Below are 127,389 nucleotides of genomic sequence, written 5' to 3' on the forward strand. Positions count from 1 at the left end.
AAATATTATAAAATTTTCTAACAAAAAATTAAAATTTAAATAATACAACAACATCATCTACCTTCAACTTAAATATTCCACCATCTATAGTCATAAGAGTAAAGAAGTCTTGAAATATTAAAGCATCTTTATCTTAAAACTTATTGAATTAAAATATAGAAAATTGTGAATGGAAATTATACACATATGGAGAGGTGCAAAGGGTCGAGGAGAAAATCAAGAAATTACCAAAAATATGATTATTATAGAGACATTTACATTTATGACCAAATATAAAATACAAAATTAATTTCATGACCTAACATTTTTTATTTTGCACGGATCACAAATTATCAACTTCAAGCCAATTGAAATTTTCGGATGATCAAAATGTCATTATAGTTAAAAATGTGTAACTGTTATTTGATTACCATCTGATTGTTATTTGATTGTCATCTTATTACCACTAATTATCAATAATACCAATTACTATTTGATTGTTGTCTAATTGCTATTTGATGAACATTATTGTCTAATAATTAATTGTATTGATTTACTATATCATTATTATTTAATTTAGTATGATAACATTTACTATCTATGGACCTTTTTTTATAATTACTAATTAGTTTATTGATATCTTTCACCTTTGGTCAATTATTAAGTAGTTTTTTATTATCATTATAATATCATGTGATTACTTTTTTTTTTTTTTTTTTGTCAAATGCTAAGAATTTTTTCTATTAACATTATGATTGTCATTTGATTATTTTACATCCTTTTGTTAACTTCTATGCAGTTTCTAATTATTCTTCATTTTTGTAATCTACATAACATTATCAATTATCTCATTGTCACTCTAAAAAATGATCATTATTGGAAACTTAACCACCACGCGAAAATACTGAAATAGTATTATTTGATTAACTTTCGATTGTCATTTGATTATTTTTATAAAATAAAATTGGTATATGATTATCATATGATTGATATGTGACAGTCTTATAAATTAACTTACAAAATATACAATGTTGAGTATTCTCTTCTTCCTTACTTTAAGATAAGTATTCCTTTAAATGGTGTCTCCAAGACTTGAATAAAGGGCCATATCCTCTCTATGACACGAGAGGGGTTTTTGTTTATTGGTAGGACCATAAACAAGTTGTTCATTAGAGGAACACTATTATTTAAAGATTAGAAGTAACCTAGAGGTAAAATAGTAATTTGATCTAGTTGGTGTTACGAACACTTGTGAATGACTAACTTACTACTATTGGTCTATATCCATGTACATTCCACTAAAAACTCACAACTGATCTCTTCTCACTGTAGATATTTAATGTGGTTAAGGAGTTTAGCCAATTAATCTAAGATTGTTGTAGTTTCTGATATGTAGGTTCATTAGGTTTCCTTCCTCGATAGTAAGAGTAATGAGGTTTATCTATATTAGTTGTAATTGAAAATGTTCAAAATTACTTTGAGAGTTAATTTAATGTATAGTGATACATTATAATATAAAGTTTATCAAACTTTTTTATATAAATTTAATTTTGGATATGATTCAAATAATTTATGTGAGAGAAAATATTTGAATGAGTTCAAATATTAATTTAATGTGAATTAGATTTATATTAAAAATATTAAAATTATTGGTTGTGAGAGAAACTTATAAATATGATTCAAATTTAATTTAAGTTAAATGTAATATATTTAATTTAGCTATTAATTAATTAGAGAATTAATTAATAGTTTAGTTTTATTTTATTTTAATAAATTTGATTTACTTAAATTAATATAAAACTGTAAAGATATTAGAGAGATATTCATTAAACTACAAGGAAGTGTGGTTAATCTAATAGTTGTGGAGGAAGGGCTAAGTGTTGAGCTGCTTGCTAAGGAAGCTAGATGAAACAAGAAAGTGAACTAGGCGTACTAATAGAAAGAAAACTTAAGAATTTCATGCAAGCGTTGAAACCAAGTAAGAGAGCTTAAGATGGGTTGCTATGTGGAAAAGCGGATCTAGCAATCTAAGTTATTTTACTTTGTATTTCTTGTAGTTAACAAAAAAAAATTGTATACAGAAGCCCCCGATGCTAGGAGCTACATCTCAATTTTATAAGAGCTAGGCAAGACATTTAAGTTTAAGTGCAATTCATTGTGATAAGGAAAGTGTGTTAAACAACGCATGTTTTTAAAATTAAGAGTAGTTGATTGTTATATTTTGTTGCACTATTTTGTGTTTATTGCCTAGCAGTATTAAAGAGTTTGAGTTGAACTAAGTATTGAAGACTAGTCATTAAAGTTAAGTTAAAGTGAGTTAAAGTGATTGTTTAAGTCATTTCTATTGTGTTATGTTGTGAAAGCCTTAAAGTTGATCAAAGTTAAAGCTTTTGCATTGAGAATGGTTTAAGAAGTTGTTCTTCTTATTAGACATTCAGTGTTTATCACACGATGTGATGTGATATGCATTAAGAGTCTAGGTTGTACGCCTCCACTTGGTCGCATAAAGCGACATTTGGGGCGGGACTTGACAAGATGTGTTTAAGGTAATACATATGTACCTAAAATGCTTTCTAAACATGCGTAAAAGCAATCGAAAGAACTTAAGAGAGATAGAAGTTTGATTTTGAAACGTAAAGTAAAAGTTTGGAATGTGCGAGATGTGTTCAAGATTTGTGTAAGACAATACATATGTACCTAAAAGGCTTCCTAAACATGTGTGAATGCACTCTAAAGAAATTAAAAGTGGTAGAAATTAGATTTTGGATTGCATATTAAAAGTTTAGAATGTGCGAGATGTGTGCGAGATAATACATATGTACTGAAAAGGCTTCGTAAACATGCATAAAAGCCCTTCAAATAACTTGCGAGAGGTAGAAATTTGATTTTGGAATGCATAGTAAAAAATTGGATAATGCGTGAGATGTGTACGAGATAATACATAGGTACCTAAAAGGCTTCCTTAAACATGCATAAAAGCATTCCAAAGAACTCAAGAGAGGTAGAAATTCGATTTTGGAATGCATAGTAAAAGTTTGGAATGTGCGAGATGATACATATGTACATAAAAGGCTTCCTAAATTAAACATATGCAAAAGTACTTCAAAGAACTTGATTTTGGAACATAGTAAAATTTTGGAATGTACAAGATGTGTGCGAGATAATACATATATACCTAAAAGACTTCCTAAACATGCATAAAAGCAATCCAAAGAACTTAAGAGATGTAGAAAATTGATTTTAGACACTCCAAAGAACTTAAGCGAGGTAGAAATTTGATTTTGGAAAATATAGTAAAAGTTTAGAATATGCAAGATGTATGCTAGATGTGTGCGAGATGTGTGTAAGATGTATGCTAGATGTGTGCGCGATATATGTAACCAGAAAGCTTCCTAAACATGAGTAAAAGCAATCCAAAAAACTTATGAGAGATATAAATAATTTAATAGATATAAAGCTTCCTAAACATGTGTGCGAAATATTATATACGTTCCTAAAAAGCTTCCTAAACAAGCGTAAAAGCACTCCAAAGGACTTAAGAGAGGTAGAGAATTTTGATTTTGAAACACATAGTGAAAGTTTGTAATGTGCGAGATGTTTGCTTTAAAAAGTTTCTAGCATAATTATCCTCTTTGACTTAAAAAGTGCATAATTAATGAAAATTGGGCTCATCGAGATGAATTAAGCATAACATTAATTTATTATACTTTTTTTCATACTCCACTATATAGATAATGAACAAAAAATTCGAGCACAGGTCATCCTTTAAATTATTGTGAGAATTGCAATATGAAAATCAGTACCTTCAAATTACAAAATAATCAACTTATTGTTACACACCGATATCACTTATTCTAAGAAAAACAATTTGTCTAATGAATGAAGATTTTACACATCAAAAAGCTGACATGAATCATGATCCACATCATACTATGATATATATATGAAAGAAGCAAATTTCAAATCTTCCTTATAGCGATAACACACAAAGAGTCCATAATCTATACATTTCATGCAGTATTGCCTTTCAACAAAAAAAAATTAATTTATTGTGCATCTTTTATTAATTTATTGTGCATCTTTCATTAAAACAATTTTGTAAACAACATTCAAATTTGGTAAATCTTAACTAAATTTGTTATTTTATGGCTAAATTTATGCTAATGACAAATATATGCACAAAATTTTTAAATTTTTTATATTTTAAACCATTTATTAAATAATAGATAATATATATTTTTAATAATTATTTTATTTTATTTTTAATAAGAATGTGAATTTGAATTTTAGGATTTAATTATGTCTCAATGGCATTTTTGTAATTATTTGAAACTTCTTTTAGATTTTATTAGAGAAACGAAAAGAAAGATATTGAAAGAGGGATAACTGACAAGAGACAAACACAATGTGAGAGAGAAATTTTTTCTTGGAAACAAAAGAAAATAGCTCAAATAAATCTCAAATGTATGAAAAACTTATCGATTTAAGTGGATGAACTCATCTTACTAAGATGTATATAAGTTTTGAATTTTATTGTATAGTTCCATGATTTCATCTTTATTATAATATCAACAATGCTCTCCTTTTCAACTTGAAGCTTTCGACTATGGTTGTTCCACATGTGTAGAGCCAAATTATTGAATTGAATGTGTCTCAATTTTGCAATTACCTATTTCAAATGAATTGCATCTTTTAAACCTTAAAATAGATTTTAAATTTTGCAGACATGAGGTGGAGATTTCCATTAATGGCAACTTTTATAATCATTATGTTTTTTGGGAAAAAAATTATATGTAGCATATGTTATTTCAATTATATCGTATTTGGAGTTTAGGTGAATAATTGTATTTTTCATATTAGATAGGGGTATTTGAGAAATTGTTTCATTTATTTATTTTTCTAATTTTTATGTTTTGTTATTCTAACAATTTAAAATTATTTTTGCTATTTTGCCAAAGTAAAACTCATAATTTGTTATTGTTCTCGAAACTCTATTTCACTCATTATTTAATAAAATAATATTTTTTAAAAAAAGTATTCAAAATTTATGAACTTGCAAGTTTCTTTCTTTTTTTTTTTTTTGTTGGTCATCCTCAACTCTTAAAAGTGTCAAAATTTAGTCCAACGAATTACTTTGGTTCACATATATCTTAATTTTCACAAATTACTATTAGCATGAGTTCGAATAATATGTGTTACCTACCTCCAAAGTTATACAAAGTAAGTTTAAGTTAGAAAAATAACAAAGCATAGTAGACATTTTAAAAAATAGATTTTTAAAAATATAAAAAAATTGACAAACTATTTACACTCCATAGAACAAAATAACTAAAAGATAAAAGTAATTACACTTAATTTTTGTATAAAGTATAAATATATTTTTTCAAATGTTCTACTTTTTACCATTTTCTTAAAAGAGTTACTGCGTAACAACCATTTTTTTTCTTTTAAAAATTAAACATATAAATATTTCTTTGAGGTGTTTGCAAAAATAGTAAAAGAAAATATTATTATAATAGGGTCTATGTCACTATATTTTCTAAATTGCAAAAATAGCAAATTTAAAAGCAATTAATCCTCTAATAGTCATTTTATAGTCTTCTGATTATAATACTCTAATAGCCACTTGATATATCTAATTACTTGTCATTTTGCAATATACAAAAAATAGATACTATGGGCTGTTTTTTCTATAAAAAAAATTGTCATTTAATATAATTTCTCTATTTCTTTTACATTTATCTTTTTTATTTTGTTATCTACTCTATCAATATTTTAAATAACCAAGCCATAAATTTTGAAAAAAAACTAATTAAATTAAAAAATTTGTTTTGTTTTCCAAACGTGGTTAAGAAAATTAAGAAAGTCCCATCATTGTTAAAAATTGTGGAGACATAGATTGACGTTTGAAACAAAAAAATAAATAACAAAATGACTACCAAATGCAATCTTAAAATACAAAATACAAGATAATTGCAAGGACTCAAAGTATCAACACATATAACAAAATGCAAAAGAATAATTTACAAATCTAACATTAGGTTCCGCCTTTAAAATCTATCGGTAACCGACTATATCAATAATAGTGCTTATTAGAGAGAAATTTTGTTATATTTATAATTATTTAAAAATGTTCGTTGCACATTTAATTATCATTAACTCTAAAATACAATACTACGTTAGAAAGTTTTATTAAAACGACACACGTATATATATACACCAAAAGAGACTGAGACCTAATGTTAGTTATATGGTCAAATTTGAACCATAAGAACCATATCAAATATACTTCAACCTTCAACACATCATAGTCCACATGTTGAGATTTCAAAGGAATCTCCTTCTAGAAACGTAACTACCCCTAGTCAACTCAATTACTGAACCAAAATTAATTAAGCTTAGTGAGGGCAGCCTGGGTTAAGGATGATTCACAATTTTACATGACAAAGGAAAGGTTTGATCCCCTAAATTCTAATACTACAAAAACCTATGATATAAATTTAGATGCATTTAATTACTTTTTTTGTTATTTGTTTTATGAAAAATACAACATTAGAGGGAGAAGATTAATGACATATTTGTAAGGTTGATTTTCAAAAAGAGTACTGACATGTTTTGATTTGGTTTTGTTGAAATGTATTATATAAAGGTGGAATTGTTTGTAAATTAATTTGACCAAACTTTATCTCAAGGTTGGATGGATATGGATTTAGAATTGAATGATTCAACCATAGAAAAGCATGGGAGTAGTTGAGCTTCATAAATATATTATTTTGTTCACTATAATTTCAATGGTTGACCAGGACCTTGTTTTCTCATAGCCTACTTTTGTTGATTTCAACAAACATTTGCTTTCAATTACTTTCAATTAAAGAGAATCATGGATGGGAGTGGGTTTAGAATTGAAAATACAAATGAATTTCTTCTGATGTTCTTACGTGATCTTGTTATTTACCTATCGGATTTGAATGCAAATAGTTTATTATCCTAATGTATTTTATATTTATCATTTTTGTCCAACAAGAAATCATATTATTTAAAAGTAAACATATCTTGCTACAAAAGTTATCAATTAGCTTGCTACCGTAAACACTATTTCAAAATCCTCAATTTGATATAGTATTTACTATTTACTATAGTTTGTACTATTTTACGTTCAACATTTTTTATTATTTGCTTCAATTGTGTAAAAGGACATTGTTGCCACCAATCCAATTGTAGAATAATAGTTGTAACTACCCAACTTTTCTAAACTAAGTTGCTTGACAAAACAAATTTTCAAAAGTAAAATATAATGTCAAGTCCTTCAATTTATTAAATAGAAGTCAAATCTAAAACAAACTAAGCAAAACCAATGTTTGCAAAACAAAAGTAGTCAAAAAAAAATCATTCAAAGAAATCAGTTGTTCGGGTCCTAAGTGAAACAATAAAAACATGTTCAAAATAAAATCATCTCAGACATGGCATAGATAACATAAGGAAGTCATGAAAGATAGTGGAAGCAATATCATATTGATCCCCATATGGTCAGTCACGAGTCCTTCTTGTCATTTGTTTTTCTATTTACTTTTACCTGAAAAGTTAAAGGTAAAAAGGGTAAGTATATATAATATACCTAGTAAGGGACCCACTACTAGGCCCATTAGATGAAAATTAACTTCCTAATAGTTGTATACAGTGCCATAACAAACGTATGAACACCTTGAATAGACATATGAGTCATAAATGTTAACCCACAAGAACACACGTAATAATCACATAGAGTGAACCTGCATAAACATGTAATAATCACACACAGTGAACCAATAGGAACACACATGCATGCATAATAGTCACATAAGGGCGAGAACCATAAGGATACCGTGCACAGGGGTATACTATCCTAATAGATAAAGCCAACAATCACTGTCAATCCAAAGCATGGCTCATAACAAACTCAGTAAATAATCATCCTCATGATTTTACAGTAAACCACACATAAATATGCAATTAACTATATTCACCAGTAACCATAGGCTATGCAAATGGTTACCTTTCATAAAGTTTACCGTGACCCATTGGCTAAGTAATTGGCTACCCATATCAAGTACCACAGTAACTCATACTAAGCCAATAGTTATCGGCCAACACAATCATACAATACAACCTATAGACTATGCAAATAACTCCTCATAACAGTTATCACAATAACCGATAGGCTATGCAAATAACTCCCCATAACAATTATCACAATAACCCATAGGCTATGCATAAATTTCATAAATAAAATATTCATAGTAAACCGTCACAGTCTAATTCACATCATGCCCTATCAACAATCCATAATACGCATGTAAGTAGTCATCACACTTTTTACACCAATTAAGCAAGGGGATTATGTAAGCATATGCAAATAATTATCAACATTCCACACTAACCCTAACCTAACCGAATGGCTACCCTTCACAATTAATAGCAACCTTAGACTATACAGATAATTGACCATCATAACTATCATATGTTATTGCATATAATTTTATCACAATTATCACAGTAATCAACCCTCAATTGGAGGGAATCCAGTAGTAGAACTTTTACCTTATGTTATGTGAAATTCCTTGCAACCTAATTCCCAAATTCAACCTATACAAAAAGCAAGAAATTTAATAATGTTTCTTAAAAAATTACTAATTGAATTACCTTAGCTTATCATACTTACCCAAATGGGGGTTGAAAAATTGTACTCAACTCTTATGGAAAAATTCACCACTTAAATCTTCAAGCTTTGCCACATAAATATTCCCAAAAAAAACATGCATCCAAAATCAATTTCAATAACAAACTTAATTTAGAGTCTCAATTAACATTTAATGAGTATTAAAATAGAATAATATAAAGAGCCAAAACACTCACGTAACTCACAAATCGTAATCAAAACTGGTGAGCGACAACGAAAAATGGCAACACACAACTGACTCGAATGAGGTTGGACAAAGCAACGTAGATTGGCGCATTGAAAAAACAAAAGAGAAAAAGTAAGGGAGATTGAGCGGCTTGACAGGGAAGAAGATGAAGAAACAAATTAATAAGCGTTAAATTATCAATAATAATAACAATACTTTATTATTATTACTTATTATATTTTCCTTTTCCCCTTTTCTAAAAAAACAAACACACACACATATATGTTATAAAATTATAACGCCTGAAATGATGAGAGAGACATGAATGAACCGGTATCACATCGAAATAAGGGAGATCTTGAGAACATGAAAGTAATGTTAAGAAAGTCTTAAAAAGAATTAAACGTCAATAATTATACCAACAAGGTGCACCTTCATTTTCAGTGGCTCGATCATAGGAATTTTAAAGTAAAGTGTGCTTAAGTTTGGGGCAATTCTATGTTAGGTGACCTCATTGAAAATTTTCTTAGATGCATTGAGTGAGGACAAAGCATACTGGAAGGATTCGGTTGGTTTGTAGGGAGAACTTTCACTCTAATAAACCTTAAAGACAACAAGGATAATGTTGTTAGGTCGCACGAGATGCATGAAAATATTTGAGATTCGAATTCCAAATCGTGAACTTGGGGCATTACAAAAATAAAGAACAAATAAACTAAATAAAAACAATGAAATAACACAAAAGAGGAATAGAGAAAAGAGAAAGTAGAGAACAATTGAAGTGGTATGTATACAGTGATCTCTACAACCTCTATTTATAGGATTATGAGAATAATAATTACAAAATCAAATATAAATAGGGATAAAAAAATTTTATGAAAATTGATGGAAAAGTCAGTGGATAAATTTATAACTCAGGAAGGTTATAAACATCTAAAAATATTTATCTTTAATTAAACACATATATTTATACATATTTTGGAAGGAAATTTTTAAAAATAGTAGATTTTACAAAATATTTATCACCTGTAGTAAATTATATCATTGTTGAAATAGTGATAGAATCCAAAATTTTGTTATAGCTTATAAATATTTTTGATTTACTTTTCTATTTTTAAAAGTACCTTCAAATAATACTCAATAACGAAACTTAAATGAATTAAGATAATTAAATTATAAACTAGGGTGTTATGAAGGGCAAAATTGCATAAAATATTTCTCTTCTTTATATTTTTATATATAATATTCATTAAGAATCAGGAGATTCCCAAATTTGAAATGTGAGATCATGTTTTATTCTTGGAACAACTACACTAAAACAAAAGATGAACACAAAATTCAATGTGGAAATCGAGACTACTACACGACCGTAGAATGAATCTTAGAAATCAATACCTCGAAACAAAAACTGCAAAATATATACTAATAAAAGAAAAAGACTGAATTGTGAATCATGCTCTTTGTAAAACGTTTTGCAGCTTTACTTGGTGGACAAGTAGTACAAAAATTGTCATGGCATCTCTAGAATAGAACAATTCAGGTACAATCTGTCTCGATCAGATTTGTCCCAAAAGTCAATTGGGATGCTAACATCTTTTTATTGTGCTTAGAAAATAGAATGAAACTTAATTTTGAAAAGAGAACGTTGATGAAAATGAAGAACAAAAGAACAGAGAAAGGAAACAGAGTGAAGTATTTTTCATATCGGAACGGTGAGAGGCCTTATATAGTGACTAATGTTGTAATAACTCGACGACTCAAAAAATTTGATTGGCAACGGTTACTAAACTAGATATGTAACAGTTCAAGGGTAAAAAATAGTCAAATTAAATAAAAAATAATAAACCATTGGACTTAAATAAAAATCTTTTTCATCATTAATAAATATTAAATTAAAAATAAAAATATAATATTATTAAGGGCATTTTTAAAAATAACAAAAAAAATTAAAATATTTACAAGTTATATCAAAACTTTAAATTTTATTGATGATAGTCTTCTATCACTACAGCATATCAACGTAGGTTTGATATGAAGATTAACATATCATCTAAATATAGGCATATAATAATGCAAAAAACTATTTTCAAACTTATAGTAGTAGATGCATTTATCATTTTCATTAACTTTGAATCCTTTAGAAATTATTAAGTTGCCAAATTTTTCGTGTTATTGTTTAGGAGCTTATTTAAGGTCACAAAGAAATTTATCTAATTTGCGTACTTTGTTTTTCTGACAATGAACTATGAAACCTTTAAGTTGTTTCATGTTCATTTAGAAATGCAGTTTTTATATCTATTTGATGTACTGAAAGGTTGTTTAGCATAGTGATTGAAATCAATACTCGAATTGAAATGATGATTTAGTAACAGGGAGAAAGGTGTCAAAGAAGTTTAGGTTTTCTCTTTATCTAAAACCTTTAGCTACAACTCTGACTTTGTACTAGCCTATTATTCCATCGGATTTGACTTTCTTCCTTAAAACATTCCATTTGCATCCTATTACTTTATACTCAAAAGGTACGTCTATCAAGTGTCAAGTCATAATTGACTCAAGAGACTCTAAGTTAAATTTATTATGGGAATTAGTTGTAGTTGCATGCCTTTAGAAGGTCTCTTTGGCAAAGCTTGAGGATTTAAGTGATGAATTTTCCTATCCAAGGTTGAGTGCATTGTTCAACCTCCATTTGGGTAAGTTTATTTACGTTAAGAAAACTAAATTAGTAATTAGTTGGCAAAGTTGTTAATCTAATTTTGGTTATGCATATGTGAAATTGTGGTTTCGTTTGCAGCAAGAAACTTAGTATAACCTAAGGGAAGAGTACTACTATTGGATCCTCGATTGAGGGTTGGATTGTTGTGTGCGATAATGGTAATACAACTATATGCAAAGTGTTTGATATATTTGTGTTGGTGAATTACCGATATAGCCTAAGGCTACTATTAAATTGGGAGGGATAACCATTAGATTAAGTTAAATTGGGAAGGGTATCCAAATCCCACTTCTCTCTCCTAATTAATTCTATCATCTTTTCATCCAATAATAATTATATTCCAAACACATACTTAACATTTTTCACTATTAATTATATAACCAAAACTATATAATTAATAATATTCTCACCCAAATTCGAGAATATTTAATTAAATATACTTCCCATATATATATATACTTGATCAAACTAACACATTACACTAAATAAATTCCGTAACTTCTTATGTCAATTAAACTAACACACGTAATAATCTAATCATAAATTACTTAAGAAAAGGTTGTTACGTTAATTTTTTAAACAAATTCACAACTAAATTTATTTTATAAGTTTAATTTAAATATAAGTTTTATTTTATAATGTATAGTCATATATTCTATTATTTTTCTAAATGAGTTTGAACATTTTAAATTCTCAATACCCTTTTTACGAGCTAAGAAAAGAAGGTTATTTTATTTTATAATGTATAGTCATATATTCTTTTCACTCTAACATTTTAAAGTCTAATAAGGTTATTTTGCCACGAATCCAATTTTGAGTACAAATAAAAGCTATCACTGTTTAAGGTGAATCTAACATTTTCAATTTTCCACCCAATAAATCACTACTTAGTATTGATTCACTTAAGCAATCAATTAATATCATTAATTTCAATCGAACCTAAATAGAATATTAAGTACAATTATCTTATAGTGCCAAAAGGGAATAAGAATCCACGATTGTAAGTGCTTACTACTATACTATCATCTATGGATATAGCTTGTGTGGTTGCTTTAGCATCTATTTTAAAATCAAGTCGATTTAGTATCTTTAATTTTTATATACACTTATGTTGTTGTAGATTTGGAGACATGGATATTGAGATTGAGAACAAGTGAATCAAATACTAATTTTGAGAAGAAAAAAAGTAGGAGAAATTATCTTTTTACTTATGGAGGTTGGTAGAAAGGTGTGTTTGGTCATTTTAGTCACCAATATTTTTAGGTTTATAAAGGGTTGGGTCTCCCATATGATTTATTATTATTATTTTAAATAATTATTAATTGATAATGAATCAAATTATCTCCTCAAGTAGGATTGGATGTCCTAAAGATAGAAAAAGGTGTTAGAAGAAAGTGATGAGTTTGAAGCACTAGAAATGGAGCATATATCTTTCGTTTTCAATCATCCAATTTGAAGCATATTTGAATTTTGATTTATGACTAAGCTCTAACATTTGTGAGACCTTGATTTGTTTACTAGTTTGACAATCACTACATACTAGTCCATTACTAGTGTGACAGGATGGGAATCCATTACTAGTATGAAAGGATGGGAGACCAACGTAATCGATTTTAATACCTAATGTTTAGTCTTCTTTTTTTTTTTTTTTCTCGTTGCTACTTCTCTCAGTGTGACGTACTTATTGGCAACGTTGTGTTACCTTTGTTCTCATTACTACTCATTCTTGTCCTAGGTTTAGATTTAAAAGCGTTGGAATAATAGGAACTACCTCGTGCGTAGCCTCTGAGATTGGCTTCATTACGAATGATTTTTCGGTTCTCCAGGAGTTGTGCTAACCCTATCATTTGGGCTAAACCAACCGACCGACCGAATTAAACTTCGCCTTTATCAATGGTAACAACCGATTCATGAAAGTTTCTTCAACCACTTGATCTTGCAAGTCCAATAATGGCCCCATCAGTTTGTCAAACAAATTCCAATATTCTTCCACCTTGGTTTCTTACCTGATTCTCAGAAATTGACTGCATATAGAGCCTTCTCTCGCCGATCGGAATCGTAATAGCAACCTCTCTTTTAAGTTCAACCATCCCATGAATTTTTCGTGCTTTTCTTGGACCCTGAACCAATTCAACGTCAGTCCATAAACTGATCGTCACAACCGTCATCTTTTCAAAGTCCGTTAGCTTATGAATCTGGAAGTATCTATTGGCATGGAACAACTAAGAGTCTGGGTTTTGTCGTAAAACATCGACATTTCTACTTTCTTGAATTTACTCTGATCATTGCTTTTATCATTATTCTCTTTTTCATTTGATTTCGGCTCCTCATTTAACTCGAGCATTTTTGTCTTCATTTTGCTTGATGACCTTTCTGATTCTGGTGTTGATGAAGATGGATCCTTCATCATACTTTCAGTATATTTCAGAATTTTTTGTTACTGCTGTGTATTCAATTCGTTCTCGAAGTCGATCTTCTCCATGTGCTTCGTTACCTTGGCTTCGAGTTCCAAAAGTCGTTGTAGATCCTCTTTCTGCTGTGTATTCAATTCGTTCTCGAAGTCGATCTTCTCCATGTGCTTCGTTACCTTGGCTTCGAGTTCCAAAAGTCGTTGTAGATCCTCTTTCATGTTCGCGATTTCTTGTTCCATGATTTCGAACCTTTCCTCCACTTGTTTCATCATCTTTCGTTGTTTGCCCAGGATGATCAAGCTCTGATACCAATATGATGGAACCTAAACTTGAATTGAAAGGTAAACTTTATTGATAGTAATCAGTTACACTCCCACAATCAATGGAATATACTTCTCGAATTGAGAATGCTTCAATTCGAAAGTTCTTCTCTTCGGTTACCTTATCTCTCAAAGGTGCACAAAAGTCTAACTCTTTTCTTCACTAAAAACTTCTCTACCATTCCTCCTATCTAACATTTATTTATTTATACTAACAATATTAACCGTATCCCTTAACCACATGACTAACATATTAATTTTTCTTCTTCCTTCTACTATATTGGCGTACGATACGGGGTCTATCACAAACATTATAGACAATCATATCACTTACAAATCACATAAAACATAAGTTGCACGCTTGTGTTGCTACTATTCTAATTCATTTAGATTATAACAAGGTCTTTCAATGAATACGAAGACGGTGAAAAACAAACTTTCTTTCTGGCCTAACCAGACATAAACTTAACAAAGTACTAAAATACCACAAAGATGTCACAAATGTGTGTCACAATTCCCAAGATCAATTTCAAACCTAGATAAACCGCAATGAGCACCATTCAACCAATTTCAAAGATGATCAAACACATTTTCATGTCAATTTAACTAATAAAATAGAATTTTCACAAATGGTTGGCAATGAGCACGAATGTGAATAGGGCCATGAGTACGCTTACTTCACGTACTTCATCTTTAGGCAAACCAAACATCCAGAGATGCAAATTTCTTCAAATCATCTCTGGATTGGGAGGTTGGGAGAGTGGGAGAGAGGCAAACCAAACTCTCAGTCTCAAGCTAGGTTGGGAGAGAAGGCTAAATTTATATGGCGATCTTGATCAACTGAGTTTTAATAGACTTTTCAAGGCCCATTGTTTCATCTTGGTGCTAAATGAAAATTTAGCTCGTGTCACAAAGTTGCCAAAGATCGTTTTTCATATATTCTCAAAAGCGACCACCAATTTTGCCATAAAACGACTCCCCACCAATTTAGCACTTGGGTCTACATTCATTTTCTTTTCTTGCTTTCTATGCTTTCCTCAAATCCCATTCCTTACATACTCAATTTCAATTAAGCTGCATATTATAAAAAGAAATATGAATAACAAAAGAGTAATCAAAACATTTTTGCTTGGCATCGTGAATCTACTGGATATGCATAACAAAAAAGTATCAAAAACTTAGACTAAGCTGAAGAATTCTAGAAGCATACAGAGATGTATCATGGTCTACTAAAAAAAGATAAATGTTGTCAAAATTGAAAAATAAAATTCAACTGCAACTCAATTCTCCAGTATCCCTGTTTCTGATATCAAAATCACAATTTAGTATTTGATAGGAGCAATAACTTCAAGTTGGGGACCAAGCTTCTCCTCAGCAACCTTCTCGGCCTTAATCCTCAGCTTATTTAACTGCTTCTTTCTCTCATATGCAGCCTGGGATCTTTCCTTTCTCTTCCTCTCAAGTTCCTGCATTGCATTGGAACAAGACATGTTTGTAAGAAAGAATGGCCAAACAGGTAGCAGGGCAATCCAAACAAGAAGAGAAAGTATTTAAATGGTATATTAGAGCTAGAAGGTAGTTTACAAGGCTTATTTATGGAAGTAAGAACAATACCATAATGATAATTACTCATAACAAATCAGAACTAACGGGAACAGGGTGAAAAGGCAGGCCAAGCCATTATTCATATTTCCAAAGATTTCCCACTTTAACATTTGCATGTATAAGTGGTATATAATTTCATACACAAGTGCAAAAGTATTTCAGTCTAAGGGGAAATATGAAAAGAAATATGCAATTGAACAATTAATATTGTTAACTTCAAACACAAGATCGGAGTTCACCATACAGTAAGACATGCACATAAACAAAATGCTAAACATTCAAAAGGGTGAGAACATATAAACACCCAACAAGCATTATGAGTATTTGTCCAAACTGGACTGACAAGATTTCATCCATAAATAAATCAAAAGATACCAATTGCAGTTATACTCAACCAAACATCAATACTTACATGAATTCAAAACAATACAATAAAAATCATTGATACACAGTTCACTAATTTCAAAGAAAATAAAATTCTCACCTTGATGGTATCATAGTGGTTCCATCCAACCTCCGAAGAGAGTCTGCCCAATAAGCAGTACTTATGTCCAGCCTGAAGCCTCAAGACCCTGAATTTCCAAACCAGCATAACCAATTCGTAAATACAAAGACTTCAAATCAAAAAATAAGAAACATTAAACAATTAAGCCCTCAAACAAAGCTTACTTGAGGGCATCAGGGATGACCATCCTCTTCATCTTATCGTAGGGAGGAGGAACACCCTCGTACGCCTTCAAACGGGCAAGCGCTGCTGCACCACGCTTAGTTTTATGGGGAATCATCCTACAAAACCCAAAAAAAGACACCCAAATGCTCAGATTCACTCTCAATCACAGAGAAGAAAATACACAAATGAAGAAGAAAAGGAAGAGGACAATACCCACGAATGGTGCGCCAAAGGATCTTGGCGGGAGCACGGAAGTGAATGGGGCCATGAGAAGGCTTGGTGTTCATTCGCTTCCTCAAGAAACGCATGTACTTCATTTTTTGGCGGACCAATCCACCGGAGATGCAGATCTCCTCGCACCGGACGACCACGACTTTCTGACCATTGAGAAGCTCTTTGGCAATAATGGAAGAGAGTCTTCCCAACATGTGATGCCTGGCATCAACGACGACGCGCTTGGCACAGATACCGGAACCGGACACCATCTTCTTGTTTCTGTTTTTGGACAAAAATAAACGTACTAAGGAAAACACAACAGAACCAAGAACATTTCTTGGGTATAACAAAATCGTTTCTCCAACCATCAGTGTAAAGCAATAGAATTCTTTCACATACACGATACAGAAAGCTTGATATTTATTTCCAAAAACTGCCAGCGATCTCTAAATACCAGTTTTAACTCCTACAGAAGCACAAACTTGCCAAACCCCATACCATCGGCAAAAGTTATCATCAAACCTTAGTGTATTGTTTGATCTAATCTAATTTCACTTTGTAAATAGCAAAGGTGATGCATGAATCTTTTCTCAACCCTCTGAATCTCCCACCAAAAATCTGCATAAATCTCCCCTTGAAGGCCGAATCGTGAAACGCAAAGTCTACCAAATTATTTGTTAACTCTATCCAATACAAAATGGAGCTAAGAATAAATTCCACCGAAATTAAACTATTTTGAAATGATCCCGAAACAAAACAATGACAAATATTCAACAATGCAGCATCTATGGAGAACAATTACAAGCATGAAACGCAGTTAGAGTTGTGGACAACAGTAACAAACATGAATGAAAGTCTGAGATCGTTAAACCTTTATTTCCAAAGTAAAATTTAGAATGTATAAGGCTAACTTGTTCTCGAGTGGAAAAAGTGGGCGTTCAATTGAATGTATAAAGCTGAAAAGAAGGTTGTAAGAGAGATACCAGGACGCCGCTGCCGCTGCCACTATCGTCGAGCAAAAGCCTCGAGCGGCTATCGTCGTCTTCTTCTCTGTAAGGGAAATCGTTGGAGCTGCTAGGGTTTTTCATTTAATATATGAGAGGTGGCTGAATCCTTATTGGGCCTTTCTTCTTGGGTCTACTTTTTAATGGGCCTCTCTTGGGCCTAGGGTTTTTGGTGAAATACTTGGGAATACAAGAGTGATGAATTGAAAATATAATGTAATTTTAAAAAAAAGAGGGAAAGAGGTTATTTTAAAATAAACTAGTATTTCAACAAGTGTGACTGTTTTAGTTTGGTAAATGAATGTAGAAAATTTGAATTCAATAATAAAAATCACGTGATAACAAAATTCAACGAATTTAATTTTGAAAAGTCTTTTAAAAAGGTACGTAATTTGAATAAAGTATAAAAGTATAATAATGAGTTTATTGAAGAAAAAAAATATCCGTATAAAAAGGTATTCTAAAATGAGAGTGGAAAATGGAGAGAATTAAAAGTCATTTTATGTTAATGTTTAATGTATTCTATAAGATATGATGTATTAAAAAATAATCTTGCAATCAATGTTAAATTATTGAATTATAACAAAAGCATACTACTTTTATTTTTCAAGTATACAATTTTTTTCAAATTTTATATCATTTTTATCTTTGTAGTAAGAAGCATGTATCCATTTAAACAAAACATATCCTTATACGATGTCCAAGATCCCTCATCGTTACATTTTAAAAAAAAAATCATGGTTACATGATTCAAACATCTCATAAAAGAAATACCAAACATATTTAGATCTCATGTTTACATTCTAACATGAAAGAAAAAAAATATGATTTTACCTGACGTAAACACAAAAATAAATAAATACAACAAAAATGAAAAAAAAAAAACATAAGCTTTCTTCTTCACATCTTAATTTTTTGTCGTGACTTATGAGTATAAATGGAAGAAAAGAATAAAATATTTATACCAAAAAAATTTTAAAGGGAAGAAAATTGAAAGATCGAGAGATAAAAGAAGAGTTAACGAGGGAGAAAGATGAGATGAAAAAGAAGGGACGAAGAAAAGAGAAGTTTTAATAAAAGAATTAATTAGAGAGAAAAGTGAGTTTTTTTTTAACGTGGAAAAAGTTATTTTCTTATGCATAGAATAATAAATTAATTAATTAAACAAAATAAAACTAAAATATAGACCATTGTATCAATCAACCATTTTATTAATAAAACAACTAAAAATAATTAATTAAATTTAGCAATTAACAATGTTAATTTTCTTGTATTTAAATGACAAAATTGCCAACTAAATAGTAATGAAAAAGATTAGAATGAAAGGACAAAATTGGAAGAAAAATTTGTCCTCGTCCATTTCTAAGGCATACCGCTATGAAAGGAAAGAATGCAAAATTTCCTCCTCCCTAACTCAGACTACTTGATGTTGTGTGTTGGAACGCTAAGATAAAATTTGGTGTTCTTGAAGTCATCAAGAAGAGGATTGTAACCATCCTTCAATCTTGTCTTCGATGGCAATCCAAACTCTTCCATGAATGACGAAGTGTCAAGCTAGCACCATGAAACAAACAAAAGTTAAGCAACAAAAAATGGGAATTTGACAGTACACTCAAACTCTTGGTAACAATTTTGTTTTTACATTTATGCTTTTTAAGATATTCTCTTGATACATACTGTATTTTTCATATTTCTTAAACAAACATTTAAATTCTTGAAAACAAAAACACAAGTATTTAAAAGTTTTTTTTTTTTTCTTGTTTTAGTTTTCAAGGATTGGTAGAACGAGGATAGCAAAACAAAAAAAGAAACTATAAGTGAAAGTTGGGTTTATCATAAGCATAATTCTAGGACTCATTGGTTGTCAAACAAGGCCTGGTATTTCCACTCAAATTATAAAGAAATCAATAACAAAAACATGATTTCAACTTTGTTTAGCATCAAAGGTTATTTATTTACCCCAATCGGCAAATTCTCAAGCACCAAGTGGCATATTTCTCGAGAGCCAAACTTTGTAGACGTTATGAGGAATAATATATCAGGGCGTAGAACTTACTATTATTGTTCGCCTCTTTTTCCCTGACTTTGGCTTTTTATCTTCTTGCAATTTCAGCCATCCAGAACAATAATGGTCAATCTGTTCCAATAATAGAAAGTCTGTGGGGAAAAAGATGTCAGCATCACCCTGCAATCAACCAAAATCATTGACTTCTTTTAAGCTTTCACTGTGGAAATGGAAGCACTCGCTGGCAAATAAAGAAGGCAATTGCTGGTGGTTTTAAGTTATCCAATAAGGGATTCTAATGATGGGAAAGATAAAAAAATAAAATCTCAAGTTTCTGGACCTCCAGGCTTGCATACCTTTGCATCTAAATAGCTTTCATAGTCTGAGCTGCTTCCATCCGCCTGCGCACAATAAAACGTAAACAATTGACACTACAATCCTTTTATGTTTTCATTTTTAGAAAAAAAAATATATACAAAAATCGTTCTATGTAATCGTGCATATTGCTCAATCAACTTGGACGCAGTTGGCATAAAGAGCATTTCGCAACTCTAAGATGCTAAAGCCGGTCTTGGAGGAATTACAGTTTTCTAAGGATAACCAGTAGCCATAGTTCATGGGCTGTTGAGCAGGTAACATGAAAGAGCTGATGGGGAAAGGGTGGCAAGTAGCATTGATGAGGGTGATAAGAGCTTCGTATCGATGGGCCCACAAATATTCTGGGTTGTTTCTGGGGGGAGGGGGAGGGACATTGGTTTTGTTGGATGAAAGCTAAGAGCTTGAAGCTGAGGAATTGAGCAGGTACAGGAGTCGACTCATCAAGGGCTTTCAAAATTGCAGAAATTTGGCACTTCCATTGAACATAGTTTATTGAATCAGATGGTGTAGGGTAGAGGCAAGGGAGATGAGGATGACGCCATTGAAGACAGGGAAAGAAAAAAAGACTGTGCCGATGTGCTATGATACCAAGAAGATTCAAACTCAGAGAAATTCATTGATTTGTATTTTAGATAATTGATTAACAGAATACAAGATGCCCATTTAGAGATAGGTAAAGAATGAACAGAAAGATAATAAGGAGATAGATATGATATCAGTTACAAAAAAAGCTACAATAAAATGATATAGATAAATCTAATAGCATCCAGCAGATGTCGTGCAGCAGGAATCTCAATTCTCATCAGCTAGTAGAAAGAACATACCTTTGTTGAAACTAATGGTGCTCTTTCACCAGCTATTCTCACATCGGGTAAGTAACTAAAGTCCGAGGCAATTAAAGACATCTTTGGTAGCACATGATGCAACACTTCGAGTAGACTCTGAACAACAAGTACACAACACCAGAGTTAGTAAAATCTTGGGGGTGGGAAGGGGAAAGGATTATTGAAGTGGTTCCTCACCAAGCAACCAGTTGGTAGCCAAGATCTTCTGGGTTTTGGAAAAGCTTTAGACCAAATGCCTTTTGCCTTTGATAATACACTGTTTTTGGTATGGTCATTTTCTTTGAAATTCATAATCTCTACACAACGCTTAATAAGAGGATCTTGAAGTGGCTTATATAATTCCACAAGTGATTCCCTGCAGCAATAGAAGAAGAATCAGCAACAACTTGAAAAAAACGTCATGGGTAAAAATAAGCCAAACTGCTTGTCAATAACAATTTTAGTTCTCATCCATCACCCTAAACCAAAGAAAATCACTTCACAAGAACTAGAGGAGCTTCTTATATGCACTGTTCTTTCTTCTTCTTAATTTCGAGCGCGCATGCTGTGTGTATGGGGGGTGGCGGCAAGAGGGGACAAAAGAAAGCACTAACTCTAAAACCTCCTTAGAAGATTTAAGGATGCCTTGAAAAATCCTAGAATTTCTCTCCTCCCAAATCTTCCACAAAATAGCCAGATGATACTAACCGTTCTTTGTCGTCCTTGAAAGGATGATCAGTATAAATGATATGATCCATTCAAGAGTCATTGGGGTCAACCAGGGAAAATTGAAAAACTTTAGTGACTTCCTACCAAAAATTAGCCACAAAAGGGGGCAAGTGATGAACAAGTGGCTGTGAGACTCGAGCACTGTGCCTGTTAATGACTACAATTTGAAAAACAGAGCCAGGAAGCTGCTTCAACCATGGCCAAAGCTGTTTCAACGATGCAGGTGGGAAGAAAATGACTACAGACCAGAAAATTAAAGTAAAGTTGTTAACAGAACATCTTTGTTTCTATGACCTTGCTCAAACAAGATTTGTTACATAGGACCATAGGTTGCACAACTATGTCCTGGAATTCTAAAACCACCTTTCTTTCGTGAAGAATTTAAACCAATTCACATAAAGATGAAATAAGTGAACCCCTCGTCTTGCAAGAAATCTCTTTTGGGCAGATATGAATAATGATGCATACCTATCAAGTTGCTTTTCTACCCACACTTCCATCCATGAGGAAACCTGATTTTCTGAGTAAATAAGATCATGAGGAAGATTGTCTAGTACCTGTGCGAATCAAAATTTTAATTGGTTAATGAAACATAAAAATTCACTCTGAGTCAAAAGTTGCCCCACATGAAGATGAAAAATACATGCTCAACAAAGTCTTCAGTGACAATTTGTTACATGATAATGGCTCATGTTTGATTAGGCGATGAAACAATGAGCAACGCTTGAGAAAACACAACCATGCTGCACTATTTCATTATCAAAAAGAACATCTTGATCCCATGTCCATATACATGCACATGCAATCTAATTTTCAATTTACCACATATTTGCTGACAGTTGTACATACAATTTACCACTATATTTTAGATATATTTGGTTTAATTTTTCAAGTGCTTAATTTTGAAACAATTTAAAAGTTTATTTTAAACTGTCTCTATAAAATGAGTTCTAAAAACAATCGTTTTTTTAAAAACATTTCTCACCATAGTCAATCCAAACAGATCCCTCGTCTATGTAAAATCTTTCAATTAGAAGTCAGCCATTTCAAATTTTCCACAGGTTAATCTTTAACTCCTCTCCGTCAGTTTATAATCAAGCATGGTTTCAGTTTCATGCACGATCTCCTCCTTTGTATGCGTAAGTGCAAGATTGACTAGTGCTAATTTTGGTACCAAAAGGCAAATATATCAGTTAACATTTATTTCCCAAAATACACACAAACATGGAAAAATAATCTATGTATTCTTTCATGTTCACAACCTTGACAGTACGTGAACTTTGTGAAGATACACAAGAGCTAAAGATGATATATACCTCAAGCATAATTACCCAACACGGCTGCTCCTTCACGTCTCCTGTTATACAAGGGGATGGTTAATATTACAACTATATTGTAGAATCATAAGCAAAAAATAATGTTTATGACTATTCATTTTACATTGGCATCTGCTAGATACAAGGAAGAACAGCAAAGAATACAGTTTAAACTTACACACTCATATCTACTTTGGAATATCTTCTCCTCTCCCGCTCGACACATGGGGGACTCCAACAGAAAAGAAATAACTGCCTAGTCCCATGTGAGGACTTTCACCCATCTATTCATCTATTCAACACTTCGAACTTAATGCTTAACCCCACACCCACGACCCACTAACACACCACATAAGCATTAGTTTAGGGAAAAGAACGAAAACGTACCCCATCCACTCAAGTCAACAGCATCACGACACTCTACTTTAAATTTTGATTGGTGACTACGAACATCTCCAACGGTTTGTCTCTGTATCTCTGCTAAAGACGGACTTATTTCCACTGAGCTACAGTCATATATATGTAATTTTCACATGAAACGTGAGGACCAAATATTGAAACAAGAGGAATTGGGAAATTGTGAATTTTTCAATAATTTCTTACATAAAAATCAATGTGTAGGTTTATGTTATTTGACGAGTACTAGTGAAATTATTATTCATAATTCAAGAATAGAAGACCTTGAAAACTATTCTTATATATTTTTAAGATACAAACAGAACATAAAATTCTTTTCCTTGTGATGTATCTTATGATATCCGAATAATTTATTCACTAATCAAAGTATTCATTAAGAAAATTGCATTATAAAATATATGATCGTATACATATTGTGGAGGATTTTTACAGGAAAACTACGAAGTCTATAAGATTCTCTCTTTAAAAACTAACCCCCTTTCAGGCTTTCACAAATAGAAAATTGTTGGAAGTTGTTCCTTCCCCCTTGGTTATATTGAAAGCACAAGGTAGATGTGGTATGCATAAAGTAATTCAGCCTAAAAGCTAGAAAGATATCTCAGCTTGGTGCAAGCAGCAGAAGATATTTATCATTTCATGGTAGAGAAAAAATGCAGCAAAACCACATACGTATAAGTCATATTCTTGTAAACTCTTGTAGGTGCATTCAACATTATGTAATCCATTATCCCCTTTGCACACGTTCCTGATCCGCCACCAATTTCATATATCTGTGGATGCACAAAAAACACACACATGCACACAATCAAGCAGGCATAACATAATTAAAGATTAAAAATATAAAACATAACTTGTTCAACTTCTTGAAGGCTCCTATTTTAAAAGAAGGTTATAACTAATTAATTGTTTGACTGCCCGCAATACTGTCAATGGAATATTTGGACTGAAGAAACAGAATAAACCTGTGAAGAAAAATATAGAGATACTTTCCAACCTCCTGATTTTGTTGATATCGGTGCTTCTTTATTTGTATTGTTGCCAATAAGGGGAAAGAAGGGAGAGATTTTTGTAAACACAAGGTCTACACTATGAGAGGTCTTATGCACTTGCCCTCTACTCTATGTCTGTCTTTAATACAAAGTTTTTGCTTCCAACCAGGAAAAATTATAGCAAGGGAATATCCATATACATCGAGGAAAAATTCCGAATACTTAATTCAAAATCCAAAATCAGTAACCAATTAGCAGTAATGGCTTATAAGCATATATCTTATGCAATACTCACATATCTAATTGATAGAACACTGATACAGTGTTTCTATTTTATTGATACCTTCAACAGAAATTACAATATAAAAGAACAAACAAGTAAAAAAAACCCTAACCCTCTGCCCTTCCTCTCTTTCAAGGAATGTTACAGCCCTATTTCTTCACCAAATTCTTCATGCCCTTCTTCCCTCCCCACCTCCCTAATTATAACCATCTAACTGCCTTATATAACTTACTACCCTTGGCCCTATCTAAATGTAGATATCTATCACTAATCTATAGAAAAATAGTTTATAATTCTCAGAAACATTAGTGATGGTTCCTTTCCTATTAAATAAAGAAACTTCATGTTTCAAGCTTTCGTAGTAAAAATCAATAAATCTCAACTTTTAACTAATGTCGAATCACAGCAATAATTCGATTTCCTAGAGAACAGAAATCATTGAGTTTTTTTGGGTGGGACAGAACACATCAACACTAGAACAAATGTATTAGTAATTTAGCACACAATACAATTGAAGATGGAAAAACAAGATATTTGGATTGCATGCCTCCCTTAAGTGAGAAAAGCACCAGATCCTGAGTAGATATAAAATTGCAGTTATAGAACAAGAGAGTCAGAAATCTTACTTTTAGTGGAACGGAAAGATTAGCAGTTCGCATGATTGCTTCAGCAATCCCATGGGCATACCAAGGCTATAAGGAAACAAAATTGCAAAATCAAAGACAATGAAAGCTGGCAGAGCAAAATTGACCAATGAAATGACTTCTCATAAAAATAAAAGTAAATAAACAAATAAAAGGTTGAGAAAGGAAAATTTGATTCTACTCTCACCAAGGTCAAACAAAAAATTAACAAGGAAGAATCTTGAATATATTTTTTTCATGCTAGTTTAAACTCATTTCTCAAAAAGATTGAGGGGAGGGAAGAATACTTCTTAGACTCAAGGACACAGAGATTCTTCATGTAGAACTAACAAACCCTGTTTAAGTAAGGTCATATGAAAGAAAGTATCCTCATATAATTGTGGAAGTTGTTGATTTCATCAAAATAATAACAATACTCAATATCAAACCCATTAATACCATAGAAAACAAATATCTTATTCTCCACCAACATGAGCGTAGTTTGATGTTAAGGCATCTCTTCTCCCCTCTAAGAGTTCATAGGTTCAACTCAACCATCCTTCATGAAGAATTTAAGGATTTAAATCATGAATTGAGAGCAATAAGTAATATCTCACGATATAATTTGATGGACACATTTCACATTTGGATTTTTAAAAAAAAAGTTACTTATTTAAAAAAAATCCACTCTCACATTCATACCCTTCACCTTCAGAGTGCACCCGTACACCACTTACGACTAACAATGCCTACTCTTTCATCAGGAAACACGGTATAAAAAAGTTTCCTATCCCTTTTTAAGCCTCGCTATACAGGTGGCAAAGAATCTTTAGCCAAAATGGATAAAATCCACGAGAGATGGAGAGAATATAAACAAAGAAACTCTCCAATAACTTGGACAAAAGAAATATGAAAATCTACGAGAAGATTTACTTAGGCTAGGAACAATATTCTTAAACCCTCCACAAGAATATGATAATTCCTTTCTCAAGCATAACAACCAAACAACAAAGTTTATGATTGCACACATAAATCTGTGCATGTGTGTGCATATGAGAGTGAGAGAGGTAGAGGAACCAATTGCCTTAAAAATCTCCACCGGAGTAAACCACGATACGTCACTCTGCTTGTAAATTTTATCCAAGTATCTCATATAAGCTTTCCTGCCTAAATCAAGCACACAAACATGAGGCAAACATCACAACAACGAAATCAATATTGTATTGTGCTTCTTAAGAAATTAGCATCATGGTGAGTTAAGAGTATAATACAAAGCATTTAAAAGATTTCTACACATCAGAAATCTTGGAAAAGAACAATGTCAACATAAATTAGACAAAACAATAGAAATGGAAGTCTTGGAGAAGGTTAACTTCCGAAACAGAAAATCAGATATATCACAGCCAAATAAACCCAGTACATCATTATTCACATAAGTATTACTAAAATAAATTTCAATGCTAAAAGAGACAATCTTCAAAAATTTGGGGTTTTCTGACTCCTTTCTCTGCACTACTATCTAGCTGTTATTGTTAGCCATAGAGTGTTGCGAGGTGTGGATAGGGATCCAAGTCAAAGTTTCACATTTCTCTTTGGGCTATTTAGAATATATTTTGTAATTATTCCCTAGGCAACATCTTACTTAGTTGGAACCCTTTATCCAGTGGCTTTGTGAGATTGCTTTTCATTCTTTCCTCTTTTAAATAAACGAAAAAAATTCATTGTTTGCCATCCATTTCTATACAAAAATGTCATTGTTTGCCATTTCTGTACAAAAATATATGTGCGTGATAACACAACTTTTAAACGATGTCATACCTTCAAGCTGATTGAACTTTATGCTGTGTTCAAGAACTCCAACTGAACGTGACCGTTGAGCAAAGTATCCATGATTTTGATCATATAATGCAGAATGTATGAAATCGCGAACCTGATAATAATTCATTCATATGTGAAATGTGAGGCACTAGACAAGAGTCGATCATTAAAGAGAGAGAACCGAGTAATACTTACAAGAACCGGATCATCACCCACAATGTGAGTAGAAAAATGTGATCCAGATAGAAAAGACCACGATTGTTGACATGAAATCACTGCAATGAAAAAAATGAAGTATGAGAGAGAAATTTGTAAAATACATGGAAAGAGAAAAGAGAGCATACCTCTCGGACAATGGAAGAACAACGAGAAATTTCTGAAAGGGAATGCTAGTGACGCCATTCGCCAGATGGATGGCCCAAATCTTGGAAAGAAATTCACCCAACTGATTCAGAAAAGGTCTTTCTGATGTCAAATTTTTTACGCCAAGATAGTTTCAAGTCATATCATAAAATAACATAGATTCAGATTTTACACAGAAATCTTGAAAATGAATCACTCACTGTCAATGACTTGATCTCCTAGGATTATAGGTTTTTTCCACTTCGGTTTGGCCTGAAATAAAGATTAGGTTCACTCAGTTATCTTCACATGTCAAGATGCCACAACTATTTCCAAAACACTTCACAAAGTTAACTCCTATTTACATTCCAAGGACTCCAAGTCTCACTTCCATTATTAACTTGTATCATTCCCTACATACTTTAATTTAGGCTAAAATTCCACTTTTGAACCTTTAACTTCAAACTTAAACTCTTTAACACTATAAGCACCCAACTTAGGTCAATTTTAGTGGGTCTTTTAGTTCCATGTGCTCTTATATCAACTATCGATGATTTTTTTGGATTTAGATCCATTATATTAACATGAGTCAAACAACCTTAAACACTTTCTAAGATCACCTAAACCACTTCGTGTTTCGAACCTTGTAGAAGTAACACCCAAACGAACTTCAAAGTTAATGGAAAGCCCATTTTCAACCTCTAACATTCAACTCTAGGACCTGAGTAGCATGGAAACTTTATCTTAATGCTTAAATTTAATGGGCATTCTGGAGTTAGCAAGAGTAAGCATCAAACTTACTGAACGAAACCTAAATAATCTTAAACTCTGCTGGAAATTTCTTCAAAATCCTTCCAATTTTCATCCTTTCATCCAAAACATTATGGGTAACATTAATTTCATGACAAAACCAAATGGGTACTCAAGAACTCTAAGACAACTCACTAAATTTACCTAAAACCCTATTGAAAGCTTGTTGAAATCGCCTTACAGCACATTAACGGCTTTCTAAACTCGAATCTAGCACCTATGACAATGGGTGACTAAATATTAACATCGAAACTCAATGGGTACAAGACCCTCTCAAAGAAAGCTTAAAATCTTACCCCATCCGTGCCAAAATGCCCAATTTCGAGCTTCCAACTGGCTGGACAGCTACTTAATCTCTTCCAAAATTCAAATCTTCTTTTCCAAAATTCAAATCTAACATTAAAATGTAATGGGTATTTTAATGGGTATTGGTAAACTTAAGTCTAAACTTAATGGATATTCCAAATATTTACAGGAACTCAACTAAAATAATGAAATTTTACCCTAAAACTCAAGAATTGAACTTTCAGCGCATCGATAAGACAACGGATATTCGATACTCACCAGCACACCGGAGGCTCAGTCAACGCACGAACTAAGAATCTCGGGTACGAGTGGCAAGATCTGTGCGCTACGACTTAAGAATCTCGGGGGTAGCGTGACTGTGGACCAAGCGGCAGCGTGCAAGACAAACAAAATCCGACGTCCAGGAGTTGGTGTACGTCTTCCAAAAATCTTTTCTCATTTCATTTGAGAACAAAACAATAACACTCCAAAAATCTTTCAAATTTCTCCGATTCTTGCTTTCTTCCAACTTTGAGAAGTCATCCTCCAACTGATGAGTTACTTTGTCTTTAGTTTTTTAATTTGAAATCTGGTTTAAATAGGAAACTATGCACTGTTCATATTTTGATATAGTTATTGTTCAGTTAATTTGAGTTGATGTTATTGTTTGTCGTGAACTCATTCGAAAAATCTCGACTTTTTCATGATTCTTGATTCGTGCAAATGATGAATCTATATCAAAATATATGAATTTATCCCGAGATTCGTTAAAGAAGTCCTTAGATCAAATGAGTTCCACATGCATTTTATAGGGTAATCACAAGGTTGGTTTTATTCTAGATTATATCAAGATAACACATAATACATGCAAAACCCTAATCTTGTGGCATCTCGGTACAATTTTGCATTGGTTCTATTGCTTATTCATGTAATCTCGATCGAAAATGTCCCGAGACATACTTAGTTTGTTAATATAAAAAATAAAATGACCTCTTATGTTCTCATTTCAAAACCAAACTTCAACTTTGGCCATTTTCTTAGTTTTTTCATCACTTGTTAAATTTTCTAATCGTTACCAAAATAATATAAATTTTAAAATTTTCTCATCAAATTCAATCAACAAAGAATTACAATTGGATTTAAACGTGTTTTTCACAGCTTATAAAATATTTATATAAATAAAAGGAGAGTGAAATGAGAGCTTGCAAAAAGTAGAGAAGAATAAAAGACACTCATCCACCAAGAAAAGCAAAAGTTGGATGAAACCGGGAGAGAGAAGGGGAAGAAGAGGGGTGATTGGCCTCGATTTCGAGACACACATTATAAAGTCGAATAAAAAGTGGTATCCAACTTGCATCATCATCTTTTAAATTTACTAATTTATTCCTGAAAACCATAAGCGCACTTAATCCTTGATCCTTAATACTCATACTAGCTACTCGATGCTCAATGCTCAATGCTTTATGCTCATTGTTTTATATTATATGCTCTACGTTATATATATACTAGATATTTCATCCTCAATACTTGATACTATGTACTAGCTAATCAATATTTGATGTTCTCGATTTTATTTATGTTATATATGTTTGTCACTTGATGTTCGATACTTAAAGAAACACAAAAGGAGAAAGAGTACAAATGTCAAAGAACAAAAGAATAAATAAATAAAAAAGATACCAAAGATAAAAGTATAAAAATAACAAAAGGCAAAGAAAAGATCGTTGAAAAAGAAGGGGAAAAAACAAAAGGAAAAAGTGTACTATTGTTCAATCAAAATATTAGACAGTATTTAAATACAAACAAGATGATCCACAACAGCTCCTGATTCGAGTAATATCCAGCTTCATATTATTTTTATGTCAATAGATGTATTCGTGAGTTACATTCATATAAAGTTGTCCAATCAATCGCCCCACAACAATAAATCTTATTCGATTTAGTCATAATATTACCAAGTGTGCAACTCTATCGGACCAATCAGCAGCTCTCATGTCAATGTTGTGCAAAGATGTTAGTATTACAGGCGAGTAGAACATCTTGTTTGATACCAAATTGCCTGATTGTTCTATCAAAATGATGTCACTCACCGATGTGAAAACATATGAGATGACTAACTGTATGCCGTATGACACGACTGTTCGTATAAAAATTCAGCAAACTATCAATGATAGTTTTGTACAACTTCCAAATAATATGAAAGACAACATATTATATTAAACAAATAATACATAACTTAACAATAAGCAACAACGTACTTGGTTAGGTTGAAGATCAAATATGTACCTACATTGAGACACTACATGTGTAGCCGACATGGTCACACAAAATTGATCTCTCCATAGTATTGTTCGGTTAATATTTTAGATTTTAAACGTATTGCGTATAAAAAAGTATGGTTAATCTAAATTAAACAAAACAACGTATCCTTGAACCAGAAGAAAATTCAAATTATATGACCAACAATTGTACTCATCTTTCTCATACTTGTCAATTTTATCTTGGTGTTCCATGAACTGTTCGATGAAGATGATTTGTATCAATTTCTTTTTGTTTTTTATGTAGAGAAATACGCCACTTTGAGAATATTAAGATAGAACAACATTTTTATCCTTCTATCTTTTAGAGTAATTCCCTTAAATCGAAATATATAGCTTGTTGAGATATTTGACATTCTCATTTAGTTTCTCGGTAATATACTACATCTTCCAATCTCCTCAAATTGATTGGAGAACTACCCATAACGAAAGAAAATGGAGTATGTGTTGAAAAATAAAGACACAAACAATTAGGTTGACGTGCATATATCATACTCTCTTTTAAGAAGATTCAAGCCTTTTACAATGTGTATTTAATTCTTTATATCAATGTAACAAATAATCTCTATCTTGTCTCCTTCAAAATACAACAACTCAACTTAAACATTGTGTAGCTCAAATCACTATACACTAAAAGGGTGAGTTTAAAGTTCCACCACTAAGAACACCCTTATGTGTTGGCTAATTAATTCAAATAGTTGATAGACAAACAAGAATGATACCGTTTTTAATTGTTGTTGAAAATATACTTACAACATAGATATTAGAATTTTAGAAATTTAAGTAAAACAAATAATGTATGTTAAACTCTCTTTCTCTTTTAACTTCTATTAAAATTTGAAAAGAAAGTTATTAAAATATTAAGTGACCACAATAACTATGCAATTACATCATCTAAATTTATCATATATTATAATTGGAGAGAAATTATTGTGCAAAATAAGCCAATATGAAGTACTAAAAAAGGAAGAAGATAAATTTGTAATATAATTTTAAGAATCTTTTTGAATTTTCGTAAGAGAGGGAGACTTCAAAAGAGTCCCTCTCTGCCCTATCTATCGAGAGTCGAGACTTCCGAGTCTAATTTCAATTCCTTTCTCCATCCGACCCTTTCATGGTTCTTCCAAATTTACCCCAAATTTCTCAAGCTTTCTGTTTACAGACACGTATGTAAACGGACCCTCAATCTTCTCCTTCCTCACTGCTCCCCAATTTTCAAACCCTATCATGGATTCCCTCCGTTCTACTTACAAAGACGAAGACGATGAAGAAGATGAGTCCGTTCGCCCTTCTGAGATCGACCCTCCTGAGCTTGCTGATCCACCAATGGATACTAACGTCAGCGGCTCCTCAACTGACCCCCAGGACGGTACCAGACAAGACCCACCTGATGCCTCTGAAGAAATATCCGAAGAGGAACCCGCCTCCGATGACACTGAGAAATCGGCTAAATTAGCGAAGTCACCTGGGAATGACGACGATGACGAAGACCCACCTTCGAAAAAGCAAAAGCAATTATCTTCGCTTAACCAACCGGTGGAGGAGGATAAATCGGCATTACCCGGATCGAATTCTGCTAAAAACGACGGTTCCGCCGGTGGCAATGCTGCTCCGGTGGCCACGGCTTTGAATCCGAAGAAATCAAAGAAGAAGAACAATAATGTTTGGGTTACGAAGTCGACCCGGAAAGGGAAAAAGAAGAACAAAGCTAATAACAATAACAATGCTCCAACTGAGGACCCTGTGTTGATCACTCCAGTTCCGAGGTTCCCTGACAAAGGAGATGACAATAACGATATGCAAATATGTTTGTCAAAGGTTTACAAAGCGGAGAAAGTTGAATTGAGTGATGATAGAATGAGTGCTGGTAGTACAAAAGGGTATAGAATGGTGAGAGCCACAAGAGGGGTGGAGGAAGGGGCGTGGTATTTTGAAATCAAGGTGGTGAGCTTGGGGGAGACCGGGCATACTCGACTTGGATGGTCGACGGATAAAGGGGACTTGCAGGCTCCGGTGGGGTACGACGGGAACAGTTTTGGGTATAGAGATATTGATGGAAGTAAAGTGCATAAGGCTTTAAGAGAGAAATATGGAGAGGAGGGATATAAGGAAGGTGATGTTATCGGTTTCTATATCAATTTGCCTGATGGGGCTCTGTATGCGCCCAAGCCACCTCATTTTGTTTGGTATAAGGGACAGAGGTATATTTGTGCTCCTGAAGGGAAAGAGGAGCCGCCTAAAGTAGTTCCTGGTATGTTAGATTGCTTTACTAAATGTTGACAATTTTTGCATTCTATGTTCATTTTACTTTGAAGTGAAATAGTTTAGGTTCTGCTATATGTTCTATCATCTATGCAAGCTCTATGGAATACATTGCTACTGCATCTTGATTGTTATGTAAATAGTTCATCTGCTCTTGTACTTTTGATATGCTATGCTTTTTTTTTCTCAATTTTTAATTGATTGTCAGAGTTAGTTGGGCAAAAATGTTTTGGTTCCTAATGTTTAAAATGCCTTCAACATCTCCTAGTGTTAGCCAGTTCTGCTGGGCTATGAAACAATTGATGAGAAGAAACAAAAGTTTCGCCCATGAGGCAAGATCTCACTGGCTCGCAAGCAGGGCTGAGGTTTTTAGCAAATTTGTGCAGTTGATCTAGGATGAAAATATAGTTTCTTTATTGTTATTGTTTTATTTGAAGCTTGCTACTATAGTGACATTCGTTTTAAACTAAGGCTCCTCTAGGCATATGCTTGTGTTTCTTGACACTGACATAGTTGGAAGAATTCTTAAATGAGTTTTGGAGGGGGGAGGGTTGTGTTCTGACCATTCCTTGGTTTGCAACTTGCAAGGGAGAAACCATTTGGAAAAACAGTTTCAGAGACAGCAAAGAAAAGTGATATAAAAATAGAATGTCCAGATCAATAAGTTAAAACTCAAGATATTGTACTAAATACAAGATGCATGCTGTTTCCACCTTATTTGGAGACATCGAATGCCTGCAATTGGTTGTATTTGTAAGTGATAAAACTGAAGCCGCAATTCACTTATTCCAAGATGAATAAACACTTCAAAGTGTATCAGGCAGGGCACAAACATAAATGTCCCTGGTAGAGCAGTACATTATCTGTGAACAGGGAGAAATCACCCTCTCGGGACAACTTTGTCTGCCGAAATCAGGCTCGAGGCTAGGATCGCCCTGTTGACCATCTATAATGTTCTGTCTTAAGGTTGAACTTGTCAACTGTGCCATTTGGGAAGTAATTTCCCCTATCACCACCGGTATGTTCACATGTTCCAAGTCGAAATATATATGGGATGGGGAGAGGAGTTAGCTCATTAATAGTAGTGCAATTAAATCATAGAAGTGAAGGACTGTGAGGGGGCTGTTTGGTCAAGAGGGTGTAGTGGGGTTGGCCCATTTGGTTATTTTGTCAGTAACGAAATGAAAGAAGTTGCATTGCTTTTACTTGAATTCAGTTGAGTGCTGATTTATTTTAACTTCAGCACAATTCAGTGAGTTTGGGCCCTGTCTGTTTTTTGGGTAACATCTATTTTTGTCTAATACCCAACCATTTTCCACATTATGAGGCAACTGTCATGTTGGTTATATAGTGATTGATTGAGAATCAGGGATTAGGGAAAAATGCCCATGAAATCTGTTGTGTTTTTCATTCTCTTTTCTGTTTTATGTTTACCTAGTTCAAATCTTGATTGAAATATCATCTCCTTTATGAAGTTGCATGATGTATCCGACATTCGTTATGCAGGAAGCGAAATTTCTTTCTTCAAAAACGGAGTGTGCCAAGGGATTGCTTTTACAGATCTAAATGGAGGCCGCTATTATCCTGCAGCCTCCATGTACACTCTCCCTAATCAACCAAATTGTGTTGTCAAGTTCAACTTTGGCCCCGATTTTGAATGCTTTCCAGAGGACTTACAAGGTCGTCCTTTGCCACAACCCATGATCGCAGTACCTTACCACGGATTCGACAACCAAGTTGAGAACGGAGTTTCAAGTGAGAAAAACACATTAGTCACGAAGTAGTACCATTTTTTTTAACCACACCAACCACTTTTAGATCTACATGACTTGAATATTATATATTTTTTCAAATGTATTGTTAGCTCATGTGCATTAGGACTGATAGATGGAAGATGAGTGGTGTAAATTTTTCTAGTTACCATCAGGTGAAGAGAGCAATTTATTTGAGAGATGTGTAGAGATAGACAGTGCATAAGCCCAACATTATTTATATAATTTGCTTCTTTTTCCAGACTTCAACTTTGCATTGGTTAGTTGATTGGATAGTTAAATGATTCATTTCATTTTGTTCCAAAACAGTCTAACATAGCAGATAATAAGTTCTTGAACAGTTAAAAAGGCTGTTTGGTAGAAAATATCAAAACAGAAACTCGAAACAAAGTTGACTATATTTCATATTTTGAGTATGATAATGGATTTAAATAATTGTTTAAATTGTGTTTGATAGTATATTATAAAATTTAGTTGAAGTTGTTAAATAGTAGTTGACAATATACCATTACGGATATATTTGACGTACTGGGATGATAATTATTGTATGAGAAGTTAGAATAAATTTGAGAAATAACATTACTTCTCATAAATTTGAGAAATAACATTTTTTTTGTTTGTTTTATATTTCAAAAGTAGCACAGTTTTAGAAAACTTATAATTTTGTTTTTCTCGGAGTCAATCTTGGTCGAGATCTACTTCAAGATTCTTCTCAAATTTTGAAAAACTCTTTGAAAGATTTATATTGGTCTCTCTCAATCGAGTCAGTGTGTTTTTATTAAAAATTTGAAAATAAAGATAAAGAAGCCAAATAACATAAATAAGATGCTTTGGATATTAGAATAATTTTTTTTTACAAACTTTTGCTCCGTGAGAGCATCAACAAGAACAACATTTGCAAGTCCTAATTCCAACCAAATAGAATCAAAGTGTTTATACTGAAAAATATTTTTACATCAATTTCTTTTCCAAAACTATTCCTATATCGATTATCAACAAGTCTGATACAATGTATTTCAACACAGTAGTTGCTGCAAAGAATGTAATCAAAAATGGTTTTTCATATATCCTCAAAATATGAAGTCAAACCAACAAAAAAAAAAAAAAAAACCAACAATTTTTAGCACATTAAGCAAAGTTAATGGCTGTCATGGCTTAGGTTACAAACGAAGAAGAACTCAATATTGCTATTCAACAGATTTCATCTCCATCGGCCACAATTCAAGAAGAAATCAGTTCTAATGTTCATGAAGAAGAAGATCAAGATGATTTTGATAATCAATCATATCCATACTCGACAAAACCAGCCGACCAAAATCCATAAAAGACAAAACCCAAAGTCAAGACTCAAAATCCTATGGAAAGATGATTTTTCTTTCAAAGTATGTATCATATCCTATAAGAGATAAACATGTCATGTAATTTTGCTTTCGAACTGTGTGTCTAAGTGTTCTGTATAATATAGATGAGTATTGTAAAAGTGTGAACGTGTCATGTAAAATACCACATAAACAACTTCGAACTCCTACCATGTATATAAAAGGGAGCCTAGGAGAGTTAGGAGAACATGTTTTGAGTGTATCTATCTAGAATAAAGAGCTTGTACTATGATATTTAAATATTTTTTTTTAAAATTCTCTATGTTTAGCATTGTTCCAATCTTCTACTTATTTCTAAGTAAGTCTTTAATTTTCCAACACCCACTTTACAAATTTTCCAATAATTTAATCATTTATTATTATTGTTTTTATTTTTAACAAATATTTAATTATTTCTTTCGTATCCTCTTTTCCATAACAAAATATTATTATATTTCTCTTTTTCATAACAAATATTTAACTACTCATTTCATACCCTCTTTTCCATAACACTACTCATCTCATTCGTATCAATCATGCAAAGCTTACACATTATCATAACCATGCCATTTTATTTCTATTCATTACATATTAGTATGTCATATGTCCACGTCTCTACACCTTGCAATATCCTATTATGCATGCACCCACGTAGTAATGGTATTAGAGCCATTTCTCATTAGAGAGTATACTAGTTCTTTTAATCCAACATTAAGGTGTAGTAGTTTTGTCCGAGGGAATGATTGTAAATCTGACCAAAGTCTCACATCAATTAGATAAGGGGATGATCTTGGGTATAAAAGTGATGACAAATATCTCCATTTGTATGAGGCCTTTTGGAATGATACAAAAAATAAAGGAATGAGGGTGTATACTCAAAGTGGACAATATCATACCATTATAGAGATATTTGGAGGGGTTTGTTGTCCTAACAAAGTGCATGCTAAGTGACAGAGCTAAGTTTAAGAGTTGTTTTTTGTTGCAAAGAGTTGGGAAGGTCTTCAAGGCTCGATGGAAGAATTTTGCACAGTGACAAGTGAAAGACTTTAAGTGTTCCGCTTACTAGGCGTTTGGCCCCTCGTCTTGGGGAGAGATATGCGAGGGATGTCTACGCGACATGCCCCCATCTAGTCACACGGAGTGACAGTTGGTGTGAGCCGTGACACAAGCCTTTGGAAGGATTTTTGGATGAAAAGCCTACTGGACCTTCAAACTGAACTTAAGAGACTGCATGTGCTTTTGAATTATGCATTGATGCTAGTTAAAATGCATAGTTGGTATGTGTAAATGTTGATTGATGATACATTAAGTATGATTTATGGATTCCATAATTTATGGATTATTGTGCTTTATGGACTGTTATGACTGATTATTCATGCCATGGTTATGTTGATTGTACATGATTTTGGACTGAGGTGTGTTTGTTAACTTTGATCGTTAAACTTATATCCTAATTGTATTGTGTTCCTATCTATGTGGTCACTCACACGACTTAGGGTGTTCCTACGGAACCACTTACATACGACTAGAAGCATGTACCTATAAATCACATGTACGGTTAGAGGTTAGTTATATTGTGTTCATACAGGGCCACTTGCACGACTAGGGGTATTCCGACGGGATCACTTGCAGGATTAGATGTGTATTTATGTATCACGTACATGTTTATGAAATGTGTACCTACAATCACTCACACGGTTAGGTGTGTTCGTATGGCTCACTTGCTTGAGTGTGCTCCATTGAACATAGATAGCATTGAAATACATTGTAATGCAATTGAGAAGAATGATTAGATGGATTTTTTTCCATTAAACTCTATTTCTCTTTTTAATTTTTACCATTTCATGTTTGGTCTGCCCTGGATTGACTCCATTCTAACACTCATTTCATTGAGTTATGGTGATTACATTGGAAGCTCCCAAACCCATAAAAGGTCCAAACACTCAAATATTAGAAGGAAGAATGCAAAAAAAATCGAAATTAGGTTAACATTTGAATTTACTCTTCCCCTCCATTTGAGTTCTCTTTTCCGTCTCTCTCTCTCTCCCTCAATCTTGTATTCTTCTTCAGCCCAACCACCGCCGTGCTCCTCTACACCCATCTGCTCGCCGCCGTTCACATTAAGCGCCAACGTGGTCGCCGCCGGTAATTTTCTTTCTATATTTCTCTCTTCAATCTCTCTCTAACCACGCACAATAACCTTCCGGTCACCGTCGAACGACCAGTGCCGCTATCTCTGGAATCGGAGTTCTTGGTAAGTTTCTGGGTGTTTTGGATGGTTTGGTTAGTATTTATTAACCTATTGGGTTGGAGTGTATTTGGATCAAATTGTCCCTTGGATAAGTTGTTTGGTGACTTTTGGAGTGAGTTTCCAATTAGAATTAGGCTCCGAATGTTGAACTTTAATTTAATTCTTTTCGTAAGGCCTGATTCAAGGTTTACATAAGCCAGGAAGGATTTTGGTTTCTTGGGCATTAGTATTTCAGTCTATCTTCTAGGTATGTGGAGATGACGGCCTTACTTATTTTAGTATGCAGGTCTGTATATTTGTTTGTCTTGTGACGAAAATGTACATTACACTCGAGCTGGGGGCCCTCATGTTAAAAAATAAAATTCATTAGATGACATGGATGCCCGAAGGGTTGCAACCCATGATCTCACCAGAAATAATGGGAGAAAGCCAACTGGGAATGCCAATATTAGATAGAGCTCTTCCCGCTAGAGCATGGGCAACCAAATTGGCATATCTAGGAATAAATTTAAAACCCTCAGTGTGAATTTTGATTATCAAGTCTGCAATTCCCCTCAAAATGATCCCCTGAGGAGAGCCTGACAAACTATTAGCATGAATAGCCTTCACCAACACTTGAGAATCTGATTCTACTCAAAAGCTCGCTAACCCCTTTGCATCAGGCATCTTTAAACTGGAGAGGAGCGCCAATGTTTTTGTGGACAACACATTGATTCCCCCTCCAGAAAAGCTGAGAAAGCCACAACAACCCTCCCAAACTTGAAAAATACCTCCCAGACCTGTATGGCTTCTCTGTATGCTACACGAGCCATCTATGTTAAGTTAAATAATAGCAGCCTTCAAAACCACTCACCTTTGCGCTACATCTTCCCCATTGCTCGCAGGCCAAACACCACCCCTCTGTCCCAACAGCATCTTCATCGAGGGCCTCACCTGCATCTCTTGATACTCTGTCACATAAAATAAAATCCACCCCACTTTCTTACCAACCAAAGGAACTGGTCATTGTCTAGCTACATAATTCCAGTTTGACCATAAGGGCCAACACCAAAATGAAAACAAATTTAGTTTAGCTACAAAAAGACACTCTACTAGTTACATTGGAAGTTGGGTCACTACAAAATCAGACCCTCAAGAAATCCTTCCACACGAGAAGTTTGGTTGTTACAAAATCAGATCCATAAAATATCCTTACTTCTTCCTTCAATTGTTGGGTTGCTTTAGTCTGTGGTGTCCTCTTTAGTTTGTGGTGTGCCCTCTTGAGGCGTGTGATCAGTGCTATTTTTGGGATTGATGACCGTGGTTGGAGTTCTCTTGTGATACAACAGAAAGTTGAGGCTTTGGGTTTGGTATTATGAAGTGAAAGGAGTGTTTGTTTAATTTTGTTGAGTTTTCTATGGGTGATGGGAAAGGCTTTAGGTTTTGGGAAGATAATTGGCGTGCTCCGCAACCTGTTGTGACTTTGTACCATGATATTTATGTTATCTCCACTGAAAAAGAACTTGTCTTAGATTGTTGGAATTCTCTGAAACAAGCTTGGGATTTGGGGTTATGGAGAAACCTCTTTGATAGAGAAGTTGGAAGTTCCATTACTTGTGCCCAATTATTGAATTCTTGGGTGGTAAATGGAAATAGAAGCAAGTTACCTGAGAGATCGACTCCTCAGGCCAGCTTTCTACGAAGTCCACTTTCCTAAACTTGATAAAGGGTTCACAGAAAATAAACTCCCTATGGTCAACCTTATATTGAAGCTTAGAATTCCTAAGAAAGTGAAGATCTTCCTACGGTCCCTTGCTTATAGAAGTCTAAATACTCACGGAAAGCTTCAAAGGAAATCCCCATATTGGATCCTCACCCCCTCCATTTTCTGTCTTTGTCTTAGAGAGATGAATACTATAGATCACTTGTTTCTACACTGCGAGTTTGCTTCTAAAGAGTGGTGTTTTTTTTAGTACTTTTGGGGTGGCTAGTTGCCTCCCCAAGAAGATTGATGATTGGATGATGGAGGGTCTTGACGGTGGGAGCTTTTGATGAAAAGAAAAAATCCTTGGAGATGTGCTACGTGTGCTCTTTTGTGGTGGCTTTGGAAAGAAAAGAATAGTAGGATGTTTGAAGATAAGTCTACGTCTTTTGATTCTTTTTGGCTCTTTTTCAAACTACAACCTTTTGGTGGTGTACAAATTACATCAATTTCTTTTGTAATTATAACCTATTTATGATTATTAACAGTTAGAGAGCTCTTCTTGTTTAGTTTTGCAGGAGGGGGTTCCCTCTACCCTCTTTTCTAGGCTGTTTTTGGTTCTTTTGATGAATATATATACCTTTGTGTACTATAAAAAAAGTTAATAGCATAATATAATACCTCTCTAATGTTATAGTTTGAATTTTTAGCCAGTACGTGGAACTCTCTTTGTGAATGGAGCAGAGATTAGCCAATACGTGGCGTCTCTCTGCAAATGAAAAAAAGTTCATTGAAACAGCCCTTCTTTCCGATTTGAGGGTCGATGGTCGTGGCCCTTTTGACTACCGGAATCTCACCATCAACTTTGGCAAGTAATGTTTCTCATACGTTTTCTTGTGTTTCACACTGTATTTTCCCTTTCTGGTGTGATTTGTGTTGTTGATGAATGGTGATAATAATGAATTTTGTGCAGGGATGATGGTTCTTCAGAGGTGCAGCTTGGCCAAACTCACGTAATGGGCTTTGTGACTGCTCAACTAGTTCAACCGTATAGGGATCGTCCTAATGAGGGCACTCTTTCTATATATACTGAGTTTTCTCCTATGGCTGATCCATCATTTGAACCTGGCCGTCCGGGAGAGTCTGCTGTTGAGTTAGGGCGTGTAATAGACCGTGGTCTACGGTAAATTATCTTCTTGGTTCTTTTAACTATCAATTAAAATCCTGTTGTGTTGACTAATAGGTAGAGAATAAATTAAGAACATTCTTTTTCTCTAGCTTCACAGTCAGCAAGTAACCTATTACACCAAGCTATACACGATAATCTAAGATTGGAGCTATTAATGTAGGGAGAGTAGGGCAGTGGATACGGAATCACTCTGTGTTGTTTCTGGCAAATCTGTGTGGGCCATTCGAGTTGATCTTCACATTTTAGATAATGGGGGGTAAGCTTTTGAATTTTTATTTTATTTTATTTTGCATATTGTTGTAATGATGATAATGTATGGTATTTAACTATCCTGCAAGCAGAAACCTTGTGGATGCAGCTAATGTTGCTGCTTTGGCTGCTTTATCAACTTTTCGAAGACCAGAGTGTTCATTGAGTGGAGATGATGGTCAGGAAGTGATAGTTCATCCCCCTGAGGTAAGATCTTCAAATTTTTTTTGGAATAACTTGAAGTGCATCCTGTTCAAAGTATGTGACATTTACTTACTTAAATACATGTGTTATATACTAAAAAAACTATCCCACAACTGAGCAGTTTTATGTATTGTAAACATCAAACATTCTGCTTTGACGTTCACATGTCGATCCTTGGTCTTAGATTCATTCATTTATTTATTCTTCTGGTAAAACAAACAATAGTGTTTTGGTTTATCTTCTATCCTAGCTGCCTGTATCCTTGTGAATGTATCACAGGGATGTTGCTATTTGACAGGTTAGGGAGCCACTTCCGTTGATCATACATCATCTCCCTATTGCAGTAACCTTTGCATTTTTTCGTAGCGAGAGCATTCTGGTAAGCTTAACGTTTCAATGTGTTGTGTAAAAGAGTTTCAGTTATGTAGGGGCGATTTTTTAATTTTAGGTGCTGTGCAGGTGATAGATCCAACTCACTGTGAAGAGGCTGTTATGGGAGGAAGAATGACTGTCACACTTAATGCTAATAATGATGTTTGCGCTATTCAAAAAGCAGGAGGCGAAGGTGTACTTAAGAGTGTGATCATGCAATGTCTGCGAATTGCTTCTGTCAAAGCTGGTGATATCACAACTAAAATAAAAAATGCAGTGAGATTCTTTTTTATTAAGAGTTAATTATGCAGCATCCTACTCTGTTTTCCCTTGTTTTACTTCTTATAGTTACAGTTTTACTCTATGTTTAGGGCAGCCGTATGGTTAGTTGGGAAGTTTAAATTTGGTTGGTTAGTTTTGGATAGGTTTTAGTTTGCTGTTTTATGGTGCAGTTGGATATAAATACACTCTGTTGAGTCTGTTCTCTCGTATTTGGTTGATTTATTAGTAGAAGTGTAAAACTTGAGTATTTTGGTTTACGAGCTAAGTTGACTTCTGCTGCTCTACAGTTCCATCTTGTTTAGGGAAAAATCATATTCTTGTGTTTCATATAACTATATTTTTGGATAAGAAACCAGGTTGTTTGAGTTGAATTTGCACAAAGGGAAGGCCCTTGAAGAATAGAAGATGGCCTACACAAAGTAACAAAATGAATATGGATAAGTTTGGAAAGAACTGTAAAACAAACTTACAGAGTACTCTAATAAAAGTTTTAAAAACAGACAGGATAGTTTAACTTATAAGACCTTCCATGCATTTTAGTTGGACTCGTAAGACACTCCAAAAAAGAACACCTAGGGCACTGAAATTTGAGGGCATACGGAAGCTCTAAAGATTCCCTGTCTATCACAATCTATGGCTTCTTCAAATTAGTAATTTTTTGTTTCTCTTTACTCATTTCCACCACAATTTTATTTTAGGTTGAGACTTACAGTTCAGCTAGACAATTGCGGAAGATTAAGCGTCACCCTTCTGTTAATTTGGATGTTGGAGGAGGTACTGGTAGTCTGAAGGATAGCCAAGGCATATCTGATGGTCAAAAGAGTATCAATGATCAGGAGAGTGTCGTCAGCCAAAGCGGGAGTATCAAGAATGATGCATCAACAAATCAAGGACAATTAGACAAGAGAGATTCTGATGCCAAGAATTTCATTGGGGGCCCTTCGTGCTGGTAAGGTGTTACCTTGATTATGGTTAAACATAATTTTCCACCAATGTATGTTCACAACAATAGGACTTCTTCTCTTATTAAATGTGTTCTTCCCCAAAAGAAAATTTTAGGTATGAACTATGAAGTTTTCAATCAATATGGTAAACTGATACATGGCATCTGACAGTGTTGTCTTCAGATTTTTTTTTCTTAACCTCCATTTTCGTTTCCCTAGGGACCCACACTCCAAAGGTGCTGATTCAGATTTTTTGAAAGCTACTTTAGCTTCACGTGGTACTCCACTGAAACTCTATAATTCCTCTCTACTTTAAAAGCATCATTTTTATACTGTTCTCTGTAATAGTTGCTCCATATCCATTTTTTCCCGGTAGTATATTGGAATTAAGTTTGGATTATATCTTAATTAGTTTTCACATTTCAATATTATTGCCTGCAACTTCATTTGGTGACTGATACAGGACAACTCAAAATCTTGTGCCTTTGGCTGTCGTGAGGGAAACTTATTGCAATCATGGCTAAAAGTATTATGAAGAATAACTACTGTATGCTGTGGCAATAATGCATAAAAGTCATATAATGGGCATGCAAGAAGAATGAACATTGAGAGAGAGAGGTTATAGGCATCAACAATTAATACTTCAATATGATTCATCTTTGATGAATTTAATTTTGATTAGTTGACATACTTATTTTATTTTATAAAGGCTAGATATGTGTTATCAATGAGAGCATTGCTCAATTGGTAACTTAAGCATATGGCTTGGGCCAAGAGGTTAGAGGCTTGAATCTCTCACCTCTAAATCTTGCTTTGTGTCGAGGAAAAAGAAAAACACTTTCTGTTCTCTTGAGAATTGTGAAATAAGACTACCAAAGCAAATGGAAAATCTACATGCATTATGATTTTAACTTTGGAAACTTTATACCTTTTCCGCTCTCTAAAGATAAGAGATAGGTGGGTACAAAAACTTTGGTGGGTCTCCGAGGTCCTGTTATTCAGTATAACTTGTTAGTTTATTGGCTTACTTTCAATTTAGTTATCATACACTAGCATAGCTTCCTTCAGCTTTGTCTGGAGTTGTTTTCTAGTAACGATGGGAGTTCAATTTATGTAGATGCATTTTGTTGGATGGGGGATATAAAGATGGAAATATACTTAATTAAAAAAAGATTTCACTGCTTTTGCAGGCTTCCTGAATGAAAAAAGGTTTTATCTCGATATATTTACTGTTTTTCATCTTGATTTGGACCCCCTTAGAAACCAAATATGCTCCATGACATCCATCAGTCAAAAGTTCACTGTTTACAAAAAAATCAACTAGCAAAATCATTCTCTTCCATTTGAGTGTGGCTTTTCTTATATTAGCTTGTTGCAGGAAATCTAACCGCAACGAAGAAAGAGGACTTGAGTGATGAAATGATGTCCTCTGAGTCTATGGTTGATGAACAAGAAGCCAAAGTCGATGAGGTGAATTTGTCTCCTGTTGCTGCAAAAACTTTGTCAGAAGAAAATGGGAAGAAGACGTTGAAAGATGCGGTGAAGCCAAAGAATAAGAGGAAAAAGAAGAAGACCACCACCCCTATCGATGTGGATTAGTTCACTGGTGACGTAATCTTTTGAAATGTATGTTCTGAGACTTAACCTATTAACCTCAACAAACATCTCCCCTTTTCTTTTCCTTCTCATGATTATTCCATATATGTTTGTTCAGCGTTCTTTATATGTATTCTTTGGTTTTTGAAAATCTCTCAATTGCAATTTTCTTTGTATTGTTTTGTGAAGATACAAATTTTGAAGCTCAACTTCAAAGTACATAGAAGGGAGGGATCAATTGAAGCAAAAAGAAGCATCGTGAAGGTTCATGCCAGGTTTCATCAATGCTCGTCAAAGAAATTCCAAGCTTGAGATTGTTGAGATCTAATGAAATCTGGATTAGAATGAACTTTAATCACTGAGAAATCTATGATATGATGATGCTGTTGAAAAGGCTATTGTACTACGGATATGCAATTTCAGGATCTCTTTATTTAGAGTAGCATAGAGCATTTAGTTTCAACAAAATATTAGAAAAGGCTTAGATTTTTTTTTTAAAGCTATTATTATTATTTTTAAATTTTGGATTTTGTTTGAAGTATTGTTTTCTTAACCCTTTTTATCATATTATATTGATTGTAAAAGTGCTTCAGATATTTTAGGGAAGAATAATGGTAGTCATTAAATTCTCTCCACATAGATGGAGTTCACTCGCAACTTTCAATGATATTTGTAAGACAATCAATCAAAAAGCTTGAAACTTGAAAGTATTACTAGATTTTTTTTAAAAAATTAGAATAAGTCAGTGTTATTATTTGCAATTTGTTCTAGTAATAGTTGAAAATGTTAGATAGCCACTTTGTAGCAAATGAATGGAGAATTTTATTATGGTTTTGTTCTTACAAATCTACGTGAGTTTGGATATTTTATAGATGTATGTGAAGTGCATTCGTGTTGGTTGATAAAAAAAAAGAAAAATACAAGTGAGATTTATAATTTGTAAGAGTAGATCATAAAGTGCACAATCAATTTATAATTAAGTTTTAAGCTATGATCCTGTTAATCATTAAACGTGCGTCAAAAGTGCAACAGAGGAGCATCAACATCGTGGTGCTGGTGTGTATCATAGCATTGTTACCTCTAAAAGCCATGCATGAGCACCATGGCGTCAAGCCTCCCTTGTACAACTTTCTTTTGTTTTACTATGTTTTGTTCGTTAATTGCTTAGTTTAATCTTAATTGCATCTAAGTTGTTTAGATGACTTTTTATGTTTAATAATTTGTCTAAATGCTTAAATAAACGTTAAATACAAGGAAACTAGCATGATTAAAGTGGAAAAGATAGCTACAAAAAATATTTAGTTAAACATCAAAAGCTAAGAATCACATTCTTCTAACACATACAACCATTTAACCTTTCCATTTTAAAAAAATAGCACCATAGGAGAATATAGAGACGATTTGGAAGTACTTATTACATCATCAATTTTTAAAAATGATATGAAGTCGAGTAGCATAACATATTATCAAAGAAAGGTAAAATCATTATGTGAATAAAACAACCAATTTCTATTTTCAAAAGGATTCACATAAAGAACAAAAAAACTAAAAGCCTTTTTTCTCTTGAGAAATTTCCATTGGGATCCACTTTAGCACAATACACATTTGAACTTTGATGTGTGAAAAAGCAATCCATTATGTTCTAAACTAATGAAGTCACTAATAGAAAAATTAGGCACACGTGTCTTTGAAAAAGAGATATTAAATGCATTGCATTTATTTAATTAGATAGTTAGTATTACCTAATTTATTTAGCTTTTACAATTAATGCACCAAACTTAGTAATTGTAGGGTTAGAAATTCAACTAAAAACTAAAAACTTTGAGGACAAAATGACATATTATACTTTTTTATTTTTTATTTTTATGAATATTGGTATTTTTTTTCCCTCAATTTTGTTACTTTTCTTTTATTTTCATTTTCTGCCCAATTTAATTTATATAATACTTTATTTCTTTAGTTATAAATGTTTTCCATTGACTTTCTTTTTTATATAAACACTTTCATCATTTTTTATCTCTATGTTGTTTAACTTCTTTTCCAGTGTTTATCGATTATCGTGCACGGTAAGATTGGAATCTTTTATATTTTTTTAATAGTTGAATTAGGTTGGTGCTAGTTTTTATCATCGTGGATTTTTTATAGCTATAAATTTATCGACAATAAAAGTCTATCAGTGACATACTTTAAGAGAAATTGCACCATATAGTAAAAAAATTTAGAAAAAAGTAGCAAATAATATTTTTTTTTTCATATTTCAAATATAAAAAATATAACAAGTAATTAGATATATGAGACGACTATTAAAGGGCGGCTATCCGTCTTTAAATTTGCTACTTTTGTAATTTAGAAAATATAGTAACGTGAGATCTATTATCATAATTAATATTATTATAATTTAATTAATTTCAATAAGAATAAACTTAGAATTACTGAATTTAAAATTTATTCAAAAGGATCCTAAATGAATAATTGAAGATTTATTTTAAATAACCAAATTTATAAATCATTTTTTATAAATAGAGCAAAATATCACAATTTATTTGGGATAGTTCGAGATAGACCAACATACACACATACAGTTGTCTTTCTTAATCTATCACGGTTCATTATAGATAAACAGTCATATTTTACTATATTTTCTAAATATTTTGGTTTATTTTATTATACCTATCGATCGCCATAAAACAATTATACCAACTCTTTAATTCATGTTCATGGAATCTTCATAACTAAGTTAAAGTGGTTTCTTAAAAAAACTAAAGAAAAGTTAAAGTGGTTGATGTGCTACAACTCTAATGTGTTTACCTTCTTTTGATTTCATTAGCATTTAGTGAGAAAAAGTGGAAAATAGCTTTCCCCTAAAGTTTTTTTTGTCCAAAAACATTGAATGTTGTTAATAAATTAAGTAGCTAGAAGCTCCCCTAACCAAAAAATTGATAAGACGAGGGATCAATGTATACAACATTGTCAGTGGAATGTGAAAAAGTTACGAAACACCTTCGTTACTAAAACTAAATAAGATAAATAAAGTTAAATTCATTAACCATTTGCTTTTTACTTTTCACGGCTTCCAGAACCATCCTCTTTTTTATAACATCAATTTGACCCTTTGCTAGCCGACTCAATAATTAACTAATTATGATAAATAGCTAAAGTTGAGTGTCTTCGCCTCTCCATTGTTTTCATAATCTAAGAGTCTAAAGCATTAAAACGACCCTCTACAACTCGATAGTTTAATTTAATTTAATGAGATTTTTTAAATCTTTGATAACTCATTTTAATCCACCACGAAAATATATCACAAGAAAACGACCAATAAATCAACAAACTTATGGTTGAAGCATCCATCTAAGATTAGGTTTCAACGTCATTGATAACTCATATTAAATACAAAGAAACAAAAAAAAAAGTTGTGAAAATAATTTAGCTATCTATAAAAGTAGTAAGATATTAAAAGAAACTCTAATTAAGTAAGTAGATTAACATGAATACCAAGGTGAATTTGATGTTAAACTAAAGATGAACATTTGTTATAATTAGGTGGGGAAGAAGATCACTATCATATCATATATCATAATATATAGTATATATGATACAAAAGTCAATTGGACACTTCCCTTTAAATAACAACCAATGAAATAAACACAAAATTAATTAGAATCTTATAGTGGAAGAGCCCACATATTTTGAACAATTTTAATTCCAAAACAAAAAGGGAATTAAATTAAAACATATAACAAATAATAATCTTATATATATATATATATATTCATTTTCAATAGCAATAGCCGTCCTCCAATTTAATTGGTCATATAAATTCTTATAAACTAAAGTTATATTTTGATCAAAAGATCTTTAATGATGAACCAATCTTGTGGACAATCCAATTGGATAATCAAAAGACAATGACATCAACTTTATAAAACAAAGAAACAAAAATTTGAATTTTTAAAACTTAAATATAATTAACATTTACATGTAATTCTTTTTTCCTTCTTTCTTTGGCATCACAAACATTGAATCATCAAACTATCCAATTTAGTTTCATCTCTTCATTTGTCAACAATCCTTTAGTTTCAATTTAATTTTTTTTCATTAAAAAAAAAGAGAGTAAACATCTAGTTTTTAAAAATTTGTTCTTCTAATTCTTAAAACTTAGTCAAAGGTTTCAAATTGTATTAAAAATATATTATATAATCAATTTTTAATGAAGTAGAGTTGACTATATCAAATCATTGATACTTAACAAGTTAGTATCTACTAAATATATAATTAAGTTGTAAGGCTTGATTTAATGTGAATTTGTCCATTTTTCATTAGTTTGATTCCATGAAAACCTTACTTTAATAAAACATTTGTTAAAACTTTGAATATATTATATATATTTTAATTTGATAAAATATACAATTTGAAAATTACTCACATCATCATATCAGTAGATCCACAAAAAAAAAAACTGCTAATTATTTATTATTGACATGTAAAGAGGCACCATTTTTATAAACTAGCATGAGTTGATGTAATAGTCAATTATTAGAGTTCTATATATATAACAAAGAGTTTAGAGGGAATGCATTGCTACTTTGACTACTAAATAAAGTATGGTTTGGGTCGTTTTCTCATGTTAATAGATGAGGTGTATAACAAGTGGACAGGAATATTCACATGTATGCAAAACCATAACTTTTCTTTTATAAATATTTTCATATACATCATCATTCTTAAAATGATATAAAGATAAACAACCTCTTGAGAATTTTCGATCTTAAGCAAAGATTACACACCAATTACTCATCAGCCATGCATCAACAAGCAGTTACCCCAAAAACCAGAACTATTACTATATATTTTTTGCCCTGATTTTGCACCAAACACTTCGAACTTCTCGTTTGATTTAAAGAAAGAAAATTGGACGGTTGAGATTGAATAACAGACAGTCTTCAACCTTACTAAACAAGAGATTAAGCTTTTGTCCATTCAAAAAGAGAGTAATGGAGAAGGAAATTTCTCTTTCTATCTTCCTTTTGTCATTTGTCATTTTAGTTTTTAAAGAAAAACAAAGCAAAGAAAAGTCATTAGAATTAGGTGAACAAAAAAAAAAAAAAAAGAAAAAAGAAGAGAAGAAGGAAGTGTTAAAGAAGTTAAACTAACTCCATCAAACTTTCACTGCTTTTTCTATCATAAACTCATCCAAGTTGACAAAAATGACAAACTTTCTTCTTCATTGAATCAATTAACTTATCATCTAAAAACCTTCTTTCTCTGTTATGATCCAGAAAAGCTTTAGTTTTTCAATGGATGGAAAAAAAATTCCATTTGAGTAGTTAATGATCCTTCCCTTTTCTGCTATGGTCCATATGGGACACCACATAGCATAAAAGTTTTAGCTTTCTTTTTCATTTTTGTTTAAAATTAGTTTTTTTTTTCAGCTACCAAAACTATGCTCCACTTGTTAATTCTCATCTTGGTCATCTTTGAAAGCACCTCAGAAGTTTTAGGATCAATCAACTCATACTGCCCACATCATCATCTTCAACAATTCAATCGAAAGTTCGAGCTAAAAACAGATAGATTTTGGAAGTTTGAAGAGCATTCAAACAAGTGGGTTGAAGTAGAACTTCCTTATGATCTTACCACTTGTAGAAATGGGAATTGCACCAAGGTTGGACAGATTAATAACAGATTGGAGAAGATGGAGAAAGAGTATGATGGTTTCGAGCAGACCGAGAAGTCGGAAAAAGTGAAGGAAGTAGAGAAGTTTCATGTTGATTTGACTTTGAGAAAAAGAGTGTCATTGACTAAAATTTCAGATATGTCTATTTGGATCACTGGTGAAAGTGGGTCAATATATGAGAGGTTTTGGAATGGAGTTCAATGGGTAATAGGTCCTCATGATTTGCCAATATCAGCAGGTCCTGCTATCTCCATTTTTGGTGTCAATCACTCAATTCTAGCTCTTTCTGAAGGGGGAATTTTGTATCAGGTAACTTCAAAGAACTTATCTCTCTTCTTTCGAAAAACCAATATGATATTGGTACGGTTAAAAGAAAACATAAAGAATAGAGAAATCACACAAAAATTTATGTAGTTCATTAATGGTGTTCTATTGCAAAAAGAGAGAACAACTTATTATTACATAGAAAAATTTATGTAATTCAAAGACGGCGCATACTCCTCTATACCTTAGGGTCAAAACTGTAGATAAGGTAAATAACATAAATACGAATTTTGTTGTTTCTTGGTTGTGTAGAACACATATAATAGATTCAAGGCATTTCAATATATACGAACAGATCAAAAGAAATATTACTATAGAATATAGTTTAAGAAAGTTGTACAAGACTTGAATCAATTTTGGCAAAATAGCAAATGAAAACTTTAGAACGTACTGGATCTTGATAGTGATGAAGTTATTTCCATTTTCTTTCTTAGTTGCAGCTCAGTGATGGTTCTCAACCAATTTGGGTTGAATTAATACCAACAACTGATCAAACAACTAGTGAAGAACATGCCTCTTCAATCCAACTATTGGCTGGTGTTGTTTCTCATGATGGAATGTGAGGCTTTTCCTTTTCATTCTCTTCTTATTTTGTGTCTGTGTGTGTAAATTTTCATGATGAAATAAGACTTTATTCATTGTTATTGCTAAACCAGGAGAGTTTATTTCACTACAAAGAATGGAACTCTGCTAGAACTAACTGAGCTTGAGCCTCCAAGGTAAAAAATCAGGAGGATGAGTAGAAAAAAACAGACTTAGCTTTCAAAGATCATTTTTCCTTTCAACTAGCATTTGAGTGAAGAAATCTTATATTTTTTAACTTTGCTATTGAAAATGAAGAACAGATGGGTAGATCACGGCCAGCCCCGCGACGCCAATGTTGCAGCAATAGCAGATGTTGCTAGCTTCAGAACAGAAATTGTATATACAATAAGGTTCTTAATTATTATGTCTACTTATGTGTGTTTCTTTAATTTTCATACATCTAAATAAAAGCTTCATCATGAACACAATCTTTGTCTAGTTGTCAATGGTTGCAGATAAGTTACACGATGAAACTTACTATAATATTGTGACTTGCGCTTTTGAATTTACTCATAGTTCGAATATGATATTAGAGCAAGAGGTGCTCAAGTCATCAACAACATTGTTCTATTTTTTGGACATTAATCTGTGTTAAATTAATATTCAAACCGTGGGGAAGGAGTTAGTTGATGATTTTTCAGGCCAATTAATGTAGAGCTTGAACTGATCTAAGAAAGGAAAGAAAAAAAGGGCTAATACTTCATTTTCAAAATGCTGTTTATCAAATTAGAAAGATAAACTATTTCTTTTCCATTTTGAATTTACAGATTATCAGATTAAGGTAAAAAAGAAATTGTGAAAATGCAGCTCTGTGGGAGATCTCTATGAATATGATAGGAACTCAAAGCCACTGTGGAAGAAGCATGTATGGAAAGATAGAGCAGCACGAGATCTCCGATTGATTCCATCACCGGGTTGCTATATACATAGCTTGAATGGAGATCACTCCATATCCCTCTTTCTTTTAACTAAGGTACTAAATAGATAGAAATTCACCTTGCTATTGAGTTATTATGAACCTAAAAGAGTTATTCTCTGAGTTTGTTAAAGTGAAAAAAAATTCAGGATGGTACTTTGGTAGAAAGAAGATTGAATAAAAGGAAATGGAAATGGATAGTCCATGGAAGACCAAAAGATCATCAACTAACATCAGTTTTACCAGCCCTTCAAGATGAAACAAATGAGAAGATTTTCTCTCTGTTTCTCACCACGTCTTCCGGTTTCGTATTTGAATATCGAACGACTATTCATCCAGGTAAAAGCTACCTTCTTTACATTAATAAAAAAGAGGAAGAGTTTTTGCAAAGAAAATAACCATGATAAGTCAAATTAACAGATACAGTAGATGATTTGGTGATATCTGTTGTTCTTATTAGAGGGATAACTAAAACTAAACTTGCAGTTTGAGTTAACAAACAATATTAATTGAGTTTAGACGATCTAGTTCATCCTTCGTATTGAACTTTCTTTCGACTCATAAAAGCAGGTCATGGTCAGGAGGAAGAAACACCAGATGCTTGGGTAGACCACAAGCATCCCTTGAATGCAAAAGCTGCAAGAGGTATTGCTGGTTTACAGTTCCAAGTTGGACGGATATTGTTTGCATTGGATGACGGTAGGATCGGAGAACTTCATCTTGTAGGATTAGGTGGTGAAAATTCAGGGCCAACTCATCACATTACTTCAAGAAGAAAACCAACAGCTAAATATACATGGTCAATCCTAGATGCCCCAGAGTCCGAGGGATGGAATGCCGAGTATTGTACTGAACATCGTGGACCAACAAATTGCATTGCAGGAACTAAAGATGATATAAATGATCAAGGGACGAGAAGATCAGCAACAAGAAGACCAAAGGGAAACCAGCCACAACAACACTACTTAATACCAAGAACATCAGAGAGTATATCTGAAAAATCATCTGATAGTTTTGATCTTCTAGCTGAAAAATGGACGAAAAACAGCTTCCGACTACGTGTGATGCATGGAGGGCGCTCGTTTTTCCTCATAACAGTTGATGGCTTGACTTTTGAGTATCTTTACACTGGAGATGTATGGCTGTGGCTGAGGCATGAAAGTTCAACTCATATGAAAGGTGCAGTTGGTAATTACAATGGAAGTTTATACTTAGTTGATAGTTATGGTAGTTTGCTGATTAGAGAAAGAAGTAGCCAAGAACTTGCATGGACAAACTGCACTGCTCTTAGAAGAGGGAAACAAGTGATTGGAGGTGCTCCTTGGGATAAGTTCTTAGCTCAATCTATGAAGACTACAACAGAAGATGCACTTTTCTTTGTTAGCAAAACAGGAAGATTGCTCCAATTCACAGTAAGTTTCATACATGAAAATGTTAGCATAAAGTGCACTTTGGCTTATTGCAAATATATCTGTCCTGAACAGGTTCTTCAAACATTAGAACTTGAAGTTTTCGTGATTCAAGGAATTAATCATGCCTGTTAAACTACACCAAACTCAAGGATAGGTTAGGATATATTTAATGTTAATTTCACTCGGGAAACACACTAGCAATCGTCCAAGAAATGATAATACCGAGATTCTATCTTAGGATCTTCTGGTATGATATGATGTTACATTAAGACTCAAGTTAAAAGCTTAAAGTTAAGTCTAATGTCTCTAGGAGTACACTTTTCATGTTGTAATGCCTTGAATCTGTTCTTTAACGCTCTGAATAACCAAACACCGAGTCTTGTTGGTTGGGATACAGGAGCAAAGCGCCTTGGGGGCTTTGGGACGTTGCCTCTAAATCCTACATTGTATTCACATTTATGTTATTTACGATTTTTAGCCTTAAAGTTTAAAGGAATGAACTATATAAAAACAATCCAACTCTGTTGGCACCTTTGCAATCTTTATTATCTGATATCTCTCTAATAATAAACTAATATCTTTCTTTGTTCATGAATATAGCTAACACAGTGTTAGTAAATCTTGTAAATTTATGTATCAATTTCTTTATTGTTTACACTTTCTTGCACCCTCAAGGTAGATTTTTAACATTTCACATGAAGTTCTTGACCACACATAAAATTTTACAGGTTGCACTAAGGAAATTCAAGTGGAAAAACTGCCAAACTCCTCCAGACACCAAAGTTGCAAGCATCGTAGATCAGGAAACATTCCGGGAAAACATAGTGTTCGTGATCGGAACAAATGGTCGACTATATCAGTACAACAAAGTGACCGAGTTATGGCATGAACATCATCAGTCTCAGCATCTATTTCTCTCAAGATTGCCTGGAATAGCAACAAGACCATCACCATATTCTCTTATAGGCTCATTGTTTATGATCTCTGAAGATGGTGGTCTGATTGAATATCATTGGAATCCATGGGATGGTTGGAATTGGGTGGAGCATGGAAGACCAGACAGAGGCGTGACATTCACCACCACGCCCGGGCCATGCTTTGAAGGTAATCAACTGTTTCTTGTTGGCTCAGATGGAAGAGTATACCTAAGATATATTGAACAAGACACATGGAAATGGAGAAACTGTGGCTTCCCACATCAGTTTGATAGAGATGGGAAGGTGAATTCAAAGGATGGAAAAGAAATAATTTGTGTTGATGAAGAGCTTGCATTGGAGAAGGATGAAGATGTTAAGGCTATTGACAAAAACTGTGATCCAAAGGTTAGATTTTTACATTTTAATGGCATATTATTAAACTATGAAATATGACTTTTCTTAGCTTCCAAATGCTTTGCAGGTTGCTTCTACTAAACCAATTCAATTCTCTGAAGATGCTGTCGTTTTTGAGCTAAGGGATGGTAGGGTAAGTGACATTTAACTTTAAACATACTATATAAGAGACATAGCAAAAAATTTAGCAACGTTTGACACTGAATTGGTTATAAAAGTCTATGCTTGGTGAGCAGAGTATATTAGTTTGAGTAGAAAATAAAGTAACAGCAGAGAAAAGAGATGACGAGTAGAAAATAGTAAACACTAACAAATAGTAAACATTATTACGGAGGATTTGAAATTAGTTAAGGGTAGGTTATAATAGTTGAAAATATTACTACTATAATAGAAGTTTCCAACATTGAAGGACTATAATAGCCAACTCTACCAACTTGCAAGTTGCTAGACGTTATTTGTATACATACTTAATATAACAACATTAAATTAGTGTAAGATCCAACACCTAGATTACTATATGAAGGACCAAAGAAATGACATCGAAGAGATTTGAATTCAAACATTGTATTGAAAATGTTTAAGTTGGATATGAAATTAATATCTCCCCTCCTTTAATACCATATTAAACTACGTATAAAACTAAAAGCTTGAGTGGATAGGTTAGGGTAATCTTATTGCATTTAACATACTTTTATCAATTCTAACTCCTTTTGCTCCCCATTCCTTTAAATCATGTTGTTTCAATGGCTTCTCCAAGTTCTTTTGCCCTTTCCAACTCCTAAAACAATTAAAGAGGTGTTTAGCAAAAGAGTCGAAAGAGTAAGTGTTGTTTGACATAACTAGTCCATGATCCCATGACTAAAAACACATCAATTTTACGTCATATTAACTCCTTTCACTATAGGCTCTAGGAGTTCATAACTCCACTCCTACTAAACAAACTTAATGTTTTTCTCCCTTTTATGCAAACGTTTGGTGTGCAAATTAGTACAAACATACAAGCAAGCATAGGGCAGTATCAAATCTTGAAAACTATGAGTTTCCTTTTAACTGTGCAAGCATACCTACAAGAAGAAAAGTGAAAATGGATGTAGTTGATGTTTTCTTTTTTACCTTGATTAGTTGGGAGAAATGCGACAAATGGAGGACTCGAACTGGATTTGGTCTCGGATAATCGTCACTCCAACGAGCTTATGCATTTCAGATTACTGGACAGCTTTGGCATCATGAAAACTAATGGAAAGTTACAAATAGTTGGGTGCATTTATAGGCAAAAGGACTGATCAGAGTCTAAGCTTATAAGTTGTTGTACAGAGAATAATATAAGTAAAAAAGGAAAACAGTTTACATTTAGACAAATGCTTTACTCTATAACCATTCCCCTGCCCCCTTGTATATTTAAACTAAAGATTGATATTAAGGGAATGCTTTTTTCAAGTTGAATGGTTTGTATTTAGCATAAATACATGAAAATAACTAAAAGAAAACTTGATTCTGAATCAACTAATGAAAAATCCATTTTCACTATTTAACTCCAAAATTTTATTAAAATGAAACCACAGGAGTTTTTTTTTTTATTATTATTTTTTGAGAACGTACAAATGGTACCACCTGTGTGCTACACAAATTACGAACTATATAAAATAGATCAACGTGTTATGCATGACCAAGCCTGGCAAAGAATCTGCACCAACTATTTATCGTTGCGACAAGCATGTCGTGAGAGTTGTATACGAGAAATGGTTCAGTTGTATCAAAGGACTATCTCCCCTTGGTACGACTCCATTGCTAGACGATATATTACACTAGATGGCCCTTATTACTATTGCAAGGTAATAGTTTAATTCTATTATTCGATTTTCAATTAAGTTGTTTGAATATTATTTTATAATATACAGTGAAACACGATTTACTAGAACTAGGTCCAATATGTGACTGAGGCATTGTTAGTGTTGAAGAAATTCAACAGACATGTAGAGTTAATGGTCATGACACTAATAGAAGTCGTGTTTGTTGTAGGCACCAACAACAACAGGTCGATGATATTCCAGAGCAACCTATCGAACCAAAAGCTGAAAGTCGAGCCAACTTCAAATTTTTTTTTTTTTCATTTTTGAAAAGAAATAACGAAAATAAGACCTAAACTAAAAATTCAAATGACCGAGAGGCTAAGATCAGTCTGATTTCATCCAGGGAAGAAACAAGTTTCAAGAAACATCTAATGTTATCAGATTGTTATATGCCAACAGGAAACTATATAATATGATTGTTTGGTTCCAAAATTTTCTAAACTAACCCATACACTAATAAGCTAATTTGTTGCATACATTTTAACGTTAAAAAGTGCCCAAAGCTGAAACAGACTTGAAAAACACATAAATAACCTATCCTATTGCTTTCTTGATGTAAGCTGCCTCAGATTGTACTTTGACAACTCCTTGTACTTCTCCACTACTCCAATCAAGCAAATTGTCTGAAGAAAGTAAAAAACTTATCAGGCAAACAATAAAAAGTAAAAAACTTCATCTCAAAGAATTAGAGAACTTGGAGCAGGCCTGTTTAAAAATAAACCACAAATCAGGCAAACAACGTGTAGAATATGCATGTTGAAGAAGAAGAAGGAAGGAAAAAATACAAATTATTATTGACTCTTTTTTATAGCCATGGGCTGCAAGCTAAATCTGATTCAGCCTAGCAGAAACGTATGCTGATCAATTATCAAAGATGTTATTTACTTTTCTTTTCAACTTTTATAGCCATGGGCTGACAAGTTCAATCTGATTCAACCTACTCTACTCGCATCCAGTCTCACCAAACAAGTGCTAAACTTGTGGTTCAGCAATTCTTCAGGTTCAAAGGCCAAAGTTGTTGCCTCCCAGTTTAACCTGCAGATAAGACCCGTTCTACGAGATAGAGAGGTTCCTCAAAAATTTCCTTTCGTTTGGGTAAGGGTAAAACTACAAACTTCAGTTCCAGCAGAATAAACTTTAAAGAAAACAGGTTTTTTTAAAAAAAAATGAAGAAAAATCATTTTTTGGTTAAATAAGTCAAGTTTGAAACCAAAATTAGATTGAATCCACAAAGCTAGGTCAGAGCCTCTCTAACCACAATATTTTGAACAGATGATTTGAAGCTGCACACATCCTCACTAAGTAGGTGGCCATGGCAAACATTCACTAGACTGAATCATGTCTAAAGAGTAAAGAGAATGCTCCAAGATTAATTAGTTCCAATACCAGAGAGATCCTCACCTTGACAATCTCAACCACAATGGTTTTTTCAGGATTGTTCAAATCAACTTTATGAGGCTCAGGAACAGCTTTTGCTACCGTATTAATTATAGTTGCTCTGTCAATGCCAGAATTTGCACGGGCCTCATACAGTACTGCAAACTGCAAGAAAGTTCATAAAAATTTAGACAAAAATTTATGAGCATGCTAATAGTAGAATCCTCATGTCAAATCACAGTGCGATCCTGAAAGAAAAAACATCTGTTGCATAGACCGACAATGATCTCTTAGGAAAAGATATTAATGTTCATTTCTTGTAATGTATTGATATAGGATGTTAGTTTCTTTTAGAAATCAACAAATAATGTAGTCACTAACATGCATTCTTCCATGTCCTTTACTGACTGGAAGTTACAATTTAATCATACAGCTAGGAGGTGTCAAAACATATTGGGTCAGATTCATTGAAACTACAACTGCTGAAATATTTTCTTTACAAAGTTTTTTTTAACTTTGAAGTATCATTAAAAAGAAGAGAAAAGAAAAGGAGAATAATGCATTTGTCAAGGAGTTTGCAACATGGAAAGATTTAGAAAAGTAATTTAAATCCACAAAACATTTCTAGAATTTGTAACAATCGCTGAAGATAAAATTTTAAAATAGTAAAAATTGTGTAGAACTAACCAACCAAAACTACTTTAAAAGCAACAAGACAAGATGAGATAATCAGGCATACACTCTCCTTATTTTCTACCTGGTTGACAACTTCATTTGCAACATTTAACATTTATACGCATACACAACTAGAAATGAACATGTGACCTAGAATTCCAGTCATAAAACTGACCATAAAGCTAGAAACCAAATACGAAACACTCAATTTCATAACAAATACTCAGCACAACTATTTCCAACACATGGTAGTGTTGAAATGATTCTATTCAAACAGTCATTGAATCTATAATTGTTCCTCAATCTTCATTTACGCACTTGCCAAGAGATCCTTGTTAAACTTTTATTTCCTGCTCTCTTTGCATTGCATAGAGAATTAATCAGAAAGAAAGTGGTACCGTGATATTGTAATTGGGAGAAAGTTAAAAAGGGAGTGTATAAGAAATATACCTTTACAGGATTTTGACTTTCAACAGGAAAGTTCTTTTCTATTAAAGGCTTTATTGCCCTCGTGATCTCCTCTACAGAAGCATAGCATGCCACTTCAATTGGCAGAATTCTAAGTATGAACCTGAGTAATATCATATACATACAAAAGTATTTTAGTGATCCAGTATATGAATGGTTTCATGCATGTTTTGTACAGAAATTCAACGACTATGCAAACCTTGATATGTGTTTCCTTGTTGAAGCAATAGATGTCATCATATGCTGCACAACAGCTTCAGGGCCAGGTTCTCCATCATTCTTCCGCATTTGGATAAAGACAACACCATTACATCCCGAATCAAGATTGAAAAAACGTCTCTGTATCACATTCCGTAATAAGCAGATTGAATAACAAAGGATCAGCTACCAGTCTGGATAACAAATAATACTGTATACTATAAAATAACTCAAGAAAACAATGGCACATCAGAAAGCTGTCGAAAAGCACTAGCATGCAAGTTATAATCGAGGACAAGATTATTTACAAGTCAATATCCAATTATTTTACCCAATAACACATAAAAAAAAGAAAAAAAATATTAAAATGGAGAAGTTGTTAAACATAATGATAATACAAGCATCAGCTGCATCGCAATCTTATTCTATCAACAGACTGAGAATCCTTGGTCCAGCAATTGCAGACTTTTGTGAGATTAAGAACGCGCAATGAACTTGACAATCTTAAATAAGATATTCATTTAACAAAGGAAGTAGTCTAATCTTATTCTTTCTTAAAGTATTAAGACCTGCGAAGTGGATCAAAATTGAAGCAGGCCTGTTTAAAAAACCTACTCAAAATCCCATCAATATAAATACAATGATTTTCATCATCAGACATGTTAGTCCAACTTATAATTAAAAAACATTATGAAAGATTAGAAACAAAAATAACCTTAGTATTGAAATTTTATAACTGACCTTGGTCTTGTCTCCCAATTCTTGAAGTTCAGCCTCAATCAGTTGATCAATGGACTTCTCCTTTTCTTTTATAATACTTTTTGATGCATCTGCTTCAATGCAGTGTTTCTTATTTGGTGGCTCCTCAACTTCCTCTGACGGAACTTCAGGACACTTCATATCCCTTTCATTTTCATTCGATTTTTCCTCTGTTTGATTTTCAGAAGCTACAGTCTCCTCTTGATGAGGATTGGCAACGTCAGTTGTTTCATTTTCATTAGAAGGTTCATTTTGCTCCTTGGGAGACTTAGACTCTTCCTCAGGAACCTTCTTATTTTCATCATCATCCCCCTTCTCCTCCTCCTCCTCCTCATTATCATTATCATCATCATCATCATCTGAACTAGAAGACTCAGAATCTGAAAACTTAATTTTTTTGTTTAAAGGTTTATCAGCTAATTCTGTCAGCTTCACACCACAGTTCTTTCCAAGAGCTAACTCGTCAAAAAACTGAAAATTGAATAATGGAAGAAAAGAACTCCATTAGTAAAACCTTTAAAAGAGATTTATATAGCATGTCCAGATCAGCTTATAACACTCGACTAATCTCACAGGAAAACCGCATGAACTTATGACATTTGAGTGCGAAGGAAAATCATATGTAATTAATTGCTAGGTAGCAATTTATAACCCCTACAATGGAACAATTTAGACTAAAAATCGACATAAAATCAGAGATGCTTTGTGATAAGCTTGAACACTTTCCCCTTACATTACCTCCCCCAACTCTCTCTAATTATCTTAAATTACCCATTTCTCTGCCCCTTTACCTCTTTTAATCTCTGCTATATCTAACAAGGCAAAAAAAAAACAAAAAGAAGTTTCCAACAGAAATGCTTCTTAATTGTAATCAAAACGCTATAAATTAAAAAATTAATCTGCCACCAAATCATAACCCAGAAGAAGCAAGGGGGGGAAGTCATACGGAGTCAATAACGTTGATTGCTTCAATGGAGGCTTGGCGCTCTCGGCCGCCATCACAGGTGATAAAGAAACCTTGAACCCCCGGGCGTAATGGGTAATGACCCTTCTTCTTTACTGGCTTCTGAGGAAGGAGAAAAAGAAGAAAAACCGAAGAAATTAAATTAACTGACAATAGAATAGAGAAGGTCCAAAACAAGAAAAAGGAGAAAGAAGAAGAGATTGAGAGGTAACGTTGTGGGGGAGAAAACGCTGCTTCCTCTTCTTGCCACCGGCGGAGGGTTTGTTGTCGGCGGCCATTGAAGAGTGAACACTGAACAGAAACAAGCTGTCAAGTTCGGAAGTTTGGAAACAAAGAAAAAGAGAAAGCTATTTTCCAAAGGTTTATATACCTTCGAGGGTGACTATATAATTAAGCGTTAGGCCCATTTTCACCTTTCTCTTCCCTTAAAACATATATACCAAAACCATAAAAAGTCAAATAAACAAATATTTTGACGGTTAACATTCATACAAATAATATTTTTTTAGTTTACGGACATTTTTAAAAATTTCAAAAGTTGAAGGGCATTTTTTAGAACAAAACTATAACCATTTTCATCTACAGCCAAAAATAGTTTTGAAACATTTGTGAAAGGTCAAAATTAATATTATAATCTTAAAAATAATACGAATACTTCTTATTCCAAATTGACATATGGATGTATAAGGTTGTGAGTTTTTTTTCTTTTTTTTGTTTCTTGTTTACTTTTAACTCATGTTTTCAAAAATCAAACCATTTTGAAACCGAAAAAAATATAATTTTTAAAAACTTGTTTTTATTTTGAAATTTGACTTAAAAATTCAACTTTTTTTACCTTTGAAATGTGCAAATTATCTCAAAAACGGTGAAAATATGTGCTTAATTTCTAAAAATTCAAAACTAACAAAAGAAGTTGTTACTATAGACAATCTTGTTTTTGTTTTAGCTGAATATGCATTTAGTAATCAATTCAACCCTAATACTTTTAGTGTATTCAAAATTTGAATTTGATAGTCTAAAATGCATAATTGTATTAATAAAAAGATTAAAATATTAATAAAAATAGTATAATTAGATGTTATAGATTCAATTAATTTTTGTTAAATTAAATTATTTATTATGTAATGTATGGGCAAATTATATAATTTTACAAAACAATTAATATACAAAACTTTTGGACATTAAACATACTCATAAATTAATAGTTAAAGCAAGGGTGTAAAACCATATATCTCTAAAAACACATATCCTATAGATATAGAGATATTGTGAGGTGATATCTTTTCTCTCCAAATCTCCTTGATATTACCAACATATCTTTTTTAGTTAATATCTTTCGCAACTCAACAAAATCACATGGATATTTTGTGGATATTTCCACAACATCTCATCTAATTATCTCTCTCTTTGTACCAATGCAATAGTAATAGTAATTATGGTGATAAGTTTTTTTGTTCCTATAATTTGAATTGAATCTACTTTTCTTCAAAATTTGACAGGATGATGTTTTGGTTAATGAACTATCTCGTCAATACTATCGGACCCATATCCTATGAGTAAGGAGCAGTTGAAAGCAGAGAAGAACAAAGGAAGAATTTCCACATCACATTTCCATGCCATTTGAAATCATGATCTGTCTTTGTACATGAACTTCATATGTTGCAATGAACATATAACAAACAATGCAATAGAATGAACACTGAAACCTTTTGTGAACAAAGAAGAATAAAACAAATATATGGACAGCCTTCTTTATACACAGATAATCAAATATTGAAATGAATTGCTAAATGTACAAGCTAAAGGAAGCTATCATTTTGTGTATAATAATATGAATACCTTTTCTATAGTGGATCTTCTATATAATTATGTATGTATGTGTATTTTATAGCAAGTTTGCGTCCGTATCGTACGATGAATAAGAAGCTGCCAGTAGTGCTGCTCCAATACCCGAACCATCTTCTGTTGGCTTCAAAATAACATGCGGGGCAATCTCCTCTCCCAGTATTTCAACCAAAGCTTCATGTAGATACTCTCGGAAGATTGTATAGCTTGTATATAAACCTCCCTCAATTGCAACAACTGTTCGTCTAGGTTTGACGTCGGCTCTACTTCTTCCACCAGCAATTCCACTTGTCCCGTCCCGCCCTATCTTCTTCAGGATGCCCACAATACCAGCAGCTGCCAAGCGAGCAGCTCTACGTGTCACAATATCGCATATTTTCACTACAAGCTTTCGAACCTTTAAGGGTATATCAGTGATCTGAGGGAATAAAAGAACCGACCAAGAAAAAGTAATCAGTGAAAACATGGTTGTTAAGTGTAGCAACTAGGGTTCATTCCAGTACAATAAACAAACGAATGGAGAAAAGATAGTTCTCATGTCCACCTCCAAGATGTCTTCAAAAATCCGTGCTACTTCTGTCAATTCCGGGGAGCTGTCCTCGTGCATCGCAGCCATCATTGGTGTTCTGAAAGTTCGATGAAATGAAGACCACACAGCAAAGAGAGAAAGCACATGGGGGAGGGGGGCAGAGAGAGAGGTCACCTCAATTTGAAGGGCATTGATAATCGAGTAGAAGCAGGGCCAAAAACATCAGATTCTTGTGAAATCCTCAGAATCACTCTCCTCACGATATCACCAAGATACATACCCGATATCATCTTCTCAAAGCCCTACATCAAGCTCATACACAACCAAGTTAATTCCGACATAATCAAGTAGTTCCAGATGTTCAACGACAAAATGCAACCATACCTGATCACTGGGATTGGGGCTATCAGCATCCAAATCAATATCATAAGTAGTTCTTGGTAAATGAGAAGACCAAAAGTTTCCCCATTCCATGTTAATAACCTAGATGAAAGACATCATTTGAGACTGCCTTCTAGATTGTAGAACACTATATGGGTTTTTTTTACTAAAGAAAAGTACCATGCTCCCAGATGTCGTACAAAGCCCCTGGCATTTGATAATAGCATCTGTACGTTCGACATAGCAAGCATTGGACCCAGTCCCAATTATAACTGCAGCAACAGTGTCAGGATCTTGATAATGTCCAACAGCTAATGTTCCCACAGTGTCATTAATCTGATTCAGAAAGTTGTAACACTACAATTATAAACTTTGTGCAATAGTGTCGCATAATTAACTACTAACAATCAAATTAGAAACAACAAAATAATGAAACTGCATGAACATGTACAGGTGGTATTGTAAGATACAAAAAGCTATTTTAAGACACAATAGTGATCTACTCGTAACCAGACTATCACATAAATGTATATGCATTCATCACCGGGGATGACAAAACAACATTAAACACCACTATGGGACACGCCAATGTCTGAAAGTGTCAATAGCTTTTCGTACTTCAAAATGTAGTATGAACCATTTAATCCCTCTTCTGAGCTCAATTTAACAACATAATCAAATTAAAGAATTTCCACTGAACGGCAATATAATTTCATGATAGACACATATTACATATACTATTGATAACCACTCTGACTTTAGTAATCATAGACCCCTAGGCATTATTTCCATACTGGGGTATATTTTGGTCCTGAAAACTTATCCCAGCAGAAAACATGACCACAAACAAGAAGGAGCACATGCATACTTGTTGACTCGAGATGTCAAGGAATCCTTATAGCTCCATACAAAACATTAAATCTGTTGAAGATAAGGGTAAATCTATATTTTATTTGAGGCTGAATGGTACCAAACACAGAAAGTACCAGTACCAAGAAACATAAGCTTCTTGGTTTCAGAGTTGTATCCGTGTGCTTCTTTTCTTTATTAAAACAAACTGCAATTTTATAACAAAGAAATGTGCAAAGAGTAAAAGAAACTCTTCAGTACTATGGTAGTACCAAAAACTGTAAATCACGAGAAGTCTTTCTTAAAACAAGGCAACCCAATAAAGTTGGTTATGCAAGGTTTTTCAGATTAGCGGGATATTAGAGGAATGCTGCAGCTCCTAAACTTCATTCTTCAGACTACCAAGAGGAAAGGTATTTTTTCTTTTTACCACATAGATAAAGAGAACTGAAGTAGACAATGCAACTTTTATTTACAAGAACCAATATTTCCTTCAAAGAGTACAAAAGTACAGGCAGACAAGTGCAGACCAAAAGAAAAAATTGAAAAAAATAATAAATAGATAAAAAGGTATAAAAATAGAAAATATCCACATCAACCAACAGATTTTTGAGAACGGAACACAATTCTTCAAATCACCAGGATTTGAAGCCTAAGTCTTATAAACGTCATCAATTCAGAACTTGCTAATCAACAGAATGCTTACCAGTACTGATACCCGCAAACCTAGTCCAATCCTATCAATGGCTTGTTGTAAAGATTCTGCAGCATCTCTTCCAACCTGAAGAGTATAACATTTTGAAAGCCCAGTAAATAGCAACGAACCATATTCCCTAGCATTTGCTAAGACTAAGAGTATAGAACTTCAAGATAAAAGCTGATGTTCTTTTAATGTTTAGAGGCCAATGAAATTCAGTTTTTGCATCAGTGAAAAACCGTCTACATTCCTGACTCTCAAGGCAAAGCCAGTCTCAAATGGTTGGAGTGGAGCAATATCTATCACAAAGATTTTAGCATGTATGCTTAACAATCATGAAGTGATCAGAAAACCAACACCACCAAGAATAATTTTCATAAGAAAGATAAAAAGAACACATTTTTCATCTGTCACTCTAGTAGTCCAAAACGAATACATTTAAACAGCATCGAACTAACCATGTCTTCAATGGAAAATCCTTTAGTCCATTTAATCAACACGCCTGATGAAGCAGATGTTTGTTTAACGGGAAAGGAAAATGTAAATCCAAGTTCCTTTCTCCTAGGGGCCAACTCATCAGGATCATCTGTTTTCTCTACAAACTCCTTCAGTGATGAAGCAATAAAATCAAATAGACCCTGCAACCAAGAAACATGGACTGGTAAAAGACATATCAAATGACAACTTAAATCAACAGCGCATGTTTACGATTGCCACCTCGCGAGTGCCCGTCATTAAATTTTGGGGAATTGGCTGCCGCTCCACATCATGCTTCAAAGTAAGAGACCTCTGGCCACCGAGAGGAACTCTCAAAACCCTAAAATTAGTACCCCCAAGATCCAGAGCATAAAATGTTCCTATCTCGCTCCTGAAGAGGGAAAAGTGACAGAAAAGGAGAACCACCTAGTAAGAGAACAGCGAAAAATGCCCCCACACTGCAGCATAAACATGATAAACATATATAACTAAACGCATGTCCCAGCAGATCAATCAAAATAAAACTAAGATAAATCCTTTAGAAAATACAACTTAGAAAAAAAACAAACAAACAAACTTTTGGGCACACAAGAGCAAGCAAACAAGCCACAATTTATCCCAAAACACAACCAAAGATAATATATAGCAGCAGTCAGTTGAGGAAGAAAGACTGACGCCTCTCACCATTAACACTAGAGACAGCGACTCAATTAAAAAACGTGCAAAATACAAACTAGTAAGCAAAAGCAAGAAAGGTAAGTTGGTTCAGACTTGAGCGAGAGAAATCAGAAATGACAGTAATTATACCCACACCGAAAGATGGAATTCAGGATTCGAACAGAGAACAATGAGAAAATACTGAATCCATTTACACTACTCTAAGATAAAAACAAAAAATCCAACAAGACAGATTCAAGAAACTGGGTTTCCAAGAAGAAAGATTCAAGAAACTACAAGGAAACAAAAAGAAAACACTGGAATCCAAAAAACAGAATCCCCACCAAGGTCAACAATCAAGAAGCTAAAAAGAGACCCCCGGCATTGGGAAACAGAGGCAATAGATAAAACTGATAGGTGATTACCCATTAGGCAGATTATCAACATATGTGAGTAGCATTTTAAGCTTGGAACCACCTTCAGAAGCCAACCCAGCATGCATTTCCACAGCCATAGCATCAACCACCTGTCTCAATCTCCTCAGAGGAGTATCACAAGTGGCTTCAAGCTCTTCCAAAACCCCGACCACTCTCTTCCACTTACTCCGGCTCTTAACTCTCCGACTGACTAGGACCGTGGCCACCACACATGCCGCCACCGCTACGCCGACCGTAACACCAAACATCAACTTCCCCCCCATCACGGCCGCCGGTGATCAAGAAGTCGAATTAATCCATCCAAACACGCCTCCGTTTAAAGGCCTTCTTCCTATTTATTATCCCCACAAACTCCCGCCGCTTCCACATGCACGCCGGTTTGGATCCTTGAAGACGAGACCCACCGGCAGGGCAGACGGTTGAATTTGAGAGTACTGAGGAGAGAGGTACTCGCCGGAAGTGGGTGGCGGTGAGACGCCGTAAGGGACGCGGTTTTCACTTAGAGAGAGGGAGAGGGAGAGGGAAAGGGAGAAGGAGAAGGAGATGGGGAGAGAGAGAAAGGGATTTTTGGGGGACGAGGATTGTTGGAAAGCGAACTGGGGTGGTTACTTATAGGAAACTGAAATGACGGATATGTCCTTAGTAAATAAAGGAATTTACGGATTCTATTATTATTTACCGTTATTAATGAGAGAAAAAAGAGATTCTTATTTTATTTGAAAATTGTGAGAGTGAAATGTGGAGTTTATTTCCAATATTTGACTTTCCCTTTCTTTTACCCTTTTTTTTTTTTTATAAATATATATATATATATATATATTGTTATTGTTATTATTATTATTTCCTACTTTTTTGAACGTTTCTCCACATACACTCAACTCATTTACCCCTTCTTTTTCCTATAATTACCATTTTGCTTTTACTTAAACAAACCCTTCCAATTTTAAAATTTGGTTTAAATCCTACTTTCCTCCCAAACACTTTTACTTTTTACTTTAACATTATTCTACAAATTGTTAAATATTAAATTTTAGTAACTAAATTGTTACACACTAAAACTAAAATTTAAAGACCAAAACTGATTTTTAACTTTATTCTAAAAAATTAAGTTTTACACCTTTAAATACAATATTTTCTCCTTAAAATTAATTTTGAAGGATTAAAAACCGACTCCATTTCATTTGAATCGCATATGTTTTTATCACTTTGAATATTTGAAATCGATAATTCATATCTAATAGTCCAAATTGATTAAAGTTTAGTGATGCAATCCATCAAATTATAAAAATCTCAAACATTTTTCTAATATATATACACATATATCATATTTCAAATTTGAATTTTGATTCATATATTTAAGAAAATAATAAATATGTATAAGCATTAATTTAAATCACATTGACGAAATAACACCAAAAGGACTAAAACAAAAATTTCCCATCTTTTTTTATATTTAGTTTAAAGACAAAATACATATATGATATTTATCTATAGAAGAAACCATAAGTTAATATTCAATGTTTCATCATTATTTTATTTAGTCTATTTTGACCTTTTAATATATACATATATATATATACTTATTTTATTTTATCTATGTCGTATTATGTCTATATATTTAAACCTCTTTCTCTCTCTATATATATAGGATAAAATAATTCTTACATTTTTTAGAATTTTATTTTTAATTACAAATTTTTTCGAATATAATTCTCAATCAAGACTTATAGAATATAGTAAATTATTATGTAGTTTTTAGATAAAATGATTTACAACCAACTAAGCTTGGATTGGGAAGAATCAACTTCACTAATTCTCTCTTCAATCAACCTCTAATTTAAATTTAAATTTTGGTTATTAATTTAAGATTAAATTTCATATATAAAAATTTATTTTTAAAAGTACTTTAAGGACCACAAGTAATTTAAAAGAGACCATGGTCTATTTTGTCCAAAATATAATTAAAAAGAGTGGTTTTAGTAAATCAAAAAGCCCTTAATTTCAACCATATATATATTATTCATAGGGAACCATCATATCTTTTTTTTTTTTTCTCTCTCTCTATCTTAGACCACAATTTTGAAGTTGATTTTTATTTTTTCTTTTGGGAGAAAGCATATATTTGTTATGCAAAATGAAGCTTAAAAGTCACTCCTTTTCAACATACTATACACCACAATTTTATTTTGCAACATGGCTCTCCTACTATCTTTTTGTGTTTCGCTTCACTTTTCCATTCATATCACCTCAATTTTTATAGATTTTTTTTTTATTTTATGAAATAGCACTTTAATTTAATTTAATTTGCTCATTCATGTATCTAAAGGTTGCTTAGGAAACTAAAATGTAATTTAGAATTATCGAGAAACTAAGAAACATGAAAATATGTGTCAAATCGATGATAGAACGAGAATGGAATCACATGAAATGTCAAAATGGATGGAAAAAAGAATTGGGTTGAAAATTGTAGGGAGGGGAATGAAATAAGTTTAGCATCACATATTGGAATCAAAGTACTAATGAATGTCGGATCGTGGTCTAATCGTGTAATTAAATTAGAGTTATTGGCCAAAGAAATCTGAATGAAGTAGGTACAAGTGATTATGAGTTTCACTCCACCAAACTATAAGTAAATTTTACTATATTTAACCCATCAATGCAGAAACTAATTTGAAATTAAGACCAAATTTGTTATTTAACGTTAGCTTTATATCAAATTATTCAAACAATTGAACCATATTCACAATTTAACATGAGCTTTGTTATATTAAATTATTGTTTAAAGATTTTTTTCCCATTATAGTTAACTTAAAAAAAGATATTAATCTTTCCTATCATTATTATTTTACCAAATTCCATAAAAATTAACTTCTAATTTTAGGAAAAGGGTCAAAAATGGAAATTTGACAAAATACTTACCCACAATACCAAATTGTGGGATTTTATTATTTCTGACTTCTGTAAATATTTTGTGATTTTCTTTTCATAATAATTAATTTCAAAATTTTATAAAAATAATTTAAACCAAATTTGGAGATTTAAAATTATGGAGAATAAAACAAAATAATTTAACTCAATTTTTATGTTCAAAATAATTGGTAAGGGAAGTACTTATTCGGTGCATAAATGCTTTTGTCGTTATTTTAAAGAATGAGAACGTTTGATTTCATGATGCTTTTAACAAATTTGAGTTTATGAAAACCTAAGATTGAAATGTTTAAATTTTGAGCATATATTCTTACTTTTTAATTTAAACATATAAGATTAATCTCTAATCTTTTAGATTTGTGTGCATCTCATACCTTTATAAGTGTTTTAGGTAGGAGATTACGTGAATATGAAAGTATAATTACGAAATTCTTAAAAAAATTGAAACTTGCTATATACCAATAGCAACAAGATGTATATATTCCTCTTCCTTCTTCTTCCATGGCTCGATCATACGAACTCAAAAGGTTAAGCGTGATGTAGCCTAGACCAATCCTATGTTGGATGAGCTCAAGAATTTCTTTTTTAAAAAGCATGTGAGTAATAACAAAATATGTTGAATGACCCTATTGAAATATGGAGATAGTCTTCACTCTTAGAAGCAGTTCAAGATAAATGAGAATGAGATTGTTAGGTCGCAAGGAAATGACAAGATTATTAGGAGCTGAATTCAAATTTCTAATCTTGGACTTGAGCATACATAAGAGATCTCTAAATTTTTAATTTGTTTGTTAAAATGATTATTTAATTTTCAATCATTTTGATCTTTGTTTTAGTTATTGGAATTTACGGTGTGTTTAATTGAAAATTATGTAAACATAATTTTCAAACACTAAAATAATTGTTATAGGTGATTTTAGGCCGAAGGATATAATCAACGTAAAATAAGAATATAAATAACAAAGTTTGAGCCAAAAAACTAATACCTTAAGCTCGAAGAAAAAAGTTAACTCGTGTCAAATCTCAAAATTTATGTGCTTGACCTCAAACCTAGACCAAGGTCAAAGTTGATGCCAACTCTACCAAAATAGTTAATTAGCTAAGGTATGTCACACACATGTCTCCACCCAAAGCATTGCTTCCTAGGATCAAACTGAGCCTAGGAGGAGATGCTTACCCTCGATCGATCAAGGTTAAGGTCGACTCTAGCCAAACATGAAATCAAGTATGAGGTTATATATAATTTTTAAAGATGATTTTGGAACATGTTATCGTGGTTTTATATATAGTAACTTGAATTTGAAACATTTTAAAATGATCTCGAAATCAAATACCAACTGAACAACTTATTTCAAATAAACCTACATAATTGGTGTCATGTGGTTAGATGTGTTTCGTTTGTCTAGATTTTGACACCCGACGCTAATACATTAAATAAATAGTTATCAAATGCAACCTGAACTTATATTTGTTTTTGAAAAAAAAAATTGTTAAGATCCCTAAACACTAAGTTGGTCCAAAAAAAATTGTTAAGATCCCTAAACACTAAGTTGAGGACCAAATCATTTTGGGGTAATTCATTTTCCTTTCTTTATTTCTAAGCATGACATTTAGACTAACTAATGAAGGCATTTTAGTTGTTAGAAGGTCGATAGATCTCTCAAGATAGATACAATACAATTTGTGGAGACGAAAGGAGGATCATATGACTTTGCTTTATTTTTTTTATCTTTCAGTCTTTCCATAAATTTGTTAATACAACAGAAGTCTTTGTGTCTGAACATTATTGCATTGTGTTGCAGTCTTGTTTCCTTTTGATTTGGAGGAAATATTATCGTACATTCTTTGTAATGGTGAGTTTGAGTCTCGAGATCATTTTTTTCTTTCATTATTTCTCTATAGTTTGACATTTTGAGCGATGTGTTTTTGTGGGGTGGCTCCTTCCATATGATTTCTAAATGAGCTACAAATTTTTGAAATTTGTTAATCTTTTTTGTTGTTAAATATGGTGTTGGAATTGAATGTTAACAAAATACTTGAGAAGTTTAATGAATGAATTTTGAAAATATAGGTTAGATGTATTTGGGTTAGAAACCTATCTAAAAAGAAAAAAAAGAGAAAAAGAGAAAAGAGAAAAGAAAGCATAGCAATAAATAAAAAGAAGTGTGATACTCAATTATGTTAGGGTTAGGGGATGACCCTACAAAGATATGTACAATCTTTATGATGCAAAGGGTAGCCAAGTTGTAGAACAAGGGACAATTCTCTTACCAAAAAGAAAAGCCCACATTTTGTCCCCAAAAAATATAATGTCACATCCCCCAACTTATGGGTCAAGTTCCATTTTATTTCCTCCCTACTCTTTCCCATGCTTAATTTACCTATATCTTTCTTTTCTTTTCTTTTTCCTTTTTTATTGTGTGATATATATTCCATCAAATAAATATTTTAATTTACTTATAAGTAAGAGTTGATTATGATGTTAATGTGCCTCCTAATTTTTAAACTATCACTTTTGTATATTTTTAATCTATTTTCTTGAATTAGAAATTTACCTAAATGAATTCTGTTTTTTTTTTAATATATTAAAAAACAAGTTTATTTTCTAATTTAAAGTTTGAAATTTAAAATTTATGTTTGGTTATTGTTCATAATCTATGAAAAACAAAATTTAATTTTGTTAGTTAATGATTTGAGTAACTTTTTTTTATTAAATTATTATAAGGACTAAATTAATTAGAATTAAAAATTAAAAAAATTATCTAGGGTAATATGTTGGATTAATTAAGTGTGTGTATATATATATATATATATATATGCATGCATGTTTAATTAAAGATTTTGGAATTTAGTGGAGAATGTTATTAATAATAGTTTTGATTATATAATTAATAGTGGAAAATGTTAAGTATTGGAATATAAGTATTACTGGAGGAGACCGATGATGGAATTAATTAGGAGAGAAGGGAGATTTTAAATATATATTTATTATATATGTTTTATTTTTTTAAAAATGGAAGTAAATAATAATAAGATATTATTATTTAGGGATTATTTATTAGGGTTTTGCAATGTGTGAAAGTTAAAATGAAGAAGAAAAAAACAAATTGTTTTCTTTCTCTTCTCCTCACGTGAACCCTAAACCGCTACTCCCACCCATCTCAATTTCTTGCTCGGCTAGCCTTTCATGAGCTATGCGTGTTGGGTTGTGTCAGTCGAGCCAAAGCTTTTGTTCTCGCCAATCATCGATTTGATGAGTGCTTTGAGTCTCTATTGTGGATTTGTAATACCCGTTAAAAGGTTACTTGAAACTATAAATTAAGTTACTATTGGAATTGATTTTGGTTACATTATTTCTTTGAAGGTCGCCCTTTGACAAAATTTGTAAATTTTTCAACCTCCATTTGAATAAGTTTGGTAAGCTAAGAAAATTAAATTAGCAATTGGTTGGCAAAATTGTTTATTTAATTTTGATTATGTATAGGTGGAATTGTGGTTCGATTGCAGCAAGGAACTTAGGATAACTTATCCCTATAGCATAACATGGGTTGGATTATTGTGTGATAATTGTGATATAACTATATGCATATATGTTTGTGACGGTAAATTATTTGTATACCATAAGATTACTATTAAATTGTGAAGGGTAGCTATTGAATTAGGCTAGGGTGTAAAATGATAATTACATGCCTACTGTGAAATATGATATTGTTTACATGGATATTATGGATTACTGATATGATATGTTGTGAGTTAGACTCTGATGGTAATTTACTATGAATCTTTTATTGACGAAGTTTATGCATAGCCTATGGGTTACTTTGTGATAACTATTTATGGGGAGTTATTTGCATAGACTATGGGTTATTGTGTGATTTGGTTGGATAACTATCGACATAGTATAAGTTACGTTTGTGATAAATGTGATGGGCATCCAGTCGTTACTTAGCTTATAGGTTATTGTGATAATTGATTGGATAACTTATTGTCTTAGTTAAGAGTTATTGTGATGGATAACTATTGACTTAGTTATGATTAAGTGATAATTGTGGACACATAACTCCATAACTTATGGATTACTATGATAGTTATGTTTGATTGATAGTTATTTGCCTAACATAAAGTTTATTGTGAAATTATGATTATGGTTATTTACTGAGACTGTGTGTATGAAAGTGCTTTAGATTGAGGGTGATGGTTAGCTTTAGCTATTAGGATAGTATACCTACGATCTTCCTACTGGTTTACTCTATGTGACTATGTGTTTACGCATATTAATTCTGTGTGGTTATTACATGTTCTTGCAAGTACACTCCGTGTGGTTATTTACGTGTTCCTGTAGCTAGATTCACAAGGTTATTAGGCACGAAATATTCACCTAATAGAAAGTTATCTTTCACCTAGTGAACCCAAATAACAGGTCTCTTACTAGGTATACTATATATATTCGCTATTTTCATGTTTAACTTTTCAGACAAAGGTAAGAGAAAAAGCAAGCTGACGAGCAACAAGAAGAAGAAGGACTTGTAATACATGTCATAGGGAACTATTAGATTTATTTTAAAAATATTTTTATTCTTAATTCAATCCAAACAAACTTGAACATATTGACATAGAAAATAACGTGAAAATGGGTAAGTACATGTTCTTTTATGTTCATGTTTTCCAATCATAATTATTGTTTCAATCATAATTAAAGTAGTTAGAAATGAGTATAATTCAACACGTACTATCTCATAAATTTATACTAAAAGACAATAATCAAGACGTTAATAAACTTTTTCTAAAGATGGTAGGTCTTATTTAAATCGCAATGATCTTTGAAAAAAAGAAAACATAGGGTTAAACTACCATACAAATCATTGTTTCGTAATTAATTAGCTAATAATAAATGATCAACTTTCACCAAAATATCTATTCACATACCTCATGTACAATCAAATTTTATTAGTCACAATACTTCAAAATGTCATGTGCTTTGGTTTTTTAATAAACAAAGCAATTTCACCGCTTAAAATTGTGTTTTTGTCCAGTGTCGTTAAAAAAAGTATCACCTAATTTTCATAGTGATACATTGCAAAAATTAAAGATATTATGAAATTAGCAAATAAAAAATACATAAAAGTATAAATGAAGAAGAATCGATACACAAATTTACATGATTCACTAACAGTGTTTTAGTTACATCTACGAAGCAGAGTAAGAACAGTTTTATTAGTGCAATTCTTTAAACTATAGTTATAATGGTAAATAAACTATTAATAAGAACTAAATATACCCAAATACAAAGTCTACTTAGGTTTTGGAGCATTGCCCCCAAACTTTTATGAGAATGAGAGGGACGCACTCTATTGACACATGAATCATGCATTAAAGTTTGGTATATCATGATTCAAAAACATACATAGTGTCCACTTTTTATGAAACTAAAAATGGAATAATGAAAACTTTTTAACCTTTTTCCCACCTTTCAAACACATTTTGAAATAGTGAAATAGTTAGTGAAAGAAAAAGGAAAGAGAAAACATCTCATAGAAGACAACATTATAGTAAATGAGAAATATTGTTGTTTAAAGATATTCCCCCAAGCCAAAGGCAACACCATATCAATACAAAATAAATCTTTATTAGTTATTTGTGATGTCTCAATATTTTTCTTTTTATTACCCATGGATTTTAGTCTATTGTTTTCTTCTATTGATTTCATTACAAATAGTACACACAAAAAAAGGACATGATCTTTGTGATATTGGATTGAGATCTTAGCTTCTCAATTTTTTTTCTTTCTAAACTTCAAATAGTGTTGAATTTGATTAAAAACTATTTGAGAGAAAAGACACCAAAAGGTATGAATGTGGGGCATGCAGCCATAGGTTTGAATTATTTGGTTCAAGCATGAATAGCACAAGGGTGAGTTTGTTTGTGTGGGAGTGATCTTTCTTATATGTGTTGTAGTTAGTGAGAAAGAATCACTAACACCCCTTTATAATTGAATTGTCGTAAAAACACATAATCTTAAAGGAAAAATAGAACAAGAAGGTTGAACAAATACACTAAAAATTTCCCGTATCAAAGAGCGAGTAACAATTTGCAAGAATCCAACACAACTTCAACCACGTTCTTCATTCCAAAAATGTGAGTCGACAGCTCGTCGAGAGCACAAGTGATATATATCAACTGATCCGACATACGTAACTTTGAGTACGTTTTTTTTCTTCTTATATATGTATATATATTTGATGCCATTGCCAACTATATTATGCAAATTCCAAGCTGTGTGAATGTGATAAGCAGACAAAGGTACAGCCACTTTTGGCCTACTTGATTTGCTTAACCTTACCTTGGTGTTGTTGAGAGGGCAACTTAGGAATTTCACTTTGCAAGTTTCCACTTAGTAGGGAGCATCAAATATAAATTTTGAATTATTCTACACATTTAATAAGCTTATTCAAATCTTGTATGCAATTGCTTTTATTGTATTTATGTAAATTTAATGCCCAATTCATTCATATTAGCTTTTATTAGCCATTAATGGTAATTTAATTTATGAACTAAATACTATAACTCAATTTATACATACACTTAATTCTTTTATCAATCTAACATTTTTGTTAGTGTGTTATGTGGGATGACAATTTACAATCCTTTAGTACCTCTATTTATGTAAGTGACATCATAATCATTTATATCCCTATAATCATAGGGTAAAAAAAATCAACATACATCATTTAATAAGAGGTGTATATATATATATATATATATATATATATATCATCTTTTTATTTTTATTTGTGTGTGTGCTAGAGGTATATTTGAAGACTTTTCTATGTACTAAGTCTTGAAATACAATTAAATTAAATGACTCATTTTAAATGTATTAGCTAGAGTACACTAATATTATATACATTACTTAAATATAGTTAAACCGATCTTGCTTATAAATAATAGGTTAATTTTTTTTTAACAGAACAAACCAGTAAAATATTTACGGTCCATATAACAATTTAAGGAAATTTCACTGAGGTTAGTTATTTTTACAAAATTTTATATTTGTGTTTATTGGTTTATAACGATTTTTCAATTTCGATTTTTCATCTTATTTTCTATTATTTCTACATCATTGACTATTTTCTCTTTTTTATGATCTTCGACAATATTCTTTCTTTTCATCGTCATTCTTTTCTTCTTTTACAATTTTTTTTCTTCTTCCTATAGTCTTTTTCTCTTGTTTGCAATTTTTTTTCAAATTATTATTTGGTTCAAAATCGTTTACCAAATATACAACATATATTTTAAATTTTTTTTTATTAGTTTAGATAATATGATAAATATAAAATATCGTGAAAAAAATCATTCGGATATTGGATAGTCAATCTAAAAGATTGTGTATAGCCAAATTTAAACACAAAATAATCTTTTAAAAAATTGTTTAGATTTGACTCAAATCTAAACAATTATGTACAAAAATAACCAAAATTAAACGATCATCTATCAAATAATCTAAAAAAAATCGCTTAGATTTGGTTGGTCAAATTTAAATGATCAAATCTAAATAATCGTGTAAAAAAATAACTAAATTTAAATGATCGTGTACCAAATAATCTTAAGAAAAATCGTTTAAATTTTATTGTCCAAATTTGAACGATCAAATCTAAACGATCGTGTATCAAATATAAACGATCATTTTTCAACAATCTCGAAAAAAATCATTGAGATTTGATAGCCCAAATTTAAACTATCATCTACAAAAAAAAATTTATTAAAAAATCATTTAGATTTGGGAAGTCAAATCTAAACGATCAAATTTCAAATATTAAATGATTGTTTTTCAAATATATTACGCGCACCAAATGTCAACTAATCAGGGGCATTTTTTAAATTTCCTATGGTAGGTCGATGAGTTTTTTCAGATTTTGAAATTGTTCTATACAATTTAAATATTTTACTGTTTTGTTCTATTTTAAAAGATCCCTAAATAATAATTACATATAATAATAGACGAGTTCAAACACAACTCAATGAATAAAATAACAAGTTATCATCTTAGAAGTTGATAGTTCAATTTCCACATACCATACAAGAATTATTGAGCTAATTATACATAAATCTTTTTAGTGTCCTCACTTTCCCATGCATCTTAAATTTTTTTTCAAGAGATAGCTAAACATAAAATTGCTTAAAAAAAGAAGGTGCAACTTATTAGTATATGTCCATAGTAACTTTTGATTCTTTCCTTTACGATGTCGATTAATTCGAGTACCCTTTCGCAACCAAACACTATAACCATTAAAAAAAACCCTAAACATATTTTAATTGAAATAATAATAAAAAGAAATTAAACTAAATCTATTACAATATCTCTCATTACAACATATTAACATGTGAAGACAGGATCCATAAGGTGAATTAATTATAACTAAAAGATTAGAACTTTTTATTTAAAAATAGAAAACAAGATTCATTATTAGTGGAGGAAAGAAAGTAGTATCGTTTTTAAATGCAAGGGGAAAGACATTGTAAAAGCTAAGATAAAACAACCAATACTATTATTGAATGGAGTAGCTCATAGTTGATGACATGAGAGAAAATATTTTAAAAAATTCTTAGTCTTCTTTTAGATTTAGTTTCTCGATCCAAATATAATTCAGTAGATATTGTAAAGTATCTCTCATATTATCTGTGGTAGAAGGTTTGATTCTAATTCTGAGAAGATTAGACACAAAACAAAATGAAGTGATAAAGTGAAAATATAAAATAGTGATTAGAAAAAGAAAGAATGAAAATGTCAAAATCAAACAACAAACAACTATGACTGACCAATGAAATTCATTTTCTCCCTCAAAAAAGTGGTGAAAGTGAAGTTTGATTGAGCAGAAAGAGAAGAAGAGGGAGAAGAAAGAAGTGGGGGAGAACAGAAAGAGATTCTCTACAAATATTAGAGATTTTGGTAAGCCAATGTCTTTCTCAACCTTAATTTTGTGTATGAACCAAACTCAAATGTTTGGTGTGGAATATGAGTGGACATTTTTTGTTAATTAACAAAAAAGAAGAAAAAAAAATTCTCTTTATGATTTGTCTTTTTGATAGAAGAAAAAGAAAAGTAAGAAGGAATGAGATATAATATATGATGTATGTTTGATTAGACATCTAACAAATGGGATTTTGTGGACAGAATAAATCCAAATAGGGACACATCTAACCCATCTTTTTCTTTCTTTTCTTTTAACAACCTTTTTCCTTCACCTATTCACTAACAAAAGTCTTTATTTCTCTTTTTTTTTTCTTTTATATATATATTATATATTATAAAATGTTTGACTTTTATATTTATTCGTGTTTATCTTCCTATACTTTTTCAACTTTTAAATACATATTATTTTTATTTAAATTAAACATGCGATGTTTTGTTTAAGTAAATTTTTTTATAGTCTTAAGTTATTATAGTTGAGTTATAATAACGTATATTTAATGGGTATACGATTTTAGTTTTATAAAAAAATAATAAATAATGTGATAAATAATAAAAATATGATGAATGTAAAATAGTAATGTGATTATTATAGTCTTTAAGTCCTTCTTTCAAATAATAAAGAACATCAACACGTTCCATTTTGAAAGAGAGAATTAGAGAGTCAAGTACTAAAGATTGAAACAGATTGCATTAGATTAATATTTAAAAAATTCAATTCCACAAAATAGGTTGTTTTAAATAAATAATTTAATTTAATGCTAAAAATAAAATCATTATGACACAAAGTTCATGATCAATGTGTCAAACAATTCAGATTCTGTTTTTGAAAACTATTTTTGAATTATGTGATCCAAACAATATAAATTTTGAAAACAACTTTTTTATGTTTTCATTGTATGGTGAATTTGAATTTTAGATTTTTTTTAAAAATTAGAATAAATACTTATAACAACATTTAGAAATAAATAGGTCATGTTGTAAACTCAATTCATTTTTTTACATAATATTAATTATGTAATATATTATAATTATATAATAATACAAATAAATAATTATATAAATTTTTTAGGGAAATTACATCGACAAAAATATTTATAAAAAAATAACTCATAACACCTATTTTTTGCACATTGCGAATATGTCAAAATTAATGATATCAGACAGCTATCATATAGTAATCTTAGGGCTATCAGAGAGCTATTAGACAGTAATAATAGGATTATCGGCTTTTAAATTTGCTACTTTTGCAATTTAGAGAATGTAGTGACATGGGTCATATTATCACTTTTTTTTTTTGCTATTTTTGCAAAAGCACCAATTTTTAAAATTGAATTATAAATTTGGTATCTATATTTTTAAAATAATATAGTTTAATCTCTATCGTTTATAACTATGATTTAGTTCTTTTGGTTTGATAAAATTATATAAAATAGTTTCGCTGGTAGGGACTATATATTTATGAAAATTGTCAAATCGTAAAGACTATATATGAAGTTTTATCAAATTAATAGGCTAAACTCTAACTTTCTCCAAACAATAGGGATTAAAATTGCAATTTAACCAATTTTGTAAACATAAATTATATTCATAAATAAATTAATAATAGCTTATTATCAACTATTCTGTGTGGATAAGTAAGACAAGTTTTATGATTTATAAATATACAATATGAAACACATTTAAATTTGGTTAATTTACATAAATGTACCAAAACCAAAAAATATTTACGGTCCGTTTAACAAAAAAACAAAAGCCCATGAAGACGATAAAGTATTTTCATAATTTCTAGATTTGCTCTTGAATATTGCGGACCATTTGTCACTTCTCTTCCTTCTTCTTCTTTGTGATTTATTTATTTGCATTTTCAAATTTCTTCATCTCCTATTCTAGATTTTCTTTGTTATATTTGTTTAATGATTTATTCTTCTGTTTAAATCTTTCATTTTATCTTCATTATTTTACTCATGTTCAAGAATATTAAAATTGTTTAAATATCATTTTGGCATGATCTAAACGATCGTTTACCATGGTCAATACGATTGTTTAAATTTGAAGGTCTTTTCCATTCGTTTAAAAAGAACTACACGATTGTGTTGATTTGATCAAAACAATTGCTTACTGATAACTTGTAGAAATACAAGTTATGATGATTTTTTAGGTGGAACAATGGAACCCAAACACATAATTTTGTGTCAAAACGTGTAGCTTCTAGTACAAATTCAAAAATATTAGAGAATACAACTTTGCACAAGTTTCCACGCTTGTTTTACCCTGATTTTCAATGTTCTGTCATAGGCTTATAGAGAAAATAATATATATATATATAGTGAATCGTAGAGGAGCGCATGCAAAGGCTACGTGATAAAAACTTTGTTTGACGAATAAAATTCCTAGGCAAGGGAACTACATCATCACACAATAAAGATTCACTAGAATACAAGAATGATAGTTTAAGTTGATGTGACTTGACAAAGGTTGCAATCGACACTGACATGATCTGAAGAATAGAAGTTTCTAGTCGAAAATTGTCTATATAAAGTATTCTTCTACACAAAGGACGACTAACCGAAATGAGTCAAAATCTAGAGAGTTGGCGGAAAGGACATCTGTAAAAGCATCTTCTTCTTCTCTGGCAATCTTGTAAGTGAGAGCTTAGGGATGGATTAGAGAAGACTTCACCATTTTCCTTTCCCCTTAACTTGTAATACTTCTCATTCTATTTACTTTCTATTTGTGTATTTCATTGTAATGTATACGGTTCATATTGTATGGTGGCCTAAGACGACCTACATTCTAAATACATTGCATATTTATCCACTTTCAATTTATCACTCTTTTATTGTTCATCTGTCAAAGTGTTAGAAGTAGTTTAGTTTAGTGATAAGTTCTTGATAAGTAGTGTAACTTATAAGATCAATTGCACTAGCTCAGCTATAATCAAGCATGGCCAACACTTGAAACAAGAAAAACAACTTATATAGGTGGTTGTCCTTGGTAGATCTGTGATATAAAAAAACAACTTCAAACAAGAGTAGATTTTGAGCTACAAATTAAAGGTATTAACAATTAAACTTTCTTTTTTGTTGTTTTAGAAAGCATGTTTAATCCTTAAATTAATGTAATTAAGAGTTTTTTTATTCAACGACTTTCACTGCATGATAACTACATCTTTCATTATTTGTACCAAAAAGCAACTACAGTGGCTCATGTAGAGCTTAACTCATAATTCACCTAGGCTCCTCCTAGATGTGAGACTCACTTTCAAGTATACTTAGGCTTTCTTCAAGTAGACACTTTCAATAACTAATCGTGAGTTAGACTCCCTCTCATAGTGATATTCTTCCCTTATGATCAACAAAATTCTTTCACTCATAAATCTTAGGCTCTTTCTAAAGATAAAAAATCTCTTATCTAGACTAAATCTTGGGCTTCCCTTAAGACTGGGAATCCATTCTCAACAGCTAAGTTTTAGGCTCTCTATAGACCAAAAAAATCTTCGATATGTTGTAGAAGAAACTTGCAGATGAACACACTGCACAATGAGCAAAAAGGACAACGCGAAACTCAATGGTTGTAGGAAGAATTCTTGGTGACGGAATGTGACTTAAATGAAGCACACCACTTTTCTTGCACAATAAATAACTTCGGCAACCCTAAATGGGTTTAAAGTATAATCTAATTCATTAAGAAAATAATATCCAATAAAAAAGGATCAATAGAAAATCTCAAAACAAAAGGGATATCTAATAAAATAAAACAACCGAACATTTTCAAATAATGAAAATATTTGTAAGAAAATCTTCTGAAGTTAAAATCAAATGTTAAGAATTTGTGAGAGATAACCGATCAAACCACTTTCTTTAAAAAAAAAAAAAAAAAACAAATGAGAGAACTATTTCGATTGGAATACACTAATCTAAATCGAGAAACAATTAGGTTTCTAATTGAAATTCATTTAGATGGTTTAATTTCAATTAGAAGCTTCTAGCCACGAATATAAACTTCATAATTAAATTTATTTTCTTGCGTTAATGTTTCACCTTCTTTCACTGCATTATATATATATATAGTCCCACATATGTCACATAAATATATATCAAAGATTTTGATATAACACATAGTATCCAAATCATCTTTTCATAAAGACTTTAATTTGATAAATAATTAGATCATTATCAAACCCAATTTGTCCACCAAATCATGTTCATGTAGAATTTTTTTTAATATAAATTTTCTAAATCAAGATATTTGCTTTTATTATTTCTCAACCGAAATCATTATTTAAAATGCTTTTAATATCCAAATCAGATTTTTTTTGTAAGATGTGATTGAATTAATTTAATGGAAAAGACCTTTAATTTGTATATTAAAGTTCACTCTCATAATAATTGAATTTCCATTTCAATCCTAAAGTTTGATGGTGAATTTTCATTGTCTTTATTACATAAAAACCACTTTTACTTTTTCTTTTCCAAAAATTTGACCTAATTTTACTTTAAAAAGTAATTAATTTTCTCTTTATTTAAAAAGGCTAAACTTAATTCTATTCTATCACACCCCTTTAAGAAAATTAAATAGTAACTTTTGAAATTTCCTATGTGTTGAAAATTCAATGCTTACTTTTCAATGATGGAGAAAACCCTAATTTTAGTTATAGTGAATTTTTTGTGGGGTAATTAATTCAAAAAGGAGTTAAAAAGTATATTACAAAAGGTCAATTTATTTTTTAAGTACTTCATTAATTTTTAACCCAATTGGTAAAAGTTAATTGAAGATAAGAATAAAGAATTAAGTTTTTGAAAGATCTCAATCATTTTAATTTCTTTTAACGAGTTTTTTGTTTGTGTAGTTAAAAAAATATTACTACTTAAACACTAATACATACTTCTATTAGCAACATTGATAGACAGTGATAGAAGTTTATCATTTTTTATGATTGATAGAATCTAAAATTTTTATTATTGTTTGTAAATATTATATTTATTGATTTATTTTACTATATTTGAAAATGTATCGATAATTTATTCTCAAAACATGTTATCAAAAGTATTTATAATATTGAATTTGAAGTGACGTTAAAAACGGTGGGATATTAAACACATTTTTGAAACCAAGAGTAAAAGAGTTGACGAAGTTTAAACTAAGAACAAAAATACTCCTTTTAGAGTTTGACTAATTTATTTAAAACCATTTAAAACCCTAATTGATATGATATGGCTCATGAACTATTCCTTCTAACTATGGTTATGGATTGACAAATCTCAAATAATAATAGAGAAAAAGTAAGCAATAATATGATAGGAGACCAAAAGTGCAAATTTGAATAGATTGGTTTGATGTGTGTAAAGATATTAATGTTTCATTGGCCCTATTTTTCCAAATTTCAATTCTTGAGAAATGGGTCCAAAGAAAATCAATTATTTGATTTTTTATTAAAAGAAATGGGATCATTTCTTCTTTCGCTATAATCTTTCCTATTTGTCTTAATATTTGAAATATTTTATTCATCTTCCTTTTATATTAATACTTATTTTTCATTTTACAAGGCTATTTACGTAAATATTTACCAATTTCTTTATTTCCTCTTCCATAATTTCTTTCTTCTTCTTTATTTCTCATCATTTTTTCTTCTTGGTACATGATCTAAAGGATCGTGTACCAATATCTAAATGATCAGTTGTCTATTCCAGATAGACCACTATCAGTAACAGATCGTTTTGCTTTGGTACAAAAAGATCGTCTAGATTTACTATGAGATTGTAATTTAAACTTGTTACGAGATCGTTTAGACTAGGGAGAAGAGTACAAAATTGTTTAGACTTGGTACAATTGTACAAGGGCTTGTGGGCTTTTTCCAATTTTTTAAATTGTTCTATACGGTGTAAATACTTTTTGCGCTTTGTTCTATTGTGAAAAGAAAAACCCTAAATAAAATATAATATATAATTTTTAAAAATAGCAAAATAAATTAAAATATTTATAAGTTATAGCAAAGTTTTGAATTCTATCAGTGATAGTTTTCTATTATTATAACATATCAATGACTATTAGTGATATAATTTGGTATATGTTGTAAATATTTCGTAAAATTTACTACTTTAAAAAAAATTCAATAAAATAATATAAATAAGAAATTAAGAAATTATCCAAAATTCTTCACTAATTCCACTACTCCAATTTCTTTTGAAATTCATTCAATATGTGCACTTCTTACAGACCCACAAAAAACCTCTATTTATAAGCGAAATGACAATAATTGGTGGATCCAATGAATATGGATGGTGTGTGCACATAGACAGCATATGAGTTAGTTATAATTGACACTCAACAATAGACATTAAGATGAGCATCTGTTCGACGCATATATCATAATATTTATAATAAAATTAATTTTGCTGCATTTATTATGGATTTATTGTTGAAAAATTGTTTTAAATGGAAAAATGGTTGAAAGTATTTTCAAATATAAATATTTTTCAGTTTTACTATCTAATTTTTCTTTAAAATATTCTTTTATTATTTTATTATTTTCTTGAAAAAGAGTTAAGAGGCATTAGGCCAACATTTAAAACACACCCCTTGTAAGCTATATCTTGTTTAACCAAATTTTATATCAATCTAAACTTATTTATAAATATATTATGTATTGAACTACGTAAAACTTATAGTGAATGAATCAATTTTTGTGAAGTAAATCAATTTAAACCTTAGTTAGAATTTCTTTGAAGAATGGTAAATAATAAAACCCTAACCATCCATTTTATAAATGCAACATTGAAAGAAGTGTCTACTTATATGTAATAATTAGTATAAACATTTGGTCGACTAAGGCTTATTTCAAACCATAAGTGGACATGTTAAGCTTGCAAACTAAATGTTGAGTATCAAGAGAAAGAGAGTCTTGTTAAATTACCTCTAAGGGATGTTGTTTCCCCTACCACTCTTGCATTTTCTTCATTCTACAATTCTAGTGTTGTAAGATAGAAAGTAAAACCAGAATTGGGTTTCGCGGGAGAAAGGATAGAAAATCCATGAGTCTTGGAAGGTGGAACGAAAGGACGAGGGGTTAATGGAAGGTGAAAGAGGAATGAAGAATGAAGTGGGGAGGAAGGAAGGAGGAAATGGAAGAAAGAGAATAAAGAAGGTGGTTCTGAAGGGAGAAAATGGAGAAGGTTGAAGAGGAAGAATGAGAAAGAAGAAGGAGAAAGAAGAATGAGAAGAAGACGAGATAGGAGGTTTGCTATTTTGTATAAATAGTTCTCCTCCTTTTTCTATTTTTAAAATCCCTAATGTACATATACAAATATAATCGATTTTGAAATGGATGAAGAAAATTGATATAGAAGAGGGTAGAGTGAATTTTTTGTTCTTAAATTTTGTAGTCAAAATTCTTTTCTCAAACTCCTTCCGTCAATAGTCAAAACCCTATTCACCTGTCAGTTTCCAATTGAATTTTCCATTGAGGGGGGACAGAGCTACACGGAGGAAGTTAATGACGCCCAACTGAAGAAAAGAAAAATCGCCATAGATGAGAAGGACAAGGATATACCCTTCTCCGAATTGGGTTTCTAAAGCACATGGCGGAAGGGTTACACATTTCTCTCTCACCCTTTGCTCTGTTTCTCATGACGAGGTTTTTGTTTTACAACATTCTCATATGAATCCATTCACCACTCCCTCATGGCTTCTTCCTCAATCTTCTTCTCCTCCTTTTCTTTCGTTCTTGTTCTTCTCCTTGGGGTTCTCATTTCTCCAGGTTTCAACCGATTAGTTGGTAATTTTCCTTTAATTTCTCTAGAAGATTATGGTTTTGGTCTCAATTTTACTAGGGTTTTTAATTGTATCTTGTGGTGAAGTAGGATTGAAGTTGGGAAATATGGCGATGGCGATGACGATTGAAGATGAAGATTCTATGGCTCTTTTACCATTTGGAGGATCAGCATCTAGTGTTGGACGCTTCATCCGACTTCCTCAATGCGGTGGCCCTCGCCGGACAGGTACCTCTTTCCGATCCTTGGCTTTAGCTTAAACTCAGTTTGATTATGAACTATTCCTGTATTTGGGATTCATGGCAAATTTCTGTATATGAGTGGCCTGTAATGTTTTTTTTACCCTTAAATTAAAGCTATTTCCTCTCAATTTCTCGGGGTTTACATCAATCAATCAGTTGAATTCTTAACTAAATTTTAAATATAAAAACAGGTCTTTAATAACTTCTTTTTCAAATACGAAACTTGACCAAGAAAGAAATTTAGAAATAGAATAGATATTTATAATATGCTTAATTTCAATTGAAAAATGTAGACAACCAAAAGGTTATAAAGAGTCTAAATCTTTTGTGTTCTGTAACTTAGGATATTGAGGTCCACTCTTTGGTTTATGGTTGTGTGTTCTGACCCTCTCATGACTCACAAGTCACCAGTCTCTAGAGGCTTTGTCCAATCTTACCCAACCTTGGGAGACAAGGAAGATTCTTTTATTCAAGGCGTTGTTGGATAATCATTGAGTTTTATTATTTTTTTCTCTCACTTTATACCTTCTTAGGTTTTGAAAACTAATTTTCTTTAGATTTCAAAGATTAACCTAAAAATAGATAATAAAACAGAGAAGTACATAGATGGAGGTAGTGTTTATCTAAGAGCAGACACAGATGCTCCACTAAAGAAAACATAAAATGTCGAGCTAATGAGCACTCTTTGGAGATGAAACGTTTTAGCCCCTCTTAGTAACCATTTCGTTTCTATATTTATTTTTGAAAATTAAATCTATTTCCTCTACGCATTTTACACTGATTTGCATCTTTATTAAATGCAAGTTGAATTGTTAGCAAATTTTCAAAAAGAATAACAATTCATTGAAAGCTATTTTTTCTTTAGTTTTCAAATTTTGGTTTGGATTTTTAAACCTTGGCAGAGTGGAGATAAAAAAGAAGAAAGTTGGAGGTGAGAATAATGTTTTTAGGCGTCAGTTTCAATAACAAAATGATTTCCAAACGGAGTTTTAGGTTTCTTATTTCAGTTTTCTATATTTTATTTTATATATACACACATATATTTCTAGGCATGTCCAAAAAGTGTCCCAACCTGAAATTTAAAGTAAATTAATTAATTAATTAAAATAGGTCACGAAAATTTTGTGTGTTGGACACATTTAGTGCTAATATAGACCCTCCTAAAATAGAGTGTCCGTGCTTTCACATGTGTTTGGAAGCTTAATTTTTCAAAGACCAAACGATTAGTTTTTAAGCCATATGACTTAGGAGTGGATTTTGGAAGCATCTCCAAACATCTGATAGCCTCCCCACTCCTAAATCTTTTCTAAAACCAAAACAGGAAGATGTCCCTACACTTTCAGATAATATCAAAAGGACTTGGAGAACGCAAGTGTCGCATCTACATTCACACCTACAACTACAAGATTATCCAACGAGTTGATTGTTTCAAACGTTTCTCATACTCCAACCCATATTTTACCTCTCTCCAATTATTGTTGGCATCATGGTCTAATCTGCTAACTACCTGATTGTGTTTAGAGTTTATGACCATGCATCCTTGTCAAATATTTTGGTGATAAAATGAATTAGAATTGTTATCAATATCCTCTAAACTGGATTGAGATCCCTTTTCGAAAGACAGTTGAGTCCACTGTTCTAACAAACCCTCTTGAGTGTGTGCCTAGGCTCAAGGTGCAAGTCTGGCTCCATGCCTTGAATAGGTGACGCTCACAAATTTAGATGGTGAATCCCAAGGGTCAAAGCCCTGAGTCTTGGGGCATTTCCTTAATTTTAAAATAACAGTAACAATTAGGAGTTTTAGCTTCTTTAGGAATGTTTTATTTCATATTTCCATTGCAACGATGGTTTCCCTTTATATAGTGCTTTTACATATACTGCGCCTCCAAAAATAAAAAAAATATATACGCACAATTTTTTTTCCACCTTGGCTCAAGCCCCAAAAGGTTATTGCGCCCGGTTTATTGTGCCTTTAGCTTTTAAAAACATTGGTTGAGCCCCCCCATCTTTTGTTCTGATCTCAAGTCCCTGAACTTATCCATCCGATTTGGGCTGGCTAAACATTTTATGCTGCATAAATCTTTGTTTTCTGCCTTGAAACTTCAACGTTACTTTTGTTTGAGCACTCATACGGTTGCACTTGCAGAATCCATTGGTGTTTGCTATTCAAGCGCAGGCAACAATTTACCAGATGCCAGAGAAGTAGTACAACTATACAAAAACAACAGCATAAAAAAGATGAGGATCTATAATCCCGACACAACTATATTAAACGCTCTTCGAGGATCGAACATTGAAGTCATTGTAGGCATTCCAAACACTTACATCGAACACATTGTTAATCTTTCTTCTGCAGCAAACTGGGTCCAAAAGAACATTCAAGCCTATGTGCCATATGTCAATTTCCGATACATTGCAGTTGGAAATGAGGTGAAGCCACCCGATGCCATTGCGCAATATGTTTTACCAGCCATGAGTAGCATTTATAGTGCAATTTCAGCAGCCAATTTACAAGATCAAATAAAGGTTTCCACAGTAATATCCATGAGCTTCTTGTCGAACTCCTCCTTTCCTCCATCTAATGGCTCATTTAGTTCAGAGGCAGGTGGATTTATGGAACCAATTATCAAGTTTCTGGCTAAGAATGGCTCACCACTTCTTGCTAATGTGTATCCCTACTTTGTTTACACTGAGATCAATCAAACCATCAGCCTTGACTATGCTTTGTTCATGCAATCGCCTGCTCTTGTGATTAGTGATGGAAATTTTAAGTACAACAGTCTTTTTGAATCAATGGTTGATGCTCTTTATGTAGCACTTGAGAAGTTGGGTGGAGCCAAAGTGTCGATTGTGATATCGGAGAGCGGTTGGCCATCAGGTGGAGGCAACGGTGCAACAATTGAGAATGCAGGTACGTACTATAGAAATTTGATTAGCTTTGTTCGGAATGGGACGCCGAGGAGGCCGAGAAGAGCTATTGAAACGTATTTGTTTGCTATGTTTGATGAGAACTTGAAGTCTCTTGAAATGGAGAAACATTTTGGTTTATTCACACCTGATAAGAAATCAAAATACCAACTTAGTTTTAGTTAAGTAAAGGGTGTACGAATATACATAGCTTATAATTAAAATAAATCAATATATATATATATTCATTCACTTCTCATTTTAAATATAAAATAATGAAGTCCAGTTTAAATTGTATAGTATATGCTTTATAGATATTCTTGAACATTCCATCCTAGATAGAGCTTTTCCCAACAAAAATACATTTTTTGGTTATCATATATTTGATCAAATTTCATAGTATGTTTAAAGCTGGGTAACTCAGACATTAAATTCTTGAATTCTTACAGAAGGTGTGTAAACAAATATAAACCTTGAACCAATTGTCATAACAACTAATTTGTTGGCTACAAAATCAGTTCACCATCTCTCAATACTAAACCATATATGTATACATCCATTATTTAAGCCACAAATAGTTCTTTGTTAAGGTCCGAGTTCTTGTTTTGCAATTTGCTAATTAGAGCAACAAGTTCCCTTTTGCCACAGAAAAAAAAAACCTTGATATTGGCAAAACCTACCCCTTTCATAAATTAATCAAATTGGAAGTTACAGCACTAAAATACTATGGTTTGGCCTAACTGTGAAAAAGATTAGTTTTGGTAACTAACATAAATTGTTTTGTGGGATTATCGAGGTGTGTAAGCTGACTTCGATACTCACGAATATTGTTAAAAAAAGATAAAATACTCACGAAAATTGTTAAAAAAAGACAAAATCTTAGTATGACACTTGAGTTGATCAAATCACTTGTTGCCAGCCTTTCATTACATGGAAGAAGTGGATCTCCTATCTATCCATAAAAGGACGACTCAAGCAATTGTGCTTGCCAATCTTCACACTTAGGTTGTATGCTATCCCGCCACTTACCGAAGTGCCAACCCACCTCACTCCCCCTACTCTAAAGAAAGAAGGTTGAACGCTTTCCCTCTGGGTCAGAAGAACTGATTCACAAATAACAAGATTTACGCACATCAATCCTTAACTTTATTGCTTTCTCTAACTCACTTGAGGCGAGACAATCACTATAGATTGTAACCTTCAGTCTTGAGCAAGGACCTTCTCTCTCCTACAGCGGGAGAAGAGTTAAGAAAATATTGACCTTGCTTTGAGTATGCAACACTACAAATTTGATCTTTCTCGATGCACACAAATTTTGATTTCTTGATGGTAGTGGCAAAAAACCACTGAAAAAAAATATTTTTCTCGATACAATGTTTATCTTGATGGTCATGTACGTCAAGAAAAATCTTCTTATTTTGTTGAAGAAATATGAAAACACATTAAAAAAAATTGTGGAATCTTGATGGACAAAGTTTCCTTAATTTTGTTTATGGTCCACAAACGTCAAGAAAACTATTTCTCGATAGACAATAAACATCCAGAATAATATATTAGTTGATTAGCAATAACCATCAATTTAGTTAGGTTTTCTTAGTCATAGAAAGAATTTTCTTGACTTGCAATGGCCATTTTCGCTTTGAAATGAAAGTATCGACCGATACGATTGCGAAAGAGATGGTCTGAATCAATTTTTTGAAGCAATTCAGAATCAGAAAGAAATGAAGTTTTTTTTGAAAAAATGGGAAAGATCCATTTTTTCATTTATATGAATAAATTAGTCTAATTCTAATTAGTAAGAGCTCAACGGGACCTACCCCCTCTTTTTTTTCTGATTCGAGGGGGATCCTGTTGAGTTCTTACGCTTTCATGTCTACAACTCAGTTCATCCGATTATTACAGAGATGAACCTAAGCCGGAATATGAACCATAAAAGAAAATACCGACTAAACCGATCACAGGAATACCAGTTACAGTACCGATTAGGCTGAAAAAAAAATTAATATATTTGTTTTGGATTTTTTTGATAGGTGTAGGGTTTTTTGATGGACAAATACCAAAAAAAGATCACGAAAAAGTTCCATCAAGAAAAATGATGTCTTGATGAGTATTTGCTCATCAAGAAAAAAATTTATAATCTTGGGTTTATGATAAGGTAATGGGCAAACCCATCCAGAAAAAACTATTTTCCACTAAGCACAAAATTCGTACCCTCAGGTTCAAAAAACATGATATTCATAAATAATAGTCTTAATTTTTTTTTTTCAATTATTACTTTCTATTCATCAATAATACAATATTACCTTTTTAAAAGTTAACTATTGTAATTATAGTTAGATTAAAATAAATAACTTTATCAAAATCAAATTAGTTTTGTGTTCAACTTTAATAAATTGAATTGAAAGTTTGTAATTTATGATTTTTAAAATTTGTAGAAGCTATAAAAGCTTGATAACATAAGCTTAGTTCAACAGGCATATGTATGTTTTGAACAGAGCTAATGTGAGTGTGAAAAATGAAAGAATTAAAATAGAAAAAAAAATAGATTTTTTAATGACATGTTTTGAACTATTCACTTTTCTTGATGAACAAAAAACATCAAAATCTCATTTCTTAATAGCCAATACCAAAAAAAGAAAAAAGAAAACAATGTTCTGATGAACTTTTTAGTTTCCTTGATGAACAAAAAACATCAAAGTTTCATTTCTTGATGGTCAATATCATCAAGAAAGCGTTTTTTATGACATGCTTTAACAATTTTCTTGATGGTCAGACTTTATTGATGTATGTTTACTTGATGGACAAAGACCATCAAGGTAGACATTTTTTAACGTGTTTTGCACATCAAAAAAGGCCAAATTTGTAGTAGTGATAACATGTTTTGCCCTTTTTCCTATATATATATATGGTCCAACGTAACAAAGGACCCGTCCTCTTACATAATCCTTCATCCAAATCCGCTATTTAATATATATGTTTGACTTTATTCCACCACCCATACTTCAATTCATGTTTTTTTTTTGTTTTGAGTATCAATTTTGGAATAATAACAAAGTATATTAGCATTATTTTAAAAATTGCAAATATATAACAAAGTCTACAACAAATAGACTTTATATTAGATCACCAAGAGTGTACTAATGATAGAAGTTTATTGTAGATAAACTTTGGTTATATTTATAATTTTTTTTAAAAATGTTGCTATATATATATATATATAAAATATTTTGAACGTGTGAAAAGTTCATTTTCATTTAAACACTTTGATTAAAGAAAAAATCCCTACTTAAATTGAAAACAATGGTTTAAAAAATGGCTGCTAGAATTAATGGTTAATGGCAGTGGTTAGAGTTAGCCATGGACCTAGAAGTTGCCATTAGGTATTAGAGGTGGTGGCTAGAATGGCAATAAAAGGCATCAAAGTGTATGATGAGGGCTAAGTGTGCATTGTTAGTAGGTGAGCTGATATTGGTGACATAAGAAGTCGTGCCCCCAAACACCAGTATCATAAATCTCCTCCCTACTCTTGGAAAAGTCAATATAATGGGTCGTTCCATAAAATTGAAATTTCTACAATGAGACTCAGTCATGGAATGGGGACCTCCAAGACCAAGTGAAGGTATATGCGCATTCAAGCTCCATATAAATGAAATAAGATAATTATTTATTATTTTCCACTATTACATAAATTATTTTCATGGCTTCTTATCAATCATTTCTGTGCTTCTTCTTCTTTTTCTTCTTCTTCTTGGATGTGATATCAATTATTCTTCAGGTTTCCTCCAAGTGGATAATGTCTGTGCGTTGTAATTGTATTTAGATTTTGAATATGAAGTAATATTGACTGAAATATTTATATGGTTATTTATGAAGCAGGTAGGTTGTTCAAGGTGGGGAGTTATGGCGATGGCGATGGCTATTAATAATAATAATGAACATGAAGATTCCATGGCGCTTTTTCCCTTTGGATCTTTCAATGGCTTCGGCAGCTTCGGTTCTGGTTGCTATCATCCTCGCCTCCCTTCCCCCACTGGTATATATTCTTTTAAACCTCTTCCTTAAAACTTCAAATTAAAATATGGGTGATTCGTAGGATGCCTTCCATTTGGCCTCCTACTTGCGCCAGTAGTTTTAAATTTATTTATTCCTTCTTGAGGAGTATTCGCACACTTGATACTTCGTATTCGATACTCGATACTAGCTACTAGCCATCCGATGCTCTATGTTCTATGTTCTATATTTTATATTATATATTAGATACTCGATGCTCAATATTAGATAGTAACTACTCGATATTTAATATTCGATGCTCGCGTTTCAATATTTGATGTTTTACCTAGATTTATTCATGTTATATATGTTTGTTTGTCGGTAATGGTTATTAAAGAAACACAAAAGAAAAGGAAAAAACTGATGGTAGAAATGCTATATAACTTATATCATTCCTTCTAAGACTAAAATCATACTTGTTGTATAAACTTAAATCGATGAGTTAGCAGTTGTTTTTTTCAGTGATATACGATGGATAGAAAACATTTAGATACTGTTTCGAAAGCTTAGAAATAAGAGGTGTTGGAAAGCTGAAAAAGGAACAAACTGGCATTGTAAAGTGTGGAAATAGTGAAAGGGAAAATATTACTGTCGAAATGAAATGAATTTTGTATTACAAATTAGATTAAAAATGTTCCATCTAAACGTACAAACTCATTCCATTACCACGATTGAATTCTTTACCATCACATTTTGAAAGATAGGATAGTATAGAAACAGTGATGATGGAAAAAGTGTTAATTCTTTTATGTTGTGTGCATTCACTATAGTGGCAATTCAAGAAGTAATTGGTGTTTGCTACGGAACCATGGGAGACAATTTACCAGGAGCCAAAGAAGTAGTCCAACTTTACAAAAGCTATGGCATCAAAAAGATGAGAATTTACCATCCTGACAAACATATATTAAATGCTCTTCAAGGATCCAACATACAAGTTATGGTAGGCATCCCAAACAGTGACCTTCAAAGCCTTGTTAATAATACTTCTGCTACAAATTGGGTCCAAACCAACATTCAAGCTTATGTACCAAACATCAAATTTCAATACATTGCTGTTGGAAATGAAGTCCAACCATCTGATTCTTTTGCTGCTTTTGTTCTACCAGTCATGAGAAACATTTATAGTGCAATTGTTGAAGCCAATCTAGAGGATCAAATCAAGGTCTCCACAGTAATTTCTGCTAACTTGTTGGGGAGCTCTTTTCCTCCTTCTGTAGGCTCATTTAGCAGAGAGGCTAATGAATTGATGGAACCAATTGTTGGCTTTCTTGTTCAGAATGCTTCACCATTACTTGCTAATTTGTATCCCTACTATACTTACATGTCTGGAACATTCACTCTTGACTATGCTCTGTTCAACGGGCCCTCGGTTGTGAAAGATGGAAATTTTGATTACCACAACGTTTTCGAAGTGATGGTTGATGCTATTTATGCAGCGCTTGAAAAGTGTGGTGGTACGAATGTGTCAATTGTTGTATCGGAGAGCGGTTGGCCATCCGCTGGAGATGGTAATACTAAGGTTGAAAATGGAGTAGCAGGTTCTTATTATAGTAATTTGATTAAATTTGTTCAAGGTGGGACTCAAAGAAGGCCTGGAAGAGCCATTGAAACATATTTGTTTGCTATGTTTGATGAAAATTTGAGGTCACCTGCTGTGGATAAACATTTTGGTTTATTCACATATGATCAAAAGCTTAAGTACGTAATTAATCTTAACTTTTCCCTTTATTGATGGTTTATTTCATTGTGTTAGAGCTCACTTTTAGTTCTGTTATAATATTGTCAAGTAAAGGAAATTGCAAGTATTTTAGCAAGCAAGAGCATGATCTTACTGTTTAATGTTGAAAGGAAGACCATTTTTCCCTTTGGACAGTGCATTCTCCTTCAAAAGTTTAGGGCTTAGGATCTTACACGTCGCAGTATGACACTTTCCGCGACCTTTGGAATCATCACGTCGCGAAAAGTTTACTAATTAATTTGTTATTTCACCTTTCGGCGACGTACTTCTCGGAGACATCGTGAAAAGTCGAAACGTTTTGTTTCATAGGGAACCTTTCGCGATGTCCATCTGACAAACGTCGCATAAAGGTTAAGATTTAATTTGTTATTTAGATTTTCCGCAATGTACGGCCGAGACACGTTGTGGAAAGTCGAAGAAATAAATGCAATGTGTATATGTTTAGGGTGTATGTATATGTAATGTGCAATGTATATATATGTATAAGTATAATTTTATGTATATGTGTTATGTGTATATTTTATGTGTATATTTTGGGTGTGTATATGTAATGTGTAATGTATATGTATGTATAGTTTAGCGCATATGTATTTGTATGTATATTTTTTTTATTGCAATTAGAAAATTATACGAAATTTAAATAAGGTATGAATTTGAAAAATGTATGAAGGTTTAAATTTGAATATATTATATTGAACAATAATTTAGGATTTAATAATTTGAGATAAAGCTAAGGTCTTTGTTGAATTTGATATTGAATATGAATTTCATTTTCAAATTGCATTTGAATTTCATTTTCAAATTGCATTTGAATTTTTAAAAATGTTAAATAGCGTAACTAAAATAAAATGGAGTATTAAAATTGATGAAAATTAGGGATATGTTTTCTGTTGAGTACTTTGAATTTTTAGAGGTTGCAAAACATCACTCAAATAATTATGGAAAAATAAGGTGTACATGCAAGAAATGTATGAATTCAAACTAGGACTCCTTAGAGGGTGTGAGACGAGACATCTATTAACCATGGGAATAGTCTCCTCCTATATAAACTAGGTTTATCATGGAGAGCCCGTGCCCTTGAACATGGATATACAAACATTTAATAAAGGAACGAGTAGTAGTTACCCATAATTGATGAAGGAACTAGCAGTAACCCTGAAGAAAATGAAATGTTGAATATGTTTCATGATTTAGAAGCTAGTATTGAACAAGTATAAGGGATGAAGGAAGGTTTAGATTTAGAAGAAGACAGAACAAACAACGTATTTAAGGAGTTACTAAATCAAGCAAGTTGTGAGCTATACCTCGACTGTTCAGAATTTTCGTCACTAAACTTTTTGGTCAAAATGATACACGTCAAGGTTCTAAACGGTTGGAGCAACAAGTCCTTTGATATGATGTTAGAGTTAATAAAATGTGCGTTTTCAATGTGTGATACTAACATCTCTAGTTTATTCTATGAAGTCAAACGAAAATTGCGTGATTTGGGCTTAGGGTATGAGACTATTCATGCTTGTAAGTATGACTGTGTATTATTTTGGAAGGAATTCGAGGACTTGCAACAATGTTTGACTTGTGGTGAGTCTCGATATAAGATTAATTCCAACAAATCAGGAAAAAAAACTCCACAAAAGGTATTGCATTACTTTTCGTTGGTGCCAAGATTACAACAATTGTTTGTATCGCAAGAAAGTTCGACAGATATGCGATGACATAAGAATAAATTAGCGAAAACAGGGAATGTATTGAGACATCCAGCTGATGCAGAGGGATGAAAACACTTTGATTATGAATTTCTTGATTTTGCATTGGAGCCGCGAAATGTTCGTTCGGGGTTAGCTTCAGATGGATTTAATCAGTTCGGTCATATGAGTACCTCGTACAGTATGTGGACTGTGGTGTTAATTTCATACAATTTACCGCCATGAAAATGCATGAAAAAGTCGAACTTTTTCATGTCATTGCTCATTTCCAATTCTAAATCTCCCGGCAGAGAAATTGATGTGTACCTACAACCATTACTTGGTGAATAAAATATAACATTTCGAAAACTTAAAAACTAAATGAAAGGTAGACGTAAAATTTTGGTGAATAAAATTATATTTTTTTTCCATATAAAGTATAAATTGTTTGAAAAAACACCATAGATTATTTCAATTTGTTTTTAGATTAGTCCAAATTATTTAAAAATAATTAATTTCGAGTGCATGTTAATAATGTTGATAATATTATAATATAATATATGTTAGAATGGTTGATATTAAATGCCCATGAATGACTACGTTACATTCTATGCTTCATTAAGTGATTTGCAATAACATTTTAGTCAAAGAAATCAATAACAAATTAGAGTGCTACGTTCTTAAATTTTTAATAATATTTATTTGTTCCCTAAAGCAAGCTAATTTGTATATAGTTTCTTCCTACTTAAGTTTCAAATTTTTGTAATATTTAAGTCTGAAAAATTAAATGTGTTTCTTTTCTTTTGTAAGTTGTTCCCTTTTCCACAAGCAACCACATTAAAGAAGGATATGTGCTACCACATTATCTTATTATATTATTAGTAGTTGTTTTTAAAGAACAACAAAGCTACCATTCATAACAATAACTCTTAACAATTTATTCCAACCTGAATCTTAACTAAGGATAGGGTAAGGGTAAGCTAAGATTTGATTTTCGTTATGGGCTAAGAAATAAATAACCAATCAATTCTATTAATTTATTTTGGTTAGAAGGTTGAAGAGAACTAATCTTATATACAATATGTAGTTTTTTTATCTTTTCGGTTGTTACTCATTTCAAAGATACAATTTGGCAAGCATCTTTGTAACGTTTGTCATTATACACATCTTAATTTACATACTCGACATCACTCCCTATATTCACAACTTGATAAAATCTAGTCGAACTAATACATTCATAAATATGCACCTTATTGGTATAGGTAAGTAATTGTTAGTCTTATATATAGGTCTATCTTAGCCATATTATAACGTTATTAGAATTGTCTCTTACTATGATGTGATTTTGTTTCATTCACACAATCTGACTATAGAAAATGTTCTGTTAGTGTAAATTAACCAAGGTTTCATAGGGTTTGATGAACGATTTGATAGGCCTTAGGCCATTGTACAATATGAACTAATACATTACAAAGAAATACAAATATAGAAAGTAAAGAAATGACATTACAAGTTAGCGGAGAAATGAAAATACGGCATCTTCTTTGTTCGGACTCTAAGCTCTCACTTACAGACTAAACAGAGAAGAAGAATAAAAGCATTTACAGGCGGTGGAAGGGCTACCCCTTCCCACCTTTCTCTAGAGTTGGAACCATTCAGATGTATGACTGATCCATTCAGATGTCTAACTTCTCTTGAAGCCAGTCTCGCTTAACTTAGTAGGGATGGAGTTCTTTTATAAGCAAGTTTAGGCAGAAAACTTCTATTCTCCTTAACATGTCAGCGCTAAAAGTTGTCTTTGTCAACTCTCATCAACTCCATCTACCACTTTTGTCTTCTAGCGAATCTTTTCTCGCGTACTAACAAGGTCTTCTCACGTAGTATTCAATGCAAGCTCCTCTACAATTCGCTAGTTTCTTTTTTTGTTCATATATTGATTAAGACACTAAAAACACAGTGAAATAGGTATAGAGACTTTTGTAGAGTGTATTTTCGAATATTTATGAATTTATAACATAAGTTACGTATTTTGACACATTTATTATGTATTTAGTCGCATTATTCTATCTAAAAGACTATAATAACTTGTATTTCTACAAGTTATCACACCTCCAAATTTAGAATAATGTTTGTCCTCAAGCATCACTCTATATCATGCTTCTCCCCAAGCACAACTCCTCCTCAAAGACTCACCTTCCTCCTTGCATCTCTAAACTTCTCAAAATGTAAGCTAGTTTCATTCATTACTTAGAGTCTACTCTCGTTGCATACTTCTCACTATGAAAATATTTCTAAGTTCAAAATGCGGTAAGATTAATACTGAAAATATCCTTGTTTGTTCCTCACAAGAATCTTATTTTCAAGTTTTAGAAATGGCGGAAGTTTCTGAAGAGTTTTGAATACTTTTTATTTGGAAAAATAATACTTTTTATTTACTTATTGGATATTTGGCGTTGAGTGGGAAATCATAGGCACTCTATGAGTCTGTTTTTCTCCTCAACTATAACTTGTATCGTCTCTTATTACTCAACTCTCTAACTTTTTACTTTTGAAACTCTCCTAATTTTTGGCTAAAGGAGGCTACATTGGAGTTGTTATTTTAAATTGAATAAAATATTGACACAAATCTTTTTTTACTTTTACACTTTGGCTTTGTTTTAACAATTTTAACTTTTGTTAAAACGCCTTATTTTTAAACGCCTTAACAAGATTTTTAAAACAAATTCAAAAGCTTTTGCAGCTCCCCCTCCCCCCTCCCCATCCATTACGAACGAAGATAGTTTGTTTATCTAAGAAATTAATGTGCATATCTGGTCTTGCCACTAAGACTAATGTTTGTGGTAAAATCTGTTAACTATTTGGTCTCGAGAGTGATGAAATCCATTCAACCAATGTTCTATAATTGATTAAATGGTAAGTTTGGTTCGTATGTTTAAAAAAAGGTTAGAGTTTATGGATGCTTCCATATAAACTTCATAAACAGTCTCTTCTTTGAGGACTATTTGTGGCTTCCATCAAACCATAAAGACCAAATACTAATTATAAATCATAGAGATTAAATTCTAACTATCATCGAATCATAGGATCATATTTACAATTTAACCTAATTCAATAAACATACATGAGAATATATTTGAACTCGACTTCCAACGAAAAAAATCAAGGGAAAAAGCACAAATTATAAAATTTAAAGTTAAGATTGAAACGCATATAGGTTTGATGAACGATTTGATAAAATTAAGAGTTCGTTCAATTTGATAGAGTTTGAGAAGCTTAGCAATAAATATTGATTTATTTTTCCAAGATATTTGATTTTGAACTTTCCCTTGAAATATAATCTCATACATAGTCAACTTTAGCTATTCTCAAGTTTTCATTTGTTAATTTATTTGTTATTTTACCCTAAAATCAGGTTTTTTTCCCCTTAATTTGAGGTGAAGGATCAAACTATTGTTTGTTTTTTAAATAGTAATTCATATCTTTATCTATTAAATTAAAAATTGGTACGACCTTCAATCTTAAATCTTAAAGATGAGAGGTTCACACTTCCCTTACAATTGTTGTACTAAAAGTGCAATATATGATATTTTACTACTAAAGAAATTGTAAATCCAATTTTCTTTTTCCATGACGAAAATAAAACAAACTAAAACCAACAAAATGTACCCAAATCAAACCAACTACATTTAGTTTTTCCTCATGAAAATAAAACATTTTATAGACAATGTTAGTTTAAAACCTATTGAACCAAAAAAAGTGTTATAATCAAATAATTAAGAAACGGGAATGGAATAAACTACTTTTTTTTTCAATAATTTCTTATAAAATGAGAAATGTTTCTACATTTTTTTAGAACAAGAAATAGAGAACGTTACCAAACACCTCTATTTTCTTAAGAAATGAAAACAGAAACAAAAAAAACAGAAAACAAGAACGTTACGAAACGGACCCAAAGTCTCTAACATGAAACACCTTTTAAGTAAGTGTCGACTTTTTTGTGGAAAAATTCATTAAGATTTAATGTTATTTTTCATAATAGAAACTACATCGTTACAATTGATAAAGCACACCGATTATATTATACTTATTAAAGCTGAAGTACCAAAAGTGTAGGATTAAATTGAGAGTTTAAGGACTAAAAATATGATTTGAACTAAAAACAAATGAAAAGGTGGAAGCAGGGGTTTGTTGAAGCATAAGGACAAAATGTACATTCCACTCAAAAAGAAAAAAGAGAATTCAAATTCAAAAGGGTATCCTTTGAATTCATGAAATGATGAAGTACACATATGACTTCATATACGTATGTATTTGTATATAAAGTCATTAAACTCTGACACACATAACGGAGTGTCATGAAAAACTCCAAATTTTTTCAAAAAGCATCTTGGAAAAGCACCAAAATTTTTGCAATAAATGTTGAATTATAACAAAACAAAATGCATGGTCATATTTGCATCCAAAACGAGATGCCCCATGTGCTCCCCAAAACCTCACACAAAAACATACATATTCCCCAAAGAAAAAAAAAAGGAAAGAAAGAAAAAACATCTATGTTTCCCTCTCTATAGTGCTTTCTTTGCCCTTAAACTCAAAACAAACACAACCCGTTTCTCACTTCACTGGAGTGAATCATACTCAAAACATGATGTTAGGACGTTCTAGTTTTCTGTTTCCATTTCTCACCTTTTAAGAAACAGCCATTTGTGATAACGTTCTCATTTTTTATTCTTGTTTCTCACTCTTTGAGAAACAGGTTTAGTTGATTATTACCGTAATCTGACATAAAAAAAGTTGAGAGAAAAGTAAACAGAGAAGGAAGAAAGTGGGGTATCTCTTAAAAACTCACAAAGGGTCCAACAAAAGAGAGGAGCTAAAAAGAAAAAAGAAAGAAGTTCACATGTGTGCACTATATTCAACTCACAACCCACTTCTGATGGAAGCCAGAACAAACCAGCAAAAAACTGTAAAAAAGAAAAGGTACCATATAATTTAAATTTCGAGCCAGTACAAAAGTTGGGGCCTCCCCCATTCACTTCCTCCAATGCACACAAAACAATGCATATCACAAACAATAACAACAAATATAATAAAATAATTTTACACAAATAATCTAACAGAGAAAAAAAGGGAGAGGGTTGATGCCATTTATACCATGTCAGTGCCCCCATGTGATACCTTTGGTCCTTCCCCCATGTGTGGGCCTAAATAAGAACAGTGTGAGACAAAACAGTCCTCTAAAGTTAAAAACTTTCACAAACCAAATCAAAATCCATTTTTGTCCTTGTTTTGTCAATTTGTAAAAAACTTGTCTACTCATCCACTCAATTTTCAATTCAACACATCAAATAAAGAGAATACCATCATCAAATTATTGTATATCTAGAGGAAAAGGAAAAAAAAAAAAGGTGTAAACTCAGCTATTTGGGTTGCCAACTAACCCCCACTTTCTTTGGTCCCAAATGAGTTTTGTGATTTTTCATTAGTCAGCTACAACAAATTTCTCAAAGTCTTTTCTTCTTCTGTTAACTTGGACCCTACTACTATGTACATAAGAGGCTCTTGTGAGCTTCACAGAAATTTTAAATCCTACTTCTAACTATGAATAATATCAAGAACAAACAGAACTTATGTGTAGATGATGAACAATGTAAAACGGAGTTAATCCGACCGTAGTTTTTTTTAGTCAGCATGGTCCAGCACACACCCAAATTGGGCACAAAATAAAACACAGAAGAAACCTAACTCTCATAAACCAAATCATCTGTCCTAAATGTATGAGTTTTATATGTATTTGCTGTTAGGAGTATGTATTGATGAAGATGATACTTGTGGAGATCCTCTCTATAATAGTAGTAATAGATCTACTCCTCGAAGTAGGTATAATTTCGCTATACATCCGGGGATAATTCTTCTGCCTGCTATATGCTTCTCTAACTTTTCTGCACAAGTAAAAGATCAATTTCATTACCTATTACATTCGCTAGAACTCCGAACATGATGCTCCAAAAAATAGCAATAGCTGACAATAAGAGATTAGTTGTCTTACCCTAACATTGTTGATATCTGCTGGCCATGCTCATGTAGTTATTGCCTATATTTCAAAAGATTCACACAAGGAATAGAAACCTAAGGAAAGTAATGTATCTTACTTCGAATTACTGACTTCTTAAAATTAGCATGACGGAAAGGGAGCTACCACAAAGAAGAGAACAGGGACTTGCCATTGAGCTGTGGGGTAAAAAAGTTATTAAGGGGAAGCTATGTCACCAGCAGGACCAGTAGGCAGTGACGGATTGCTCTGAGATGATGAAGGTAACGTATTGGGACCGCACCCATCCCCTTTGACAGAAGAAATATCAGAATGTTGACCCAAGGCAGATTTTTTAGGAGAAGCAAATGGGCTATCAGGAAGGACCTGCTCAACACTGACCTCGTGGACAAAGTAAATAAATTAGGAGAAGGAAATGGTTAAGACATTGTACCAATTCAATTATCTGGAGCAAGATATCAAATTGGACGGTGATCAGTATGTTTTAATGAGAAGTTAAGTTTCAAACCTTTTGTGGATCTCAAGCAGTTCAGAGTTGTAGCCATCCTCCGTGGCTTTGCCACCACTGTTGCTTTGGATAAAACAAAGATTCTCTTCCAGCTGAAAGTTTTGCTGCGTGCTTATTGCATTGTTGGTAGCTAATTGGTTATTCTCATGACCTGAAATAACTCACCATTAGATAATAGAAGAAGTCATCAAATAACCGAAAACATTGAAGGAAAAGAAAGAAGAGAAGACCAAGGAAGAATCAACAAACCTTCAGAAGCTTCTGGATTTATAAAATCAGGAGGAAAAATATTTTGGTTCATTTGATTATGAGACTCAATGGACAATGGAGCACAAATAGGTAAATTATGTGGGTGATGGTGGTGTAATTGATCGTTTTTCAAGTCAGGAAGTTGGAGATTCAATAGTCTTCTTCCCTGAAGTTCAAGCGCTTGTTGCAATTCAACTTGCTCTTCTAATTTCCTACGCAACATCATCCCTTGAGTATTATTATACATCATTCTTGCTCCTGTATATTAACAGAAAGGATGAATAATCATCGAGTGGCATACCGGTCTCAATGCAAATATAAAAATAAAGAATTTATAAGGCATATTCAATCAATTTCCCCAACTTTTCTAGAACCAAATGGCTGTCAATTTTGGGGAAGGAAGCATGCCAATTAGTTTCATACCAAGATTTAGGTCATAAGGATCCCGGGCATCCAGTCCAGAGGGGCTCAAACAAGGAGAAAAGTCACCCCTATCTAGTTGCTGTTGTTGATGCTGCTGCCTCCTACATTCCATCCTAACTGTAAACATCACTGCTATAAGGAAGAAAGGAAACAGAATAGAACACAAAAGAGTTTATGGTAAATTTACTTTTCTGGAACTTTTCCCTTCTCCTTGTAGGGTTTCACAAGTACTCGAGATTCGCAAATGAAATGTGGATTTCCCTTAGCCAATATATTTTTTACGGTCTCTGGATAGACAAATGTAACAAACCCAAACATCCTCTTCTGTTGGTATGGAATCCTAACATCTTGAACAGGCCCAAATTTGCTGCAAAGAGATGAGAGTTCATCAAGATTAAATCAATGAAGCCAAATAATTGAGTGATAACACTTCATAAAAATAAAAATTCTAAGACATGGTTAAAAAACAACGTGACTTTTATCAGTACTGGCTTTTACCGTACCAAACTTCTAAACTGTTCCTTGACCAACTATTCCTAATTCGATCTACATACTATTGCCCATCAGGACATAATTCCTCTTATCATGTTGATTGAGCCTCAGTAAGAAAGGAAGTACTTATAGGTTGCACCCAAGAACATACATCAGAAGTAATTTAACAATTTTCAAATAAAACATGGCACCCAAGAACTTAAGACATCATAGAGTTTGAATGAAAGATTGCTCCCAAATTAATATGCAGCGCCTCCAGAGTGAAAACCAAGCATTCTAAACAATTTCTCGAGTGTAGATTACGGACAGTTGATCTACAAATCAAGTCAGCGAAAGACTTCACACCACTAAACTAAGAGAGATTAATGTATATATATGAGAAAGCACATCTTTTTTTCCTTGGCAGCAATAAAACTTGAATGTTGTAGCAAGAAGTTTAAATTTTCAAAGACATACTCTTGTTAATGAATAAAACAAGGTTGAATTCCGATTCACTTGTAACAATTGGTTTTGGCATTATACAACCTCAAAAACAATAAAATTGAACATCCAAATATTTCATTTTTATTTCTAATATGTCATAAAGGTAAGCACTTGAATGAAGCCTTCAAATTATTCAAGTATCCACATGGGACACATAGGTGTGTAAACAAACATATGCAATATAGTGCATTTTATCTATGTCATTCAGTGTCTGTGTTGCATAGCATTCATGCTTCTTCAAGATGTACTCAGGTGTACAAGAACACAAAACAATGGGGCAAACTACACAGTAGACACCGAAAAGTACAACATATTCTAAGTTTAAATCTCATTTAGTAGGGGATGGTGATAAAAGCAAATGGGGAAGGGACGTCCAGGTGTAAAAGTATAGGCAAAGAAACAATTTGCAGGAAGACAAAAATAAGTTAAGCATCTTCCAAGGGCATATACAGCAAGATAAACCCATGGCATTGATTATATATAAAACTACATCCAATTGAATGATGTAGAAAGAGAGAAATTTTGTCAAGGTCATAAAACAGAATAACACCTTAAGAGACTCCTTCATTCTATTTGATTTGCTAGAACTGAAAATCTATAATCATCAGAATTTCGTTCAAGCCTATGTGGACAAGGTAGGAAGAAAGAATTTGACAAGCTCAAATATCAAATGAACCAATCAGATATCAAATCATCTTACTATGTTTAAATGCATTAAAATGTAAATACATTCAGGAAATTTCACAAGGAAATGGAAAAGGTAGCCCTCATCCTTAGAAGTGTTAAGGACACAGTTGTACAACCTATAGAACAAGTCTTGTTCAAGTAAGGTTGTAAAAGTACCCCTCATCCTCAAACCGAAGTTGAAATAGAACAAAGATGGTTTGAACAAAAGGTGGGAGCATAGAATATGAAGGAAGGCTCGTGATTCCAGTAAACAGGAAATTAAGTGAAAGATGGTTATTTGCTAGGGATGAGTACAAAGGGAAAGCATTCGTGCTGGAACTTAGGCTTATTTCACTAAGCATTAAAAAACCTCAATGGCCAGCCTCCTTAAACCCCTGAAAAGTTTTAATACAGAAAACTAGGAATCAGATGCAGGCAAGTCGCTGAAAATTTTAAAAAGTGAGTAGTAATCAGAAACAAAACAACATGTTAGACTAAATTTCTCGACCATACTCATCTTACTTACACAAAGTTGGATTCTTATACAGTTAGGGAGACAATCGTCAAGATATTTTAACACCCAGAAAATTGTCCACCACACCTCATTAGTTACCTGAAATACTCTGAAACATCTTCATCCTTGAAGGTACTATCAGCTGGGAATGTCAAATAAATCTGTCTGGACGCTGAGTTTCGCTTCTCCGCAGCCAAAGCCAGAAAATCATTCCTTTCACTTCTGGACATGCCAAACTTGTGGTACTCATCTCCCATCATAAGTGCAGCTGCTGTAGCTCTAGATTATCCATTCCAAATAAAGAAGAAAGAGAGCATTACAAACCATTCCCAAACAAAAATCCCTCCACCCGCCCAAAAGAAACCATTATAGGCTTCATACACTATATATAGAAGAATGACAAGTCAAAGCACTAAAGTTGGTTATCTATCTCCATCATTACCTATGATTCTCATTTTGTTGTTGAAGTAGAAAATTGATATACTTGTTATACTGTGAAGGTGAGACTCCAGCCATTAACTCGGATGCTGTTGCCAATCTCTGTTGCTGAGCAGCTTTATATCGCATAAACTCCTCACGCTGATCAAACAAGCCCTCTAGTTTGCTAGGAGAACCAACAATGGCAGCAGAAGGATCAACCGAATCAGAAAAATCACCATGCAAGAACTTACAATTGCTACCATTTTTACAAAAACCTCTAGCAAAGTAAAGACAAGGCTTATACCCAACTCCAAATCCACCATCTTCCGACCCAAAACAAACATCACTAGCAGAATAGCTTCTTCTGTGGAAAGGGGTATCAGCATTGTCCATAGACTGCGTCCAATTCTGCAAACCACGCCCTAATTCCATCCTTGGATCCACCAAATCCTCCCCTCTCGAAGAAGACGACTCGTTCAAGAACGAAAGGTATTCATTAACCTGAGGTTCTTCAATAACTTCAGAATCCACAAACCCATTTTTATGCTGCATAAAAGGAGGCATTGAAAAAGGGGCAGCACGAATACTGTCATAAGACAAAAGAGGACTAGATTTAGGGCTAATGACATTGTTAGTAATGCCTGAAAGTGACCAGGAACCGGTTGTGGAAGGAGAAGAAGGGTTTTTAGTCAAGTCAAAGCCATTATTAGGGATTCTAGGTGAAGATTGAGAAAAAGGGTTACTGTTTGAAGGTCTAGCGATAGGATTAAGAGGCGAAGGAGATGAAGGTGTTGAAGAAGAAGAGTTTAAAGGAAACCCTAAATGAGCTTTGGCCTTCAAAATCAATGAATGCAAAAGGGTTTCAGGCCCAAAAGCTAAACGTATCAACTCCTTATCTCCAAGGTCTTGAATGAGAAGAAACCCCATGATTTTGGAAGCATTTTCAGGCTCCAAGTTCTTGATCTTTGCATAAACCAAAGTAGTTGCTTCATAAGCATCCATATCCCTTCTTCTTCAACTCCACTTCTTGCTATGCTTCTTTAAATCAAAACCCACCAAAGTAAAACACTCAAAATACAAAACCCAAGAAGCTAAACCCTTAAATCCTTACTGAGTTTCAAGAAAATCCCAGTTTTTTTCCCAAGAAACAAACACAAATCAGTAGGGTTTTCAAGTGTTTTAGCAAAGTGGGTATTGCTTAGTAGAGCCAAACAAGTGACAAACAACTTCTATCTCTATCTCTTCTTTCAATTCCTCTCTCTAGATTTTGCAAAAACAGAGAGAGAGAGAGAGAGAGAGAGAAGACACAAAAACAAAAAAAATGGTGTAGTAGTGTAATAGTAGATTACAGATCTACTTCAAAGTTAAAAGAGTAATTGTCAAACAGTATAAATTTTTGTCATACGTGTGTATTTATATATAATCCATCTCTCTCTCTCTCTCTCTCTCTCTCTTTCTGTATGCAAAATATAAACTTTTATCATATGAAAGAGATTCCAACGAAGAAGATAGGCCCCAATGCTTTTCTCTTTTCTTTTCTTTTTTTCCTTTTTCTTTTTCTTCTTTCCAAGATAAAATGATACTCAAAAAAAAAAATTAAACTAAACCCTAATTCCAAAAAAGGGTCCCACTTTTTCTCTTCATTTTTTTTTTGTTTTTCTTTTCTATATTTGACGTTCTCTTCTTCTTCATCATCATTATCTTTAAATTATATTTAATTAAGATCAGACTCCCAACCATGATTGCTACCAAATCTTCAAACTCAATTCTACTTCAATCCCATTCTTTTCAATTTTTTCAACTCTTTCTTTTCTTTTCCTCCATTACTGCTCAACCCATTAGTATTATTATCCATATCCTTAATTAATAAATTTATAGTTTATTTAGAAGATTTAAACGTACAAAATTATCATTTATAATAATGAACCACGTTGACAGGAAGTAAGAGACTATTCAAGTACGACTAAGAAAAGCTTCTTCACTAAAGTTTTAATTCCTTTTATGTGATTTTTGAATTATAAAATGTTGGTTCAAATTTTGATTTTTTGGTTTTGAAGATGGTATAATAATCATACTTCTTCATAACCGATATATGACACGTCAATGTATATCCCACTATACTAAACAATCGTTTTTCTCTAAGTTTTAATTGTACATTTTTAACCATTCATCTATACTCTAACGTTTTGATCCCTAAAATTTGTATATTTTTCTTTGACTTTTCTTTCTCCAACCCTAACAAAAATGCTATCTCTCAACTATCTATAGCTCAACTTTTTTTTTCTCTAGCATTTTCTTTTTCTTTATTAAATAATATTTTATTTATAGCTTTTACATTCCTTTCTTTTTCTCCATCTAATATAACTATTTAATATATATCTCTCACTCTTTTAACTTTTTTTTCATCCTTCTCTAAAGTTGTTTTTGTACTATTTCTCTCATTTTAACTTCTTTTAATATATACTTTCATTTCCATGATCCATATATATTTTATATTTTTAAAAACCAAAAACCAAAAGAAAATCCTTTAAAAAAAACGTTAACTCTTTCTATACGCTAAAAAAAAATAAGAGACGTTTTTTAAAATAACAAAATAAATTAAGATATTTACAAGCTATAATAAAATTTTGGATTCTATCACTAACCGTCATTGATAGACATAATTTGAACATTTTTCTATATGTTGTAAATATATTATCAAATTTGCTATTTTTGACAATTCTCAAAAAATGATAAAAGTAATTGTTCTAAATTGCAAAACTCTTAAAATATTTACAATATAACAAAGTTTCATTGTCTATTAGTTATATAAATTAATAGACAGATATCAACGATTGATTGACGTTTTGCTACTTCAATAATGCATATCAAAGGTTTTTATAAAAAAAAGAATTATGTATTTCAATTAAATGTTATTATAATAAAAACTATACCAAATTAATTTAAAATATCTATATTAAAAAGAAAAAAAATTAAAACTAATTTTGGTGAATCAAGCCATAGTCCACCATATCCAAAATTGCCTTCAAAAGTACTAAAATGAAGAATCAAAAACAAGTTTTGGTAGTTGGGATTTGTCCAACTTGACTTAAAAACTCATTTAATTATTAATTATTGTTGTTCATTCTTAATGAATCGCATTAAATGTGTTCCAAACCCAAGAAAATATATGTTTTTTTTTTCAAAATGGCATTCTAATCAAAATGTTAAAAGCAGAATATAAACTTTGCAATTAATTTCTAATGTATTTTAAACCTTATTTGCCACCCACTTTTATACATATAATACGTGTACGTATGTACATACATATATATATATATATATATATATATGTATATATTTTTATTCAACAAAAATAAAAAATATTAACAAATTAATTATTGTAGTGTAATAAATTAACATTTTCATAGGCTTTTATTTCGGATTAAGTTATGTATATATGTGTGTGTGTGTCGTCTCTATAGTTTTTAAAAGTTCTCATAAATGAATTTTGTTTTTGATAAATTTATGTAACGATAGAGACTATATTATATTTAAGGATGAAATCGTATAATTAGATTTCAGGTTATTCAATCATTTTTATTTTTCCATTTGTTTCCATATGGTTCCAAAATATTAGTCACAACCAACATTAGCTTCCATCACATCAATTTTTTTTCAAATAGTAACAATTTCTCACAAGTCTCTTTCCTCACCTTCATTATTATAGCATAGAAATTGTACCAAAAATGTTTGGTTGCAAATTTACTATTCAATTCAATAGAAACTAAATATTAAATAGGTTTAAAGTACGTGTTATAGTCAAATTTGATCCATATTTGATTGTAGTGTGTTATAGTCAAATTTGATCCAGATTTGATTGTAGTCTAAAAGATAGACATATACGTTATAGCTAGGATCTTGAAGTTGAAAAAAACTTATGTCTATATTAAAGATTGTGATGGATAACGATAAGAACATTGTAGAATGTTTAACTAAAAGTAAGTCTAGTCGCTAAAACATGATTTTTATGATTCTTAGAAAACTTATGTAAATTTTTGCATTCTCTAAAGCAAAAATCTTCTACTAGTCAAGAAAATGTTTAGAATTGTACTATTAATTTCAATTTCATTCTAAAATTATTTGAAATGCTCAAGGTATATATTTAATTTCGTGAAGTATGATTAGTAAACTTTAAAATAACATATTTAAAAATATATCATTTTCCTAATGTTAGAACACACGTAAATATGCTAACATCCACCAAGATCATAAACTCAAATGCTAAAAAAGTTTGGTTGAGTTAACTATCATGTTTGATTAAAGTTTTTTTTTTTTTTTCGTTCAACAAATGAATCACATTACAATCTCACATAATCGGTAAGAAATAAACTTTTATCTTAGAGAGATCAATCAATAAACCCTAAACCCAAGACAACGATACATGCAATTAAGTTCAACCCAATAATTTTATTCAACTTTTTTTAATCTTAATTATAAGGAAAACAAAATATAACAAAACAAACATGAGACAAAGCACATTTGTTGACTTCGTATTTAATTTCAATCACTTATCCTTTTTATAATTAGAAAATGGTGAGGTTAGACTTGGAACGATTTAGATAATCATGCTTAAATTTACTATATACAAAGGGTAAAATGTAATACATGAAAATGTGTTACTACTTTACTTAGTTGGAATAAATTGAGAAGTGAACTAAAAATATTGAAATTAAAAATAAAAGAATGACTAAAGCTTTCTTTTACCCAAATATCCACTAAGAAAGACTTTTTTTCTTTCACAAATCTCCATATTTAAGGATTCCTAATTCTTAAAACAAAAGTAAAAGATATACACATAGGTGAATAAGGGTTAAAAAATCATGAAAAAGAAGTTGGGTTTAAAAGCAATCTTTATGACTTGTGAACTTAATATATATTAAGAGAAGGAAGAAGAAAAAAAAAGAATTATCCAAATTGAAAACAGTTCATAAGAATCAGCAAAAAGAAAAATTCTTTTCTAACTTTTTTTTTATAAACAAATTCTCTCTTTCTTTCTCTGAAATATGCAATCTGTCTTTCAGATTCCATAACATTTTAAAAAGCATTACACATCATCATTCTGACTATCACTTCGATCAATATCCACCCTTGGATTCTTTGACTTGTTTCTCTTTCTTTGACATGTCATTAATCTCTGCCCTTCACTGCTTTGACTATTTTTTAAAAAATTTATTTCCTTTTTTGGGTTCTTTTTTTCCTATCTTTTTTGGAAAGAAAATCATGTTAATATTATTATGATTATTATTATTATTATCTTTGTTTAAGGGAAAGAGGTCAGTCAGATATTCATTCCCAAATAATACTTTATTTGGAATTTTGACTCATCAATTGAGTTACAGTTTTCTGACCAATTTGAGTGAGTTAGATTTTTTTGTAATCCTAGGTTAATTTCCTTTTTTCTTTTTTCTTTTTATCTATTATTCACATGAGTTTGAGTTTTAAAAATATTACTTTTGCAAATTTAGAAAAAAAAATGATAATTAAAAAGCTATGAAAATCATCTATTTTATTAAAGGCTAAATTATGATAAATAACTCTACAATATTACTCTTAATTCAAAACAAGGTTTAAAATTTTGAAATGATGAATAAAAATGAGGTGATTTAAATTTTGTTGCTAAATCATTTTCATGTCATTTCATATTTCAATAAAGACCAATTTATAGTATATACTTTAAGAGTATTTTAAAATTATTTTGGGAAAGTTCATGGATGTTGTAGATCGCTATTTTATTTAATTTAACCTTTCTTAAAATAGTGCAAGTTGATTACTTTGGAAGTCATTTTAAACGATGTTTATTTATTTATGATTTCTATATCATTTTACAATACATTATATATATATATATATATATATATATATATATATTTATTGGCGTTGAATTTGCCGAAAATTTGCAATAATAAAACTACTATTTATTCTCAATAAAATAAAACTCTTTTTATATAATTAACCTTTTGGAAGAACATATCCTTTTAAGTTTTATTTAAAGCAAAAGAAAATTTGTGGAAAATGGTCTTATAAATTTTGACAAATTTGGTATCCAAGAAAAACAAAATTGTAGTAAAATTTTGACTGTTATGAATGTAATTATTTGGCATAAATTTAAGTTTTTAAGAAAAAGTTTTTTTTTAAAAAAAACATTGTTTCCTCTTTTTTAGGTTAGGTGTTCCCAATATTTATTTAATTTTTAAGAACCAATGTGGGTGAGAGTTTTTATATAATAATAGAAATAATAAAATTTGAAAAATAAAAAAAAGGGAAGTTTTTATATAGAGATCATGATCTCTTTACAACATGTGAAAGTGTTTGGAATATTTATCCATTTGTAGTTTGCTTAAAACACAACTATTTATTAGGAAAAGAAAGTAGACTTCTCTTTATAGGATTTATAATTAAAAGTCAATGGTTTCTTCATTTTTGGTTCTTTATTTTTTTTTACCTTCATTGTATAAATATACAGAATCCTTTAAATATGGTACATCTTTGATTGTAACATTTGAATATTATTAATTATCATATGATAGATAATAGGGTACATAATACTCGGAACCTTCATTCAAAAGTCAATGAAATATCTTATAATGGTGTCATCCTCAACTATATCTCAAATAACATAAGTAATTGAGCAATAATCTTTAAAGTAGAAAACCACATGTGAGATTATGTTTAAGTAATTGAGTAATAATCTATTAATTTTTTTTTGGTAAAAATATATGTTCAAATCAGAATAGGTATAAATAAGCTTACCAAGTATAATTAAGTTGACGTAAATTACTTTTTTTTGTCGTATTAAAATGAAGAATGATTATTTTATTTGTTCAGTGTATAGATATAGATGCCTTATTGACGCATTTAAAAGGTTTCACTAACAGACATGTACATTCATTGGTAGTCATAACGATCAAACTGAAGTTGAGATGGAAATAAAATGATTGGGTTGAAGATTAAGATTACTATTGATGTAATAAAATGACGTTTATTTATTATTTTTTTTATTTAACAAATTTTATTAACTTTTTCAAGAGGACGTTTATATTTGGTCTTTTTGTTTTCAAGAGATGACCGTTTTAACGGCTGAATTCCAAAATTGTTCAAAATGATTTAGGGCCATTTTTGTTTATAGTAATAGAATAGATTGGAAGGATGGATTAGTTTCATTTGAATTAGATCTTAAATAATCATTTCTTTTTTAAATTATGATATTTATTTTCAATCAAACATAATTTTTTTTAAAGGTTGTGTACTACATATAAAAGATCTTAGTACACGGTCTTGAAAAAAATCGTTGGAATATTGGTACACGATCGTGTACCAAATTTGTACCACATTTATAATTTACATTTGAGCACACGACCGCGCAGCCAAATCTAAACGATTGTGTATTCAAATATAAACTACTATTTTGGTACAAATTTAGTACACGATCATGTACCAAATCTAAACGAATTTTGATACGCAATATATTACGTGCGCGAGTGGTCAATTAATCGAGTGTTGACTAAAACATTATTTGTATTTTTCACTGTGGTTTTTTCGTTTTCGAAATTGTTCTATACACAGTGTATTCGTTTTGCCAGTTTATTATATTTGTTTAGAACTAGAAAATATATAACTAAATATACAAAATACAATATTGAATCATAAAAGATATTCAAGTATTAAATATTAAAAGATGAAACACAAACAACTCAACAAGTAAAATTATAAGTTCAATTCTTATTCTTGAAATTAACTTTTAGGATTTGTCCCTAAATTAATTTTAGAACATAATTTAAAAAAAGATACATAAACTATATTGTAAAAATATAATGAAAACTTTTAGGATAACTATACATCTAGATATTGCAAAAAATTTAAGAATTCCTCAATATTTTTCATTAAAAGAAAAAAAAAAGAAGAAGATCAAGAAAGAAACAATTTCCTTTTAATCATCATCATCATCACACACTTACAAAAATCTCACTTGAATATAGGTGTGGTACAAGATTTGATTTAAATTCTAACATGTTAATAAAGTATAAGTACAAGTCTTTATTATGATTTGAAGAAATATATATATATATACAAACATTCAAAGTATATACTTTAGTAAACATAAAGTGAGACATATGAAAGGGGGCAGATCCAGATCATGCCCAATAAATTATTTGACAACTTGAAATTACATGCTTGCCCCCCCCACTTGATAAAATAAATAAAAGCTATCAACTTGTGAGAAACAGATTAAAATCTATCCAATTTTTCTTTATACTTTTGATTTCCAGTTTTATTAAATACTCACTTTTGGGTAGATGTTAATGTTTAATAATGAATTTGAATTTAAACGAATAGTGTTATTTTTTTCTATCACTATTTGAACTAATAAAAAGTCAACAAATAATTTCAATACTTAAATAGTATTGGTACAAAGCACACATATCCTTCACGTGACACCGTTAGTAAATTTGTTTAAAGAGGAGAAAAACTACGCACTGAACTGAAATGGTACTTGCCACACACACTCAGACGCCTAAATTAGAGAACAAAAGAGTGCAAAAGTTAGAGAAAGTTTGAAAATGGAACTCAAGTAAATAGGATGTTGGAGAGTGTTTGAGTATTGTTTTTAATTAAAGTAATTAAGAGATATATTGTAGGTTTTAGAGATGGATTTTGTGAGGCAGGAAGATAAGGTATGGTTATGAACTTATGAAGAGAGAGAAGGAGATGTTGAATGGGGCTATAAGGCTGACAAAGAGTTAAAGAGAGGTTGAAGGGTGCATTTACAACAATGGCTGCTACAAAATATGTGTACCAAACAATAGATATTGCCCTATAATATCATGTGTAATTATTTCATCACCCCTGAATTAGGGGACCCCCTCCCTCTCTATGATATATCTATCTATATATATTCACTACTAAAGTTGTTTTCTTTATTTAATGGGTTCCAATGCTGTCTTTTTGAGAAAGGGGGAAGAAATTGCACCCCCACTAGTCAAATGCTTACATTATGTAATCAAATTGTTTCATTTACACTTACCTAATTTCTTCTTTAAATTGTGTGCTTTTGTTACATTTACGTGTCACCCAATCTACTCTACTCTGTTAATTGTTAAAAGTAATTTACATTTACATTTGCTTAATTATAAGTTATATAAATATTTTTCTTTTTTCATTCAAATAATTAACAAAAAAGAGTCCAATTAAATAATAATTCTATATATATAAATTTGTGTTTTAGTGATTTTTTTCTATTAAGTTTAAACAATTTGTTTTTTTTATTATTTTTGAAATACACCACACATACACATACACATACACATTATATAAATAAATAAATATAGATACACATACATGTTAAAGTGACAATCATTAGAATTTAAAGTGTAAAAAGAATGTCTTTGTATTCAAAAAAATATTTAATAAGCATATATGCTTTTCATTTTTCTTTGGTGTGAGTCTAATAAATATAATTCATAAACTATCCATTTTAATTTGTAGCAAGTTTTTGGATTTTAAATTTTCTGTCTTACAAGTTCTTGACCTACTTCACACATAATTAGAAGTCTGGTTGTAATATCATAATAGATTCATCAATTAAAATAGGTAGTTTAGTAGCTATAATCTTCCATTGTTTTTTTCTTCTGCATGAGTCCATAATATATTTGTCAATTTAAAATAAATTTGTAGACATACAGACACAACATGGAAGGTTCAATACTTTTATGATAGTTTTAAAGTTTAAAGAGGTAGCCAACACAAAATTGAAAAGTTTAATTACCTATTAAATACTTTTGAAGTTTAAAGACTAAACTCATATTTTATTTATTATAATATATATATATATATATATATATATATAATATATATATATATATATATATATATATTTAGAATAATGTAGGTATGTAACACATATATTTGTATTATGAATTTAGAGGTGAAGACAAAATTGAAATAATACAACATAAGAAATTAGAAAAAGACAAAGCTGGAAAAAGAAAGAAAAGATGGTGTCCTAATAATGGCCAACCAATTTCCATCATATTTGGTAAGGGAATATTAGAATGCTAAATTGAATTTGGTCCAAAATCATGTTTGCCAACTCTAACATTTATTCATTCTTGCAACAACTTACGAAACATCAACAATTACACTCGGAGGTCCAAACGTGGAGTGCGTTATAATAACTTAGACCATCAACTCAATGTCCAAACAACCTAATAAGGTAGGATGAATTTGATAAAGAGCATTATTAGTGAGAGGAAGGTTTGAGATGAACTTGAGCTTCTACTCCTATAAATATAATACGTAAGAGCCAAGATTATATTGAAGAGCGTTTGAGATTGCATTTTCATCTTCTTTTTTTTTCACTCATTTGAAGTTTAATGGTATTTTTTTAGCTTTAATTAAGTTGCTCCAAAGTAACTCAAAATGACCTTTAAAGCCCAACAATCAATGGTTTGCTCTACAAATATGGACATAAGCACATTAAACATTGTAAACAAGTAAGATGATAGGCACTAATATAACACATTTGAGGTGCTATTTATCATCCATATTGAAGGATAGTTTTAGGTTATTATTGTAATTTGTTACATTAATTGTTATAATCTTATTGGTGGCTATTCATCAACTTCAATTCATTCGCTGTATATTGCTCATATCCTTTAATAATAATATCGTTTTAAGTAAGTTATTTACTCTCAAGTGTTGTAATAATACATACATATATTGGAGACATTACTACAAATTTAGGTTTTGTGTTGATGAATGATAAATAATATAACAAAAAAATGACTATGTACGTTGATGGACAAAAAATGTTATGTATGTCAACATCAAGAAAGCTTGAACGTCAAGAAAACGTCACAAAAAACCTTTGGTTGACGTTTTTGGTCATCAAAAAATGGTACATTGACAACTTTTGCCCATCAATTATTTTAATTTACACACAAATAACAAATAGGTTATCACTAGCAAAATAAAAAATTAGCTTGCGCAACAACAAAACAACAATTACACACCTTCAAATTAACATATAACTATACAACTTTTGTATATCCAACAAGTACTATACACAACTTCTATCACGTATAATAGGATGGAGGAAGGATAGAAAAAGAAGAAGAGAATATAACACACACACATATATGTATTATATTTTGATTTCAATCATTAAAAAGTTAGAAAATTAATATTCTATTTCAATTCAATAGAGTAAACAATTATTGTTTTTTTTTTTTGTTTAGTATATTAGGGTGGAAATTCTTAAATGTCTAAGTCGGAGGAAAAAGTATGCTTTTGATTACAAACATCTTATTCACTTACCTTTATAGTATCTATGAGTTGAGTTTATTCTTATTTTAACAAAAATGGATCAAATTAATTAAATTTATATGATTTTGAGTTCTACGATTTTAATTGTTGAACTTTATGATTTTAAGTTTAGTAGTTTCAGTGTGTAATTTTAATTATTGTCAAATAATTGAGTTTGAACCCTTTGCCTTTTTCTTCAATTATTGCCTCCACATAATTACATTTGAATTAAAATATTGGCTACGTTGTAAAACTTATTTTACACTATTTTATTGTTTAGGTTTCTGTAAGAATTTTTTAAATTATTATTTATTTGGAAGAACAATTAATATTTTTTCCCTATATATATAATAATAACAATAGTAATAATATAAAAGAACCTTCAATATTGACTAATTCTTCGTCTCATTTTCACAGGTTGTTAGTATTTAAATTGAGGTTGTCTTATTATTTGGTGTACTTTTCACATAGAAAGAAATTCATTTTTACTTACACACTTTTGATATAAAAAAAGGGGTTGAAGTACACTCATTACAGAGTGTTCCAAAAATTTATTTTGAGTGTTTGATGACTTATATGCTGAATTAAATATTTGAAAAATGTATTCCAATTACAACATTAGGAAGATGCTAATAAACTTATCTACAAATAATCATAAAATTTTGAATGATAATTAATATGTATATAACTTTTGGAAGGTTTTTTAAAAATATAACAAACCGAAAAAATATTTACACGGTATAGAACAATATTTGAGAAAGAAAAAGTCATAGGCCCACAGGCCCACAATGTAAACTACTAAAATTACCTTAGACAACACGCGATAAATCGACCACATGCATACATTGCCTGGAGATGCTCTGATGAAAAACTTTTGTCTTTAGTTATTCTATCCTAGACATATAATGCAACGAGATGGCTCGAGATGAAAGACAGAAGTGTATATCTACACGATCCTACACTTCATTTTAAACGATAGATTTTAAATTTAAACAATAATCGTGTAGATCATGATACAAATCTTGGACATTAGTTGCATCGAGATAAAAGAATTATGCCTTTAATTCATTCGATCTCGGGTATACATTGCCTCAAGATGTTCCATGATAAAAGATTTTATCTTTATTTTATTTGATCTTGGGCATACATTACCCTAAGATGCCTTGGGATGAAAGACTTGTGTCTTTAGTTATTCGATATTGAACCTTAATTGCACTGAGATGGCCCGAGATTAATAAATAGCGAAAAAGATCTAAATCACAATGGCATATATGAAATTTATGAAAAAAAGATATCGTGTCATGATATTTTCTTATTTAGTTATACGAGCCGTAAATATTTGTGGGTTTTGTTACATTTATGTAAATTAACCTAATTTTTTTGTTATAAATTACAAATTTGGTCCAATATTTTAGAGAAAGTTAGGATTAATTAGTTCCTATAGCTTACTAAATTACATCCTCCTTATTGTCTTCGTAGTTTGATAAAATCATCACAAACAATATTCTTGTCATAGAACTAAATTGTGTAAAAAACACCTATAAACTTTCAAAAGCACCCCTACCCTTAATTTTGAATGAAATCCGTTAAAGTTTTGTTTAAAAAAATACATCCGAACTTAGAGCTATGTACCTTACTAAAGTTTTGTTTAAAAGATATATTAGAGTTGATATACCTTACTAATAACGTGTGTCATTTTATTTATTTATATTGAAGAAGAGATGAGAGAAAAAAAATTGGAGAAGTAAGGCAATATTGACAATGTGTGTTTTAAAACGACAAGAGTATTTAAAATAAACACACTAGTCCCCGAGGTTTGAAATAAAATAAAATTCCACACTAGATTTGAGGTTGATGTCTATTTGGTCATTTGAGTTTTAAAATAAACATTTTAGTCTCCGAGGTTTGAGAAATAGTTCTAAATCACCCATAAAGTTACTTAGATAGTTAAATATGATTAGTTTGGGAAAGATATATTATAATATTAATTTCTTATAATATGACATTCCTTCCCTCTTCCATTCTCTCTCCTCCTCTCTTTTATCGAGAACGTCAATCATCTTCAACCTTCAATTAGGTTTTTTGGTCTAATTTTCTTTCTTTGCTCCCAAATCAAGCCCAACTTCCATAGCTGCCTATCGTCTTCTTTACCATGAAATTTTCATTTTTCTTTCATCCTATATCCAGCTCCACTTCTATGCACGGCTTTTCACTTTTTTTTCTCACAATAAATTTTTGCAAATTAAAAAAAAAATATATTACTCCACACTCTAAATCGAAAAAGTTGATGGGCTTGTTAGATTTTCTTCTATCAAACTTGTTAGGGTTCTAAAACACAGAGAGTGAAAAAAATCTTGAATTTGGACGAAGAAAATGGAGAGATTTACCCCAAAAGCAAGTAAAATGGTTAGAATTTGATGGTGTCATTTCAGAAATCTTTCATCATTCATAAATACATTAAGCTATCCAGCTTCTAGCTATATATTCATAATTTAACATTGGTTGGTACAAATTGAACCTTTTACCCATAGACACTTGTGCCTTCACTGGTGTAATAATCCTATACTCCTCTATAAAGCCTTCACATTAATAGTTGGGAATCATATGTGCACTTTATTTGTATAGTATTGACATAGGTTAATGAAAAACACATTTAAATGCAAGACACTCACACGCTATTAATTATGAAGCTTGAAGTCATACTTTATAAATCAAACATGGAAACATAGTTAGAACCATTTAGATGCATATGTCATACACAAACTTGGGGTTTTCCTCCTTAACATGAGAAAATAATCCAAATTCGAGTTGTCCTTAGAACAGGGTATTTATATTCTATTTAGTCCTAAAAATTTAGAAAATCTTCGAACTTCAAATAAAAATTGCTAAAACACCCAAAAATGCAATGTTGGCAGGTTGCACGTGCGCGTACAAGATCAAAGGTCTGGTCGCGTGCTAACCCTGCATGCCTATTCACGTCGCGCGCCTCATGTCACGGTCATACTTGTCCAGGGCATTGTTTCCTTTTGGTCGTATGCCCAAATATCCCCGATTTATCTTATTTTTATGTCTTATATTTAATTTAGCTAGTTGCTTTCCTTTTTATGTAATAAATCTTTAGTGTGATATTTCGGTATTTTTACATGCAAGCCTCCAAAGCTAAAAAAGTCCAAAATGTACTGTAGGGGAGGTATAGTAGTTGAACCCCCGCCCAAATATTGTCACACTTTTTGCAAACAAACTTTTTCTCTTGCAACTGACAGTCTTCATTGCATATTGTAACATTGATTTCAATGAATTTCTTTCTTTCTCATGTTTTATAAACAATTTTCTCAAAAACGCGAATGAAGGTTCCATCATACGCTGAGTTTGTCCGTGACTTTCAAATTTTGATCGGTCGACTTGTTCATCGAGTTCGAACAAACCTGACATTATATAAAATCCTCCTCCTCATCTCATTTGTATCATCCAAAAACATTCTATTACAAAATTCTCTCAAAAACTTCTTCTCTCATTTTAGTTCCCGAGCAAAGTCTTCACAACCGTTGGTTTTCCATTGGTTCCAATGTAGCTACGACCACACTTTTTAGATGTTTTATCATGGGAACAACATGGCAATACTCAACCATTTACTCTCTGAGCAAAGTCGCGAAAAGTATTAAAGAAAATTTGATCCGCAACTTAGCATTCATCGTTCTAACAAGTTTTTGTTTTGCACTTATAGGCACCTACTAGTCTAGACATTTTGTCTAGACGTCCACCAGTTTAGACGTTTTGTCTAACCATCTTCCAAACAACCTTCTTCATGTGTTCTATTCATCAGACATCCAAGTTCGAGACGTTTTTTGATTTAGTCATTAAAAAACTTAGCTGTCTAATTATTGCTTCACATTATCTTCCTATACCAGTTCCAACAGATTCAAGTAAAAGAAAAAGTATATAATATAGATCTTTTACTGCCATGGAGATCCTAACTTCATATTCCATTTCCTTCCTACAAACTTTATATAACGTTATCGTCGTCAATGCTAATACTGCCATGGACAACCCCTACGTTCAAGGCTTTGTTAAAATACCCATAACGTAACCCCACGATTTTGTTTAAATTCTACAATCTCACACATCCGTTATTGTGTTGTACGTACTGATTACCATTATATGCCTATGTTTATTTATGGAATTGAGGGTTAAATTTCTTCCACTTTGGAGTTAGATTATAAAATAGGGTTTATGTATTTGATGGCTTAATTGGTTGAAATTGACCAGTCATTATTATTGTTTTCACTTATTTTGTTATATAATACATTAGAATTAAAATAATTGTTTCACAAAAGCTATATAATTTCTCATATTTAATGATGGAAGTTTAGTGTTATTTTGTTAGTGAATTAATCGTTTTAGTAGTGGAATTAAATAGAAGCTTTCTTGATTTTATTATATGAAATTTAATTTGACATTTGTCATATAATTTCTTTTTAATCTTAAAGTCGTTATATAAATAGTGTGAATGAAGTGTTTCGGAGTCTAAAAAGTTGGAAGACAATAGACATGTGTCCAAAGTCTAAAAAAATTATATTATAGGGGAGTATATTTGAACGTTGGAGTGGCTAGCTCGACACCACACACATGTACGAGATAATACTTTCACGTAGGTTAACTCATAAACCACAAATTTAAAGACATGTGGTGACAATAAACGAATGTGAATGTCCCGCGCCAAGAAATGAAATTAATATTTCTTGAGATAATAATATAAATAAAATTAATGACATCTAGCTATTTGTTCTAGGTTTCTATTTGACTACTAGAGAAAATCAAATCATACTGTCCTATGGTAGAGGCATTTACATATATTTCAATAGCTAGGAGAGTGATGTGATGTATGAGCATCATTGCATATACCAACATAATTATGATCTAAATATTTGGAACATTTTGTTAAGGTGATTCATTATTTTAATTTTTTGCATTTATTGACAAAACAATAATGACTTGCTCATATTAACTTATAAAATGATCACATGATCCATGACAATGACCTAACATAGCTATCTAATTAAGAAACAAAAAGTGTAACCTATCTATCACAAACCCTACCCAAATCCAAAAATAGTTAACTATTATGCAAAAAGATTACCATTAAAAAAATATTAAGGCTAAATTAATATGTTTAATTTTAAATTTGTGTTCATATCATGCATCTACCCTTTTGCTATTTCTAAAAATGGATCACCGAAAAATTCATACAAAAATTACCTTTCTAGTCTAAGTAATTTGTATGAATATGTTTGTTGTTTGGTTCTAGAGTTTTAAGAATATAAAATTAAGTCGATCACTGGGTTTCTAAGAATGGACCTATCCGGTTCCGAGTTTTCAAAATGATTCTTAGTTTTTGAATTTTTAAAATAAGTTTAAAAGGTCTCTTGCAAATAACTTTCTTTTTTTATTGTAAATAATTATATGACATTTTGAATTAGAATAATAACTTTTAAAAATCATACTTTCTAAAACCTTTTTTTTCTAATTTAAAATATCACATAATTATTTAAAAAATCAAACATAAAATATTTTTTAGAATCTTATAAAACTATTTTTTGGAATTTAGTGACTAAAAAGTACATTTTGAAAAGTGAATGATCAAAGGATCTATACTTATAAACATGGAGACTAAAAAAATCTATTTTTAAAACTCTTTTTTCATCCAAATTTAGGGAATAAAAAGATAATTTAAAAAAAAAACCATTAATCTTTTATCTCTACTAAGACAATATGTTTAGTTTAGGACTCGTTAGAAACAAAATTTATTTATTTTGATTTGGATCAAGTTAAAATTTCTCGTAGTTTAATAAAACGTCGTAAAAAGTTTCAATAGTTTGATAAGATCTTCGTAACATAAAATTACTTTTTAGAATATGACCAAAAGAATTAAATTCTAACTTTCTTCCAACTATGAACCATTTTGCAATTTATTAGCTCAATGAATTATTATAATTTTTTTTAAAATTTAAACACGTACTACAAATTGAAATATAATTTTTTATATGAAATGAAATATAATATTATTATATGAAATGAAATTTTTTTAAAAAAATGAAATTGAAACAATTAAAAACTTAAAAAGAACAATTAACAAATACTACAAATTGAAAAGCACATATTTTAGAGAAGTAATATTAGCTTTTGTGTAAATCTCCATCTAAATCTTGGAGATTTTGAAGAGCTCAAATTTTGAATGAGCAGGAAATTAAATTTCAAAATTTCGAAATTCTAATTTAATTAAGTCACAATAAAGCTTCATTAACTAATTAGAGTAGTTTTCATCAATTTCTATATTTGAAAAAAATCACCTAAATGTCCATAAAATCATAAGGTAGAATGTTAAATGTGTTGTGTACACCTTCGAGGCAGAATTCAAATAATTGAGGTTCAAATTTCAACAATGTTGCCTTTTTACTTCAATTATTGCATTCTTTTATTTTTCATTATTTTTTTTTTCAACTCATAATTATATTACTTTTTTACACTATATAATATATATTTGAAATGATTGGGTCTAAGAACTTCATTCTTGTTTTCTTCTCTTTTTGCCTCCTAACAAAAGGTGGGTAGATATTTTCCAATGGAAGAAATTTTGAATCTGTATAAGTTTAGAGTTTCTTACCAAAATATTAAATGTACAGTTGTTTGACATTGATCAATTAACTAAACAATAAAATGAACTTCAAACCTACAAAATGAGTCGATATCTTTGAGTTCAATTCGTCTTTGTTAGAAATACTTGAACCTTAGTTTGTGTTTCAAATTAGATTCACTGTGTATTCCTTAGCTTGGGAGCCTTAGCTTGGGAGGGCAAAAAATGTATGGATGTATAGTCAAAAGCTTCAAAAGAATGCTTTTATTTATAATTGGGTTTGGGATAGAAAACTATTTTGGAATTGTAGCAATATTTATTTTTAGGAAACAAAATTGACCTTTTTTTTATTATTATTATTTTAATTAAAAATGAGTTTACTTCTTTTTTTTTAAAAAAAAAAAAGTTTTGGTTGTTGCTACTATCTTTTCTAATTAACTTTTCTCTTAAAGATTTATTAAAGCTAAAAGATAGAGATGAAGAAGAAGGAAGAAATTCTAGAAGAGAAAACAAAGAAATCACGAAAAAAAAATGAGAAGTGCCAACATGGGCTTAGCTCAACGGACACCTATATGTTCCTATGGACAAGGTCCCGGGTTCAAATCTTCATCTCAATTATAAATAGATTGCAACTAGATAAAAACACATATTTGAACCCTTTACTTAAGCTAAGCTCATGTTGGCAAGATCTTTAATTTTTTTTGTTAAGAAGTCAAATCTAAAACAAACTATACCTAGTAACGAATCCACTACTTTCATCCTTCTATCTTATACATCTTTATTTTTCAACTATACATATATGTATAAATAAGATTCATACATTGAATGTATTAACTTTTCCAAAAAAGAAAAATGTAGATATTAATTCTTCTTCATCATCTTCAAGTTTATTCCTATTTTATAAGAAAACTTTTCATAAAATATTATAAATAGTAAAACTGTAATATTTTCATTCAATCACATATATAAATATAAAGGATATCTCATTATATGGTACATGAAGACATGTGTGATGCAGTTCTCAAATGTATTTAAATAGTACATATCTAACATCAAATTTAAAAATATTGAAAGAGATTTTAACTAAAACTATATGTGTGTGTTTGTTTTATTTAGTTAAGTTGTAATGAAGATGAAATGTGATTGATGCAATAAAAATATTTGAAGCATGGTTTCATAAAGTGAAATATAAAAAGTTGAACTATATACTATGCACATTGTAAATGTTAGACATTGAAGTTTAAAAATAATTAAAGAGATGAAGTGAAGCAAGATATTTACATGATTTTAAAGAATGATATAAACTTAAAATTATTGGTTTTGAAATGGAATCATTGTTGTATCTACTAAAATTGTGGAATTTTTTGTATTTTTTTATGAGTGAAAATATTAACCATTCGAAACAAAAACACTCATATTTAATTCTTTTAAATTTTACTTTAATGACATTGTTTTATTTTCTAAATTATTAACCATAAACATTGAATTTAAATGAAGGGTGCAAAACAACATGAAATATCATTTTAGAATAATATAAAGTGCGTCCGTTTTGAATTTCAATTTACTTGTTTATTTATAAAAGTTAAAAGGAGAGTGAAAAAACAAGTATATTAGAATCAATTGTGAATAAAAAATTTGGATGGTATGAGACTTGAACTTTAGAGAAAGTTGAAAGAAAGTTTTACCGCTAATCTAACTTCTTAGTATTATTTTAATATAAAGAAAGAGCATCAAGTTGGGGTACGAGAGATCTAATAAGAAAAGAGAAACGTACACAAAATTTGAACAGAAGAAGACAAAATGGAATTTGTTCAAA

General features: G+C 31.5%; 10 protein-coding genes and 1 long non-coding RNA gene across 32 annotated transcripts; 5 read left to right on the top strand and 6 right to left on the bottom strand.

Annotated features, from left to right (window-relative positions):
• Positions 1–15,372: 15,372 nt before the first annotated feature.
• LOC101214548 (60S ribosomal protein L13a-4) lies at positions 15,373–17,926 on the bottom strand. Its single transcript, XM_031880315.1, has 5 exons — positions 17,780–17,926; positions 16,794–17,075; positions 16,580–16,696; positions 16,395–16,482; positions 15,373–15,771 (listed from the first exon to the last, which is right to left on the bottom strand). The coding sequence occupies exons 2-5, from the start codon at positions 17,063–17,065 to the stop codon at positions 15,628–15,630; spliced, it is 621 nt and encodes a 206-aa protein (XP_031736175.1). The 5' UTR covers positions 17,066–17,075; positions 17,780–17,926; the 3' UTR covers positions 15,373–15,627.
• Positions 17,927–19,011: 1,085 nt separating this feature from the next.
• On the bottom strand, positions 19,012–29,193 carry LOC101214232 (hypothetical protein). Of its 6 annotated transcripts, none has more exons than XM_031889287.1 (17): positions 28,899–29,193; positions 28,631–28,727; positions 27,746–27,797; positions 27,527–27,624; positions 27,378–27,457; positions 27,183–27,294; positions 26,449–26,531; positions 25,368–25,433; positions 24,139–24,239; positions 23,440–23,558; positions 23,053–23,093; positions 22,205–22,293; positions 21,206–21,383; positions 21,008–21,124; positions 20,162–20,206; positions 19,857–19,985; positions 19,012–19,354 (listed from the first exon to the last, which is right to left on the bottom strand). In XM_031889287.1, the coding sequence occupies exons 4-17, from the start codon at positions 27,582–27,584 to the stop codon at positions 19,220–19,222; spliced, it is 1,353 nt and encodes a 450-aa protein (XP_031745147.1). In that variant the 5' UTR covers positions 27,585–27,624; positions 27,746–27,797; positions 28,631–28,727; positions 28,899–29,193; the 3' UTR covers positions 19,012–19,219. The 6 variants fall into 6 exon arrangements, with proteins under 6 accessions (XP_031745147.1, XP_031745145.1, XP_031745150.1 ...); XM_031889285.1 differs by having other exon boundaries at positions 27,527–27,627; XM_031889290.1 differs by lacking the exon at positions 28,631–28,727.
• A 2,747-nt stretch (positions 29,194–31,940) lies between these two features.
• Positions 31,941–35,220, top strand: LOC101214790 (protein TRAUCO). Of its 2 annotated transcripts, XR_004214114.1 has the most exons (3): positions 31,941–33,188; positions 33,788–34,217; positions 34,706–34,843. XR_004214114.1 is itself a non-coding variant. In XM_004138993.3 (2 exons), the coding sequence occupies exons 1-2, from the start codon at positions 32,165–32,167 to the stop codon at positions 34,981–34,983; spliced, it is 1,302 nt and encodes a 433-aa protein (XP_004139041.1). In that variant the 5' UTR covers positions 31,944–32,164; the 3' UTR covers positions 34,984–35,220. The 2 variants fall into 2 exon arrangements, 1 of the variants encoding a protein (XP_004139041.1); XM_004138993.3 differs by lacking the exon at positions 33,788–34,217 and having other exon boundaries at positions 31,944–33,188; positions 34,706–35,220.
• A 3,048-nt stretch (positions 35,221–38,268) lies between these two features.
• On the top strand, positions 38,269–45,810 carry LOC101215027 (exosome complex component RRP45A). 4 transcript variants are annotated; one of them, XM_031889576.1, is made up of 11 exons: positions 38,269–38,583; positions 40,972–41,133; positions 41,235–41,444; positions 41,611–41,706; positions 41,792–41,906; positions 42,202–42,282; positions 42,363–42,551; positions 43,256–43,506; positions 43,721–43,779; positions 44,880–45,127; positions 45,287–45,810. In XM_031889576.1, exons 2-10 carry the CDS (start codon positions 40,997–40,999, stop codon positions 45,098–45,100), a joined length of 1,359 nt encoding a protein of 452 aa, XP_031745436.1. In that variant the 5' UTR covers positions 38,269–38,583; positions 40,972–40,996; the 3' UTR covers positions 45,101–45,127; positions 45,287–45,810. The 4 variants fall into 4 exon arrangements, with proteins under 4 accessions (XP_031745436.1, XP_004139042.1, XP_011660140.1 ...); XM_004138994.3 differs by having other exon boundaries at positions 38,269–38,474; XM_011661838.2 differs by having other exon boundaries at positions 38,269–38,474; positions 40,976–41,133.
• A 4,079-nt stretch (positions 45,811–49,889) lies between these two features.
• On the top strand, positions 49,890–56,785 carry LOC101214470 (hypothetical protein). Of its 6 annotated transcripts, none has more exons than XM_031885704.1 (11): positions 49,890–51,083; positions 51,533–51,657; positions 51,755–51,817; positions 51,944–52,033; positions 52,491–52,656; positions 52,749–52,938; positions 53,167–53,244; positions 53,326–54,011; positions 54,740–55,333; positions 55,392–55,475; positions 56,465–56,785. In XM_031885704.1, exons 1-11 carry the CDS (start codon positions 50,541–50,543, stop codon positions 56,570–56,572), a joined length of 2,727 nt encoding a protein of 908 aa, XP_031741564.1. In that variant the 5' UTR covers positions 49,890–50,540; the 3' UTR covers positions 56,573–56,785. The 6 variants fall into 6 exon arrangements, with proteins under 6 accessions (XP_031741564.1, XP_031741561.1, XP_031741567.1 ...); XM_031885707.1 differs by having other exon boundaries at positions 49,892–51,083; positions 53,170–53,244; XM_031885701.1 differs by having other exon boundaries at positions 49,891–51,083; positions 51,539–51,657; positions 53,167–54,011.
• A 714-nt stretch (positions 56,786–57,499) lies between these two features.
• Positions 57,500–62,003, bottom strand: LOC101215270 (THUMP domain-containing protein 1 homolog). The gene is made up of 7 exons (XM_004138995.3): positions 61,846–62,003; positions 61,616–61,735; positions 60,652–61,140; positions 59,912–60,051; positions 59,695–59,815; positions 58,594–58,734; positions 57,500–57,815 (listed from the first exon to the last, which is right to left on the bottom strand). The coding sequence occupies exons 1-7, from the start codon at positions 61,909–61,911 to the stop codon at positions 57,732–57,734; spliced, it is 1,161 nt and encodes a 386-aa protein (XP_004139043.1). The 5' UTR covers positions 61,912–62,003; the 3' UTR covers positions 57,500–57,731.
• Positions 62,004–63,213: 1,210 nt separating this feature from the next.
• LOC101215511 (hexokinase-3) lies at positions 63,214–68,098 on the bottom strand. Its single transcript, XM_004138996.3, has 9 exons — positions 67,494–68,098; positions 66,652–66,802; positions 66,393–66,572; positions 65,944–66,018; positions 64,569–64,724; positions 64,392–64,490; positions 64,182–64,309; positions 64,023–64,104; positions 63,214–63,896 (listed from the first exon to the last, which is right to left on the bottom strand). The coding sequence occupies exons 1-9, from the start codon at positions 67,766–67,768 to the stop codon at positions 63,519–63,521; spliced, it is 1,524 nt and encodes a 507-aa protein (XP_004139044.1). The 5' UTR covers positions 67,769–68,098; the 3' UTR covers positions 63,214–63,518.
• A 14,406-nt stretch (positions 68,099–82,504) lies between these two features.
• LOC116401798 lies at positions 82,505–86,596 on the bottom strand. Its single transcript, XR_004214177.1, has 2 exons — positions 86,318–86,596; positions 82,505–82,936 (listed from the first exon to the last, which is right to left on the bottom strand). It is a non-coding gene; the product is annotated as an uncharacterized LOC116401798 (long non-coding RNA).
• LOC101215743 (glucan endo-1,3-beta-glucosidase) lies at positions 86,594–90,581 on the top strand. The gene is made up of 3 exons (XM_004138997.3): positions 86,594–87,178; positions 87,264–87,401; positions 89,562–90,581. Exons 1-3 carry the CDS (start codon positions 87,085–87,087, stop codon positions 90,506–90,508), a joined length of 1,179 nt encoding a protein of 392 aa, XP_004139045.1. The 5' UTR covers positions 86,594–87,084; the 3' UTR covers positions 90,509–90,581.
• Positions 90,582–93,769: 3,188 nt separating this feature from the next.
• Positions 93,770–96,190, top strand: LOC101215985 (glucan endo-1,3-beta-glucosidase). Of its 6 annotated transcripts, none has more exons than XM_011661844.2 (3): positions 93,770–93,941; positions 94,196–94,355; positions 95,143–96,190. In XM_011661844.2, the coding sequence occupies exons 2-3, from the start codon at positions 94,223–94,225 to the stop codon at positions 96,102–96,104; spliced, it is 1,095 nt and encodes a 364-aa protein (XP_011660146.1). In that variant the 5' UTR covers positions 93,770–93,941; positions 94,196–94,222; the 3' UTR covers positions 96,105–96,190. The 6 variants fall into 6 exon arrangements, with proteins under 6 accessions (XP_011660146.1, XP_011660145.1, XP_011660147.1 ...); XM_011661843.2 differs by having other exon boundaries at positions 94,199–94,355; XM_011661845.2 differs by lacking the exon at positions 93,770–93,941 and adding an exon at positions 93,973–94,117 and having other exon boundaries at positions 94,199–94,355.
• A 6,997-nt stretch (positions 96,191–103,187) lies between these two features.
• Positions 103,188–109,025, bottom strand: LOC101216226 (zinc finger CCCH domain-containing protein 46). 3 transcript variants are annotated; one of them, XM_031884691.1, is made up of 9 exons: positions 107,904–109,025; positions 107,622–107,783; positions 107,279–107,458; positions 105,212–105,391; positions 105,025–105,125; positions 104,602–104,859; positions 104,353–104,503; positions 103,842–104,220; positions 103,188–103,734 (listed from the first exon to the last, which is right to left on the bottom strand). In XM_031884691.1, the coding sequence occupies exons 1-8, from the start codon at positions 108,599–108,601 to the stop codon at positions 104,043–104,045; spliced, it is 1,908 nt and encodes a 635-aa protein (XP_031740551.1). In that variant the 5' UTR covers positions 108,602–109,025; the 3' UTR covers positions 103,188–103,734; positions 103,842–104,042. The 3 variants fall into 3 exon arrangements, with proteins under 3 accessions (XP_031740551.1, XP_031740549.1, XP_031740548.1); XM_031884689.1 differs by having other exon boundaries at positions 103,842–103,886; positions 104,017–104,220; positions 107,622–109,025; XM_031884688.1 differs by having other exon boundaries at positions 107,622–109,025.
• Between the last annotated feature and the right edge of the window lie 18,364 nt (positions 109,026–127,389).

This window comes from Cucumis sativus, chromosome 1, assembly GCF_000004075.3.
Source record: "Cucumis sativus cultivar 9930 chromosome 1, Cucumber_9930_V3, whole genome shotgun sequence".
Classification (NCBI taxonomy): Eukaryota; Viridiplantae; Streptophyta; class Magnoliopsida; order Cucurbitales; family Cucurbitaceae; genus Cucumis; species Cucumis sativus.

Coding starts and splice junctions, on each gene's coding strand:
- LOC101214232 (XM_031889280.1), bottom strand. Junction 25,434..26,448: donor CTCCGGTGGAGATTTTTAAG/GCAATTGGTTCC, acceptor GTTTCCTTATAG/CCTTGGTATGCCCATGGGAT. Junction 23,559..24,138: donor TACAAGAATATGACTTATAC/GTATGTGGTTTT, acceptor ATATGACTGTAG/CTCAGTGGAAATAAGTCCGT.
- LOC101214548 (XM_031880315.1), bottom strand. CDS start 17,065: ATGGTGTCCGGTTCCGGTATCTGTGCCAAGCGCGTCGTCGTTGATGCC. Junction 16,483..16,579: donor GTCATCCCTGATGCCCTCAA/GTAAGCTTTGTT, acceptor TTGGAAATTCAG/GGTCTTGAGGCTTCAGGCTG. Junction 15,772..16,394: donor ACCACTATGATACCATCAAG/GTGAGAATTTTA, acceptor AATGCAATGCAG/GAACTTGAGAGGAAGAGAAA.
- LOC101215743 (XM_004138997.3), top strand. CDS start 87,085: ATGGCTTCTTCCTCAATCTTCTTCTCCTCCTTTTCTTTCGTTCTTGTT. Junction 87,179..87,263: donor AGGTTTCAACCGATTAGTTG/GTAATTTTCCTT, acceptor GTGGTGAAGTAG/GATTGAAGTTGGGAAATATG. Junction 87,402..89,561: donor CGGTGGCCCTCGCCGGACAG/GTACCTCTTTCC, acceptor TTGCACTTGCAG/AATCCATTGGTGTTTGCTAT.
- LOC101215511 (XM_004138996.3), bottom strand. CDS start 67,768: ATGGGGGGGAAGTTGATGTTTGGTGTTACGGTCGGCGTAGCGGTGGCG. Junction 66,573..66,651: donor TAATGACGGGCACTCGCGAG/GTGGCAATCGTA, acceptor TCTTGGTTGCAG/GGTCTATTTGATTTTATTGC. Junction 64,105..64,181: donor TCAATGCCCTTCAAATTGAG/GTGACCTCTCTC, acceptor TCGAACTTTCAG/AACACCAATGATGGCTGCGA.
- LOC101214790 (XM_004138993.3), top strand. CDS start 32,165: ATGGATTCCCTCCGTTCTACTTACAAAGACGAAGACGATGAAGAAGAT. Junction 33,189..34,705: donor GCCGCCTAAAGTAGTTCCTG/GTATGTTAGATT, acceptor TTCGTTATGCAG/GAAGCGAAATTTCTTTCTTC.
- LOC101215985 (XM_031881106.1), top strand. CDS start 94,020: ATGGCTTCTTATCAATCATTTCTGTGCTTCTTCTTCTTTTTCTTCTTC. Junction 94,098..94,195: donor TGATATCAATTATTCTTCAG/GTTTCCTCCAAG, acceptor TTATTTATGAAG/CAGGTAGGTTGTTCAAGGTG. Junction 94,356..95,142: donor TCGCCTCCCTTCCCCCACTG/GTATATATTCTT, acceptor CATTCACTATAG/TGGCAATTCAAGAAGTAATT.
- LOC101216226 (XM_031884689.1), bottom strand. CDS start 108,601: ATGGATGCTTATGAAGCAACTACTTTGGTTTATGCAAAGATCAAGAAC. Junction 107,459..107,621: donor CAACAAAATGAGAATCATAG/GTAATGATGGAG, acceptor TGGATAATCTAG/AGCTACAGCAGCTGCACTTA. Junction 104,860..105,024: donor TCCTTATGACCTAAATCTTG/GTATGAAACTAA, acceptor GTTAATATACAG/GAGCAAGAATGATGTATAAT.
- LOC101214470 (XM_031885693.1), top strand. CDS start 50,541: ATGCTCCACTTGTTAATTCTCATCTTGGTCATCTTTGAAAGCACCTCA. Junction 51,818..51,943: donor ACTGAGCTTGAGCCTCCAAG/GTAAAAAATCAG, acceptor AATGAAGAACAG/ATGGGTAGATCACGGCCAGC. Junction 52,939..53,166: donor TCGAACGACTATTCATCCAG/GTAAAAGCTACC, acceptor GACTCATAAAAG/CAGGTCATGGTCAGGAGGAA.
- LOC101215027 (XM_031889576.1), top strand. CDS start 40,997: ATGGAGCAGAGATTAGCCAATACGTGGCGTCTCTCTGCAAATGAAAAA. Junction 41,707..41,791: donor CACATTTTAGATAATGGGGG/GTAAGCTTTTGA, acceptor TCCTGCAAGCAG/AAACCTTGTGGATGCAGCTA. Junction 41,907..42,201: donor TGATAGTTCATCCCCCTGAG/GTAAGATCTTCA, acceptor GCTATTTGACAG/GTTAGGGAGCCACTTCCGTT.
- LOC101215270 (XM_004138995.3), bottom strand. CDS start 61,911: ATGGCCGCCGACAACAAACCCTCCGCCGGTGGCAAGAAGAGGAAGCAG. Junction 59,816..59,911: donor ACAAGGAAACACATATCAAG/GTTTGCATAGTC, acceptor GATATTACTCAG/GTTCATACTTAGAATTCTGC. Junction 58,735..59,694: donor AAAGTCAAAATCCTGTAAAG/GTATATTTCTTA, acceptor ACTTTCTTGCAG/TTTGCAGTACTGTATGAGGC.